Genomic DNA, 144,179 nt, shown 5'->3' on the forward strand with positions numbered 1-144,179 from the left:
TCCATCAACTGGATATTAAAGTCTGGGTTCTGACTTGGTCGTTCCAGAACATTCACCTTGTTGTCTTTAGACCAATTCTATGAAGCCTTCTCAATATGCTTCAGGTCATTGTCTTACTAGAAAATAGATCTTCTCTCAGCTCTCCTGCAGACTGAATTAGAAGTGTACCCCAGAATTTTTAGACATTTTGCAGCATTCATTTTACCCTCTGCCTTTACAAGCCTTCCAGGGCCAGCTGCAGAGAAGCATCCTCACAACGTGATGCTGCCACCACCGTGCTTCTCAGTGGGGATGATGTGTTTGTGGTTTTGCACATTCACATCAGATGAAGTGGTGTCCCAGTTCTCTTTTGAATCGAGGGGTAGGGCTAAGGGCCAAGGGCTACATAGTCCTTGAAACAAAGATTTTTCAGGACCACAATTGAAACCAAGGGGTATGATGACTTTTCCCTCCATGCACTGCATTCAATAGCAATATGGCACAGATTACGAAGGAGGCGCATAAATGATTATAGAAAACACAACAGTTGTATTTTCTCATATATTCAATCTTTAGCCACTGAGGATTGACGTTTATTGTATTTTTGGTATCTACACATGTAAACGAGGGTTATTAATTGTATAAATAAGTGGAGAAGATCAACGCAGTATGAACGAGATGGTCAAAGCTTTATAGTCACCTCCGATGACGCAGCTGTTTATCGGCAATGTGTGATGATGAACTGCAATCAAGTGGCGTCTCGTTTCTGAAGGGAAGGTTTTCATCCCTTCCCTTCCCACTCTGTTTCAAGGGGCAAGGGGAAGGGGTAGACGAAGGGGGAGGGCTAAGGGGAAGGGTTAAGGGGTAGAAATGGGATTCACCCTTAGTGTCCACCAAATACACCCTTTTGTCTGATGGCCAAAAAGCACCATTTTGATCTCATCAGACCAAAGAACTTTCTTCCACTTGAACATTGAGCCGCTTGTTGGCCTCTCTCACTAGTCTCCTTCTTGCATGGCCACTCAATTTGTGAGGATGGCCTGATCCAGAAACTTCCACATGTTCTTTCCATTTCTTGATGATGGATTTAACTGAACTCGAGACAGCCATTGCCTTCGAATTTCTGGTATCAATGCCTTGACTTATACTTTTCAATAACCTTTTCTCTGAGTTGCTTGGAGTATTATTTTGTCTTCATAGCGTAATGGTAGCCAGAAATACAGATTATCCAACGGCTGGACAATCCCAATCACTTGAGCCACATTTACTGCACTCAGGTGATTCACATTTCACTAATAGTGAGACTACTAGCACCAATTGGCTGGACATCCGTTGAATTAGGTCAGTCACTTTAAAGAAGGTGAATATTTGGGAGACTTTGCTCTGAGAAGGCAGCTGGCCCAGATGGTGTGTGTCCAAGGCTGCTTAAAGACTGTGCTGCGCAACTGTGTCAACCTCTCCACAGGATCTTCAACCTGAGTCTACAGCTGGGGTGGGTGCCTGCTCTGTGGAAAACATCCTGTATTGCACCAGTACCAAAAATAAAATGTCTGGCTGAACTAAAGACTACAGACCAATTGCCCTTACCTCACACATCATGAAAACTCTGGAGCAGCTGATTCTACGTCTACTGAGGTTTGAGGTCAAAGACAAACTCGATTCCTTGCAGTTTGCATACAAAGAACACATTGGAGTGGATGAGGCCATCCTCTTCATGCCTCACCGTGCCCTGTCTCATCTGAAGGAACCTGGCATTTATGTGAGAATCATGTTCTTTGATTTTTCAAATGCATTCAACTCCATCCAACCCACCATACTCAAAGACAAGCTCACGGAGATGGGAGTGGATCCTTCCTGTGTTTCTTGGATCATAGATTACCTGACAGGAAGGCCACAGTTTGTCAGGCTGGGGAACTGTGTTTCTGGGACATTAATGAGCAGTACAGGGGCTCCACAAGGAACAGTCCTGGCTCCATTCCTGTTCACACTGTATACATCAGACTTCAAATACAGAACTGAGTCCTGCCACATCCAGAAATACTCGAATGACACTGCTATCGTGGCATGTATCAGAAATGGACAAGAAGCCGAATACAGGGATCTGATCAGTGCCTTCAGTGACTGGAGTCTCAAAAACTGCCTCCTACTCAACACCTCAAAGACAAAGGAAATGATCATAGATTTCCGCAGATCCAAATCCCCTCTTCAGCCAGTGAACACTTGTGGCGTGGACATCGAGGTGGTGACATCAAATAAATATTTAGGTGTACACCTGGATAATAAGTTGGACTGGTCTAAAAACGCAGACTTCATCTACAAAAAGGGGCAGAGTCGCCTCTTTTGCCTGAGAAGACTCCAATCAATAGACATCTGCAGTAAGATGCTGCAGATGTTTTATCAGTCTGTGGTGGCAAGTGTTTTGTTTTATGCTACAGTCTGCTGGGGAGGCAGTGTAAAACACAAGGATGCAAGGCGTCTGAACAAACTAGTGAAAAAAGCTGGCTCTGTGGTCAGAACCAAGTTGAACTCATTGGAGGATGAGGTGGAGAGACGCACAATGAAGAAGGTGGAGGTCATTCTGAGGAACATGGATCATCCACTTCATATCTCCCTAAATGACCAAAGAAACAACGGTGGTGGAAGGCTCCTATCCCTTCGCTGCAGGACAGAAAGATTTAGAAAATCTTTCATACCATCAGCAATTAGACTTTATAATTCTACCGTAAATAGATGAGAGAGACTCCAGACAATTGAATTTCCCTGCGGGGATAAATAAAGTTATTATTGTATTGTATTGTATTGTATTTATGCAATCAGGTATTTTACCTTAAATATTTTTGTTTAAATTAAATTACTTTGTAGAAATCTGTTTTTGCTTTAAGGAGGTTTTGTCTTTTTTTAGGTCAAAAAAGCCAAAATGATTGACCATGATTGATTCATAAAATCAATAAAAAGGTAAAACATCCAATGTGAAAACTGTTTATAGGCACTGTAGAAACCATCAAACAGGAAGACAAACTGGTTTTGTTTTCTTAGAGACCCCCAATATAGGCTTTTACAAATAGGCGCAACTTTTATTCTCTATTGTACAGCAGGAAAAACAGAAGCAGAGTATAACGCACATCACTAGATGTTTTTAAACCCATCCAGAGAGAAAAAAATTCATCATATGAAGCCTCAACATCAAAGCTATGCACAATTTTAAGCATTTATACATTTTATGGCAAAGCAAACTGTCACACACCCACAGTATGTTATGTCACATCAATGTGCTGCATGGAGAAAGACCTGTCTAAAACATATGTGAAAAAAGGCTCCAACATCTTTTAACTCAAGGGTTAAAGGTTTTACTGTCTGAGAAATGCCATTCTCCCAAAAGGAGCTCCTCTCCAGGCAAACTTTTACTCTTTTTGTGTATAAAACTTGGGTGAAAAAACACTCTTACAGATCCTGCGAGTTACTAGACACGGTGTGGCATTTACACCCAGCAACTCCCCGATGTTAAGTGAACAGATAGAAATAGCATGTGCAGAGGAGTTGAAGTGTGGTAATTTTTCAGCACTCTGCACTTCTACAAATATGACGGGGAATTGAGCGATGGAAAGGAAGAAAAAAGAATAGCATTTAGACAAAGAGCAATGTTGAGTGAAGAGATAGCGTGAGCAGGATTGGTGGTTGGGGAAAAAAAAAGGTTGGTGATTGTGTTGAGCCATCCATGGTGAAAGAGCGAGTGTTTTTCCTGCTCTGAGAGGGGGGAAGAATAGTCACTGGGCAGATAGATTGGAGGAAAAAAAGCGCTGCTGTGGCACTGATAAAGTGACTGAGGACCACTACTGCCACACTTGGACAATTCCAGACACAATCTTCTCCCCTCTTTTCTTTTTCTTCTGTCTGCTGCTAGACCATGTTCTTGCAGGCATAATAATGGTGGCTTTTTTCCCCCTCACATACACACACACTTTACCTTCCAATGTCAGAGGAAGATGTGGGGAAAAGTAGGAGGGGAGCCACTTTGGGATATAGTGAAGCCGTGACAACCTTCCATTTAACAAGCCAAATTAGAGGTTTGTAAACCCCTTCCCCACTGCAGCCAACCAAGCTCATCCACCTCCACCTTATCCTTTGTGGCTTCAGTCTGCAGATTCTGAATCTCAGGTCCCTCAAAGGATAATATTTCTTGAAACGTGAGCTAGAAAGACTTTCTGATCTGCATGTTATCACTGGGATGTATAAAAAAGCTTTCAGTCTGTGCACCACAAGCTCAGCTAAAGGGGAGAGAAAAAAAAAGAGATTAGCACAAAAGGTTCACAGTTGACGGCATGCAGATTTGCTGACGCCTGTAATAAAATAAGGCCAGCCGGGTGTGCAAGAGTTGACATTGCGTATAGGTGTACAAGCCGGGCCATCTGCATAAAAAGAGCCTCTGCTACTGCCAGCAGCCATCATGGTTTTCGACAGATTAGAAATTGTGTGTGTAAGGATTCACCGCAAATAATGAGAAATGAGTTTTAAATTGTAGCTCAGGCGCGGCAGAAAAAAATAGGCCCTGTCAATATGTGGTGCATTTGATGCAGAGAGAGAAGGGGGGGAGTGAGAGAGCGAGTTAGAGGATTTAGGGGTGAGAGAGATAGGGAGAGACAGAGACAGAGGGAGAGAGAGAGAATGAGGGATCAGGGGATGACTTTGTTTTGGTTTACTGCTTATTACCATCATAATCCTTTGTCCTGTTTTCCACTCTGCAGTCCGGGCACACCTCTCGCCGCGTCTCTCTCTGCGTTTCGACACTGTGATTGCCTTGTATTTAAGAAGCCTTCTGTGAGCCTCTGTTCCGACAAATGCTTTTCCAATACCAATCACAGCTGAGTGCACCTCATTTGAATCTGTGAAAGGGGTTTTGATTCCATCAGCAGAATGCTCCTCCAAGCGCGGCACAGACCATTCAATACTGTGGCGACGTGTGAAAGCCTCAGAATATTCTCACCTAGCATATATGCATACACTGTAAAGGCTTTCGGTGCGAGGGCTGCCGCGCCTCTTCAAACCGTGTTGTTCATTAATCCCTCTTTTATTCCCTACACAGGGCCTCATTAGCTCCTCTCCTTTATGGCGTTTGGAAAATTGTAAGCTGTGCTCTGTGTGACTTTCAAATGTGTGATGGAACAGCAGCGTTTCACTGCTCGTAAACTTTGATGAGGAGTGAAAAAGGCTAATTGTACACTTAGTTTTGGTGTTTGATAGTGTTTATGCCACCTGCTCGACCCCTACACATACATTAAGCGTGTCTGTGTTTTATTGAGTTTGACTGTGTGCTGTACACACCAGCTGCCGGTATCTCCACTGCAGCAGCTTGTTGACCTTCAAACTTATCAGTGCGTATCTTTTGTCGGAGCAATTGCCTGCCTTTTGGTCTGTGAGGAGTTTGGATAATGCATCCAAATTAAAATCTTTTGTAAATCCCATTGCTTGATTGCTTGGGAGCCACTGAGAGTTGTTCAACATTAATGGTGAAGGACTTCCTGATTCCCAAAGTCATTTTCTCTTCATTATTCAGCTGTGTATTACCACCTCATGTTTTGCACACAGAGATAACACCCGGCTGCTAAACTGCCTCACACAACGGTTAGAGGAGGACACAAACAGGTATTGTGCATCCCTTAATCGCATCACTGTGTCCCTGGTGTCCAGTTTAACTCTAAAGTTGGTACCCTTGTGAATGTGGATCAAATTTAATGCAACTTCCTGGTTATTATCAAGAAATTTTAAATTAACTAGAGCCAGACTTTGTTGCAACTTCATTTTAAGCTAATGGACTTAATGAGACAAGTACCTCTACAGTACACATCATGTCTGTGTTGTTTTACCTAAGACTAAATAAAAGGCAACATTTAACACATCTTGTGGTGCTAATCAGTTTTTATACACACCTGCACATTTATGCAGGGATTTGTTTACATTTTCTCCAATTGATTCATTATTGATATTAGTCTGAGTTTCAACAATTAAACACACAGGATGTAAATTCTATCATCAGGAAGCTCTCAATCAAAAAAATACACAAGTTGTTAAAAGTGACCATCACAGTTCTCACTGCAAGAGACTCCAGAATGCCTTTTGAGGAGCTTCCAATATTAAGCAGAAAGGACACTTTCAACAGCCTTTCACCCTCATTATGTTAAATTCATCCAAGAAAAGAAAACTGTGATTTAAATGCACCCTATAGAGTGTTTTTTTTAAGAATCAAGTAAACTTGATTCATATAGCACATTAAAAACAAACAGGGTAGGCCAAAATGCTCTACAGAGTAAAAGGTCAAACTTAAAACAAGAACACATCATTATAGAACAATATTGGACAAAAGTAGAGCTAAACAACCAAAGAACAACTTGGTCTATTAAAATAACAAGCACACCGACCAATTGATTGGTCGTTCAGGTAACCAAAAAACAAAAAGAGAAAAACTGCCTTTCATTTCAAAATCAGCCCAATCTATGACAGGTTACCCTTTACACCCTTCTGGTCATCTATATTATCCTAACAATTAACACAACAAGCTTTATGAAGCATTTTGTAATTTTTTAACCTCATTATGTTGTCCTAAAAAAACAGCTGACTCAGAGATGATCAGCGTGCATCTGACTTTACTCATGTGATTTCTGTGATCATGGCACCATAACCATTTAGCATCATATAACCTACAAAATATCCTCTTCAATCACTTTAGACACATCTCCTGCACTCAGGTCATCCCCATTTCACTAATTGTGAGACTACTAGCACCAACTGGCTAGAACTCTGCTGTTGCCACTTTAAAGGAATTAATATTTATGCTGTTACTTATTTTGACTTACATGTTTTTATTCAATTGACATTACTTTGTATAAATGTGTTTCCACTTGGACATGAAAGATTTTTCCCTGCTTTTTTGGAAAAAAATACTTATATTGACCTTGATCGATCTATAAAATAAATAAAAGGGTAAAACATCCAAGGGGGTGAATATGTTTTGTAAATATGGAATATAACAAAGCAGAATTAAGCTATTAAAAGAACATGCAGTCCTGCATCATCTAGCATTATAAAGAATCTTTTTGCAATCTGAAGATAAGGATTTTCCCTATTTGCTGCACTGAATTAAAATGCTGTTATAGCTATTTTCTGTCATCAAACAACGACAAGGTGCTAATGGAGGGAGACAATGGGAGATGAGCTGATCCTCATGTCCAGCTTTAAAAACCGATGAACAGCGTTTTGGGGAGGGCATGACGTAACAGGCGACAGTGTTTTTATCGTATTACAGAAGCTGTCATTCTCAACTACACTAAGATGGCTCAGGTCCTTACAAATAAAACAAAGTATAGACTATGTGATTATGGTTGCATGAGTAGAGACAAGCTTGTTTCATGTTAGCTGTTAGCTAGAATGCCATCGCTATGATGTCTAGCTTGCAGATTTGTAACGCTGTCCGAGCATTTCACTCTGGTGTGGCATTTCTTGCAAACGACTTGACTCCTGTTGAAGTTCATACTGTCTTTAATGTCTTTGAAGCCATAATAAGCCCACATATCTGTAATGAATGCAGCAGAAGTCGCTCTGCAGGGTAGGCACCAGTAACCAGCTCGCTGAGAGCACAATGCTCACATGATATCGTTGTGTTAAGAAGAGAAGAAGGCAGAGTCAACTGCCTGTTGCCAACTAGTGGTCAGGGGGTAAAATTACACCACAAACCAACAAAGTAAATTTTTAATTAATAAAATATCAATACTGCATGTTAAAATATCGATACAGTATTGCGTCAGGAAATATCGCAATATTTTATTGTATCTAATTTTTTGTCCCACCCCTACTTTTTATAGGCATTGTATATGAAGGGGTTAGCTGTTCCACCAGTTTGGGGCAGCTACTGCAAAAGCTCAATCGCCCCTGGTTTTGAGCCTTGTTTTGGGCACATACAGGGGCAGATGGTTGGCAGGCCTCATTGCTCTGGCTGGGGAATGAATGTGAAGCATTTCAAATTAGAAAGGTTATGCCAAACCGTGAACAGACTTAAAAGCAAACAATAAAATCTTAAATTCAACTAAAATCAACAGGTAAGCTGCAGAGGTGGGTAGAGCTGAGCAGCACCTCTAGCCTCTACTCAACCTAGATACAGTAACGGATGAAAGTATTGGCACCCCTGGAATTTTTCCAGAAAATACACCATTTCTGCCATAAATTGTTTGGTATGCACATGTTTCCTTAAAGCGCATTGGAACAAAATGAAAAATCAGAAGAAAAAAGCCAAAATGTACATAATTTTACACAGAATTTAAAAAATGGGCCAGATAAAATTATTGACAATCTTTTAAAACTGTGGGTAAATCATTTTATTTCAAGCATGTGATGCTCATTTAAACTCACCAACAAGTGCTGGCAATACAGAAATCACCTGAAGCTAGTTAAAATGTATAAAAGTTGACTCAACCTTTGTCTTGTGTGCCTGTGTGTGTCACACCAGGCTTGGAGAAGAGAAAGAAGAGCTGAGAATTGTCTGAGGACTCAAGAAGCAAAATTGTGGAAAAATATGAACAGTCTCAAGGTTTTAAGACCATCTCCAGAGATATTGAAATTCCTTTGTCCACTGTGCGTAATATAATCAAAAAGTTAAAACCCATGGAACTGTGGTTAATCTACCTAGACGTGGATGGAAGAGAAAAACTGACAAAAGAATACAACGCAGGGTAGGATGAAGAGATCTCAAAACTGCTGTTGCAAGAAGGCACCCTTCAAATCTGAGAGACCTGGAGCAGTTTGCAAAAGAAGAGTGGTCAAAAAGTTTAGTTGAGAGGTGTAAGAAGCTTGTTGATGGTTATAGGAAGCGATTAGTTTCAGTTACTTTTTCCCAAGGGTGTGCAACCAAATATTAAGTTCAAGGGTGCCAACAATTTTGTCCTGCCAATTTTTAGGTTTGTGTAAATTATGTCAAGTTTGGCTTTTTTCTTCTGTTTTTTTGTGTAGTTTCAATGTAAATAAACATGTGCATACCAAAAACATTTGTAATTGCAAGAATTTCTGGGAGAAATGGTGTATTTTCTGGAAAAATTCGAGGGGTGCCAATACTTTTGTTCACGAATGTATGTCTATAAGGCCATAGTTTTACAGGGGCTGGGAGGATGGAGTTCTGCATTATGGGAGGGTAGAACACCCAGCCGCTGGCAGAGAATAATCATGGTCCATCACAGGCATGCAGTATAAAACATGACTGAGATACAGCAGCAGAACAGCAGCTTCCAGTAGCAGTTCATGCTTCCCTATAGTGCAGTCTTTGAGGCAACATCCGGCGTTTCCACAGCAACAATAAAAATAGCATGTCTGCCACAGTGGTTCCATCACAGAAGTCACAGTGTCAAGAAACAGACATTAGAACTATGAGAATTACCAATTTCTCTGGCTTTGAAAAACTATTGGAAGTATTTGAGGAACTGTAAGTACCAAAAAATAGAATAAAGGAGTCATTTTTTTATTAATGTAGGCAATTCAGTGCAAACATTCTGCATATTCTATTATATATATGTATATATATATATATATATATATATATATATATATATATATATATATATATATATTCTGCATATTGCATATATGCTTGAAAACACATAAAAAAAAAAAACAGTTAGGGCCGGCCACACATCACACGATTTCTAAATCTGAAACTATTTTAAAACCGTGTGAGACCACAGATATGAGGATAATTTCAAAAGATTTTTTTATCTTTAATCCTCTGAACGCACACACTAGACAACTAAGCCAGACTGTCAGATCACTGAAGACTACACACCTGCTGACCTGCCAGGGACCTTGGTGAGCATATCACTTCAGAAAAAAACAAACACGGATGTCTGTTGATACCGTCTTGCTGTCCCTCCACAACAGAGTGCCCTGGCATGCATTACAGGTGAAGCAAAAATCATAAAACAAGGGAAAGACTCGGGATGAAATCCTGGCTGGAATTAAGGTACAGTTGTGTTTATGGTTGTGAAAAGTAAAAGTACGTATGATCCTTCTGTGACGCTACCTGGTCTGCTCGCTCTCAGTGGTTGTTGTGGGTACTCTGTCAGGGGCACTACGTCCTAGAATCGTAAATATCAAACGTACGTCCTGAATCTTTATATCAAACATGTTTGATATTTGTGATTCAGGATTTTGGAGGCGATTTGGAAAACAGTTGTGTTGACACCACACACGAAGATTATTCAGGCAAACAGTCGTTTGCGACAAGGCTTCACTCAGGATACGCCCCCACGATCGTCAGGGGAGGCAAATCTTGCCCCAGATCAGGCTTAAAATCCTGTAGTGTGTGGCCGGCCTAAGGCAGTGGTACTAGGCTGTAGTTGTCACGTTTAGTCATACTATTATTCAGAAGATCTATTTTTGTTAATTGTGAGACAAGAACAGCTTTGAGGTTTTTGTTTCATAGGTTAAAATCCTGTTTTTCTGATATGATAACTCCAATGTAATTCACTGTTGGTTGTTAACAAATTTTGCAAGTTCTTAAGAAGACTGAAAGAGGAAATAGCCCCTGTCTGATGGACAGGTGACAAGCACCAAAACTTAAGTTCCTTTTATCAGACAGATCTAAGTTACATAACAAAGCTAATTATGAAAATATATTAAGATGCATGACTGTAAGGTATAATACATTTCAGCAGTAAAAAGTTAACTTGTTTAGAAAAGCCACAGTGCAAGCCTGCAGTCATCACTTTATCTGCGTGAAAAAAATCACATGCTGCAGCTAAAAAAAGAGAAGAATGCTAAGTGTGCATCAGAGGGTCTGCACATGATGTCCCTGCTGTATAGCTGCAAGGGTCACTTTCCCTGTGGGTGTCAAACACAACAGTTAGCATCTGCTATCATGCATTCACACGAGCAAAATAACTAAAATGGTAAAAGCTGTTTGTCAACCCACAGCATAAAAAGAATCATGCAGAAGTTTAAAAATAGCAGAAGGACAAAGAAATGCCATGTAACAAGTCTTATCTAAATTAAAGGTTAGAAAATTCTAATAATTTAAGGGGATGGTAAACAGAAAGTCCAGTTGGCAACATATCTGGAATCCTTATTCTTATGAGACTATATTGAAAATAGCTACACTCAAAGACAGGATTACTAAAAAAAAAAAAACCCTTAAAATACTTTGTCACACATCTTGATGCACAAGGTGTCCTTTTACTTTTAATGTATATGTTTGTAATTTGTAAATCTCTGTTTAACACAGCCAAGGTTTTAACAAACTCTAATTCTAAAGAGAAGATAGAACAGAAGTCACACTGTAGCCCATATTATATGAAGCTGTGGGTTTGTGTGCATTCAGAGCAAAAACATTATTTGAAGGAATGCAAATTTCCTGACTTAAGAAACATTTTTATATTCTCTCTAGGCCATCTTTAAGGTTTAGGAAGAAACTCATTTTATTTCGCTTAAGGCAAAGATTAGAGACACAGTGGCTAGTAAAAAAAAAAAAAAAAAAAAAAAAAAAAAGGTTAATTAAACACGTTTGACTGTATGAATATAACCCTAACCAGGGAAAAAAGTACCGTACAGTCCCTGTGAAGGTTTAAATTTGATTAGAACAGAGCTACATGGCTCACCAGTGGCTTCCTGTAATATCCACCTTGTCATTTCTCTACAAGGTATACTTTCCAAAACATACCCATCTAGGGAGATAAAACAATGAAAATTAGCTGAAACACAATGAAATGCCTATGCCCTACCAATACAATATCTGTTCCCTGCTTTAATTTTCCTGTAATATCAAACACAATTTCATGGTTGACATGGTGGAAGAGGATTAACACCCAATTTATATACCTTTAAAGGAAACACAGAGTGCTAATACCGTAGCTTCTAATCCTCCCAGCACTCCGGGCGTGGATGTGTTCAGTCTGCTAGTTTGACTCCGAGTGAGCCGGATGGCCTGGAAAGCTGATGACTTAAGTAGAGAGTGAGGGAGAGCAAAGGCTACAGGGAAATCAAGAGTTGTTGTACGGAGCAGCCAAGAGAGGGACTTGACAGTGTCAAAGGATTATGTACTGTGGGGCTAACAATACTAATGGCACTTCTTTTGCATTATGATAATTGCCAAGACAAAATTGCCACCTAATTTCGCCCTGTTTCTAATTATTGGGCTCTTCAATGCAAGCAGGCAGTGGGAGCAGAGCATTGGCAGGCAATTAAACTCCTGCAATTATGGCTCTATTGTAAAGCTCAGCTTTACCAAGGATTTGTAGGGCAGAGAGTGATTGCTCTCTGATGCAATTAAATACAGGATAAATCTGGTGTAGACCTGTGAAAGGACCTCTTCAAGTTTGCTGCTGTATTTTGTAAAGACTAGTCACCAGCTGAGAAACCTAAACCAAGTTTTTAAAGAAGGTCACATGTCTATAAGAGTGCCCCTACTGGATGCAAATACCTGCAACTAAACTGCAACCTCTCACCGTGGGATGCCATGAAAAAAAAAAGACAACCATTTGCATAGAGACCATTTCCAGGGAGGCATGCTGGGTAGGATTAGTGCTCCTCTTCCTCTAGCGTGTCGGAGTGAGCAGTGACCCGATGCAAATGTGCGCGCAAGGAAGTTTAGAGCTATGAACTGTGGGATACAGAAGAGCGTGGCCATCTGGAAAGTCAGTGACAGCAACGTGTTTATGAGAGACTGGGGGGAACACAGAGCCACAGCCTACTTTGTCTCATTTTGTTCTACAGGAGCCACTGATCCAGAGCAGAGTTACTGTGAGGCTGCACTGGGACCCAAAGGAAGAGGATATAAATGTGTCACTTAAATGGTCTGATGAAATATAATAAGCCAAGGTGGGACAGTTAAATGAAAGTATGGTGGCTGAAAAATAAAACTACAGCATAGTTTACCAGAATATTATGTATAAAATATTTTTTGGAATATCAACACGATATAACAATGAACAATGTCAACAAACCCATCTAGCAATCTGTCATATTATCATAAATTTTACTGCATTTGCTTGGCATTCACTGCCCTCATGTACTTGGCTCAAACAAGACTCTGCTGGGTGCTGGCTGTTCTTTCAGTTTGAAATGTTGGTAGCTGAAAAACAGTAAATAGTTACTGTATGTCTGAATCAGTATAAGCTGTATCCAGCTGATGTAGAAAGAGGACAAAAATATTTAAATCAAATGAAAGTACTTTCCAGAAAGAAGTATAATTACAAGTCCATAAATGTGCCACTGATGTCATGAAGTATGAATAAGCCAATCAACTTGCCTGTTTCAAGAAACTGACAGAGAACTTGGACCTCGAGAGGTGAGTATCTCTTCAACTCACAGCTGTGTCACACCTTTGTACTTGTCACATTAAAAACTTGCTCCCTCTAAGACTCTCTGGTGTGATGAGGTAAAATAACTCGTACTAAGGGCCAGTTTTCTTGTAGGTCAACAATACCATGTCACACTGAACTGGCCCGTGATAAGTTACATAGTGTTTTCCAGTGTTTATCGGGGCTACTTTGACATGCTTGTATTGTTTAGGGAGGGGCAGAGGAGTGTTTGTGAGGTGAGGCACGGGTTGTGCCACACATTAGTGATCCCCCTGCATTATTCTCCCCAAATAAACGTTCCTCTTTCTCACGGAAACAACATTTAACTCAAATTAAGTCAATATCCGCAATATTCTAGGTTTAATAGTAGATTCTGTTTTTATTGGCCAATTCTGCAATTCTGTCCACGATTCCATTAATGCGGAAATCACAGGGCCCTACATACTAACCCTTGTTGGGTTTTTCCTTACTTTGTTGTGTTATTGTCTAATTTATCCCCTTCTCCCTCCCTCTTACCCTAACCCCAACCTTTATGATTTGAATGCCTAACCCCTCTTTGGGTTTTCCTTAGTTTGTAGTGTGTTATCTTCTAAATTATCTTCCTCTGTAAAATTTTCAATTTTTATTCATAAAATCCTGCTGTTGTGGAAAAATAGTCACTTACCATAACCTCTGATAGGAAAACAAACGCTTGGGTACTGTACCCATCACTTCCTGCCTCATGGTCCAGGGTGCCCCATTGTAGAGGTCTGCAGCTAGGTTCTCTGGGTCCATTTGGAGTCACCACTTAACCTAATAAGCATGTCTTTGCTGATAAAATGATGCCAATTTACCTGGAGAGAAGCCATGCATGCACAGGGAGAACATGCAAACTCCACACAGAAACCGGGGAGCGAGCCAGGAACTTCTTGCTGAGGCAACAGCGCTAATCCCTGCGCTGCCGTGCAGCCCCTCCACCAAAATATACTTAAGTCAAAGTGAAATTTAAAAAGATTTTAAAAACTGCTCAGGAAGTACACAAAAAGCTACTAAGTAACACAAGTATATTTATGTAGTTACTTTCTACTCTAGATCACAGATGACACCTATAATAAAGGTCTGCTTGTGATATCTTTCACCCATCACAGTTGACATTTTTGTTTAAAATATCCTTTTTTAATTGATCTTATGTAATATTCTAATTTTCTGAGACACTGAATTTGGGGTTTTCATTATCTGTAAGTCATAATCATCAAAATTTCAAGAAATAAAGGCTTGAAATATCTTACTCTATGTGTAATGAGTCTATATATTATATGGGTTTCACTATCTGAAAAGAGTGACAAAAAATAATGAACTTTTTCATGATATTCTAATTTTTTTAGATGTACCTGTATGCTTATGTTGAATCAACAGCCTTTTTAATTGTCCCAAGATGCTAACATTTTTGGTCATATTGCTTGGGTGCCATGTGCACTTTTCCTCTGATCTTTTATGTGCACTCTGAAAATGCCTGTTCTTGTACTGGGCAGAATAGTGGCAGACATTTTTTCACCTGATGTTGTAGGTGTGTAGGTTTGCAATAACTGTGGGTAAAAACAGCCATATAAAACACACTGAGACCATACTTTTCTTTTTCTATTTATTCTTTGCCATATTCAAAACTTATCTGTTGGGAAAATACCCAAAGTGCACCCATGTAAAAATGCGAGTTTCTTTATAGAAGGAGCAAAAAAGCAATGCTAACAAAGAGCTGCCAGCCTCCTAGAATCTCCTGTTGTTGCAGAAAGAAAAACAAGAAATAAATGGTGATGCTACTGTGAATGGCATTATATAATGACCAGTAATACTGGAATATGTGCATGCATTGTTTACTCTGAATGAAAAAAACGTGCAGAAAACATGAACACCATGCAGGAAAAGCTGACTCTGCAGGATTAATAAAAACTACTTTAAAAAAGATAATTACTATATGCATATTGAATGGCTACTACTGAAAAACTGTCATTGCTGGATAGCGTCAACTTTAAATAACAACAGCTGCAAAGGATTGCAAATCTCACACAATTTTAAGATGGACAAGGTAACAAAGATGGAAGATTGCTGCAGCATGGTCATGGTCAGCAGAATTGTTTTAATTCAGCCACATAGGGTTTCGAGCATAAATGGCCTGTTTAAGACCATGCCACAGAATCTCAATTGGCTTTAACTCTGGACTTTGACTTGGCCACTCCAAAACCTTCATTTTGTTTTATTTAAGCAGTTCAGAGGTGGATCATTATCCTGCTGCTGCTTTTATGAAATGCTGTTAGTGTTATGCCAGATGTAACAGGAAGCACATCTTCCAAAAAGTCACACTTTTGCATGGTCAGTCACAGAATTTTTCCCCAAAGTCTCAGGATCATCAAGATGTTTTTGGTAATGGTGAGATGAACCTTTGTGTTCTTTTTTGTCAGCAGTGGTTTTGGCCTTGGAACTTTCCCATGGATGCCATTTTTGCCAGTCTCTTTCTTATTGCTGAATCTTAACAAAAGGCCTAAACTGAGTCAAGTGAGGCATGCAGGTCTTTAGATGTTGTTCTGGGTTCCTTTGTGACCTATGTCGTCAATGCCATCGGAGTCATTTTGGAAGGCCCCCTTGAAAGGTCCATCACTGTTCCAAGTTTTCCAATTTGTGGATAATGGCTCTTACCATGGTTCGCTTGAAATCCTAAGGCCTTAAAAATGGCTTTTTAACCCATTCCAGTCTTACGCCAGTGACTTAGTTTCTCATCTGTTCTCTGATTTCTTTAGATTGTGGCACAATGTGTTGCTTTGTTAGTAATTTAAGCCTACATGGAGAGGTTAGGATTTCTTGTTTCAGGCCTGGGTATGGCAAGTGAAATTAAACTCAGCTTTCCAAAAAAATCTGGTCAATCACTGTTAATTCATGCATTCTGTATTTACTCAGGTTATCTTTATCAAAATTTGTTTGATGATCTGAATAATTTAAGTTTTACAAATATCCAAAAAAATTAAGAAATCAGGAAGGGGCAAATGCTTTTTCACAGCACTGTATACGATATTATGTTCTACATATCATTCAAACATTGTCTTTTTTTTTTTTTACATTTCACAAAAACCTACTGTTTTTTCTTAATCAAAGGAGTTAAAACACTTCACACTAAATTTGCATAATGAGTTAAAATAATCACAAAATATATTATTTAAATCTTTTAGTCCCAGTTTTTAATCTATCTAACATTGTGTTGGTTATAATATAGAATCATGTATTACTTTTGTTTGTTAAAGAATACATAAGGTGAAGGACTTTTTAAAAATTTGCACATTAAATTACAATTGCTGTACAGAGTACGTACACAAATTGTGTGCAATGGCCATTAATCATAAACAATCCAGTTGCAAAGTGTGGGCCGACTTTTCAACACAGCTGTCATCATTCAAAATCATACAGTGAAAGCCTGCCTTTAGAGTCTTCTTGTTCCCCTCCTTCTAAGCAAGTTTGTTTTGTACCTCATGTCAACCGTCCAGCATTTCTCTCCTTCTGTACATGTGACCCATTTGTCATACTTTGACTTGGCCTTTAGGCTAAAGGGAAGCCACAATATTATCGGCAGTATATCTGTATCTGCTAATAACAGCTTAAAAAGTTAATTATCGTATCGGCCGATAATAAAATTTATGCCCATCTGTATGGCCGATAATGTGACATCATAGTTAAGCGCAAGCAATGACCCCGGACGTGCGCCAACAACAAACTCAACATGTAGGTTGTGTGGGAGAAGTTTGAGGTGTGGGAACAAGACAGCAAAGCAGCTGATTGCATTGCTTGTAAAGTGCATGTGATGCGAGGAAGAGCTTGACAATGCGCCTTTAACACCAACAGTTTAATTCTGCATCTTATAAACTGTCACCCTGATGACTACAAGGACTTTCTTAAGATAAAGAATGACAAAACTTCGTGCCAGTGAAAACTCGTCACCAGCCTCTACTTAAGTCATTCGACACAGGCTAATGATGCATTTGAAACCCTACTACGTTATACCTAGCAGGCGCTTATAGCCTTACCTGAACTGCAAAAGTTCATTTCCAGTCACACAGAGAAGCTCCTTGTTAAGGCTAAACATATTAGCTTCACCACGGATATATGGACATCAAGTGTCTGTCCTGTTAGCATGTTGAGCCTCACTGCCTCAGTGGATAGATGAGGATTTCACTCTTAAAAAGCCTGCCCTGCACTCACAGGAGTGCTCACTCAGCAGCCGCTTTTGATAACATTTCAGGTATGGAAAATAGAGAAAAGAATGTGCATCTCATGCTAGGTGACATGCGCGAAACATGGCAAAAGCAATGACAGACTTATGTGTGCAGAGTCTCCCATGCATGGTGCACGAAGGTAACTTTGCAAAGCAGATGAATCTGCCAGTTTCTGTGTTTCTCACTGGCAAATTCATCTTGGAAAGCTCCCATCTGAACCGTTTGGGCCCGGTTAGAAAGTGACAGGACCAATCAGCGACGAGGGGCAGTACTTTCAGGCGTGGTGGAGTCGTGATGTAAGCAAGCAGCGACAGGCATGGATGCTGCTAAAGCACCAGTTTTATCAGAACTTGACGACATTTCTTCATTAAAAGAAGAACAAAGCACGGCACTTAATTGTTTTCTATTCAGAAATGACAAAAGTCAGGTACTGACATGTCTACAGTCTAACCTGACACACCAGATGGATTTGTTTCATTGTATTCCTCGGTATCAGCGCATGCAAACCTCGGTAGCAGCTACGACGACATGTGTTTTGTTTCTCTGATTGGCCCATAAAGATGTGAAAGACAGAACGTTCATCCAATCACCCTCCGAGTTTCATTTCAAAGGCTCTAACCTTTCCCAAATGCTGTCTATCAGTGGTCAGTGTTGTGCCTGAACGAGTTCAGAGAACAATCATTCATGAACTTGTTCATATTTTGGGCAAACGTGAACTGAACATACTGTATTTCTGCCTGATGAATGTTATTGTGAGCCTGTCATTCTGGCGTTTGTGAATGGCGCTCTCTCACAGTTTGACTTTGTTCAAGAGAGTGCCAGATTTCCATAGAGCCTTCCAGGCAAAAACCTGGCTAAAACACACCGTAAACGGGCCTTAATATGTAGGGGGAAAAACACCCAATCTGGCAATACCACCCATCACAGACTTGCACCGCCGCTTGCATCATCAAAATGCGAAGCATGGAGGCAAAAACAAATGACGGCAGCAGCACTATCTCAGGCTCTGCTTCTACGATTAATACAGCATCTTTGTATGATTACTTAAAAGAATTTTATGAAAAGGTCAGCGATGATCGAGGTGGGAAAAATCTTACCTTTTTGTGTAAACTTTGACCGCTGGGTTTCAAGAAGCATCTCTGTACATCAACAACATCAACAGCGAACCTGAAACGGCACATTGAACTAAAGCAACCGGCTAGCCTTTCAAGGTATGTGACTGAATGGTGCCAAGTATGGACTGAATGGGTGGCAACAATGGGGAAATGCCAGTACTCTAAGGGTAATAGAAAAAAAAGAACTATGAACTAGTTCATTTTTGGAACTGTGAACTTAGTTCAAAATTTTGAATTATGAACTATGAACTGAACTTTTTCATTTTAAAATTTGTAAACTGAACTTTGAAATAGTTCATGTAGAAATTGAACTTTCCCAACACTGTCAGTGGTTTTCCAGATGGATGTGTAAAACAAATCCATCTGGCGTACCAGGTTAGCACGAATGTGCTCTGTCTCCAGCATTGAAGATGTGGGTGTCACTGTGTTGCTACAGAGCTGTTTACAGTGAAATGCCCATTAAACTTGGCTGCTTGGTTAGTTTGTGCTGTTTAAGGCAGAATTAGGAGAACTACTTCAGATGAAGTTTTATTTCTTTTGTTTATCTTCAGTCTCAAAAATTTAAAATCAATTTTAAGCTCTGAACTATCACTAGATTTTTTGCTTTTATCTGTCTTTTTGTTGTTGCCGTTGTTATTTAAAGCCTTTTGTCAGGAGTGTCTCAGGGAGCCATCCTGCATACTGGCAGAGTAATAAGTAGAATCACTTTAAATTTAGAAGCGATTTCTTTTGTGTTGAGCTCAGCGTCAGCAGGTTATTTTGCTGCTGTTTATTGCCCTCAAAGATGCAGATGACTTTGGCTGTACTGTTAAAAATACATGTAGTATGTAATGCACATGTAATCCAAAGACATTACTCCACGTTTTTCATTCGTGTATGGCTGTATTTGAAAAAAACAATACATCCTTCATTTTTGATAAAAATCAAATGTTTTGTCAATTTCTAAACAAAATAGATGACCAATATTTAAAAAAAATATTTGCAGCACAGAATGGAATTGGTGTTTTTACAGTGGAAAAAATGTAATTAAACATCGGTATCAGCCAAAATTACTTCTAAAATATCAGCATATCGGATTTTGGCAAAATCTGATATAGTGCATCCCTACTTTTAGCCTCTTGATCCGGATATAGCTGCCCGTTTGATTTTCGAACTTCTGTGTAACATTCCTCTTAAGGTGCTTAAACAGACTCCGTGACTTGCTTTCTGATTTTGAGTCAGGCTTTTGGGGTTCTCTGTTTTATAATTCAGATTGACATGAAGGGCATGGACCACATTTTCAGAACATTAATCAAAATTTTTGCTATTTAGGTACATTATTCTTCATAAAACGACACATCTGTTGTTTGTCCATGAAAATACAGAATGCAGCCTTTCATTAAGGCATCAAAATTAGCAAAAACTTGCTCTGAGGCATTCATTTACTTTTTGCATTTGTTTTAGCATGGCAAACTAATTCTTGAGATAATTGATCACTTTTTTTCCATAAAGTCCATTAACTTTTAGCTTGAGGCCAGAAAAATAGAAGCACTGAGCACAAATGCAAAGATCAACTGCTGCAGCCAATTTAAACTGAAGACAGCGCTGTTAATCAAACTGTGCACAATAATACAACTAAAAGCATGGATCAACAGGGTTCAGCTCCACCCAATTCAATTAAATGCTGAACAGAGAATTAGCACCCTTTAAAATCAAGGTGGTATGTCAACATGAAAACATTTGTGAGGTGTGTGATAGTTTTTCTAAGCAGTTTCACTGATAAAACTAAAGACATCACTTTTACTGACAGGCCCCATAAATCAAGACTTGCCATGTCTTTTTTTTCCACCATATGCTTTAATTTTATCATGCTGTATGCAAGTGAACAGTCTACTTCAGGCAGTTCAACATATTTTCCCTCAACTCTGCCCCCCTCTACTTTTGGCTCCAGCTCTTTCATCCACTCCATTCATCTCTCTCATGTTCTTCTTTCACGAGAATCTTTAATGAAAGTTTCTCGCCACTGTGCGAGACGCATCTGCATTGCAGTGCCAAGAGGGAAAGCAGTGACAGGAGGAGAAGAGATGTGCATAAATAGTGTGAGGAAGAGATACAAAGTCTGACCTGTCATTAAGAAAATTAATGGATGCTCAAGTGACAGGAAAACATCACTTCACGCAACATTTGGTATGTTGTATCAGTGTGGTTTTATATGCTTTTTTCTGCTTTGGATGGAAAACTATGCTCATTTAAACGTCCAAAAATCTAATACAAACACAACCATTTGCACCTCAAAGTGCTGTCACAGTGAAATCACAGAGAGGGTCATCCACCCCACCTCCCTCCGAGCCTCTGAGCCGCCCTGATATTAATGGCGTCATCATTTTTCCTCTGCTCACTCTATTTCCCTTCTGATAGTGCGGCCTGCTTCATCGTGTTCTGCCATGTTTCTGTAATTGCTCCAACAGCCTGCCTTATGCTGAGCATATAGTTTTTTTTTGTGTCTGTGCGCCCTCATCCAGTGTGTGTGTGTTGCTCTGTGCCCCCACCAGAGCCGGCTGTGAGTTTGTGGGGCAGAACCGAGCCGCAGGGCGAGCTCCACACGGAGCGAAATGACAGCCTCCAGGCCACCATTGGTTGATGACCGTGAAAACACTTGCGGTTAACGTAAAGTGAGAGAGCGTCTGTCACAGCGAGGCACCGCGCTTATGTGCAGCCCTGACAACAGCACAACAAGCCCCCTACGACATCACTCCGCAGTGCTGCAACCAACAACAAAGACTCAACCCTACAATCCATAACAGCAACCACTTCAGATGTTTGAAGTGCATAGCAAAGAATGAGAGGAGCAAAACACTAGCACTACTATTTGTCACAGTCTTTGGGAATAAATGGGCTTTCTTTACTTTAATTCTTGTAGGCAGGATTGAAAGCATGAGTGGGGTTGTTGAGCGAACACTGGGAGGTGAGTTTGCAGGAGGAGAGAACGCCTAGACTGTCACAGATGCCAGCCAAGGTCAGATAAAGTGAGGAGTAAGTGCTTGGAGAGCTCCTGGAGCAGAGGCCAAATCTGTGGAGGAGCTGTGAAGGAGTGAGTGACCAAGCGTGAGCCCGACACCTCCACCCATCATTAAATGAAGCCACTTAAAGACAAAATAAAAAGCTAAAATAGGTTGCACACAGCACTTCTGAAAACCCTGATGGTATTATTTAGCCATCTGGAGAATAGTTTTGCCTCTAATGGAGACCCAGAAAGTTGGAAATATATATGCTAGGACATTTTTCTCCCAACTCTGTGTTTTTAGTCACCAGCTGAATTGCTAAATCTATCACTTTCCGGCCAGCAAACAGGTCCCTAAAGTTAAACTGAGGCGCAATAAATTATGTGGCAACATCATGAAGTAAGGAAGGATGATTGCAGGGCTGCTTTTGTCATCAATTTGAACCTCTCAGTGCTTAAATCAGACTTCTTTTTACCCCCTGCCCTCTTGCATTTTCTGTCTCGCCTCCCCTCGCTCAAACTCAAAGCGTGCACACACACAAACATGGTTTATTATGCAGTAACATTACCAGAACCCCTTAGGCAGCTGTGCATCTCTGTATGACTGATGAGGGTAATTTCTACCAAACAACAGAATGATCAGTTTGGTGGTGAGCGCCACAGACCCTCCCCTCCCTCCTCCTCCTGTCTTTCTTCTCTTCTGCTTATTTTTTATCGAACAAAAAGTGAAAATAAAGAACGATGTTTGTCACAACGTCTGGTGGTGTGTCAGGAATGGTTCCTGTGGAGATAAATAGCTCCTCCGTTCCATGCACAGGAAGTCAAAAACAACCAAATATACTTCTATATATAAGATTGCACGATCAGTGGCTCCCATTCAAACTCTGCTAATAAAAGACATTCAAATCCAGTCTCCACTTTGCCAGTTTGAAGCCGGAGCTGTGGGGGGTTTCCTTATTTTTTCCTTGATTACCATAGGGAGCCAATATAATACACATGCCAGTGTGAATTAGCCTCACAGAGTGGACTGAGCTGAGCCACAGCCAGTTTATACAGTCTGTATACCGGCGTGCACCATGGGATATACTGAGCAGAGAGTAGTTAGGACTTGCCTGCCTCTCTCTGTCTTGGCCTCATAGGTTCAGCCTCAGTGGGCTGTCTTTACCTATTCTCCCATCTGTCAGTCACACACAAAAACAAATCCACCTGTCGACCAGGAGACTGGGCCGAGTGGGGCGATGCTACAGCTGTCTGGGCCCGACTCGGTGCAGGCGGGAGCGAGCCAGCGCCCTCCACTGGTGATGGAAGGCCCATTAAGATGCTTATTACCCCACCTGTCAGCCCCGTCTCCTCACCTGCACAGATCTGCCAGCCTAATGAAGACAGTCACTATTAATACAGCATCCTGAACATGGAAGTCATGCCTCTATGCTTTTTGTGGTCCTTGTGTCCTTGATCAGCTCTCCAGCCTTGTAACAATATAACGAACCAAGCGTTAAGAGACAGGCATTTCTACCGCGCCACTTGATTGCCTCAACAATGAAGCTATTAATGCAACATTATGTAAATAGTAATGGCCACAAACATCTAATAGGATAAAGGCTAAGTACAGTGCAATTTAATGCTGCTGACTTTCAGTGGCTCTTTGAAGGATGTTTTCAATTATAACCCAGCTAATTTAATTCATTGTTTCGTAGCTGAAAATGCATTTTTAAAGGTTGACTGAATCTCTATTTCAGAACTCAGGTTTAATCAGTCATGTACATTGAACACTGGAATGTCCTCTAAAGAGATTGACAAAGTTGCCGTGGATCTGCGCTCTCTGTTTTAAAGGGACACAGTAGCCTTTACTTTCTCTTTTTTTTCCTCTCCTCAGATGGCAGGCTTCAGTCGTGGAGGGGAGGGTGTTCATCTAAAAGATGAAAAGACCTGCGCCTTTAAGAGGGCTGTCTCCACTTTCCCTCATGCTCCCCCTCAACCACACAGACACTCCTCCTGTGAGCATTTGTGAGGCAGCTCCTGTCCCTTATGTCTCTTTGTGGAGAACAGAATAGACTTCTCAGAGCATCACTGGAGACAGGACAGAGCTCTAGGGAGGACACCCTGGGTGCAGACCTCCACGCAGACCTGGCCTCAACTACTTTGGATGCCCAGAGGAGCACGAGGAGAGGAGGGAGCAGACTCACTCAAGCTGGAGTAAAAAGCATCAAACATCCAGGAGGTGGAACCTTAACAGCTGGACAACCCAAGGGGTCAAACCTGAGTTGAAAGCGACATGATCAGCAGATCAAACCCAACAGCGCGGGACTGGATCGCTAACAAAAAGGTGGAGTTTTAATACAAGCTTTAAGTTTCTCAGAAAAGTTTGGTTACAGAAGAAACAACAAAGTACTTCATATCTTCTGCAGCTATTACGGATAAAAGCACTATATCAAAAATAGAGAAATGAAGGAAAAGAATCATTTAGCTTAGCTTTTCTATTACTCTTATCCATCTCCAAAGCACTTTCCGAAAAGTCAATTGTGTTATGAAATTGGGATGCTCTTTCAAGAACAACTCATATGGTCCCGACAGTGCTCTTAATTCAGCAGCCAGGCGTTTATCTTATTTCTGCAGCTCTTTCTGAGAGCAAGTATTAAAGACTTCAGTGATAGTGCTCTTGGGAAGCGGGTAATATTTCTTATATGAAGTCTTGAAACTTTGCAGCTTCTGACTGCAGGGAGAGAGTGCCACATACATGAGAGAACGATGCTGGGCTGTTTTTCATGTGGAGAAAGTGAGAGTCTGGACTAAAGTTTGATCGGAGCACTGAGAACAGAAGAAATGTTCACAGGGTGTGGAGTGGTCAGCGGCCAGAGCACGTATCTTTCCAGAGACGCTGTCAGGCCCCACCCAGGACTGGAGGTAAATCGGCCAGTTCAGATTCAGAATGGGGTAACATTGGGGAGCTGCTCCGTCTACCAGGATCAAACTTACAGCAATGCCGGCCAGCCAGCGGTAGTAAACAATGGCTCCATGCTAAAGCCAGCGCCAGTACAAGTCCCGCCGCCTGCCATTAAACTAGGGCAAGAAGGGTTCAAAAAAGTGTGCCGGACTGAGGAGGACAGTCCGTGTCCCTTTCCAGGACTGGCCTCAGGGGTGCTGGAGATGCGCGTGAAGGAGGGAAGTAAGATCCGCAACTTAATGGGATTTGCCATGGCACGGATGCAGGGAGAGAAGGGTGTAAGTGGGGGAGGCGATGGGCTCAGGCAGGTGGTCTTCACCGGGTCAGGTCGTGCTGTCACAAAGACCATCACATGTGCTGAGATCATGAAAAGAAAAGTGGGCTCCCTGCATCAGCTGACCAAACTGCGGTACAAGGTGGTGAAAGAGGTGTGGGAGAGTTCTGAAGGAGGGGCGTCAGAGATGACGGTGCACAGGACTGTCCCCTCGATCAGCATCCTCCTTTCCAAAGACCCACTGGATCCCCAGGAACCTGGCTATCAGCCCCCTGAGACTCTCAGTGCATTGTGGGAGGAAAGAGAGGGTGTGGAATCTGGCGTCTTGCAGGCAGCCTGCAAGCGACCTCTTGGACCCTTGCCATACAGCAGTTTCCCTCAGTGTAAGAGAGTGTGTTTGGAGGAAGGAGTCTCCGACGTGCCTCCTCACTGACTGGCTGAACTGGTGTCAAACAGTGGAGAGGATTGAATCAGAGGAGTTCATTTGGCGCTGCCCTCCACTCAAGCACAATGCCGAGACAATCAGAACATTCACTCAGACAGAACAGCGCTTTCTCACTTAAACTGAGTACCAACTCCAGCCTGCAGAGGTCAGTTTGACTGGGACCTGAAATCTTGCCTCTGTACATACAGCATTTACAGGATGTGTTCCTCTGCACAGCCAATGTGGTCTACAACTTACCTGGAGCTGTGACGATTTTGTGCTGTGAACACGGACAACAGAAGAAGCCATGAACAGCACAGGTTCCAGACTCCTGCTTGCAGAAAAGTCTGTGGACAAAATAGTTTAATAGCATCATGTTACAATCATTTTCATTCCCACATGTTCTGAAGTGTAGCCTCTAAAAATACATAAAGTAGACCCAAGAACTTTAAAAAACAGCTTAAAGCCATTCATGGTATGACAAAATGCAAGACATACCAAGTTATTTGACTTATCATGAAAGTAAAATTAAATAAATTGTTTTTTTCCTGTGGAAATTCTGTTTTGTATTTCATCTTTCTTACTCACATCAGTGAATTTGCAAAGCTCTGATTGAACAGAAAATCACAGTGTGCTGATCTTTTGATAAGAATAACCGCAGTGAAATTTGTCTGTAGAAAAAGCTGATTTAATGACAAAGCTGTTGATAAGGCACAGCCTCCTAAACCAACCCAGTCTGACAGATATGCCTGGGGCAGAAATACAAGCACAGATTATCATTAAGATAACAGCATAACATCACACAACACAGTGGAGAAAAGGATTAAAAACTAGGCTTGACACAGCTTCACACTACAATGTTCCTGCAAAATATAAAAAACAAGGAAAAGGCACGCTACTCTTTCCTTTCCGTCAATAGGCCTATCCACCCACCGTTCCTATTGAGCACTTCAGTTTACCTCTTGTCTTTTCTCCAGTAAAATAATGTGCTGAACAATTTTGGTCTAAAAGGGCCAATACAGTTACACTATGCACTTTAGTTTGACTGACACACTAAATAAAACAGCTGCAGAGTTTTTTTTCATTTTTCATTTTTGTGCATTGATTGTCGGCATTTTCACACAATTTAGATACCATTTTAGCTGCACAAAGGAGTAACATTTGAGTAATTGCTGAAGCTTAACTGCAGCAGACATCTATAGCAATGGGAACAAAATTCAACTCAGAGCAGAATACAAAGTGGAAGAAAGAAAGAAAAACTGCAAAGACAGTATACTTGAACTGAATTAATGGATTACAGATCTCTACATATATTTCTTAAAGAGTTGCCCCAAACGAGACAAACAAAAAATAACCTTGTTGAGAATTATTTTACCGCAATATGTAAGAACTCTTTCCACTTAATCGACCATGTCCTCTGGGGATAATAACTTAGACAAGTGGAACCTTGTCTGAAGCTTTTACTGTTGATCTTAATGAAAATCTGCAAACGCAGATGTCGGCCTCCTCAAGTAAATTAATCAAAGTGACTCCTCACTGGGGAGACAATTCTGTTACAGCTTAAAACAGAGGAGAAAAAGAACAGTTCACCCCTATGGCAAAGTGTTTAAATATAGTTTTCAGAGGAATACAAATCCTAATATAACATATAGTGGTCAGCTAGCACTTTAACAGTCAATGCTGAACATAGTGATTAACCTCTCTCTCGATCCCATTAAATGAATCAGAGTACAGCAGAGCATCCAAGGTTGAATAAGAAATGCTGCGGCTGCAATACAGCACATATGGAGCAAACTGTGCGTCCTCAAGACTGCAGGAAGGTTATCACTTTGTCTGGCTGTTATCACAGAGTTAACAATTTTCAACCCAAGAGCCTATGGGACAGGCGGTCTGCGATGCAGGTCAAACAGATAATGCAGCTGTAAGTAAATTTCAAATCGACCTGTATCTGTTATCAAGCATTAAGAATTCTGGGCCAAGTGGAAAATGCAGCAGGGGTAATTAGGGATAACAGCGAAGCATACCTGAGTGAGAGAACAGATAAAACATACTGACAAAAGCATTATCCCCAAGCTAAATCCAATGTGGCTGGTAAGAAATAGCACAGCGGAAGAGTCAACAGAGTGCATTAAAAGAGCGTGGACAAGGTTATTCACAAACGGAGAGTCCGTTTTTGCCAGGAAAAAAAAACAAAAAAAAAAACATTTGTTTTCAAAGATGTGGCCAAGGTGTATTTAGTGAAGATGCAGGCCTATATGCACTTTTTGGGGTTTTGCTTGCTTCCTTATGTAATGCACAGATAAATCAGAGCCAAGATTCTGGCAAGCAACTGTTCTTCCAAAAACACGTAGAAAAAGGACCACTATCCTATTCTTGACCACCAATCAAATTTCCAATGCATTTGATTTTGATAGATATTCCCCTTAAGTTATTTTGAATAAGACATGATTTCAACTGAATCTGCTTGATATGAGAAAGAATTGTGATGCCTGATTGTGTGGTTCAAAATTACAGCACAAATATGAACTGAATTAAACTAACTTAAATAGTGCATATCAGCTTTAACGTACAGTTTCTAAGTCAGTTTCTGCTTTTTATGTTTCTTTTACACAACACCCATGTTTGCAACATGTTTCTCTTGAATCCAAAATAAATCCAAAAAGTAATGTGCCAAAACCAAGCTGACACCAACTCATCTGAGGGTAGCTGATATTTGGTCTGAGCTTCATCCGACCGCATCAGAATGGTTTAATCACATGATCACTATTCTCAGGCCTCCATCCAATAGATGCAACATAGAATAACATGGTCACATAAAATATGTTTTCTTATTAATGCAATAACTTCAGATTTTGCAATGTGAATGTTATTGCAAACATGGAAAATTAGTGATTAACTGTGAAGCCCTAGCATTGCATGAATACACATTACCATTGGATGACACTGTCTCAGAATAAATGTCTTCGAAATTTCAACCCACAAAACACCTTTCATGTAAGAAATACTCTGTAGTATTTTTCTAAATACTTATCAATCCATAAAAAAGGGTAGCATTTTGTTGAGACTGACCACCTATCTATTATAGCAGACAATTGATTAATCTTTTGTTTACCAAAGCCCATAACTACATGCACTGAATGTGAATAAATTGACTTTGAAGTGAACATAATGAAAGTGTTGGCACTCTATTTTCCTCTCTCTGCCGCTGCAGCAGATGAGAGTGAGGTCTCTGGGATGGTGTGGGAGTTCGCTATCTCCCAGCCTCCAGATGGCTCCGTCTTCTCTTATCTAGAAGAATGGGTGCTGCCTCAATTTTTCAACCCGCCTTATCTAGGAATCCTTTAAATTGAATATTTACTAGGCCTATGTTTTCTGCCTGTGTTAGCCTTCTGAAGTCGACATTCCTCTTACTTGTCGAGACAGGCCAAAGGTTTTTCTCACTCATACACTTTCTTTGTCCGCCTTGTCAAGTAATGGGACAGTGATTGATTATGTGATTGCCTGGAGAATGGAAGGTTAAGCAGTTAAGCAGAGAGCAGTGAGGACATAATAACGTCCGGCCGAAGAGGGAAAACACTGAACAAAAGAAAATGTACATTACCCAAACATGACATTACCAGGCCTTCATTTAAAGTCAGAATACAACAGATTAAATTAATCACTTTCCTAACAGTCTATTGTTTTGTGCACAGTGTACACTAGAGGTTAAGAGAACACTTAAGCAGCCATTGAAAACAACTCATTGCAATATGACTGGCTGTGGTCTATCAGCATACACAAGCTGCGCCACAGCTACTCCCTGGTAAGAGTCTGGAAATGTCTTTTCAAAACCATTTTGTGAAATGCCTCCATGTTGGATTAATCAGCGCAGCTGAGGATGTAATTGCTGTGCTAAAGTCAAAGCTGTAAGAGCAGATAATGAACACTGACGACAGGGCTGCCAGAATCCAGGGCGCAAGAAATGAGAAGTTTGGAGACCAGAATGTCCTCAGTATTCTGTTTAAAAACACTTCTGGAAAATGGGAGCACACAGTATTTACGCTGCATAAAGTCAGCTAAAAAAATAAATACTTTTGTGGGTATAAAATATATTCTCATGGCTTGTGACTGCTGCATTGTGAGGTTACAATTTAAAAACACTGAAGCAAAATTATTCCAGCTGCAAGAAACGTCCATATACTCTTTCATTATTGTTGTTACAAGTCTGTTATATAATCTTTTTTATGAATCATATGGGTTTGGATTATTTATTTGAATCAAGAACTGACTTACAAAGGGGATTAAAAACAATAAAGATTTGTTCTGGCTGTTGCTGCCCTCTGCTGGAGACAGCAGTTCAAAGAAAAAAATGCAGTCAAGAGACCAATCTCTACAAGTCAATTATTGATTTATTTTATAAATATCAAATGCCCCTTGGGCTTACATCCAAATACTAAATGGTTACAAATATTCATTTTAATTCGTTTTAATAGAAGTCATATTCATTTGGTAAAGCATGGCATACAAGACACACAGACTATAGGTACCGGGCTTTGTATGTTTGTATTTAATACTAATGTCAGGCAGTAACATCGTAAGAACATGGTGTCGTGTTTCACATTTTATCTGCTGGGGGTGTAAATGTGTCACTTTTTGAGGGTGGTGGTGCAATGGGGGGATGGGGTCATGTTCAGGTGGGTTTTAATAGGTTTCATTCTTCCTGTTGTCTCATGTTACCTTCTGTCGTGTGACCTCTGTGTCCTTATGTATGTTGTAATCTCACTGGCTGCAAAAAAATCTATGTTAAGGTAGCAAATAAAGTAACCTAAACCTCTACCCTTTAACCAACATGCACTGCCCTCTCACATCAGTGAAGACTACAGACTCAACAGCTTTTAAACCTTTTTCCAGATGAAATGGGTCCTCCTTCAACAAAGTCTATTCTAAAAGCTGCAGATGAGAAACAAAAGAGGCTACTTGAACAGACTGATATTTCTTAAACAAAGCAAGGATTAAGTTAAGCAGGCACCGGCAACTAAAGCTTATGTCGGCAGCAGCAAAGATGAGCTTTCAGTTTAGTTTAGGGTATGGTAGGGAGTATGCTACTCTATTTGATTTCTGTGCTCAAATGTGGCCCGACACACCAATAATAATGCACAGTGCTCTTCGACTGCATATTAACATTCTTTAGTCTTCGTCTCAGTGCTGATAGAGTGATGAACTGCTGCTGCCTCTGTGTCCCCGGTGTAATTGAATCCCCTTTTCAGCACTATCAGCTTAATAATTAAAGAAAGGAACAGCAGATTTATTGGGTACCCCTGTATCCTTGAAACAGCAAGGGAATCAAAGTTTCTCCTCAAACAGTGCTACCATTAAGAGGCTGATAACTTCAAATATGTGCACCATGAATCATCACATAAAATCAGAAAGACCATTCTTACTGTATAGAAATGTATACTATTTATAATATTATATTTTATGGTTGGATAATTTCATTTAAATTAGCCAAATTTTCTTTGATTGCTGACTTATTTGAACAGACTTTGACTTTTTATGTTATAAAATATCAACATAATCATGAGCAGGGTGAGTACTCATTAAAATTACAGTGTGTCTTATCAGTGCCTTTTAAAATCTTTTAAACTTGAGCAGATTTGCATTTGTTTTTGATAAAGTCAGTTTTAGTTAATTTGGCCATCTGTATAAGGGATCCCAGTCAAGGAGCTATTCTAATGGGACTGCAGACTCACCAAAACTGTTGAAAGTTGGTTCTTCTCTTTGAATTTGGTTATGCCCAGTGGTGTCAATCATATTTTAGTCAGTTATAAAAATTTTAATTTTGTTTACAAAATTACACTTCCATTATTAAGGTAACCAGTGATCATGGGGAAAAAACACTAAATGCCAGCAGGAATTGAACACTGAGCAGTAATATTCATGCTTAAAGTGTTTGTCTTTAGTTATTTCTTACATCATAATTTAGAAAATCTATTTTCCAAAGTGGTTCACCTGATAGTGGCCCAAGCCCTGCACCTGTGCTTTTCAACACACTGTTAAAAACAAAAACCTCGGCTGACTGCACTAATGACCAGACTTTGCCTTGAGCCTCTGATCACAAAATTCACTTTAGCGTGACAGATTTTTATCTCTTCCAATGCCAGTGACATTCCACAGTAAGGCAGACAATATGACTAAATGATTTGGTTAATTTGAATTCAAACAGTTTCAGTGGGGGGTTCACTCAGCACAGTGGGGGGATTGGTGGAGTAATATCAACACAGTTGTGATTATTCCATTGAAGCAGTAGGGTGCTCCAATCAGAGGCGAATCACTCTCCTCATTACTGAGTACAAGGCCAAATCTCAGAGGGAGGAACACAGAATCAGGCGTCCTATCTTCCCTCTGAAATTAATTGAAATTCATTTGTGGCACCCTGATGCTCGCCATCAACGCCAGACTAATTCACATTTGTACAATCCAACCCGGATTAATTAAATGCAGGCACATTTTAAGTTTGAAAGCGTATAAAAGCAGTGGTAGTATCCTGTGGTCTGGACTTTAGACTGCAGTTCACACAATCAATTGCAGAAACCATTTTCATTCCGGCAAGACAAAGTAACTAGACTGGATCTTGCCTCAAGCAGAGTAGTTTCTGAAATGTTAAGTCTTGCAAAGACACTGTAAAATTTAGAATAGTATTAACTGGCTCTGATATAAATATGACATGCAACCAGTTTTTTCTGGAAAGCTAACACTCAACATTGAGAATAAAAAACACCAGGGGAGAAGATGCTGCTCCTGCTAAAACACTAAGTAAAAAACAAAGACAGGAGACCCTTGATTCCTTGATCTGAAAACCATGAGGCACTATGTCCTCATACAAGCAGAGACTTTGCAAAGCCGAGTAACAGCATTTTTAATACACTGCTATCTGCTGGTAACCTCTTATCAGGTCAGCAGTGGTAGCACAATCCCCCACTTAAAGCATCCAAGATACGCTCATTATTTAAGGCACAACAACTCTTCTGTCTGTTCTATCAGCTGCTGGCAATACACATAAAACACACCCCAAATCAATTTCTGACTTTACAAAACACTTTTTTATATTTGGCAGATGCCTCATTTAAGGGCCTTTTCAAAAATAAAACTGCCTCTAGTGTTACTGGTGTTGATAAACAACCCCCAACTTTCTCAAACAACCATGGGGCCACATTCACAATGCTACTTAAGTGCAAAGAGTTGCTCCTAATGACAAAATTCTTAAAATGCTGGCATTTTCTAGTGATTTTCCCTTAAACTTGAGATTAGATACTTCCATCCATCCATTTTCTACACCACTTATCCCGTGAGGGGTCGCAGATGGCCCCAGCCTGTCCCAGTTGTCATTGGGTGAGAGGCAGGGTACACCCTGGACTGGTCACCAGTCAATCAAAGGGCTGACATACAGAGACAGACAACCAGGCACGCTCACATTCACACCTAATTTTAGAGCAAACCAGGGACCTTCTTGCTATGAGGTAACCCATACGCTGGCGTGCAGCCCAAGATTAGATACTTGAACAGGTAAAAGATATTCATATAGAGTCCTCGCCTTGACTGACATCTGAACTGAGAGCACGTTTAAAGTGCAAAACAGGGGCCACATTCACAAAGCTTTATAAGTACAAAGATTTGTTCTTATGGAATTCAAAGAACATTTTTATAAAACTTTCTTAGAGTACCCCTCAAAGTTGTAGTATATCCAAGTTGAGATAAAGGTTATTCACAGAGCATCTTAGCTCTTAACAATCTACTACAGTAAAAACTGTTTGTAGTGAATAGGACTTTTAGTTGGCTAAACAGTTTCTTAAGCTGAGGAGAAAAAGTCAAGTCAAGTTGATTTGTATAGCATATTTCAGGAACAAGGCAATTCAAAGTGCTTCACACAGGACATTAAAAAGGATAAATGTTCTCCAGACACTGGATAAATATTCTTATAGATGCAAAGTTAAGCTGAACAGACCAAAAGCTATTTAAACATACATTTTTACTTTTTTCAGTGCAGTGTCAGGCTATTTGAAGTATGTGTTAAAGTCAACTGAACTGGTATGTTCATAGCATAAAACAGTGTACGTAATAACCCAATGTCTGTCTAGATTCTACTGATCTGTTGGATCTAACTATCCTTCTTTGCTCATCATCACTTAAAAATTGTTTTTTCCTTTTTTGGATCAGCCAATCACAGCTTATAAATGAAAGAAAGAAAGAAAAGTATGTCGTCTCTTTCTCACAGTAACTGAGAAAGTTCTCAAATTTTTCTTCAGTTGTCAATATTTGGTTTACAAAAGCAGAACAAACATTAGATGCTGAAAAATTAACACTGGAAATTAGAGATAACTTGCAAAACAAATAAGACTTATCCTGAAAATGGACTAGGTGAGAACAATTGCTTTAAAGCACTTTCTTAAAACAATTAAAATGCCATTATTTTCATAGAATGGCATAAATACCTTGAGAGCGCATTTTTATGCATTTTGGCTAACATGCAGAACTGAATATAAAAGAAAAACCCACTTCTTATGCAGTGCTTGGTGACATACGCTTATCTGTTGATCCAGATGCTTACATGATTTCAGGAAAAGGACAAATGCGACAATTTGATGATCAATGTTGGGATAGTTAATTATGTGCATATTCATGGCATTCTTGATGAATTCTAGGTATTTTGAAGGCACCCCTAATGATGCCAGAAGGCACCCCTTGGGTGCAAATCATCAAGCTACAAACGTATACTTCACCAAAGTCAAAGAAGATTTGCCTCAAACCAAAAATATTCGACATCTCTTACCCTGTTTTGATGAGTTTCAGAGTCCTCTAGCCTTCTGTTTAGCAGATCAAATAATGTTCTGTGCTGCAAACACAGAGAAGAGTTTAAAGTCAGGATGGTAGTGGAATGGGACAGCACACCGAGGGAAATAAAAACATCTTTATTAGCTTAGTAATGATACCAAGATGAGCCATTTCTTTTAGGCTGTTTGAGAATGTGTGTTTTATGAAACAGGGTTCCTACACGCTTTCAAAAATCAAATTAAAAACTTCTTAATACCTAAACTGAAAAAAATTAATACCACTTTTTGCATGGTAAACTGGCAAAAATGAGAGGCATGAGATTTTTTTCTCAGTACACCAGACCAGGACTGAATTTTCTGGTTTAATGAACTGTTTATTAAAGAAATATCTAATGACATGGGGCAAATACATTTTTTGGACCATAAATACCCAGATTTGATGATATCTGGCACATGTAATACCTCTAATATATTAATATACATATTGATATTTATTATAACACATATTTGTGCAGAGCAGATGTGCTGAACTGACAGTTCAAATCAAAAAAGCAGAATAATACTTTTCATCAAGGAAAAGCTGTTAAATTAAGGGTGGGCTGCAAGAATTGGGCTTGGTCCAGATGTGAGAGAACTGGACTATCTATGCAACAATTTGTGGGAGAATCTGATACAAATCGTATAGGCTAAGGTTGGCTTGAAAACAAAGACTGGATAAGGACATGCTTGCAAGAATTTAAGACCTCTCGTTAAAAAAAAAAAAATCTGACTTTTTAAGACTTTTTATGGCCTTAAATTTCAAATGTGCAATTTAAGACTATTTAGGACTTTTCAAGGATCTACAGGAATCCCGATGAAAGCAGAAGGTTATTGGTCATCATGGTTTTGCTGCTAAGTTGTGCTCAGTCCTCACAGAAATGTTTTTATAAGTTAGCAAAGTAAACAAATGTGCATAAAGCTACTAACCCGCCAACAAAATTAACCATTTATTGTTTATTCTGACATTATTCATAGTGCTACACAAGTTGTACACAACTTTGTGTCATATGACTTGCGAAATCTCGTCCACACATGTTGGGTCCAAACGAGCTAGCAGTGCGTTTTAAGCACGTAACTCGCACTAAACATAAGCACTGCTCTTTCAATGTTAGCCCCTACCAAAGTGCTAATACATGTCAAGCTGCTGAAATGTTAATTGGACTTACTTTTATGTAGTCCAAGGGCATCATTAGCCCCTTCCGCCATTCCTTTTGGTCTAATGTCAAATTTTACAAACATGTTTGATCTGTAGGCCAGCTCATGAAAGCTACCGATTTCCTTAACAAATAAAAGAATCATGCAACAGACGGGCAAGCTCAGTCATCCGAAAGCAAACCAAATATGTAAAACGCAATGCAAAAAAACGCAACTAGAAGAAAATAGGCCAATATTTCACCTTGTGGACCTCTCTGGAAAATGATGACCATATCTGGTCAGCAGGTGGCGTCAACTAATTCACAAGTATATGTTGCCTCCAAATGCTGCTCGTAAATTCCCAACTCAGAAAGAGATTAAAAGACAGGGTAATGGATGTAAAGTGGGCTGTAAACAGAAAATACAGACAGAAAAAACGTCTAAACAAACTGCAGCAGAGCAAAACCCTTCAGGGCAGGCCAGAATTGAACTACAACTGAAATGTGAATGGCAGATTCTGAATTTAAAATATTTTTTTTCCTACAGACATTGAATGCACAGCTTCTAGTTTTGCATGCCGGTAGATATGTTCTGGGTGGAGAACTGGAAACTTCATACTGTGTGTAAGCAGCTGTGCAACAAGGTGGTCGAAAAGTTTCTTTTTAAAGCCCAGACAGGTATGTATATTGTTGCGTAGATAACGTTGTCTTCCGTAATGTTAGAGAGAATGAAAACATAGTGACTGTTATTGGCATTTGAAAATGAAATTGCATCAGTTGACATTACGGTATAGATCTGATGAGCAAGCTTATAAATTAGCCACCACGACATTCAGTGTTAATACTCATCGTCTTTACTGTGCTGTTAGCATGATATATGCATGAAATACTAAGCTATGGATTATTAAATGTGTTGTTATGTTTTAAGTTATTTGTATGTATTTGTATAAGCCTGTAATAATATGAACGAAACGCGTCTTTCTTTAAATGTATCAATTTTTTAAAATTATTTTGATAAATATTAGTCTGTAGCTGTTGATCATTTGTGAACAGCTCTAGTGCCTGTGAAGAAAACTGTTTTTTTTTTTTTCCTCTTTTTCTCTAGAATATGTCCTCAAGGAAAACTGCACGAAGAAATTCAAGCAGCCTCTGGATGAATTCCCTCAGGCATTTGGTGTTGCTCTCCTCTTTTTGCCATTTGGTATCTGGATACTCTGTGAGGGACAGAGTGCATGACTTGATGTCCAAATATCCTCTTGTTGATGGGTAAAGGTTATGTACCATCCTGCTTACACAGTAGTTATATTCATCAGAACCAGTTAGTGGAATCTAATTTGAACCACCCTTCATCCTTCCTCAGTCCTCTCACTCTGTTTCTCCCTCTGTCAGTCACAATGACCTAGCGCTGCAGCTGAGGATTCTTCACAACAATCATCTGAGCGAAGTTAACCTTTATAATCTCAGCAAAGTAGCAACAGACATTAACCGTCTCCAAGCTGGTCATGTACAAGCACAGGTAGTATAATTTAATCCATCATTGAATCCTGACATCCTTAGAAAAACACATTCTAATTTTATTTCATCTGTTGTATGTCAACATTCAGGACCTGGCCCGACCCAGAATAACCTCAGTGCCTTGAATGTATCTCCCGTTCTCTTGTGTCCTATCCTGGTCCCTTTGTCAGATGTTTGCAGTCTATGTGTTGTGTGGGGCCCAGGAGAAGGATGCTGTGAGGCTCACTCTGGAACAAATAGATGTAGTCAGACGCATGTGCACTGAGTACCAGGACTTTCAGCTGGTCACATCTGTCCAAGGTATAGTACACCTCAAGGTGGGAATGCAGTCAGTGTGTCCAATATAACATAGTGTTTCAACAAGGTGATGCATTTATTAAAAACAGAATTTGCAATACATTAAATGATTTTTAAATTTTGTTTAATTTTTTGAGATTTCCTTTATGATTATATTACCCAGCTACCGCCTGCCATGAAAGCATCTATTTTGTATTGTCTGTCAGTAGTATTTTGCTTACACGTGTTTCCATCATTGCAGAACTAAAAGAGTCTGACATGAGACATAAGATAGCCTGTCTGATAAGTATTGAGGGGGGGCACTCCATTGACAGCAGCCTGCCAGCCCTGCGGATGTTTTACCAGCTTGGAGTCCGCTCCATGTCCCTCACACATACCTGCAACACCCCCTGGTAATAAAGAGATTAATTTCAAATGTATTACTTGTGGAGAAAACGCCATGTGCCTTATAATGCTGAAATAAAAAGTATGTTTAGACCCAAAAATGTACCTTTTTGGCACTAGACTTTAATCAGCACAAATCTAATTTTATATGAATTTCAAAAGTGGTTATAGTTTGGTTTGGTATTAATAGTAAGTTACAATGAATATACCTATTGATTTAAAGCCCCTTTCAGGCAACATTAACTTTATTTATTGTTAGTTTATAGAGTTCAGTTTGCATCAGTACATCTGAAATGGTTTCGTCTTGCATTGTGATTGTCTTGTGTATAGCTATCTTTAGCAGAAGATTTTGTGGCTCAGATTTGGAATAAATCCTTATATACATATTTGACTGTAAACAAGACCAAATATGTTTCAACTTTATTTCCTCCTTGCAAATAAGCCCTTATTCTCCCTGTATTTGCATGCATGTAGCTGAATGTGTCCCAGCTGGCTTATTCTCATGCTCTAAATGCAGTAACATTTGGAGGTGTTTAAACTGTATGGTATTGAAGGATACACAAGAAGCTAATGATTTTTATTTTTATCAATATCCTTTGCCACTGCAGGGCTGAATCCTCCTCAAAACTATATCATGTCTTTCAAAGACGAAACAACAGTCTGACAGATTTTGGTGAGGTAAGAGTACTATTCTCTAATATTAAGTGCTGAAGAAAAACTACTTCTATACATGACTATTTTATGAACTCCATTGAATATTACCAATTTCTGCTGACATGTTTGCTTGTTTTTCTTTTTTTGAAGAATGTATTCACACTTAGAATAAAGGATGAAGATTTGTTCTGAAATGAGAAACTGATCATCATGTAACGTACGATGTCAGTTGATTATTGAGGTTTCAGAGTCAATTTTTCCTATATTTGCTATCAAACATCGGGGCCCATCTGTTATTATTAGAAGTATAGCAATAATAGAGGCATATAGTGGCAGTGTTTGTTATAGAACTTGTTTTAGTGGTTGGTAATGATAGCTGACAGCAGCAGGTCAGTGTTTGAACAGAGATCTCCTGGTAATCTCTCCAGTTTAGGCCCTAGCATTAGACTAACACTCTGCTAAGAGGCCTGTATTACTGCTGAGGCTGCTTCATGATATACTTGAACTCTTAAGCTTGGGTCAGTAACTCAATCCCAATCCAAAATGAGGAATTCATTTATTTTTTGAAGTAGAGAGCCATGACTACAAACTTGGAAGAGCTGATGTTCACCCCAGTCACTTCATAAACATGGCTAAGAAACTAGCCCAGTGCATTCTGAATGTTACTGAGTAGTGAAACTGAAATATTTTATCTTCAAAAATATGAGGCACATCTCTAGTCCCCAAATTTGACATTTTCTACACCCAGGCTTATCTTAAAATCCCACCTACGATATTCACAAACTGTCCTACACCCACCCGAGCCCTAACCTTTATGATCATGTAGGTTGATCTCTAAATCAACTCCAAGTAGCCCCATTGTTTCACATTTTAGCTTCCAGCACCCAACTGAACTGTAGAATCCCCTGACTGTCCAGCACTCCTCCAAGAGACCCCAAAACAGGCACATACTCTGAATTGCCTGACCTTTTCCCTCGGTGATTTTTCACAAATAGGCACCATCTGTGGAGGGATTTCTGACACTTAACATTAGAACCACCATCAGGTAAAATTTACCTGATGCTGTTTCAATTGTGTCTGAATTTCTATTAATCAATTTTTAAAATTAGTCTGTCACTGACTTTTCCTAAAAGTTTGTTGTATGACACCTGTTGTTGTTAAAAGTGTTTACATTAATCCAGATTGTTTAAATGGCCATTTATACCTAGAAATGCCATGCAGGTAAAATTTACCCTTAAGAAAGCATTAACTTTCACTTTACCTCAGTGGATAACTTCACTCATGGTGCAAGTGTGTCACACATCAAAAACAACAGCAATCCAGAAACCAGAAACGTGACCCAAAGACCACAGCTGGGATCACTGTACTAAACATTCTGCCCAAGTGTATGATGGGATACTCTGCCCATACATCCCCCCAGGTTTGAAATCACGGTAGGCAGAGCTTAGATCAATTGATTCTCTAAAGTGTTGAACCAACACTGGTGGATCAGCACTGTCAAGTAACTCCAACACTGAAGATCATTAAATTTAGTTAAAATCACAGTGGAATTAAAATTATACTTCAGCATTTAAAAGAAATTCTGAAATGTTTAACCCTGAGATATCAGTACTCCAGTTATCGCTGTGTACAACTGTTTTTTCCATATGTGTCTTGGACTTAACCTCTCGCTATTTTCTTAAGTCGCCAACAGAAGTGGAAAAAGTAGAAGAATATTGTACTCAAATAAAAGTACAGTTACTATGGTTAAAATGACTGAAGTATGAGTGAAAGTACAGATTTTAAAATGTACTCAAGAAGTACAAGTACCCCCAAAAAATACTCAATTGCAGTAATTTTAGTAAATGTAAGTAGTTACTTTCCACCCATGGTTATGGGTATGTGGGGATTCCTGGCAGTTCTAGTGTTAAGTGCTGAGCTATGAGTTTTTGAGTATCCCCACATCCACTCAGTACCTCAAACCAGAAGAGAAAAGACTCCAGGACCTTTTTAGATGCTGATTCCAGAAACCATGCTTAGAATGGAAACTCTCAGCACATTGGGAAGACAAGCGTTTTACACAGAAACTCAACCATATATTTGACTTCCAGGTCATCTTACATGTAATAATTAATAATGATCAAAACTAGAGATCAATCCAAACAACTTCTTTTGAAATCACAAACATTTCCATATCTCCTTTCAGACAACAGCATGCAGCACTTCGTTAATTGCAACTTGCCCAAGTTTGTTTGTATACATGTATTTGTCACATCTTGTGTGGTTTGTTACACTGACTTTTTTTCTCCACTGATGTTGTAAGCTGCTTCTAAAATACACTTTCAAATTGTTTTCAAGGCTGTGGTAGATGAGATGAACCGTCTGGGAATGATAGTAGACCTTTCCCACACTTCTTGGGACACGGCCCTGGCTGTGCTGAAGTACTCTAAGGCTCCTGTTATTTTTAGCCATTCATCTTCCCACTCCATCTGTAACCACAGCCGCAATGTGCCCGACTGGCTGCTGCAGGAGCTGGTGAGACAACTAATTCACTAAGTAACAGGATGCATTCTTTTCTGTCCCCTCACTGGAGTAATGGTTCATTTGCTCTGTTGTAAGTTATACTGTAGGTGCACCTTGAATAGAAAACGTGATTGTTAGCTTAGCTGTTGAAGCCACCAATGTATTTCATGTATCGTTATACGCTCAATTTAAGAAAGTTTTAGAATAATTTATGAGCTAAGATGTCTTAATTATGTCCCACAATTCTTTTGTCATTTTTTACTGCATGTGTATTTCAAAATTCAGATATGTGCATAGATAGCATGAACCTATTATCTGGACTAAAACTAAGAACCTCTTTATGTGACCCCCTTTTTCACACAATCACTACACAAGGAATGCACAAAGATCCTGAGAAGGCTATGTCATGTTAGTAAGTATATTATATAATATTAACCATTATTTTCCCTCGACTGTTGTGACCAGTCCGTTCATCTGTAGGCTCCCACTTTATGATCAAATATAAATTGACACAACAGTCAGTATCATTTTTCTGATGTCTTTTCATCCCAAACAGTTTTCTAAAAATCTCTTTACTTTTAAGTTGTCTGTGACCATATTTAGCCAAAGTTGTTTATGAATATTGTGTTGACTATTTACAGACAAGCTCACTGTAGTGGATATACGTCTAAATGTTTATCTCAAAGTTAGAAACATCCTTTGGGAGTTCCAGTTTTTTAAACTATCCAAGAAAGTACATTCTTTGGTCTTTCTAAACAGCATTTTAGCTAACATAAACCACCCCCAGGAACCACCATGAAATCCATCAAGATTTTGGTCTGATTCCTTTTGTTTGTATGGCATGTAGAATGTATCATATGAATTTTTGTTGCTGTGGATAAAGATTGAATGTCAGTAAGCTGTAATTACCTGGATACATTTATCTTATTTACCCTGAAATTAACTTTTATCCTTCATGATTGTGCATGTTTCTCATTTAGTCAAAGATTTCTGTGTATGTGGGCTTGTGTATTAGAAAAACACCCATGAGTTTACTGCAGTTCACACGTAAAGGCGGTTGAAAAAGGACATACCTGATGCATCTCCATAATGACTGCAAATGAGGCATCTTATTTTTGTTCATTTATTTGATTTTCTAGAAAAAGAACAGAGGGTTGATCATGGTGAATCTCCACAGCAAGTTCATTTCATGCAGAGACAAAGCCAACATCTCTCATGTGGCTGGTGAGACATTCATGCTGTGTATTTTTCAGTGATGCTGTACATATCTTTTTTTGTAATTTTTATATCTCAATTTGATATGGAATTCCATCTGGGCTTTCCAGATCATTTTGATCACATAAGGAAGGTGATTGGAGCTGAATCCATAGGAATTGGAAGCGACTTTGAAGGTGCTGTGAGGTGAGAATAATAAAGTTTTAAACCCAGCATTCAGAAAACTACTGCATTGTGAAGTATGATTTATTTGCAAATAGTACTGTGGTTTATTCAGTGCTGCTGGGTATTTTTCAATAAGAATGAGTGGAGAATTTTAATTCACTTAAGCATAACACACATACCAGTGTGCAGGTACAAACCTGTCCTTGGTGCTTGCTGTATACATCATATTCCAAGCTGGTGATGTGCCAGATCAATTTTGAGTTTGTTAGCCTGTCATGTTATCACAAATTTGGCTTACTCAGCTGTCAACAGGCTGACAATGGTAAAAATCAATAACTTTGTGCTTCTGAAAGCCAGATAAAAGGGCCTCTGCAGAACTCACCATCCTATCCACACTGTTTCTATAAAAAACGGTCAGAACAGTTTTGTTAAAAACATATTTCAGGACTAGACAGAAGCTGATTTCACTGGAACAGCACATTTAGAATAGTAAGTGCAAGGCTGTGTGGTTGTGATTATGTGCAGTAAAATATTTTTTTTTATTATTTTGTTTATTTATTTATTTATTTTTTTTGAAAAGCTTTCCTCAGGGGTTGGAGGATGTGTCTAAGTATCCCGCCCTGATTCAGGAACTCCTGCAAAGGAACTGGACTGAAGATGACCTTGCTGATGTCCTTAGGAGAAATTTCCTGCGAGTGTTCGAGGAGGTAGAGAGGGTGAGCAAGAAGATTAAAATTTTGACAATATATGAATGATTGGTTGCAAGCTTGTAGCTACCCCCTATTTAAGATGTTCTGCTCATTTTAACAAGGTCTGTTGCTGAAATTATGCTACAAATGTATGCTGGGAAGTGAAATAGTGTACTTGACCTGTAAGTTTTTGATGGACACATTAATTTCCTACACATCTGCCTTATGAAAAAGATGTGTGAAAGGTTTTTTTCTGTTTTTCACATTTAATTGACATCGATCAGATGTTACAAATATAAAACATGTAGATACTGTAACTTTCATTTAACTAAATACTTAGTTCTACTTAATTTACTTAATTTTGGAAAACAAATCACCTTCTTTAAAATGGGGACAATTTAAACTTATATCCCCGAAATAATTTTTATAATTATAGTTTCATTGATATTGTATATATTTAAACTGTTTTTAATGACTTTTCATTAAATCAATCAATCAGATCATTACATATGTTCAAAAAGATATTGCCTCACAAACCATCTCAGAAGTTGGACATGGAGAGATGAAGTGCATCAAAGATCTTTAAAGGCAGTATTTCCAAGTCATTATCAACAACTTGTAACAACAATAAATAAGAACATCCATCCATTTTCTATACCCCTTATTCCATTCCGGGTCGGGGGTGGGCTGGAGCCTATCCCAGCTGTGCGAGAGGCGGGGTACACCCTGGACTGGTCGCCAGTCAATCGTGTAAATAAGAACACTGAAAGCAAAACAACAACTGTATGTGGGGGGTGCAGGCCTCAGCCAAAAACGCTGGCACTGGGAAGGCTATTAAAGTAATCCAGGAAGGGTTTCCATGTCTAATGGTATCATGCAACATAACCATTGGTACGCTATCTCTCTGTATTTATTTGATGGTCTGATGGATGGATGTGTTTGATGAGTGTAATGTTTTATTGCTGACTTCAAAGCAAATTTGCCTGTACAGGCATAATTAAGACAACTTTGAACCTTGAGCATATGCATTGCTGTCCTCAAATGCTTTATTTCCAGGTGCGTGATGAGCTGAGTTTGAGCCTGCCCAGTGAGGCCCATCTTCCTGTAGAGCAGGTCCAGAACCCCTGCAGGCTTGTCCTCAGACCTCCTGACCAGAGCCGGCAATCTTCTGACCAAAGTCCCTTTTCCAGAGCCCCCCAGAGACCAAAAGGTCTCCTAATCCTGGCCTTAGTACTGCTGCTCTCCAGCCTAATTATGATGGAATGAATTCTTTGAAACCAAGTTCAACTGCACCTTCTTTGGAGAGCTTAATGAGACTGCTGCACCCCTTTATGGGCCATCCAAACCCTCTACAGGTCAGTATAGATAAGGGAAGATTACTGTTAATACCCTTTAACACCAATATAAACATTCAGTGTGTAGCTAAGCTTACTTAATTTACATGCAAACCTCTATATAAACAGTATGCTCCCCAAAGATATTAAATAAAAATGATTTTGCAGAGTATTTTAAAGTAGCTTTTGTTTTGTTTTATTTTAAAGATATCTTAAAAATAAAAATAAATCTGTTTTACTGTGCTATGTGTGCTTTTCAAAGAATTATGATTTATAATGAATGCAGTGCAAGAACGCTGAAGCTGATCAATAAAAATGTCGATATGGAAATTTATTTTCTTTTAATTATTTCTTTTTAATTTTGGTTTGCAACAAAATTCTTATCTGCTGCTGGGCAGCAAGCCAGAGGTCAGAGCACAAGGCCAGGTCCATACAGGGAAAGAGTTCAGCTAGATTGCAACAATATGTGAAGTGTTGAAATGCATTATGTTAATAAGAAACTCTTATATTTTCAGTTTTAGGTATTGTGTATCACACAAGAAGCAGTTTATAAACAGATGTTCTTTAATTTAATCTTACAGCGAAATAAGAAATTACTGAATTTTACAAAAGTGTTCATTTTCATGTATCTTAAACTGTACCTCTCTTAAGAGTAACTTCCTTTGTTTTTCTCATTTTACTTTGACATATGTACTTCGACAAGCTCACTTTAATATATAACATTGTATACACTGTGTGTAGTATTTTCACAAAAACACACTAGTAACAAAGTCTCCATTTATTTTATCTTAAAAAATCTTCTATTTATACATCTGAGAGATTACAGTGATCGTAGTTTGAAAAATCCATTTCAATTGGTAGTTTTATAAATTTGTGCGTATTTTATTGAAAAAAAAGGAGAGTAAAGGAAAGATTAACTTTTTTTTTAATAGTGAGATTAGTATTTATTATTTTACCCTTGCCATGGTTTATCCCTCAAATATAAAACACTGTCAGTTTGTACAAGTGGTTTAGTATACATTAAAAAAGGAGCAGCTGCTCTCTACTCTGCTGGCCTGAAATACTGACACTTGGCAAATCAGAAAAAGCCTGAAAAGATGCAAAACAAATGCCGGGGAATGCTTGAGTTGTTGTTATATTAGTCTTGGTTTGAAACACCTGTGGTAACAGCAAGTGTTTTATCAGTGTAATACAACCAAACTGTTACACATGTTTCTGTTTACAGTGTAATCCCAACACACTATTATAGGTATGTTCAGCAATAGATTTCATTTACAGTGAAAATGACATCAGATGATGATAAAGCTACAATGTAGAAAAGCATTATAAAATGTACAATGTACTGCTTTTGCAGAAAATATGCCAACTATAGATATGAAGAATCTTGCTGAAATTTAAAAAATATCAAGAATCTAAATATTTAGCCTTTTTTCAGATGTTTTTTTTTATATTGCAAATAAAGCACTCTATTAGCATTCATTGAAACACTTTATCTTTCTTTCAGTAATACAAAAATCTGTCCAAAACTCATAAATTATCTCTATATGATTTTTAAATCTCTATAAGATCTCTGGCTTCTACATGTACAGACTTGATCTTGTGCCACAAACATCACACGCTGAGTTCATTACCTTCAGTAACTTTTTTTTTTTTTTTTTTTTTTTTTGCCTCAGTGGGAAAATGTTGGGGGAAAAAATAAATAAATAAATAGAAATATGCTTCCAAAAACAAAACAAAAGCTTTCAAAGAACAAAAATCTGACATCTGAAAAAAATCTGTAACCTATAAATAAGAAATGCTTATGTAAAATTTGTGTTTAACATTGATATCTAAGGGACAAATATAACAGCCTTTGTTGGTAAAGAAAGGTGGAGCTGTGGGTAAACTGTAAGTGTGGCTATGTACAAGAATCTGTCTCATTATTCTACAAAAATAGAATAAACATCTTTTTTTAACTCAAAAGTCAGTCCTTCACAATTAAAGTGTCAAAATGATGCCTTTAAACCAGAACCTTTTGGAAACAGAGCCGAGGTGCCACCTCTCCTTCAGGCCTGGAATGTTGTCTGAATACACTGATGCTCAGGTTAGCAGCTGTTATTCAGTCATGAGTAGATAGTGATAACCTCCCGACCTCCACCTCGCACAAGCAGCACTCTTTCCAGGCCTTCAGTGAGCACCTCCAAAAACTCCATGTCTGAGTTCAAAGTTAAGGCAGTAAAACCAACAAAAACTTTTTTTTTTTTTTTTTTTTTTTTTTTAATACGCATACACCCCTTATTGGGACCATATTTGTAAAGGATACAGTTCTCATCCCCCTCTACGTTTCTGGGTGGTCCTGGCATGTTGAGCAGTACTAGTCGGGCATCATGGGATCTGTTGACTATCACCTCATTCAGCTTCACAGCTGTGTGCATCCGCCGCACATTGGACTGATCCCTGGTGTGCAGCAGGGACAGGAGACACAAAACAATAAATGTGCTGGTTAAAAAAAGTATTGAGACAACTAAAGGCAAGCTTTCACTGGCAGGCAAAAAAATCATTTAAAAAAGCTTCAACCCTCAACGTACGGTTTGAGGCTCATGAGTTCTCGGAAGTTCTCTGGAGCATTATTCCGGTTTCTTCTCTCTGCCTCACACTTCTCTCTCGTCCATGTCATCTGTACCTTTTCAGGAGGAGCCTCTATTATCTCCTCCTCTTCATCCGAGTAGAGACTTCCCATACGTACCAAAGAGTGTCTGTCTTTCACCAACTGGGCCTGGAAAAGCCAGGTATTGATCATGAGGCTTGGCATTCACATTTTTTTGTTACAAGCACAGTTATTTAAAGCTATGAGCAGAGTGTGGCTCAGCAGGTTAAATTTTATAAGTGCAATAGTACAAACAAAAATGAAAAGACAGCTGTTTAAATTGTTAATTTGTTTTACTATATATGATATTGTGGGTTTTTTTCATCTATTAAAAAGATAACATTTCATCTTTAAAACATTTCCCATCAACAAACATACTTCTCTTTGTCTCTCTGCACTGGACAGCCTCATTTGCCTCAACATCTGGGACCGCTGTTCCATCATTAATGTACGTTCATAAGTGTATGCTGAGATGTCACTGTCATGCTAAAATAGCACAAGAATAAAAAGATCACAAGCGGTTACAAACTGACACATTTTTCTGTTGAACATAGAATGAAAGTAAAACAACATAAAACTCAAGGTAAACTGTTTTCTTTAATAATAAATCTTACAGTAAACATTCTTTCCATAAACCATAATGGCCATCTAGTTTCAATTGAAGTTTGTATTGGTTTCTGTATCTAGGCAGTAAAATCCTTATGCCAACAAAGTCTTCACTTTTGTCTGGATAAGGTAAGGGATTCTTACCATCTCCACCACCTCCACCTCAGCCTCTATCCTCAGCTGGTAAAGGAAGGTGGCCAGATCTTTCTTCATCTGGATGCTGTTATCATCCATCTGTGCTACAGTGAAAATGCGCATTTTGCATTTTCTCCACACCTAAAATGCAGAAATAACAATCAGGTTCACTACTAGTGTAATATCTTCTGAAAACGTGAACATACTTTAAAAAAGAGCTGTCTGCAGAAAGAAAGGTCTCAACATTAAACTAAAAAGATTATTCAAGTTCCTATGTGAGGTTCTTTAACTAGGTATTGAACAGACTTAAACCAAGACTGATGCATTTTTATAACAAAATTAAAAGGAAACCCTGTAGTAGTACTGACTTTTCTAAACAGGCATTTTAAATGTAAATGTGTAATTGCTGCCACAGGGTAGGTGTCGGCCGAAGTGATCACTACTATGCTGACAGAATTTCCTGTTATGGACATAGGAAGCTTACTATCAACAGCATCCTTACTTCTATCATCATTACTACAATCATTTCAATCTAAGAGCAACTCTACTTTAACTGCTATAATTTCTGATAATAGTTCTCTATATTTCATTATTTTCAAAGCTGCTAATGCTAATAATGTAGTGTTCTGTTTTTGATCAATCATGGTTGTTTTTGCTAATTCTTCACTACCTTCATTACTGACATTATAGCCATATCCTAGAAAAATGGCAGATAAGTTATGGCCATGAGAGCCACAAATTTAATTTACATGTGTTGTTTTGTTGTTTCTCTTGTCCCTCTTTCTGCAACTCTTCTCTCCTGCTTCTTCCTGACACCCTACCCCCCTACCCATTTCCAACCCAAGTATGGCTTCAGCAGATAGCTGTCAATGTGAGTCTAGTTCACCTCGAGGTTTTCCTCGCCACTGTTGATGCTTTAATATTGCTAGTGCTGAGCTCATAGTGATTAATGTTGAGTCTTAACAGTAATACATCAAAGAGTACAGCCCAGGCCTGTCCTCTTTGTAAAGTGCCTTGAGGTAACTTTGTTGATGAATTTGCACTGACATATAAAGATTGATTCATTGAAATCACCTTTTATTACATTATTCACAGCAAAAATTCTAAATGACATTGATATGCAAAGATATTAGACAATCTGATTTGTCCACAAGGGGGCACAAAAGTTACCACTAGCCTAAATTTTCCAACAGGAGCTTTAAAGGTGAAAACATGGGTTTCTTTTGTTTTGATGTATTTTAAAGGAAAAAATATCCCTTGTGTTCATTGAGTTTTTAAAATAAAATTCAAAAATGCTGAAACAGAACAATTTAACACCTTTTACTAATGTTCGATACAGCCACCGATCATTCTTAGAACTCTAAATCTATAATTAAGAGTCAAAATTTAAACCTTCTGGGGCAACTTACTGGAATATAATCCAAAGAAGTCTCTTTACTTACTTTGTGTTGTTTGAGCAGAAAAGGCAGCAGCATTAGCATCCCACCATCATGGACGATCCACCACACATCAATGTTGCCATCTGTGAAGCGTTCATGGTTGCTTGGGTAGAAGGAGACATTTTTGGGCACCATGAGTGCGAGCTGGGCAGCTGTGGTGCAGCGGACTGTGTCTAAGAAGAAAGGAGCAGAAGAAGGCATGGAGGCAAACTTGGTTGAATAATTTCAGTAAGCTACAATTTGAAGTCTGTGTGATAACTTTTAAATATACTTAGCTTCAGAAATGCTGATTGGTATGATTACATGATTAGTTCTAAATAAGTTTTCCAGTGACATTCTTACTAATAAAGGTCTTCCAGGCCCGAGGGTCCTCACTCTGTCTCCAGCCGTACGGCCAGCCCATCACCACAGTATTGTGCTTCATGCCCCCCAGACCACAGGACTGGATCAGATGCACAACACCCTCCCGCACCTTAGCAGCCACCACCACCTGGCAGAACCCTTTTACTTTCTCAATCTCCATCATATTCTTAATGGCCTGGCAGGAAAAATGGGAAATTAGGATTTAAATTCTGTGACCACAATAAATAGAAAGCAGATGTTGCAATGATAAATGAAACATTTATAATGCTTAAAATGATATTTAAAAGTATAGATGTATACAAGTGCATGCCTTACAATAAATACCACAAGTGAAACCATTTGTAATAAATCTTTGGAACTGATACTGGAGCATGGTTGCCATTTGCTGTGCTTCTGAGATTACAAAAGGTGTTGCATTGTAACAATAAGTCCCAACAGTCAGCAACAAAGCACAAAAGAGAATAGTACAGAGCAGTGGTTCAACTGGTGTGTCAGGACCTAGAAGTGGGTTGGAGCTGCTTTCAGTTGGTTGTGATTGTGTTCCTGGGGAAAAAGGTGTGGCTGGAAAGCCTATGATGTACAAAAGCCCTAAGTGGACATACATGCATTTAACTTACTTTACTCCATTTTTACAGAAGTAAAGTTTGGTTGTTATGATCCCAACTTATCTCTTTGTTCAATTATGTTTTGTTTCTTTGAACTGCAACATTTTCACTAAATACACGATGTGGACAAAAGTATTTGGCCACCTGCTCATCACAAAAGGGACTGCAATGACACTGGATTCAAATACATGTACTTTGATATGGACTTGTCACTTCTTTTGCAGCTATAACAGCCACTCTTCTTGGGAGGCTTTCCACAAGATGTTGGAGTGTTTTGTGCGCTGGGAAAGAGGTAAACTCTGTGGGCACGCTGTCAGTTCTGGTATGAGTGTAGGGCTTTGTTTTGCTGCTAGTGATGGATCGCGGGTCTCTGCGTTCGTACACGCCGCCCCATGCTATCTCAATAGGTAGCATTCAGTAGTCTCCTGTTGATCAGGCAATGTTCTGTTACAGTTCCTGGCAGTTGTTAGCTTTTAAACTAGCCAGGAGTTGTAGTTCAGACTGAGGTCTCGTTGATGGGGCTTAGGTCAGGGGGCCAGTGTAGGCCTGTTAAGTTCTACACTGAGCTCATCAAACTATGTGTTAGTCTTGCTTTGTGCACCCAGAGGCACAGTCATTTTGGGATAGAGAAAGGCTTTTCCCAAAATGTCATCACAAAGTTGGAGGCAAACCATTGTCCAAAATGTCTTAGTATGCTAAAGCATAAAGACTAGCCTTTACTGGAGATAAGGGGCCTAGCCCAAACCCTGAAAAACAGCCCCATACCATTATCCCTCCTCTGCCAAATTCACAGCTGGAATTTCCCACAAAGGAGGTAGTCGGTCTCAAGGCAGACTATATGGCCCTTTGTAATATTTACCTGTTCAGCTGCCTGCATTTCACCATAGCTGTCCAGGAAGTTACCCTGAAGGACGGAGCCCACTATTGTCAGACCCTTTCCGGCCTTTAGTTGCGAGGCAAAGGTCAGCAGGCGAGGGTATTTCACATGGAGGTCCTCATCCAGCTTTAAAAGCACCAACAACTGCGGTCTGAGTGCACATAGACAGTCAATATGAGACAAAGGCCTGAGAGAAAATAGATCAAAGGACCCATGTAAAAAGTAGTAGATGTTGTAATGCAAGGCAATAAAATTCAAGTTAATTCACAGAGCACCATTCATCCACAAAGCAATTGATTAGTGATATATTTTAAATGAATAGATAGTTTTTCATTAAAATAGTTCCTATGTAATTGTTGCTCATATAATAATTAAGGTCATTAAAGCGTGTTAGCTCTCACTAGCCTGCTTTTTGTCCTGTTCACCAGTAATCACTTCAAGAATAAGGCAAGCTGTTGTGTAACCGCTAAAGTGGAAGTTCAGGTTACACTTAACACTTAACTGGAAATGCAAAGCTTTAGAGATTCTAGTGAAAAAGGAAAAGGTCCTTTTAGACCCCAAATTTCTAAAAGTGTCTTACAAAAATATATGCTTGAGAGGATTCAGAGAGCTGGTAGTATATTGCTCAATGGTTGCTTACTGTTTAGTGAACTATTATCATAGGTCTAGAGAGCTGTTTTATGCAGGTTATCATTATTATAGGGATTCTGTGGCATTCATTTGTATTTTATACCTCCAGTTCTTGGTGTGGGGGGGTCCAATCTCCAGTCTTAACAGGGCGTATCTTGCAGCACTGAGAGACAGTCCCCTGATCCCGTCTCCCCATTCTTTCTCAGCTCTGTTGTTTTTTGAGCAAATGAGACAAAACAAAACTTACAATTTAACCAGCTGTGTAAACAAATCCACAACAGGCATGCAAAGATAAGACAGAAATGCTGTGAGGCAACCAATAATGTACCAATCCTTCACAGCAGGACAAGAACTCCAGACTGAAGACATACCCCTGGTATTCAATGTACTTGTAGATCATCCCAGCAATCCCCATGGCTACAATGGCGTAGTACCAGGACGAGATGAACATTAAAGCCAGACACATACTCATACCCAGGAAGGACAGAGCCCTGTGAGTGTGATATAAAGATAAGGTTACAGAAACTTTGCTCCCCAGTTTACATCATGCCCTGAATGTTTGAGTGTCATTGTTTGAATGTGTGAACAGTTTGGACAGCCAAACTGGGAAAGATAGAGTATGCATCACATCCTACCATTTGAGGTCAGAACAAATACAGTGGAGATATTTCTGCACTCACCAGTGGTAATATTTAAACCTTGGCCTCCAGTTGGGTGTGCGTAAAAGAGTCTGAACGGCACAGGCTAAGTTCACAAAAAGATAGCACATTAAGAAAAACCTGTGGAATACAAGCAGACAAACATTTGTCACAGATTATACAGGTGCAAGTAAACTAAACTACGATTTAAGGCCAGTGTATTATTCGAGTTTCTTGTCAGACTAAATAAAACATTCATCCAATAAGACCATCCTATTTCAAGTTATAACTTGTGGCAAGTAAGGACTTCATTGAAGACACTAAACAAGCACAGTTTGCTTTCTACATATGCAGATGTTTTACTCTTTTTCTCTCTTTTTTTTGTTCATATCTTAAAATTGCATGTTTATCTGGATTTTTCAGGCGAATATTTGTAGCTTATATTGGGGGCAAGAAAATATTCAACTGAAATTAGAAAAATACACTTGATATTGCCCGGATCTGACATGATTTTTGGCACCATGTCAGACCATGCAACAAAAACCTTTCCTGTCTTAGCTGAAAGACTGGCAGCATTAAAAGTGTGATCCTGATCAGCTATGGCATTACTGGTCGTGACATTATCTGCTCTTTGTGACTGTGTACATGTTCATAGGTCATCAGAAAAGCAGGACAGAAGTTACATGTATGGCTACATTGGAAGCACTCCGTGTGATGATAAAGAAAAAGAGAAAGAAAAACAAATGTGGATCCGTCCATTTGTATCAAGAAGAGGACAAGAAAATTAGATAAATATCATTATGTGTGTGTTCTGTTGGTCATGGTCAGTATAATTTGGCTTTTCTGACACAAAAAAATACAAATAAAAACTCTTTAATGTCAAAGGGAAAGGAGATTTCTACAAAGTAATGTAAATTAAACAAAAACATGTAATGTAAATTAAGTAACTGCATAAATATTCAACCCCTTCAAGTCGGTATTTAGTAGATCCACTTCAGTAAGGCTTGCACATCTGGACACTGCAATTTTACTCCATTATTCTTTGCAAAACTGCTCAAGCTCTGTCAGGTTGCATGGGGGTGTGAACAGCCCATTTCAAGTTCAGCCACAAATCTATATTTGATTGAAGTCTGGGCTTTGACTCAGCGACTCCAGAACATTCACTTTGTCTTTAAACCATTTCTGTGTAGCTTTCACTGTATGCTTTGGGTTATTGTCTTGCTGGAAAATAAATCTTCTATGCCACAGTTCTCTTGCAGACTGAATAAAATTGTCCCCCTAGATTTTCCTGTATTTTGCTGCTTTCATTTACCCTCCACCTTTACAAGCCTTTCAGGGCCGGCTGCTGAGAAGCATCCCCATAACATGATGCTGCCACTACTGTGCTTTACACTGGGGATGGTGTGTTTGTGATGATGTGTAGTGTTTGGTGTTTGCCACACATAGTGTCTTGTCTGATGGTGAAAAAGCATCGTTTTGGTCTCATCAGACCAAAGAACTTTCTTCCACATGACCATGGAATCTCCTAAATGCCTTTTGGCAAACTAGTCAAGATTTGATGAGAGTTTTCTTCAACAGTGGTTTTCTCTTTGCCACTCTCCCATAAAGCTTTGACTGATGAAAAACCCAGGCAACAGTTCTTGTATGCAGAGTCCCTCCCATCTAAGCTGCTGAAGCTTGTAACTCCTTCAGAGTAGCCATAGGTGTCTTGGTGGCTTCTCTCACTGGTCTCCTTCTTGCATGGTCACTCAGTTTGTTAGGACGGCCTGATCTAGGCAGACTTCCACATGTGTCATGTTCCTTCCATTTCTTGATGATAGGTTTAATTGAACTCCTGGGGTTGTTCAGTGCCTTGGATTTTTTTTTTGTATCCATCCCCTGACTTATACTTTTTAATAAACCTTTTATCCGAGTTCCACGGAGTGTTCCTTTGTCTTCACAGTGTAATAGTAGCCAGGAATACTGATCAACAGGTGACTGGACCTTCCAAACACGGGTGTGTTTGTACTAAAATCACTTGAGACACATTCACTGAACTCAGGTGGCCCTCATTTCACTAATAGTGAGACTATAGCATCAACTGGCTGGACCTCTGTGTAATTGGGTCAGTCACTTTAAAGCCGGCAAATAATTATTCAAACATTTCTTTTATATTACATAGTTTTGATATATTGACATTACTTTGTAGAAATCTGTTTTCACTTTGAAATTAAAGAGTTTTTTTTTGTCTAAAAATCCAAATTATATTGACCATGACTGCTTTATAAAATCAACAAAAGGGTAATACATCCAGGGAGTGAATACCTTTTATAGGCACTGTAAATTCTACCATGCCAGTCATGTTAAGATAGGGTTGTGGACCCTCAAAGATGCATTGCTGATTATGCCATCACCTACATTTGTCATTTCTGACAATCGTAATCAGGCCCGAAGCTTAACAGTTGGTAGAAATGACACAATGTGGCTAAATTCATGTCATCAGATCCAACCTTAAAATGTGTGAGAGCTTAATGTGAGTTGTGTGCTGCTAATACTTTGCATTTGTCTTTTTTTATATGTGGGCATGTGATCTTACATTGAAAGGATGGGGGCCACCATGTCCAGAGAGGCTATTAGAATTCCCAGCTCAGCGATAAGACCAGTGAGGAGTAGAGCCCATGTCGGCTCTCCGTTTGTCTTTCCATGACCAAACACCTGAAAGAAAAAACTCAAAACCTTCATACGCAGTGATGCAAATCATTTGTTTGGTACTGTATCATATTCAAATAAGGTTACAGTTCAAATACAGCCAAATGCAAAAATGTCCAGTGTGACATTCTGTTTACAACTGTTGTGCATTAGTATCTGGCAGTGTTGACAACAGTAGTAAAATGATTAAACAGTGTACGATGAATAATGTGTGCTGTCTCACCCTGAGGAAAGGAATGATGTTGTCCTTAGCGATGGCCTGAAGAAGCCGTGGAGCCCCTGTTAAGGACTGAAGGCCTGCCCCAACTGTAGAGAAGAAGGAGCCAATGACAATGACCCATGGAGACGGCCAGGAAAGTGTTCCCACCACCAGGTTTTTCCTAACAGCATCCCCAAATCTGTAAATACAAGATGATGCTATTTTTCCCCACTGTTAACATCTAAATTCCAGGAAGTGATCTAAAAATATCACAAAGTTGCAATCAAACATAAAGTGCTTACTTGTCCCTGAGGACTACGCCTTCAATACAAGCCCCAAACAGCACCACAGAGCTGAAATCTGAATACAAGAGGTCAAGGAGCTTCAGGTGACACATAGATGTTAAATAAAATCTGCTTTTCTGTTTTTTCTTTGAGAGCTAGTTTTCATTACAGTAAGGATACAAACAAGGGAAGTAGTAGTGATAGCTAAGATTGTCCCCATAGGGATGGACTTCTGAGCGTCACGGAGATCCCCAGATCTGTTGGAGCCTGCCATGATACCTGTAAAAACATATGAACAAGTTAAAAACAAAAATGGTGTGACTGTGCCCCCTACTGGCTAAACTGGGAGGATTAAAGCTCCCTCTTTTGTTTCATTTAGAGCAGTTTCACCGAATTTGGCAAACTTTTATGTAAAATTGATTTTAGCGATAGTTACCATCTGTATTCAGTGGTTTAATATAACATCCGAAATTATATTGCCAATGGAAATTTAGCTTCTAAAAGCCAACAAGTCCATCTCTATACAACCTGTACAGACACATTTTTGTTTACTGTCATTATTATATCAATTGCTATATAATGCTTAATTTGGAAAAAATAATTACTCTTGGCCCCTAACAGCATATCTATGGTTGGTTGAAGACATAGCTTTACCTGTGGCAGATGGGAAGAAGATCCCCACCAGGAGAGTGAAAGATGTAGCAATGTCTGCAGACACATACATGCCAAAGGTCTCCATAGCTCCATGAGCATCCACTGACTGAAGAGCAGCTTTCTCTATGATATCACCTTTCTGCATGTAGTTTCCCCACATGTTTTCTAACAACAGAGAACAGACATTATGAGAAGTGAAAGGGGGGGGGGGGGGGTACAGTAGAGCCTATGTTTCATCAGTCCTTGTGAAATGATGTTGTATAACATAATTTCCTGTTGTTAAACAGCCTTGTTAAATCTTGCTTAATACTCATCCAGGAATGCAGATGTAGGCAGATGTTAAATGTTTTAACATGGAAAAGGGAACTGCAAATGCAGTCAACCTAATTACAATAATGCCTATGATACAGTGCCTATAAAAAGTATTCACCCCCTTGGATGTTCTACCCTTCATTGAATTTAAAAATCAAACATGGTCAATATAATTTGGCTTTTTGACAAATAAATAAAAGAGAAATCTTTAATGTCAGAGTGAAAACAAATTTCTACAAAGTAATATCAGTTGTATTAGGATGTGTAAGGTAAAATAAGTGACTGCATAAATATCCCCCTTCAAGGCAGTATTGGGAGTTTTACCTTTGGCTGCAATCACAGCACTGAGTTTGTGGATAGGTCTTAATCAGGCTTGCACATCTGGACACTGCAATTTTACTCCTTTTTTTTTTTTTTGCAAAACTGCTCAAGCTCTGTAAGGTTGCACAAGGATCAGGTGTGAACAGCCTTCTTCAAGTCCAGCCACAAATTTTCTATTGGATTGAGGTCCGGGCTTTTACTCGGCCACTCCAGAACATTCATCTTGTTGTCTTTAAACCAAATCTTCTCCAAAGCTGTAGTTCTATTGCAGGCTGAACGAGATTGTCTACTGGGATTTTCCTAAATTTTGCTGTATTCATTTTACCCTCTACTTTTACAAGCAATCCCCTCTCTTATATTTTTCAACAACCTTTTCTCTGAGTTGCTTGGAGTGTTCCTTTGTCTCCATGGTGTAATGGTAGCCAGGAATACTGATTTACCAGTGACTGGACCTTCCAGACACAGGTGTATTTATAATACAGTCATTTGAGACACATTCACTGCATTCAGGTGATCCCCACTTCACTAACTGTGAGACTATTACTTATTTTACCTTACACATTTTTAGGGCCCGAGCACTGACCTCGGCGCGAGGACCCTATTGTAAGTATTTAACTGATATTGCTTTATGTGGAAATCTGTGTCCTCTTTGGCATAAAATAGTTTTTTATGTTTTTGTTTTGGATAAAACAGAAATTATACTGACCATAATTGATTTATAAAATCAATAAAAGTGTAAAACACCTGAGGGAATGAATACTTTTCATAGGAGCCACATATTTAAAACTATAACTCTAGTGCTGCCCCATTAATACATAATTCAGTGGTTTAAATTCTAATCCCTTTTGGTTCTGTGATAAATGTACCTCTGATAATCCCACTGCTCAGTCCAGGGATGCCTTGTATCTCTGTCACATTGTTCTGCATGAAGTAGTCGTCACACTGAGCACTGCTCATGTTACCCGGCAGACAGAATAGTTCCCAAAGCTGACTGGGTACTGTCATGTTTCCCTTCATCACAGTTTTAGCACACACATCAAAGCGGTCCCTCACCAAAGTCCTGTTCCCTAGCATGCAGATTCTGCAGCAAAAACATGGGAAGAAATGTATAAAAACTTAGAAGAAGTCTGTAAAAAATTATAATATGACTACATCTTGTCATCATAACCAAATGTTAAGTCATGATTATTTCCACACGATAAAAAATAAAAGGATTGAACTATGGCTCTACAGGTTATATTTGACACACACATTGCTCGTCGGAATGGTGGAAATAGAAAACCAGCTGAGAAATAAAGGCATCCAACAAAAACAGCACTTGCTTCCTCATAAACCACAACTCCACAAACGATTCAAACTACTTCCTGTCCATTACAGACTAATGTTTTTCATGGTAAACCTTCTCTGCAGACTTACGGGAATTCAGGAGGATGAGTCACAGATTTGATTGCTCCTACATAGATGGAGACTATTGAAATAATGACGCAGGCAAGGAAAAGAGAGGCCAGCTTGTTGACATATTTCACTCCTACAAACACCACCACAGCCATCAGACTCAGACAGATAGAGCCATAGACTCGCATATTGTTCAGCATGGCACTGTCACTCCCAGGGAGGTCTGTGGCATGAAAAATGGCAGCTTGGGGGACCAGATATTTCTGAGGAAGAAATAAAAACAACAGGAATGTAACCTCACATGCGTGTATAGTTTTTTGCAATGAAGAGCAGTGCAGGAAGAAGTCTTGATCTTTTCTAATGTTTCATTTCCAGTGTGAGCTGAAGAACAATATTTCACCAACACCACTGACCAGGAATATTTCAATGGCCCCCAGGATGTACATGGCAGAAGCAAAGGTGGTGCCCAAGTAGAAGCATAGCCCCACTGCTCCTCCAAACTCAGGGCCAAGAGAGCGAGAGATCATGAAGTATGCCCCTCCAGCTGCAACAGCAAAACAAGAGCATTACAAACACATGTGCAGGCCTGCTGCACGCCCTGAACACAACAGTGAATCTATACTGCCCCCCAGTGGAAGAGCATAGCAGGGAAAATTCTGTTCAAATCCCTTTCAAGGCCCATGGAAAAACAGATTAGCTTCTTAAAGTACGTATGAGCACATTTCATAACATAAAGTAAAAGTGAAGCATTACCTGGAACAACACCATTTGTTGCAATGGCACTCATAGATATGGCTGTGAGCATGGTCTGCAGAGGAAAGGAGGAAATATAATTAAAGCTTATGCAATGAGTTGTAACTAAACAGACCAAAATAAATAATTTTCTATGACTTACAAAAGTAAACTAGACCATACTGATGGAACAAGATTGACTATTAGTAAAGCCGTTTTTAAAAGAATGAGTCTTTGCCACAGGGTAGGTGTCAGATGTAGTCATTATCTGTACATTGCTGGAACAGCCTCTCTTACATCCCCATGGAAAGACTCTTTATAAGGGACACATCTGACTCTTGGGACAAAGCAAAATTTGATCTTTGTGTGAGGAAAAAGGCTACTTACACAGGAGCAAGACAAAATCAGAAAGAAACCCTGGTTTAGGGGACTCCTAAATCATGACATGTTCCTTACAATCACCATCTCCATTTAGAGTTTACCTAATTACTGTATTAACCCTTTAAAGCCAAAAGTGAAGTATTATATCTGATAAACAATTTTGTGAGACCTCTCTCTAATCAACATGATCAATAATTCTAAATTAGATATTAACAAAATCATGGCAAAACACTTATTACATAGTTTGTAAAAAAAAAAGGTCTATTAAAAAGAAAAACATGTAGATCTTTCGAAGAGTTTTAGCGATGAAAAAATATAATATGATGTTGATTTTTGACAGCTATGTGTCACCTTTTTCCTTGTTTGGGTCTTTGGGGGGGCTCAACTTTTCTAAGATACAAACAGAGGGGAGGCTTCCAGGAAAAAGGTTGGGAACAACTGAGATCAACTGTATAATATATCCATTGCATAGGACATGGAATCAGGCCTGTCTATCGGCTTTGCATGGTTAATACATTGGTCCCATTTGTTAAATCATAAGTAATTGTAATTGTTAGGTTGGGAATATCTCACAATTTTTAACAGTTTGGCCCTGAGGTAGTGGCCCTCAGTGATAATAGTTGGCCACTGTTTTTATTAAATGAACTAGAGCTATTTTTCTTATTTTTATGTCTCTTTAGTTATTCATGCCTTGTATTAAAAAACAGGTTTTTCTATTTTTAAAAAATATGTCATTGCACTAATCACATTTTTTCCAATTCTAGAAACTCCACATGGTTTGGGTTCATTATTATGACGCTAAATAAGTTAGCACCGCCCCCACGTTCGGTTGGAAGAAGTGCCCCGCTTGGAAGAAGGAGGATCAGGAGAGCCACATCCGTTAAGCCACATCCATTTCCTGAGAGGGGTGTAGTCAGGGGTGGAGTCAGACAGCTCAGTAACATTTAAAGCCACAGACACAGGAACAGCTCATTCTGAGCAGGGCTGAAACAGAGGGTTTTTAGATATGCAAAAATCTAATACTTAAGTGTTTTTACAGCAACAGAAGACTTCACAGTCATGTTTTAGGGACCTCCGAGACAATGTAAACTTGTTTTAAAAGGGTAAAATATGTCCCCTTTAAGGTGACTTTGTGTTTTCCAGGCCTAGTGACTAACTCATGCATGGCCAATATACAGAAGCTATGGCCCTCCAGGAGGGCAACCCAGTTCAATTCAGCTCCTTTCCTGCAGGTCATTCTCCTACTTCCTACAAAATTTTCTCTCCTAACTGAAATGAAGATCCAAGTCCCAGAAATAAATCTTTAAAACATTATTTTCTTAGCTTTAAATAACCAGAATCTTTATGTATCTCTACAGATTCTGACTGGTTTAGTACCCAAATCTGGCCCACATTAATGGTGGAATCAATCCAGTGTAACAGAGAATGTGTGTCAATATGCAGCACATTTGTGTGTGTGTTTCCATACTAACACATGAGCAGCATATGAGGACAATCAGCAGTGACTGCATGATGCCAGCCATCCCCACGATCCACGTAAGGCGCAGGAAAAGAATGACACCGAAAATGTTCTGCAGGCATGGCAAGTAGACTCCCATCAGGGTTCCCATGTTAGGAGACTGATGGAGAGAAAGAGAGAGGGAAGGGCCAGGGAGAAAAGAGATGGGGGTGTTGATATTGGCCATGACATTTCAGGAAACAACTGAATTGATCATTAGTATTGATTGATGTACTTTTAAAAGGTCATCTAATCATGCTATCAGCCCTTTCCCTGAGTGTAGGTCTTACACAGACACAGTAACTGCAGAGCACTCTAAGGCAGAAGCAATCAGTCAGCGGGTCTTAATTCTAGGCTAGAACTTCAGCCAGAGGTAGAGGATAATGTTTCTTAAGCTCAAAAGACTTTGTGTTCTTGATAAAAACAGTGTGGCACAGTGTTCCGGGACTCCTGACCTTGGGGGTCTTCCTGTGTGAGGCCTGAGCGCTCTCCTCCTCCTCGTGTTCCTTGGCTCCCTGCGTGATGTTGGTGTAGCTGACCAGGCGACTGAGCAGAGAGGAAACCTTCGGCCGGATGTCCAGCTCCTCCTGGAAAAAGAGAGGAAGGAAAAGGTTTATTTAGTGGGTTAATGGGCTTGGTGAGACTGTTTTTGACAGAAATATGGTAAAAACAACAAACCTCAAACAAAGCCAGGTTCCTGTCATAGAAGTCATTCTTCTTGCCAGCAGCATCTGTACTGTTGAGAAACGGACTGTCCTCTTTATGGTTTCCATGTCCTATTAATGAGAGGAAAATTTCACTGAAACATTTTAAAAATCATCATGACATATGGCAGAGGTCATCAGCTACATTTGCACAAGGGACAGCCTTTCTAGGAGATGGCTGGGGTATGATTGAGATACTGTTGCTACATACATCTGAGCCAGTCATGTTGTCCATCACTGGGTTTGATGCTAACATGCTGTGCCATGATTGATAAAGAACATGTGAAATAAAGGCCAGTGCTTTAAAGGGCCAATGTTTATTATAATTTGAGATGAGAATTCTGAAATCAAGAAGCATGCTGTTTCCCAACTACCATTATAAAGCACAGTTGAACAAAACACAGAAACAAAACCTGCCTTTGGCATTTTCAGGCAGTTCATATTAACCTGAGAATCAAAAAAAAAGCTAAACAAACTGTTCTCACATTTTTTCAGTTTCAGGTGCAGTGTGTAAAATTGGGACTATCAACATGTAACAGTCAATTCTGGAGTGTGTTGCTCATTTCTCTGGTGATAACTGTGGGAACCAGTGAAGTTTAAAAATCAATACATGCTTTACTGTTATTTGGTTCCTTCTATGGTGCCATAGAAACAGGCAAAATGCAAAAATCCAAGATGGCAGCATCCTTAAAGGGGACCCTCCCTATGTATGAATAAAAGGCTTCTTCTGAGTTAATTTAAAACGTAAATTTAAAAAATGTGTCATCAGATGTCAACACTAACTTAGATCAATCTACTTATAAACGTTATGTTTCAGTTTAACCAAGCTTGTTTTGCTAAATGCTAATAGGCTAAATATTACCGACTGCCTGTTTTAGAAAGGGTTTAGGTAAACTGTTTAAACAGTTTTTTGTTACATTCCTTTTTTCCCATATGTGTGACCTGGTACAGGTGTTTAGTGAAAAAAGAATGTCACATCCTCAGTGTTCTGTCCTTTGAACTCTCTTTCTAAATCACAAAACAGAAACAACATTTATGGGGAAAAAAGAGAAATAGAAAACAATAAACAGTTTCAGTTTTTGTTTTCTGTTATTTTGATTTTTTAGTTTAAAATGGACTGCCTGAAAGAGCCAAGGACAGGTTTACATTTAGTTTCCTTTTTTAAAGTCATTGGAGAATTGATTTTGGATTTCTCATTTCAACTAAAAAATGTGTTAGCCATAAAACACCCTTACCCTCTCTATATGGTTCATGGACATAACCATTAGGACTACAAGGGCTCCCCATACAAAGCTTTTTAGAGAGGAGTAGCTCTTATATGTGGGTGGATGTGGCTGATAATGATAGACAGGTGGATTTCTGCATAAATATTTACACAGTCAGTCCCTCCAGATAAAACTGTCTCAGTCTTCACTGTTTTAGGGTTGATCAAATAGCTGTAGGGATTTAAAGAAAAAAAATAACCCTTCAAAAACATATTTTTACCTCCTAATAATCTTCTGGGGGCAGGATGGGACGCTCCTGGGGCCCTTGGGCCACCAGTTGATGACCACTGACATAAAGGGTCAAACTACAGAAGCCCTTAGAGTACATGCATCCATACAGTCACTCTTCTTTTTAAAGACAGCAACAACATTTTGTTTTTTTTCATAAGATCTCAACTAATTTATCTCAAAATCTGAAGACAACAACACTGGTTCTGCACGATGCCATGAAATTATCGTGAAATTAATTTGTTGTCAGGGGAAAAACAGTGTTGTTACTTTAACATTTTATTTAATTCTCTGAAAACATTTGGGTTGTTTTCTCAAATTCTCAACCTATTTATCTGGTAAATGTGCAATGAAATTGAACCAATATTGATACCAATATTTTAAATGAATGATTTAGCTAATTACTGATACCAACACCAATGTTTTTTTATCATTTCTTTTGCAGTAACATCCCCACTTTGCAAACATTTTCTCCTGATTTTGACCATGAAAATAGATCAATGTTGGCCCAACAGGTCACTTCTGCCCTGTAAAAAATCTCACATTTGATTCAGCAGTTAGGCATACCAGATGTAAGCATTACATTGATTAGAATGAATAGACAGGCTAAACATTGGCTAATGATATCTGTTCATATGGCATTATTTACTAATAGCTGATGTTTGTCAGCAGGGCTAAAATATGCCAATAATGATGCATTTGTGCATCTCTGATTTCTATTTCTCTCTGACTAACATCATCGGATTCCTAGGGATGGAGTGACCACTCATAATCTTCTCATTATCACAGGGAAAAACACTAAAATGAATGTATGGATGTGTGTTTTCTTAGGGTTTTCACACAAACATTTGTTTCAGAAGGTCACAATTTTGGCCAAAATGAGTTGTCATGTTTCACAGGCACATTGCCAATGACAAAAAAATAGTCAGTAATAGAAAAAAGTAAAAAAAAAATGTTTCACATCCATAAGATCGCTGTATTTGATCATTTTGGAAAAGTTGTTTGTTGTTTCACTTATCAACAAAATGAAGTATTTCATCAGTTTACATCATAAATGTTTGAGTCTTTTGTGAACTGGTGAGCATTATTATATGATATAATCTCCATTACAATGAAAAATAATCAAATAGCATTGTCTGCAATTTAATTCATTAAACAAGAAGATAAGAAATAATGCAGTCTTCAATAGCCAATCCATTTTATCTATAATCAGTTTGCTGTAAGGTTTCAACTGTAGCTGTTCATAACTATTCATACATCTAAATAATTCCTCTGTAACAGAAGCATTTAGAAACACAGTGCAAGCAGTGAAGTAGCAGTAAAAGGCCAAAAGCAGCAGAGCCTGACAAAGCAGAGTCCAGGTGATAAACAGGCACATAATTAGATTTTACTCTCATTAACTTCTGCTTTTGAAGAAAAGAATCACGCAGAGATGAGCACAGAGCCCGGAGCAATTATTGCACTCAAAATAACACTGCAAACTTATCACACACACACAGTCATACTGCTACGCATACACACCTCATTACCCTGAAATTACCTAACCTTGGGTTATTAGAGCATGTAAACTCTAACAGTAGCATCTCAAAACACAAAGTAAGCTTGCAGCACAGCAACTGCAAAAGTGGGCATGAAATAGAAAATTAATCAGACCATGTTTCAGAAAGCTCAGCTTCGTTATGAGTGAGTCTACTGAGCTTCTATTCTGGTCTCCACTCACCTGTGTTGTGTGTCCCACTGCTGCTAGATTCACTGTGGGTGAGCATAGCTGTGCGCTTGTGTGCAGTCTGCAGCGGTGTACTCTGTGCTCTAGCTGGGGGAATTGTCGATTACTATCCGGGACACCCAGTCACCCAGGGTGAACACTCATTCAGAGGCCTGATCTAACACATGGTGCACCATGAGGGGGGTGAGTGAGGAGGGTGCAGTGGTAACACACACACTCACTCATACTGGGAATGTCAGCACAATTCTATTTGTAAAATAATGCACCTTACACTCATTTCCCCCTCCTCAGACTTTCCACATTTCTGGGCTTTTGTCCATGTGAATAACAAAAATTTTAAAAGATAAACGGTCTTGAGATTATAAGGCATCTTTCTAGTTGCCAAACTACTCAAAGCACTTTTCACACAGCAGGTCACACCTACCTATCACACCCATTCACTCCTTATTCACACACGGATGGTGAAAGCTGCTATGTACAGTCCCTGTAAGAAATATTCACCCCATTGGATATTTACCCTTGTATTGATTAATAAATCAGTAATGGTCGATAAAATTTAGCATTTTTGAAAAAAAAAAAAACTTTAAGGGGTAAGTGGAAACAGATTTCTACACTGAATTTAACTCAAACAAAATTATATAAATGAAATAAATGACTGCATAAATATTCATCCCCTTTATGGTGAATATCATAAATAACAGAGGCCCAGCCAATTTGTGCTTGTAGTCTCACAATTAGTGAAACAGGGATCACCTGAGTGCAGTAAATGTTACTCAAGTGCACTGTAGTATAAAGACACCTGTGTCCTGGAAGGTCAAGTCACTGCTAAATCATGAAGACGAAAGAACACTCAAAGCAACTCAAAGGAAAGGTTATTGAAAAGTATAAGTCAGGGAAAGGATACAAAAGAATTTCCAAGGCACTGAACATCCCCCAGAGTTCACTTAAATTCATCATCAAGAAATGGATGGAATATGGCACATTTGTAAATCTGCTTGGACCAGACCGTCCTCAGAAACCGAGTGATCGTGCAAAAAGGAGACCAGTGAGAGAGGCCAACAAGACACTACTCTGAAGGAGTTACAAGCTTCAGCAGCTGAGATGAAAGAGACTTTGCATACAACAACTGTTGCTCAGATTCTTCACCAGTCAAAGCTTTATGGAAGAGAGGCAAAGAAAAGCCACTGTTGAAGAAAACTCATTGGATCTCATCTAGAAATAGGCAAAAGGCACGTGGGAGACTCCATGGTCAAGTGGGAGAAAATTCTTTGGTCTGATGAGCCCAAAATGGTGCCTTTTGGCCATCAGAGTTGAAGCTATGTTTGGCGAACACCAAACACTGCACATCACCACAAACACATCATCCCCACTATGAAGCACATTGGTTGCAGCATCATGCTGTGGGGATGCTGGCCCTGTAAGGCTTGTAAAAGTAGAAGTTAAAATGAATGCTGCAAAATATAGGACAACCTTGGAGGACAATCTTATTCAGTCTGCAAATTAGACAATGATCCGAGGTGTACAGAGGAAGCAACACAGATATACTTTAATGACAGCAAGGTGAATGTTATGGAGTTACCGAGTCAAAGCTCAGACCTCAATCCAATAGAGAATTTGTGGCTTGACTTTAAAAGGGCTGTTCACGCCAATCCCTGTGAAGCCTAACAGAACTTGAGCAGTTTTGAAAAGATGAATGGAGTAAAATCACAGTGTACAATTGTGCAAGCCTTATTGAGGGGTTACATTCAAATAAAGAGTAAAACATCTAAGGGGTAAATACTTTATGGGCATTTTATGTAGAGTGGCCATAAGTATTAACTAATCCCATTCATTTACATCCTTGCATATTCACATTGCCACTGATGCAGAAGGAGCAATATGAGATTTAGTGTCCTGCCCTAGGATACACTGACATCTGACAGAGGGAGCTGGGTATTAAACCCCTGACCTTCCAGTTGAGAGATGACCTACTCTGGGCCACATCCCCAAAAGCTCTCATTTGTCGGATACACAGCATCGTCTGAAGGCAGTTGTTTCCTCAACAGATCACTGAAAGTGTTTCATATTTTCATGTGTAAATATTTTTGGATAAAATAAATCCAGGCTGCACGGTGGTGGAGTGGTTAGTGCTGCAACTGTACAGCAAAAAGGTTTCCTGGTGTGAATCCCCTACAAGGCCTTTCCATGTGGAGCTTGCATTTTCTCCCATGCATGCATTCTCCCTCAGACCAGAGAGATGGTTGGATGACTCTAAATGAACTGGAGGCACGAGTGTGACTGCTTGTTTGTCTCTGTATGTCAGCCCTATGACTGACTGGTGACCAGTCCAGGGTGTGCCCTTTCCCCCTGTGACAGCTGGGATTGGCTCCAGCCTGGAACAAAGACTAGATAAAGGATGGATGGATATCATAAACCCTTCAATGTCAAAATTAAGATCTATTTTGTGATAGTCTGTGCATAAAACTCAAATAAAATTAGTCTGGATTGGCTTTTTTAATGATTAAACATCAAAGACACATCTCTGGGTTTTATTTCAACATTAGATTAAGGATCAAATATCTAGTGGGAGAAAAACATCAAATGATCTGTAGAACATGGGACATGTTTTTTTTTTGTCGTTTTTCTTTCCAACCTTGTCAAGCACTCTGCTGGACTATGCCGATGTTTGGGAATAGATCAAAGTAAAAACTATGCCAACACTGTCCTCTAGTGTCTTCTTGCTGTCAGTGGCAGGAGATTAAAGCACAACATCTGTGTTTGAGGCTCTACAGAAGAATTACTATTGCTGATTAGACGGAGACATCAGTTTACCTGAAGGGACATCTGGTCTTTTTACACCATGTAAATTAATGTTGCTCAAAATTTGTTCTACAAGATCAATCTTGATGCTAAACCCTAAAATAGTAAAGCTTCTAACTTTGGCCAGTAAATTAAAAGTCACTTTAACTTTGGGGCTGAGAAGACAGCAGGGGTCTCTGGTTAATAACCTGTCTAATTAAAAAGATTGAAGATTAACGGGCCTCTTATAAAGGCGTACAGAAGTCATGCTGTGTTCACTGAACGGCACAGAGGTTTAATGGGAGCGTGTTCTGACATGTTGCCTTGGCCCCCACTAAACACAGCCCACACCCAGCCCAGGAGATCAAAGAGCGTCTGTGCTGTGGTGCTGACATTTTTACTAAATGATGCATTTAGGCGAAGAACTTAAGCATACACAGGGATTACTTTCACTTTTTACTGGAGTCATGCAATCAAAATTGTGTCTTTTGTAGTGGACCCCTACCCTATTTTTGGCTACCACCTTTCATTGTTGCCCCAGACTTTTTGTCAGGAGTATCTGGATGTCTGTGAATCGATTCCCAGACAAGATGCTGTGCTGTCAAGACTTTTCAAAGTGCAAAGAGCACTGGGCTACATCTAAAGAAAACGCTTCAGTACAAATCTACTGATCAGTATGACTCCTGCCTAGTTGCAGGTCAAACCAACAACTTCCACACAGTTGCAAAACTTCTTCAACATTTGTGTTAAAAAAAGGCACCCAGTTTACTCAATATAAACTTCAGTAGTACTTGGATGAAAGATTTGGGTTATTCAAAGTTTTAATAGTGATGCACATTTCCAGGAGCACTAAATTTCAAAACATAGAAACCCATCAGTAACGCGCCTTTGCTTTTTAAAGCCTATTAGACATGGAAAACAATATCCATGTCTATTAGCTTCTTAGGCTTTTGTAAAAGCCTCTTTGCTAAACTTCCTCTTTAATAACATTTAAGACTTAACACCGAGAGGCAGAGAAGTCAGACAGCTTAGCCCACCCTGCACAACTAATTGCACTTTGTGCAGCCAGTTGGCAAGAATGTTCTACTTATGATGTGTTTGGAGGTGATGTTAGTTTTATGAGTGTGTAAAGAAACTGATAAGTAGCCTTTTCTTATTCTGTTTTTTAAGCTGCATACTTATCGGGCATAGCTGGACGACATGTAATACTACTGTTACCTGGAAGCAGCTTAAATGGTATAAGAGCAGACTTGTTCTGTATTGTGCTGTATTCAGGTCATTTTATGCTTTCAGGCACATTAAATGTTTCTTTCCCTTCTCAGATTCACTGCATTCAGGCTGGCTATGTGAGAACACGTATGAAACCCTCCTGTAGTTCAGTCAGGACCACCACACATGTAATTTGGAGTGATACATTTTCTCTTCACTAACAGTGATTGATTTGCTCTTGTTGTTATTAATATTTGTTGGTGTGGCTGTTCTGGGATCCCTCTGCCCTTTCACAAGCCTATGTGGAAATCATCCAGCAGGAACAGCATACGTTCCTGCTCTTCCTATGCCTACAAGGAAAGCCCAAGGCAGGGAGAGAAGCAGCAATTAGCCCCAGATCAAAGCAGGCATCAATAACAACAGAATGATGTTGGTTTACTCAGATATAGCATAGAGGAGGAGCTGGGGTGGAGGGGGGCTAAAGGAGCAGCTTAGAGAGGGAGCAGCAAGGCACAGACATGCTAGAGCAGTCTAAATATAGCAGCATGAGTTCTGTTACCTTATGAACACTTAGGGCTATCAGTTTTTGTACTGACCACTGTAGTCACTTATCATGTTTTGTCCTGCACTGCTGATTTTTTTGTAAAGAAGGTCTGACTCACTTACTGTGAACCAAATCTACTAACAGGTATAAATAAAGTCCCTTTACCCTGCTGTTTCAAAGTTTCCTTGTAAATCTGATTATATTGTTAATAAAAAAAAAAAAAAAAAAACACTGAACAGATTTGTAAATATTTGAATTAGTCTTTGCAATGGCTAAATATAAAGGCCTTCATTACAAATTTTATTGTTTGCTCTATTTAGAACCATAGTGATCTTTTAGAATGAAAATATCCATTATATATTCAACTATCATCTTACATTTGTGACAAAACAAACAGCTTCAAAACAGATTCGCATTTCAACGAGTACTAAATACGTTTATCATGGATAGGCCATCTGTTGTCATAGACTTGCAGTTAGAGCTGCAGAAATCCCCCACCAAAATGGTGTCTGTTTGGAACCATTTCAGAAGCCTGAATTAGCAGCATTTATACGGTTCAACATTGGGGTCAAAGCCCGTCCCAGTGACTGTGGAGCATGCACATGTAAGAGAAACTCAATCTTCTTGCACAGTAACTAGATATGTTAGTCTGGCTTTAAGAAATTTGATTTTGATTGATTTCAGTCAGACTAACATGTGCACAAGTATTTCAAAAGTCCAGTTTTAGTTAGACTAACACAATAATTCATCTTTTTTTTTTTTTTTTTGCATGTTAACACACTGGCTTTGACCTGTTACTGCTGACAACAGACAAAAATTGTGAGCAGTCATCCTGTACACTTTAACATGACTCAGTTTTGATACTTTTATCTAAACTAGTAGATCCCAACCAGAATCAGAATGATGAGTTTCCCTTCATTAGCAATAGGAGATTCTTTCAAAGTCCTAGAAGTGACAGAGCGGAGCCCAGTTGTGTTATATTGTGCTTTTAAATAGGTTACATCGTATAAAGTTTCAATAAAAGGTTTTCCCGAAAGCCCAGTCACTGGTTAATCAGTATTCTTGGCTGCTATCACACCATGAAGACAAAAGAACTCTCCAAGAAACTCAGAGAAAATTTTGTGGAAAATTTAAGTCAGGGGATGGATCTAAAGTTTTATCAAGGCACTGAACATCTTCTTGAGTTCAAGTAGGTGTGTAAATCTGCCTAGTTTGAGGAGACTAGTGAGAGAGGCCAATAAGACACCTATGACTATTCTCAAGAAGCTTCAGCAGCTGAGATGGGCCAGACTCTGTATACAATAACTATTGCCCAGGTTCTTCGCCAGTCAAAGCTTTATGGAAGAGTGGCAAAGAGAAAGTCACTGTTGAAGAAAACTCATTAAATCTCTACTAAAAATTAGCAAAAGGCATGTGGGAGACACCATGATGAACAAGTTATTTTGTCTAATTAGGGCTGTTAATTGATTTAAAAAAGGATCAAGTTAATCACATCACTATGATGTGATTAATCATGATTTATCACAGCATTTCTTTCATTTTGTTAATTTTTAGATTTTTAAATGTCCTTACTACCAGGTGTTTATTTTAATTATTTTAACTTTATGTCTAGCTTTTTACTGAAAAATGTATTATTATTATTATTATTTTTGTTTTTATTATTATCTATAAATTAACATTTAAAATACTACCATTTTCTTGCATTTTTGTTTGAGATATAGTAGTACAAGTATGGTGTTTAAATGAAGAAATATTAAACAAACTAGAGTTTTTAAACTTATCTGTGGTTTGTAAATCAGAGTGTCTTCATTCACTAAGCAATAATATTTATAAACTGCAAACGAGCCCAGAAGACAAACACATCAGGTACAAAATAACTTCTGCTGTAAAGTTAATGATCAGGTGTGCTGTTACTCTGAGGTAGCTGAAGTTGCTGACTGATGTCCAGTGCTCTCTCCTCAGTGTAATAAAAGTAGCTCGGCCCAGCTGCTTCACTTTAGTTTCCTTTTTAGCTTTCATACAGTTCACAGATTCTTGCGACAGTAGTTCTCGTAGGTGTTCTGTGGCATGGGTCATCCGAGGCGGCCCGGATGATGTCTTGAAGCCCCTTGTTGTCAATGGTGTTGATGGTTTGCAGTCTCTGGCAACCCATTAGCGATCGCATTAGTTTAGATGTTGTCGTTTTGGGGACAAATCTGGGTCTGCTGGACTGCGCTGGTGTAACTTGGAGTTATGGCTTGATCCCGTGTTGTTCTTAGTGTCTTTGCCAACATTAGCAACATTATCATGGCTTGATTCTGTGTTGTTGTTAGCGTCTTTGCTAACATTAGCAACATTAGCTATCATGGCTTGATCCTGTGTTGTTGTTAGCGTCTCTGCTAACATTAGCAACATTAGCTATCATGGCTTGATCCTGTGTTGTTGTTAGCGTCTCTGCTAACATTAGCAACATTAGCTATCATGGCTTGATCCTGTGTTGTTGTTAGTGTCTCTGCTAACATTAGCAAAGATGCGTTTTTCCCTGAGGTGGTACTTCAGACTCTTGCTTCGGTGTAATGACAGTTTATCACCGCAGTATGTACACACAACTTTTATCCAGACTTCCACTAGGCAGCTTTTAAAATAAAAATTTGCCATGAAGCAGACCTGGGTCTGTCTCCTCACTCATCACTGCTGGCTGTGTTTGACCTGCCTTTAACCTTTTCACCCCAGGGACGTAAACATCTGCACAGAAGGACTACAGGAGGAAGCTGTGGTCAAACTTAGTCATATGATTAAATTGTGGGGGGGGGTTTTGTAACGCATTAAGCTTTCCAGATAAATCATGGGCGTTAACACGTTAATATTAACAGGCCTAGGTCTAATAAAACCAACATGGTGCTTTTTGGCCATCAGACAAGACGCCATGTTGGCAGAACACTGCACATCATCACAAACGAAGCATCCCGATTGTGAATCAAGGTGGTGGCAGCATCATGCTGTGGGGATGCTCCTCAGCAGCTGACCCTATAAGGCTTATAGAGGTAGAGAGTAAATTGAATGCAGCAAAATATAGGAAAATCCAGGAGGACAATCTTATTCAGTCTGCAAGAGAACAAGGAGAATGTTCTAGAGTGGCCAAGTCAAAGCCCAGACTTCAATCCAATAGAAAATTTGTGGCTGGACTTGAAAAGGGCTGCATGCCCAGTCCCTGTGCAACCTGACAGAACTTGAGCAGTTTTGCCAAGAAGAATGGAGTAAAATTGCAGGGTCCAGGTGTGAAAGCCTAGTTGAGAATTATCCACACAGACTAAGTGCAGCCAAAGGTACACCTCCCAATACTGCCTTGAAGGGGGATATTTATGTGGTCACTTTTTTTTACCTTACATATTTTAGTTTAATTGGCATTACTTTGCAGAAAGAGTAGAGCATGGGGGGGGGGGGGGGCTCAATTCTTTTATAGGCACTTGTGCTGTTGACATGTATACATCATAACTGTTTCACATTTTGTATGATTTGATGTATTGATGTATGATTTGTGATTATTATTGTGTTGTAGGCAGCATATAATATTACACTCTATTTGTCCTTTTTTGGTCAGAAAAAGAATCAACATAATGATCCAGTTTGTACACTTTATCTCAACTGTTGGGCAAAAATATGAAAAAAAGTTGAAGTAATTGTTTTCGTTTTTCCCAACTGTGGCTGTGTTGTTTTGGTTCCTTTCCTTTTTTTCACTTCTCCATGGCTTTTAAAAATCAGCTGTAGCAACAGGCCACTGCTAGTTGTTATTTCTGTATTTAATCTGAACAGAGCTGAGGAATGCCAACCTGCTGAGTCTTGCAGCAAAACGTATTAAATTTGATGTGTGCTAATGACGAGAAAAGATGACCACTTAGCCTTGTCGCCTTGGGGGGGTCAAAGTGGGCGGGAAGAGATGCATCATACAGTACACTTTAGAGAGGATATGCAAAAAGTAAATGCTTATGTCAGTTAGTAATAAATAAGTGTAGAGGGAGATTTTCTTTCTGTAGTGTCTCAAAAACTGTTTGATGTTCTAAATGAAGTTCTGACTCTACTTATTGATGTTTGCTAATGTTATCACACAGGTCCTATTCTGAACATGCTATGACACGGATACAGACTGCCTTATGTACACATCACCTTATATGCTGTGTGTTCATTTTGTAACACTACTCAAACATGATGGTGTAGGATACACACTCAGTTATACAAAATATGAGTTTTTCTTATGGCTCCTCTAACTAAAATTACTGTCGTACTTGTTGTCCAGAAATAACTGCAATAAATTTTGAGTCACATTGCACTAATGTTATGTCTAAACAAAACTTTAAAAGGGGTGAGAGAGAGGGAGAGAGAGATGCAAGTGGAGTCTGGCTGCAAACCATTTATCTCTTATAGCCACTCTCACAGACTGTTCATCTAAAACACCATATATATATTTATATATATGTCAGAAGAAAAAAGCCATAATTTGCCAGTACAATGTATTTCCAGTTTGTTTTATATAGTCAACTTTATTCATAAAAACAAAGTCTGGCAGTTACATTCATAAACAGAAGTGAGAAAAAGGTCAGAGGTCTAATCCAGTATTAGATTATGTATAGACCAGCTTTAGAAGTAGTTACACGAACAGTGGTTCACTTTAGCTTCATTAGCTTTAGCTAAAGCTAACATAGCTGCATAATTAATGTTACTACATGAGCAGATGTAGTAAGTTAGCTTAAGCAACGTGAGCTTTGGCAAATATAGCTGCACCACACAAAGCCGTGTTGGTATTGATCTACGTAACTTACCTAACTGCTTTGTGAGCTAAGTTTTAGCAATGGTAGCTAGGTTGCTCTATTATCTATAGAAAAATTAGCTTTAGCAATGTGAGTTACACCACATATCTTAAGTTCAAGTAGCCCTAGAGATAGCGTATCTAGATAGCTAAGCCAGCTACTTTGTGGGTTTAGCTTTAATATTAGCTATATAGCTACATTATCTAAAGCTAAGTTAGCTGAAGCAAAAAAAGCTACAGAAAACATAGCTTAAGCTAACTCATCTATGTAGATAATGCAGGTACCTAGCTTATGTAGCTGCTTTGTGAGTTTAGCTTAAGCTATGTTAGCTACATCACTACTGTAGGAATGTAGCTCCATTGTCTACATAGCTTACACTGCTAACAAAGCTAAAAGAGCTACGTAAGCTACCCTGGCTGTGTTGAAATGTTTTCATGGAGGACAAGCTTTTTTCCTGTAAGCAGACTGTCCACTCGGCTTTATTAAATGTTCAATAATCAGGTAATGCGTTTTTTTTTACTTTTAAATTCTGGTATTCTGTTACTTTATCTCTTAACCTTATTCAAATAAAAGTTTAATCAGATTTTAATTCAAAAGTTTTAGCGTGTATTTCTGTTCTGTGATATATGGCGTCTCAGATGAGCGGTCCTTGAGAGTGGCCGTGAGAGATGAATGATCTGCAGTCAGACAGTTTTGTGGTTACTTCTCTTTTTATATACAGTTTATCCCAGATCAATTGTAAACAAGTTTGCAACTCTGACTTTTTCTTCATCTTTTTAAATTCCAAATGTGATAGACCACAACCTGGTACAAATGCAGAATTTTTGCATTGAAAAGTTTTAAGTAACAAAAAAACTGACTACTGTAATTATTTCCAGCAGATTCAAAAGCCAGAGGAATTCTTTATTTTTATGGTTTTAATGGGACGTGCCTTGTAAAGGCAGGAGCTGCTGTGGGAGACACATGTTTGAGCTCTACTCACCTCTTTTGATAACTTCTTGTCTTGAATTGAGGACTCAACCAAAGCTGTCCTCCATAGATGTATTTACTAAACTTTAAACCACCATTTCTGCTGTTAGATGCACACTTCCTTTGTCAAACTGCCCAGAAATCCTAGAATGCAATGCCAGAAGCTTGTGGTGTGAACAAGGTAGGCCACTTTTAACAGCTTTTCTCCCTTATTATGTGAAATCCATCCATGAAACGAAAGCAATGGTTTAATTTTTGTAAATATGGAGTTAAGCGTCCTGCTGGCAGAATATACACACTGTTAATCTAACCAAGTAACACCCAGGAAAATCAGCTATGAACTCTAAACTGAACAATACCTGTGTAGTATTTTCAACTATAAACACACAGTGGAGAAAAAGCCTTAAGATTCAAACCCCACTTGCTGAGGATCAATCTCCGGGAGACTTTAATGAAAAGCAGATGCAAATGCTGGGGAGGAAAACATCTGTGCTGCTCTGTTGTGCTGATGTAACTTTGATGGGGGTAAGCAGATGGAACAAAGACTGCAGCTGACTATATGGAAATACTACTGCATCATAGGAATAATGTGCCACAAATGAAGTATTATCTTTATGCAGATCTGAAGAGAGTGTACCGAAGACTTAAACATGGGTTGATATGTGTTGCATGTTTGCATGTTTGTGTGTGTCTGAATTTGTTCCAACTCTGTCATCAGTTCCACATTTGTGCTCCAGCACAGTGTTTATCTGTTCAAGGCCATCTGTGTGGCATGCCAGACTGCATGACAGGAATGATCCCCTGTTCTCCTGACTTAGAGAGGGAACACACTGCAGCATACTTGGAATTATCCACTCACTACGTTTGTCTGGATCTGCTCGATTTAGGCCAACACAAACAAGACATATGGACAGTACATGGTTATTTATGCTTAGCCTGACACACATATATGGTTCCTTTCTTTATTTCTACAACTTTAATGTATTTTCATGACTTAAAGTTGGTGCCAAAGGAAAGGAAAATGTTAGACCCTGCAGAAAAATATTTTACTAAGGACAAAAAGCACATTTGTGTTACATGGATAAAACCAACATTAAACATTTGTTTCCATGGTGATTTGGATGACCATAAGGTGTATTTATTTTTTGTTTTTATTTAATTTGGTCTGCTGCCCCCAAGTGGATGAAATAATCAGAATAAACAAACAATCTAAAGGAATTGGGTTTGGGATAGAAATCAAATCGTGTGTTTTGCTTACATTTCCCTTTCACAGTTGAAGTAAGGAGCATCAATACTGTAATTATGGCTAGAGGGCTGTGATGTTATAATGTAAAGGTTGAAAAGAGGGGGAACTTATTGATAATAAGGAACCGAGGCTTCATTTAACCATTGGCATCAAATGCAAAATAATGTTCCCCAAGGTTAAGTGTGTTCTAAAAAACACATTTACTCCCTTTTTGACATGTCCTGCAGTGAAAAGAGGCTAAGAGGAGCTCCACTGCTACAAACTTTCCTCTCTGAGATGTGAGAGCTATTTCTTACTCTTGCTCAGGAGTGCAGAGCTGTCACAATGACCACAGTGTGGGCAGTGTACTGTGGTGGACAGAGCCAAGTTTACATGCTGAAACAGACTCTGCATTGTGTCACTTCCTCCATGATGCACATGTCACACTGTTTCTGAGACACTCATCATAAGCCCACCACTCTCATGATGAAATCATGCTGTAACCACACCCACTCTTGGACCGCTTATACCGCAAAACACAAGCTTGCTCAACTTTTTCCTTTTTAAATGTGTCACAACTTTACATGGAAAACTGAAGTAGGAGAAACTCAGGCTTAAAATTATTAAGTGTATCCACTTCCTCTTTCTATAATAATAATAAAAAAAATATTCCTACTTTCAAATGAATATATTTCCATTGAACCATTACCGGTCGATCTATGTTCCCACCCTCACCTATGGTCACAAGCGGTGGGTAGTGACTGAAAGAACGAGATCACAGATACAGGCAGCTGAAATGAGTTTCCTCCGCAGGGTGTCTGGGCTCTCCCTTAGAGATAGGGTGAGAAGCTCGGTCATCCGGGAGAGACTCGGAGTAGAGCCGCTGCTCCTCCACGTTGAGAGGAGCCAGATGAGGTGGCTCGGGCATCTAGTCCGAATGCCTCCTGGATGCCTCCCTGGTGAGGTGTTCCGGGCAAGTCCCACTGGGAGGAGGCCCCGGGGAAAACCCAGGACACGCTGGAGAGACTATGTCGCTCGGCTGGCCTGGGAACGCCTCGGGATCCCCTGGGAAGAGCTGGATGAAGTGGCCGGGGAGAGGGAAGTCTGGGCTTCCCTGCTAAGGCTGCTGCCCCCGCAACCCGATCTCGGATAAACGGAAGAAGATGGATGGATGGATGGATATTTCCATTGAAGGATTTCTAAATAAATATCTGTTAAATATTTAACTGATAGCAAGTAAAAAAGTTCTCATAAGACAATATATGTCAACAGTTGTATCCAAAGTTGAGAATTGGTTTGGTGTGATGTGATATCATGATATTTTCATGATAGAGTTGCTCACTTTAAGTCTTAGACTTGAACAACACTGTAAAACTAAATAAGTCAAATATACTCAAAATATTTGCTGAAACTATGTCAAAGTTTTTGTGTAATGGAAATACATTTTTTTAATAGACTCAAGTTAAAATATATAATTTCCTCTACAATCTCTGACGAGTTAACAGAACTCACAACATTAGAGGTAACTGAAAAAAACAGTATTTGTTTAGCAGCAGGTACTTAGCTATTTCAAGTTAACTCAACTCAGTTTTACTCGTACATTCATGTTGAGTTAACTACACTCTTCACTTAACTACACTCTAGAAAATTTCATATGCTTTAAAATTCTGTTGAAATCCAACTCAAAACTAATCTGACACGCCAGATAGATTTGTTTCGCACATCCATCTGGAAATCCTTCGATATACAGTGTTTTGGGAAAAGGCAGAGCCTTTGAATAAAACTTGGAGGGTGATTGGATTAACTTTCTGTCTCATCTTTACGGGCCAATCAGAGTATCAAAACATGTGGCCTCTCAGCCACTACTGAGGTGTTCGTGTGCGGCTACTGAGGAATAAACTCCATAGAGAACTGCATAACCCTACCATGGTGGCTGTAGACATGTCAGTACACGACTTTTGTCGTTTTTGAAAAGAAAACAACTCAGTGCTGGTCTTTGTGCTTCTTTTAATAAAGAAATGTTGCTTGCCTACGTCAAGACTCTGCTGCGCCTAAAAGTACTGCCCCTTGTTGCTGATTGGTCCTGTCACTTTCTAACCAGGTCTTAACGGTTTAAACGGGAGCTTTGCAAGATGGATTTGTCAATGAGAAAAACAGAAATGGGTGTATCCATCTGCTTTGCAAGGTTAACTCAAAACAACAAGTTTAAGTACTTTTCGTAAAGCTACATGTTCTTTGATTAAAAGCATCTTCATTCACTTCAATTTTCCCTTATTTCTATCCCATACTTAATCAGGAACTTCTTTGTCACTCACAAAAGGCCAACTTGTGTGACTACAACTGACAATAATTGAAAGGTGTGCACTGTAGTGATGGGTTGTTTGTGAACGAGCCGGTTCAAAGAGCTGACTCTTCTACGTCAACAATAAAAGCCGGCTCCCATTTGAGAGCCGTTTCATATCATTATTACTATTGCCAATTTTATTTTTACCACAGGTACACCATGAATTAAGAATTATGGTTCGATGGTGTAACATTAATGTTGTATTCCAGGTGTGTCATACAGCCCAGCCAATGAGCAGATTTCATCTGACCAACAGGGTGTTTTGGGGAGACAGTACATTTTGAAAATAATTTTTATTACATGATATTTTAATCAATTTAAATAAATTGAGCATAGTGGAGTAAAATACCTGCCCAAATATCAGTCATATGTTATGACATTGCTAAAACTTGCAGGTCAAATGAAGCCATACTTGTACCCGGATGTAGAGCTGTTTGGGAGCCAAAAGAGCCAGCTCACTAGTTCACTGAACCAGGATTTTCTCTTCCTTCATATTCAATATAGCATCCAAAGTGTTTGTGGTGGCCCCACACAAGCAGGACTATAACTGGATCAGTAACTTCACTCATGGGGCAAAGTGTTAAATGCCCAAGGGCCTTCTGGGAAAACTCTGCAGATTAGGGAATGATTGTCTAATTTGTGGATGAAACTACTTCAAGTGATAGTGTTAACTTAAAACAGAAAAGCACCCTGTAAATTCAGAAAAATAAAACTGAAAAAGCTGTTATGGATTTTAATGTTATCACAACTTGTTTTTGAACAACCTCTAACCCTTTAGTCTTTCAGTAACTGGAGGTACAGTTTGTCTAGAAATGTCTTTTCAACAGTGTTCAGTTACTTATTCTTGTCACTTTAAGGATGGTCTCCACTATCAGTAGTTCTCTAGCTGAGTCAGTAACTTCACTCGTCATGCCCAAAGGTATTCTTGGAAAACTCTACAGATTAAGACATGATACATTTTATTTTTTTATTTAATTAATTATTGTTATTATTATTATTTTACAATTGTTATTGTTCATAATTTTTATTATTGAAAATATAAGTATTAACAACAATAGTTGATAATAATCATAATTTATTCTTATATAAATTTGTTTATTTATCAATCTTATTTCTGCTTAAAAAAACTAAATTAGAAAAAAAACAAAAATAGGAAATCTCTGTAATCATGTTGTAATATAAAAATATCTAAACTCTGTTCTTAATTTTTTTTTAAATGTAAATAATAACATGAATATGTCCATGTGACTAAATCAGTGAATTTCAATCATTTTCATATCTGTACAAAATAGCTTCTTTGAAACATGTTACAGCTTTCATAAACACAGCCTCTAACATGTTAGAGAGTAACCTAAGTTGTTGTGTAGTTGTAGTGATAATGAGTGGTTGTACAAATTCCCATGGCCCACTAAGACTTGCCTTGAGGCAAACCAGTGTGCCTTGCAACACCATTTTGAGAATCACTGGACTAAATAACTCCTCTATGAACACAAGAAATACAATGTCATCAACACCGACTTAAGCAGCTGTAAATGTTTAGTTCCCACGTGTTTCAAACTAAATTGTACTATAGAGTGCAACCTTTGCTCCATCTCAATATTTATGACAGGCTCACTTCCTTCCTCTCCTTCTTTAGCCCTCTTAAACATACAGTCATCCCTGCAGCAATGCACCAACTTCAATGGTTGTTGTTCTCAGGCTTCAGGAAGCTCTCCTCAGGGGAGTTGGGATGAATTATGACAGCAGGAAGACGAGGGAGACAGCAACAGGCTCTATCCCAAACTGATCCATAAAACTCAGAAGGTTATTTTAGGACATCTGCCTTTCCTTCCTCTCTGTTATCATTATGTCATAGTACAAAGTTCTACTTAACAGATTTAAGCCACTACTTTTCCTTACTTTTAAACTATTGTTATATGTAGTCTCTGAAGTATATCTACTTATATTTCTGCTGCTGGTGAGTGGCATTTGGCTCTCCTTGCATTCCACAAATATACAAGAAGCCAGCTAGGTCAACATTTGCAGATTCCTGCTTGTTATGTTTGAAATATCAGTTTACTTCAACTCTGTGACTGACTAAAGGATGGATTGCATGGAGGCATCCTTGCAAATTGATATGTATGCATTAATACATTCATACACCTACACAAATATATCCCTTATTAAAATCATTTAAAGCTGTAAGACTGTAAGCTTCTACTTAGTTTTAAGGAGCATGGATACACTGCTGGGTTGTGATGTGATTTAAATGGATGACCAGTAAGTTTGTGGTTCCAGTGCCCGGCCTGGCCTTCTGGGTGCCTGGTAAAGCGTGGGTGCTTCATTTGAAGGCCACACCCATGTGTGTCTTTTATTAAACAACTCTGTTCCCCCATGTGGTTTGCTCCCTGAGCCCACACAAAACAGCCCTGTTCACCCGTAATCGCACAAGCTCCTCTCCTTGTTCTCCCTTTCTCTTCTGTCTGGGACTTCAACCCCCCACCCCTCCCATGATGATACAGTGCAGAAACAAGTGAGTGACAGTGCGAGACAAGCTGAGGCAGAGAGGCGAGGAGGGACAAATCTGCTCCTGTGTTGTTGAGCAGCCAATCGCTGTGAAAGGAAATCCCTCGCTGGCACAAAGAGAGCTCCATCTTTTGTGCAAGGAAGCACTTGAGGCCTTTTCTTGTTGTGGTGGTGTCAGCCACCCCCTCCCTCCAAAAATTCCCACCCTCTGTTGTGCTTTTCCCTCACCCCGTCATTGTTTCTCTCCCCTTTGTTACTTATCTGTCCGTGATTTTATTTTGAAAGGACTCCATCAGAAAATGCTCCAGTACACTGAGAGAAATGTTGCAATAACTTTCCCCAAAGTGAGCTGTCAACAGACCCACCTTATATAGGAAAACTGCTTTTTGGCGCTGGAGAATTGCTATGGTAACCATACAACCAGCTGTTGAGAGCTTCTCAGGACAAAGCAAAGCTTGCCCATGCTGTACTGGGCCCCAGTCACTGAACTTTCACTGTTAGCACACACTTTTCACATTTAAAACTTTCAAATTAGAGTCCAATCTGAGGGATAAAAAGTTCAGAAAAAGTTGTGAGACTCACCATCAGAGCTGACAGTGTCATGATGATCAGGGTAGTCCTGTCCAGTGTCCCTGTAATCCACCCAGTTAATCCCCTCCAGACTGTCATAGCTGGACTGAGCTTGATCCTTTACAGGTACCACAGTGAAGTGAGGCATGTTTTCATCACTCTGCTCCGTGTCTCCAGCTCACACTCCACATAGCAGGCTAGCTGTTAGCCTCAACCTCAGCTCAACTCCCACTAATGGCAACTACATTCCACTACACTGCGCTCACTTCCTCTGGAGGGTATTACCATAGTCCCCGCCCACAGGCCGGCCCCTCCTGGGTTTTGTATGTGTGTGAACAGAAATGCTTTGTGGGTCTGGGGGATGCAATTGGGAAGACACCCAGAAGATGAAGAAGTGATCTGCAGTCCAAAGTTTGATTGAAGAGTCAGGTTAGTCATGTCTGAGTCATCAGAGGGTGAAAGAGGGAAGGGACAACCCCTCTCTCTGCTCTGTGTCAGGATGAACGGCGTTCAATGTTCAGACACACAGTCATCTGTGTGTGGGCCTTTTCCCAAAACACACACAGACAGCGACGTGGCAGTTTGGAAAATAATCAAACTAAATGGGTGACGGGGAAGCAGAGTGAAGGGGAGAGGGAAAGAAAAAATCATTTTTCAAACCTTATACATGGTCATCAGGACTTAAAATGTAGCTGTTTCATTCATTCATTATCTTACTGTGTCAACTTAAGTTAAAACATTATGACTTTGCTGCGAGAAAAAGCCTCAGCAGTGATTGCAGTAACGTCTCTAACAGACTGTAGAGTTTACCTCTTTCCAGGAATAGTAGCTGCTCTCAAGCCATAAAACAGTGGATCAAAGACTCCAAAGCTGTCATTAGAGGTCTTGTTTAAGGCAGCTGTAAATCTTGCAACTGTTCTGTTAGGATTTCAGATTTTTTTTAAATTGGCTGTGGGTCTAAGGTGATCTTACTTTGACCTAGATACAACAATCTGCCATTGCAGGAAAAAATGCTGGTTATTCACTTGACTGAGATGCTCTTAGGACAGTTGCATGTACCCAAGAACTTCAGCAATGTTTTTTTGTTTTTTTTTCCCCATTTATTCACTTCAAAGAAAGTACAGGTCAACCAGTTTCTGGTGGAAGTACATCAATAATAGTAGCTCTTTTTATACAGATGTTTAGAAGGACTTTGATGGATGAAGCAAAGGCCGGGAACCACAAAGTAGGCGTCAATAACCAGGCCAACAAAAAGTAGATATTTAAAATAGAAAAGGATGCTACAGTTAAAAAAAAAAAAAAAAAAAAAAATTCTCAGTAATCTACACTCAGCACCCCATCATGACAAAGTGAAAACAGAATTTTAAATTTTTTTAGAAAGGTATAAAAATAAAAGACTGAAATATCACATTGACATAAGTATTCAGACTCTCCACAAAAACACTTGAAATTTATTTCAGGTTCCTTCCATTTCTCTTAATCTTTGCTGAGATGTTTCTACACCCTGATTGGAGTCCACCTGTGGTGATTTAAGATGATATGACATGAGTAGAAAAGGCACACATCTCTCTATAGAGAAAAAAAAAAAATAAGCCATTGGAAGGGTCCTGGTTGTGCCAAACTTCTAGTTGAGAATAATGGAGGTCACTGTGCTCCTGGGAACCTTCAGTGAAAGAGATTTTTTTGTAGCCTTCCTGAGATCTGTGCCTTGCGACAATCCTGTCTCTGAGCTCTGCAGGCATCCACAGTCCTATTTCTATCAATAAAGACATACAATCCCCAAAAGAAATCTTGAAAAATAAAACCTGAAAATAGAAAGAGAAATGTAAATGCAAATAAAGTAAATGACCCAATGATGAGGCAGCAGCAGTAGCTCTACTATCTTTGGCTCCCAACACCATGATCTTACAGCATGAAGGTTCTTGAACAACTTGAAACTGATCAAAAGAAATTATCAACATAATAGCCTACTGACATGTAGGCTTGATCCCTTGTTTCAGCATGTTAGCTCCTCAGGGGTTATTACTCATAGTGTACTGTATGCCAGAGCGAAAAGAGGATTTGTTATCTGCTTGTTGAGACACTTCCAGCCAATGAACGGGACCTAATTTGCTTAAAAAACACACATTTCTGTTGTGCTGTTAGTGTGTATGTAAGTTTGTCTGATACTAGATGTTTATGGTAAACATAAAGATTATGGCCATGTCCTGTTTTGGAAGCAGAATTTCTCTTCTTGAAATATAAAAAGGCCCCTATTAGGATATAGCAATACTTGCTCTTACAGCTGTGTCACTTAATGAAATGTGGTGCTGTTGTCTTTGTCATTTCTAAAGACGAACAAAAGCTTTGATATAACAAGTACGTTTTCCTGAACTGCTGGCTTGGTAAAACAATGCACATTAAATTCCTTAAGCCATATAAAGTCATTTCCTGGACAAACTCATGCTGAGCGGTGTATGAGTGTGGGTCAGTGAGCAGCAGGCAGGCAGGGCTTTTCTTTTTTTCACAACAATTACTCAGTCTTCTGGAAAGACATGTAGGCAACAGGGGCAGGTCCCAAGAAATGGGAGGCCCTCTGTGGTCAGTTTTTTTTCCCCACAAGACAGGACAAGACTTGAGGTTATGGTGGTAAACAAACCAAAGTAAGAAAGCTTACATTTATCCTGAAATGGCTTTACATCAAGAGTAAAAGTGCATTACTTTAGTATACTGAAAGAAACTCCTCTTGGGAACTATAAAAATGACCCTGTGAGATTTAAGCTGGTGTCTATGTTGACAGAAAGGGCTAGAACTTTTTCACATTAAATGTAAAACTTATTAATTATTATACCTCTATCTAAAGGCCATGATGATAACTCATTTTCTATTTCCTTACTTAAATGATGTCTTTTTGTGCCACCAGCTGCAAAAAATACTCCTATAACATGCACTTGTGGTTTCTCTCCACTAGATGGCAGCCTTAGAATACTTCAACTATTGAGGAAATTCATTTGGTCTTTCAAGCTTTATGTTAAATTTTAGTGGGCTCCCTCTAGGTGTCAGACTTGAAACACTTAATAGATACATCAGACTTGTTGTTCTTGGAAGGCACACTGCATACTCTGGTTTATAATTTTGAAAAAGGGGGCACACATGAAAAAAGTCATACTAACTTGAAAACTCACAATATTTTTCCTTATATGAAAATATAATCCTTACCTCTTCTTATCTTCAGGAATGAGTGATGTGGAAAAACTTAAACAGTGCCAGAAATGTTGTGTTGTGTGTTGGTGATGGGCTAGTGTAAAAAAAAAAAAACAGCCTGGAGCAAGTCCAGATCATTGTAGGCCCATGCAGAAGCATCGCTAATTTACTCTTGTCAGTTTATTTCATGTTTTGTGTAACCAATCTAATCAACAAAGACTTAAACATCATCTTTTTAAAGTGATGCTTTGATCTGAAATTTTATTGCTATAATGTTGGTAAATAGTGATATTCGATCATGATTTTACTTCATTTGACTGTATTACATCACTCTTTCCCACAGTCAGGCTGTTTACTTTGATAAATTCATGGGGTAAAGAGCAACTTTTGAGATTATCGTCTGAAAAGGGGGATTTCTTTGCATTTTAAATGAACAGTACTTAGCTGTGTGGCTAAATCTAATTGCTTGTGAAAGCTAAGCACCCCTTGTCTTTCTACCAGTGACATTGATTAGGATTTTCTAATACGATGCCTGAGGGGCCTCAAGTCGATCCAATTACCTTTGGCTGCCAACATTAGCTTGACATGCCCCCCCGGCCATTCCACTTTGTCTCAACCACTGGAGATCTGCCTCTGAATGCCATGCAGCCAGGCTGCTTGGCTGACTAAAGGTTGGCAATAGCATCTTTGTTCCAAAAGAGCTTTATGGCCAAACTAACAGTTAATGTACCTGGTTTATAGCTGGTCTGTGTCCATGTGCCTTGTTTCTGGAACAACAACTGGGGTTAATTTTTAATAAAGTCCTTTTAAATTTATATCTCCTAAATTGAAGTAATTCTGTAAACAGTATAAAGATTATTGCTTTGAATTATTTAGAAAAGGGGGAGTTGTAGGCATTGTCGCACTACAGTTGTATTGTTTTAGGCCTTTACTTTAAAGCACAGAGGTTCATAGAGTGTCTGTGAGGCAATGTTAATTTTGACAGTTATTTCTAATTTTATTCTTCATTTTAGGATTAAAATGTTCATTATTTTAATCACATTTCTACTCCTTGTAGTTTTAGTTTCCAAGTAGTTGAACTAACAAATGTTTTAGTCCAGTTTTAGCATCTTTTATGCACTCTGCCAAACCTCTGATCCCTAATTTCTACAGCTGACAGGCAGTTGAGCTACAGATATATTGTGTGTAGACAGATTTACCCACAACGAGAAATATCATGGATTTTGAATGTCCGGCGAAAACTCAATGACATGCCGGTGTCTTTTAAGTGTGCTTGGCAAAAACTAAACCGATTAAAAGACTTAAATATTTATTTTATCTAGTCAAAGTCTCATCTTTCTCATGGAAAACAGGCTGTAGACATTCCTTAAGTTGACAATAGCACTGCTGTGAGGTGAACAAAATAAATACAAAGCACCTACACACAAGTTTACAGGGCAGCCTTTGCTACCCAGGAAGGGCTGATAAAAATACACTTGGCTGCTTACAATGATAAGGATAGCAGTAATGACAATGAAGAGAAAAGTCAGTGGCAATTCTTTTGTTTGGGCTATAATCAAAAACAGATTCAGTAAAACTTCAGTCCACATTCATTTTGATTTTAATTACAGTTTTAGGCCCAAAGAGATAAAATATTACATTGCCTTTTTCAGGAAGCAAAAACCTATCTTTTGTCTTCTGTTTAACTGACCTTATTTTAGCGCACTGAGTCTTATTTTCGTTTTAAACCGAAAAATTCTTATCCAGTTTTATCTTCAAATGAGTGAAACGGAGTCACTCTGGCTTTACAGTTGCAGTAAACGCCTTTGTGGTGAAAAGGAGTGCTGCACGTTGACCGGTACACTTCCTATAGACATACTGTACTATATTATGTGTATTATGTCTGTGACACTTCCGAGTGCAGGAGAAGCTTGTTTACCTCGGTGATGACGTCATGCTACCGCTAATTTTCAAACTGTCTTTACAAGGTAGAAAAAAGACTTGTGAAAGCTAGCAACGTACCCGCGAAAGACAGATAACAGCGTTAACTAGCTTTTCAGTGTTGCTAGGAATATTTGTATCAGTGTTTGAGCAAACTAAGTTTTTTCTTAATTCCCGGAAGTGTAAAAAATGATTTTCGGTGAAGAAACTTTTCGGTTGACTGCTCATGGGTTCTGAAAGCACACCTGCATTCAGATGAAGAAAGGGGATATCTTTCTCAAGACTGTGGACAGGAAAAGGCAATCAATTTATCCTGTTTTTGGAGAGCTACGTCTGATGGGAAGCTGAAAGAATTTGTTATTTACGTTTACCACCCTGGAGGACAGTTAACAGCTGGTAAGTGAGACATTTTTCTCCTCTTTTCCCTTTTCTATTCTGAGACAAGATGGCCGCTTTGCCCTTCTGCTTAGAGAAGAATAGGACAGGCCTTTTCTTGGATGAAAATTTGGCATGTGACGAACAGCCCATAACTGAATGAGCTGCTTTGGTTCCAGGCTCCTGGCTTATTGTATTGGCTTATTGATGTGTTGCTGGTTCATTGTCATTCATTTGTTGACTCTGAGACAACTGCATTTAAAAGAATGACAGTGACACCTTTGACGTCCTGCTGAGACGCTAGGTTGTGAAGGTGTCATGTTAGGAGAATAAAATGTTGAATGTGAGATGTTTGTTAGGGCTTGGTGTTGTGTATGTTGCTGACACATGGACTTCCAGCAACCATGGACAGGGCCTGTGGAGTTGTGAACATGTTTTGCAGAATTTCATGACTTGTCAGTTCAGTTAGTTTAGATGCAGTACAGTCTGTGATTGGTTGGGGTGGCATTTGTCTTGATGGTTGTGTACGCTCTTGTTTTAGCTGTGACATGCTGCTTATTACTTTTAATAAGTAGCCTAAGGCGCCAGGGTCTATTGCAGGATGTCTGACGTTTGTTTTTAGAAGATTGTCTTGTGTGAAGTGATATATTTACTACTAGCCTAAAGCAACACATTTTCCTTTAAAATCCTTGTGATCCCATACCTCATGAGTAGTTGTACTCCTATCCAAAAGGCAAGGTCTTGTGTATGATTTATTGCTATATTTAAATGAAAATATCTCCTTTTTGTATATTGCTTGATTTCTTTGGTTTGTATGATGCATCTTGGAAAGTACAGTCATAAAATCAGTTGATGAGTCAGTGTTTGCTTTGTAAACAATCTGAACAAAGGCCACTTAAAGCACTTCCTAGATCACTTTGAGCTAAATTGCAGACGAAAACAAATGTTTATGTTTGATAACTGTGATGACTAGCCACAAGTTACCCACTTTAGGCACATTGTACTGGGAGCACTTTAATTGCAACCTGTGGTTTTCTATCAGTGTTCATTCAAGATTCAGATGAAACATAATGCCTTACCCCTGTTAATATCAGTGATCATATGTCTGATGGTGGACGTAAAGAAACTCCATCTCAGTCTCTGTTTTGGCTGTGGAGGTGCTTGCCTGACAGAAACAACTGGGATAGTTTAATGTTTGGGTTTTTGAATTCTTGTTATCACACAGGTGTTATTTTCTACATCATCTGGTTTGAAATAGAGCCAGTGTGTGTAAGCACACCACTAGAGTAAATGTTCTACTGATCTGATCTGCAGTGTGATGTAACCTAAATACATAATAACATTTGGTCATCCTTTCTTTAAAGACAATGACTTGATCATGGCATCACTTTTGAAACATAGTGCTCCATAAAAGTGGATCTAAATGTCACACAAAAATCATCGTCTCTCAGACTGGTATTCACTCCATTCACACTACCTGGCTTTGACTGACATGGCTAGCCTTCTAGCTTGGCCATCATGGACAGCTACCATTAAAGCCATTTTCATTGCCATATCAGTATTTGTCTCCTATGTAAGTTTATTGGCATTTTGTGATTTCAGATTTAGGAAAGATATGTCTGATTAACAAAAAATGTAGGAGTTAATTCCTCCAAAACCTTAAATTTTACTATTCATACATCAGACATTCAAAGGGAAGCCACATCAACACCAGATGTGCTTTCATTCCATATAGATCAGGTGTAATCAGTTGACAGGCCTCACCTGCAATTTTTCACTTTTGTTCTGAGTCATCCCTGCAAAAATTGCTTAAATCCTCCAAATTGTTCCTAATTCCCTTTGTATGACAGTCAATTTCTCTATAATGTCTGTGGACCTCCGCTCCCACTCCAGATGCCCTGGATTAGACTATAAATTAGTGTGATAAGAAAACAGCCTAGATAACTTAGCTCCACTTCCTTTCTTATTATGTGAGCAAGTAGTGTCTTATCACAAAGATATGGTGTCAAAGCTAGACTCACTGTGATGTGAAATACACAGAATGAGTAATCACATCTGGAGGGGATAGCCAATGTGAAATTGCCCAATAAGTAGTATATCCACATTTTTTTTTCTTTTGCAAGTCATTTCTTTATTTTGTCAACAAATAGGTTATTATTTCAAGTTACTTTTACAACACAATTTTCTCTTTAACTTACAATTGCTGTCAACATGATAAACTGCATGCAGTATTAAAGCAGTGCCTTTTGAAAGTAGTACTTTAACTTTCTGTCTTTTTTGGTGTAATTTACATCTGATCTGATAGTGTTGCATTGAATTTGCCTGCAGGGACACACACATGCAAGCACATGCACACCATCCTCTCAGGAAATCCACTCTTGATGGACATGATAACGTCAAGACCATACTCCTTCTGTGACAGATTGCAGACAAAGAACCAGCTCAAACTGGATTACAAATAAGCAAGTAAAAGAGATTCAGGCAGAGGAGGAAGGTAAAAACTGAGAAAATGATAGTGTGGGAGACTCATACAAAAAACCGAGAGGGAGCCAAGGACCAGACATCCCAAGAGGTCAGGACATTAATCGAGCTTAGGTATAAACAAACATTCTCTCCTCCTTCCTTGGGGTTTGTGTTTTCCCTGTCCTCCTCTGCTTAGTCTATGTAGACAGCCATTGCACGTCATCTGACTGCTGTTCTTTTCAATATTGCATAATAGTAAACAAAAGTGTCGGCCAACAGTTACAAACATGAAGTATTTCCAGTTGTGGGTATGTTTCACATGTTCTTTTATATTTATATCCTAGAAACTACATGGCCTTAAGCTGTGCCTGCAAGGTGAAAGTTGACTTTGCTTCCATTAATTATATAATAAAGGCACAGGTAGCATATGTGGTAATGTATTTACATATGGGATGTACAATATTATCAGCTTATCCATATTTGGAGATATTTGCTTAAAAAGTTAAAAACTGCTATGAGCAGATATGAACATTTCTACCGATATTTACAGCAAATATATTGGCCTTATGTGATCGCTGTAAATTATGAATATAATGCTAATGTATATATTGTTGTATGCCCCATCAGGCACAGATTCTTTGCAGATGACGTCATGCAGCAGAGGAGAGGCAAGTAGTGATTTCTGCATAGAGAAATGTTACCAAAAAGGCTATGTTTAGAGCTGTTTGAGGCTGTGTCAAGCATTCAAAGTGAAAACAAACAAACAAAAAACTTCATCCTTAAGCTACTTTTGTGTCCCGAGAGTAGTAAAATATTTAGGCAAAAAAAAGTTTAAAAAAAAATCATGGATAAACAGCAGCAGGCAGGAATGAAAAAACCTCTGTCTAAATCTCAGATGAGCGGTGTCACACAATGCTCATGAATGTTCTGTTTCCACAAAGCAGTCCGGTTTGGTTTAGCACAATAAACTCTGATTTTTCCCAAGTTGCCTCAGCTGATGTTCATCTAGCCTCCCTCATTGAGACAAGAAATCTGTCTGTTTTAAGAGATCCAGATCATTTGGCTAGGCTGAATAGAGCCGTGTTGTGTTTGGCTCCCAAACAGCTCTTCATTTGGTAACAGTTTGCCCTCTTAAATGTGGATTAAATAATGGCAAAGACTGGAGGAAAAAAAAAACTGGCACTCAAACGGGAGCTAGCTATATAGCGTAGCCCACAAGGGTTATTTTGGTTAATAGCATATCACAGTTTCAATTAAAAGCATATTTATGATGAAATTAGGTTTTCTTTTTTAATAACAGTGTGTATATCTACACTACCCCAAAAAGTATTGGAACAGTGAGGCTAATTCCTTTATTTTTGCTGTAGACTGAAAACATGGGTTTGACATCAAAAGATGAATACGAGACAAGCGATCAACATTTCAGCTTTTATTTCCAGCTTTTACATCTGAATCTGATACACAACGTTAAAGATAGCACTCTTTGTTTGAAGCCACTCATTTTTCATGTGAGCAAAAGTATTGGAACGTGCAACTGACAGGTGTGTTTTGTTGCCCAGGTGTGTCCTGTTACATTGATTATTCACACAATAAATAGTGCTGAATGTCAGCGCTCAGCTTCAGATTTGGGTTTTGCCTGTGCTGACGTTTGCCGAGGTTTGTCCCGATCAGCATTTTTGGCCTCCGATCCCAATCCGATTTTTTAACATTGAACGTCTACCGATGCAGAGTCCCGATCCGATACGCAAAATGACCTAGAGACTCAATTTTTTTAGTTTGCAAAATAACTGAAGTAAACTGAATAACTACTAGATATCTCAAACTTATTCCATTAACTTGACTATATTAGTCACAACAAAAACTGAACTCAAAAAATGAATTAAAAACATCCCAACTCCACTTTTAAAGTGGTGTAAACAGTTTAACTTGAATAGGATCAAAAACATATGAATCGTACAGATTCAAAACAACAGTCTCTTTTAAAATGTTGCAGCTTAGTCTGCAACATGAACCAAAACATCAACATTGCAATAAAACCCAAATATCAAATAAGATACAAGGCACTCTTGTTATTACAGTGCAATTTCTAAAGTGCAACTGGAGCTGCTACATCACTTTTTCCTCCCTCACTTTCATTTCTTTAACCACTATTACTTTAAAATGAAGTGTAGCTTCTTGTTAAGGAAAACCACCATCCTCTATAGCCTGCTTTACATGCTCTGCTGTGAGATCCTTTGAACTGGCGTGCATGTAAAAACTGTACACTTTATCTCGAAGGTGGAGGACCGTGTAGTGAGGCTCAGCAGTGACATGGGGCAAACGTCAGAGCTCCAAATGTCTGTAGTGAAGCTAAGGGCAGTGACGTTGCTTTTTAAATTCTCTAGTATGCTATCACGTACTTTGTTGTACAGCTCTGGTAAAGCAGTGTCAGTAATGTAATGTCGAGACTGCAAGGCATAGTGTGGGTCCAAAAGCTCAAGAAGACGACAAAAACTCAAATTTTCCACCACGGAGATGGGATGGTTGTCCAAAGCCAAGAATTTGACCACTTTTTCTGTTATCTTTTTTGCCTTATCACTCCCTTGAAGGTACCTGTCTTTCCTCTTAAAGTCCACTGTGTGTTGCTTCGGTGTAGCTGCCTGTTGCTATAGTGAAGTCATTGTATTGCGCTGCATGTTTAGTTTGGAGATGACGGATCATATTTGTTGAGTTTAATGCAGTTCTGGTGCTACCCCCTCGTTAAACAGCTGTGTTACAGATGCTGCAAGTAGCCACTGGACTTTTTCACCCTCACATTTGAGGTTTTTCCACATTGTTGACATTTTAAACACAGAACTGCTAATGTTGCTACCGCTACTGGTGTGTTTACGGCCTGTCGTAAATTGTGCTCCATCTACAACAGCTGAGGTAAATGATCAGCTGGGCTGATCAGATCAAATTGCCGATCTCCGATCAATTAAAAAATGCTTATATCAGCTCCAATCCAATACATACGATCGGGATCAGGACAACCCTGGTTAGAGGTGTGACCAATATGAAAACCAGAGGGCTGTGGGTGAAGAACAAGTGACTGTGAAGCTGAGAGAAGATGGGAAATCAATCAGAGCCATTTCACAAACATAGGCCATAGCCAGTACAACTATTTGGAAAGTCCTGAAGAAGAAGGAAACCACTGAAATACTCAGTAACAGACATGGAATGGGTAGACCAAGGAAAACATCAGCTGTTGACGACAGAATTAGGTATCACCATTTACTGTTCACAGGAGACTTCATGAACAAAAGTACAGAGGCTACACCAGAAGATGCAAACCACTCCTTAACAAGAAGAACAGGAAGACCGGGCTAGAATTTGCCAAAAAGTACAGAGACCACCCTCAGACATTGTGGGACAAAGTTTTATGGACTGACGAGACAAAGATGAACCTTTACTAGAGTGATGGAAAGACTAACATTTGTAGAAAGAAAGGATCTGTTCATGATCGCAGACATTCAAGTTTATCTGTGAAACAGTGATGTAATGTCATGGCTTGGGCTTGCATGGCTCTTGGACGGGCTCAGTAATCTTAATCCATGATATAACACATGGTGGTAGCAGCAAAATGAATTCAGAAGTCTACAGAAACATTTTGTCTGCCAATTCAAGAAAAGATGCAACCAAACTGATTGGGAGATCCTCCATCATGCAGCAAGATAGTGAACCAAAACACACTGCCAAAAAACAAAGGAGTTCATCAGAGGCAAGAAATGGAAGGTTTTAGACTGGCCAAGTCAATCTTCAGACCTATAGAGCATGCATTTTATCTGCTAAAGAGGAGACTAAAGGGAGTAACCTCCCAAAACAAACAACTGAAAGAGGCTGCTGTCTTCAGTCTCCTCTTTAGCCTCGAAAAGCATCACAAAAGAAGGATGCTAAAGTTTGGTTGATGTCAGTGGATCACAGACTTGATGCAATTTGGATTTGTTACTAAATATTAAGTCTTATTCACTTTAATCTATTTTAAGTCGATGTGTTCCAACACTTTTGCTCACCTAAACATTTGGTGTTCCGTCACAAATAAAGCCATCTTCTGAGTTGTGTATCAGATTCAGATGTAAATACCTGGAAATAAAAGCTGAAATGTTGATATGTTGTCTCATATTCATCTTTTTGTGTCAAACCCAAATGTTTTAAGTCTACAGCAGAAATAAAGGGCCCACCGTTCCAATACTTTTGGAGGGGAGTGTATATCGATAATGGTATCGGCTGAAATAAGTTAGGAAATACTGGCAGATTAGAAATTGGCAAAAACCTAATATTGTGCATTAATAATATACATCACAGTTTATGTAGTACTGCTGGGTTTAAATTTAAAATTGTGAAAATTAGGGCTGATACCAATGTTGAATAAAACATTCAAGCTAATGCTTGTGTTTTTTAAATTTACTCCTTTGGTGCAAAACTCTTAAAATGAGAAGATTTTCCCCCCATTTGACTATGAAATCAGATGAGAGTGTGTCGAACAGGTCACTTGTACTGCCCTCCAAAAAAAATCCCTTCTTTGATTCGACAGCTAGATATACTGGATACTGACAGAATCAGTTGGACATAAAAGATAAACATGGTAACTGATATCTAATCATTACACAGAATTCAGCTGATATTTGTCAACAGTGATGATATTGGCTGACTGCAATGTTAAACCAAAGCATCTGTGCATCCCTAGCCAATACCGATGTTTTTTTTCATTCCTGCTTTTAGTGCAACTCCTCCACAATGCCAACATTTTCTCTCATATTTGACCATGTAAACATAGCATTTTTCCATTACATCTTCTAGCCAATAATAAATTCCTGCTTTAAATAAGCTGCTAGCTGTACTGAATGTCATTATTAAACTTGTAATAATATGTTTGTTAATGACTGATATGGGCCGAAACCCATGTTGAACTGTTGCATCCATGCATCTCTTGCAGCGACCAGTGCTGGTTGAGGAAAGACATGGTCAAGACAACCTGCTGAAGTTCAAACTGAGCATCAGAAGGGGGAAGAAAGGTGATTTCAGAGACATTAAACATGTCATGGTTATTGGTAGTCTGGCAGGCCTGTCATAAATTGAGACTCATCAGAACAGGCAATGTTTTTCCAGATCCGTCCAATTATTGTGAGTCCATGCAAACAGTATCCATGGTTTTCTGTTCACAAATTACAGGAGTGGCACCCAGTGGGCTCTTCTGCTGCTGTAGCCCTTGTGCTTTCAGGCACATTTCTGAGAGACCCGCCATTCATCAAATATTTTCTCCCTTCTTTTGGTATGTTCCTTGAAATGACTGTGCATGGAAATCCCAGCAGCAGTGTCCAAAATACTTTGTGGCTTGGTTGTAGGTGCCAGCTCAGCCTGTCTAACAACCATGCCACAAAGCCACATAAATCGCCTGTCTTTACCATTCTGAGGCTTGGTTTTAATTTCAGCAAACATCTTATATATTTTCATGCCTAAATACAGATTTGTTTGTTCCATGTGATTGGCTTATTAGTGTTTTTGTGTGTTAATAAACAGTTGGACAGGTATAATGATTTGGCCAGGGAGTCTAGTGTGCATAGATTTACAGATGTTGTTGTGTCAAGTCAACTTTAAGAGGCTGTGATGAATTTTATGGAACTTATTTGTATTTCAGAAGATAGATAATCTTAAGTAATGGATTCTCTTTGGCAGTATTTCCAACTGTGGTACAGCTGAAGCAGGTTTGCTAAGGCCACTTTTATTTACCAAATACTTCCATCCATCCATCTCAGAAAGAAAAGCACTGTAAATTATTTTTGGCAGCTGAAGAAACAAATTAGCAGTGTAAATGAAATCTCTGATGTCCAAAGTTAACATTCCTTCCTTAGGGCTTCTTATCGCAAAAATAGCACTTGCCTTTTCCAAAACAGTCCTCATGTGGATGGGTGGAAAGTGCAACACAAAATTAGCAGCAAGTATGTATTGAGTGATTTCTACATTAGTTACATCCATCTTGTGCTTATCTATTTCAGTCACTTTCCTCTTTTCCCACCAGCTCTCCAATAATATAATAGTTTAGAAAGTGTAACTTTTCAGGCGCCAGTAGAGGTCATACCTCTGTGGTCTATCATATCTTATCTGGACTCATAATTTTAATGAATACCACTCATAAAATTGTTGTCCCAGAGTGACAAATAATACACACTCACTCTCATTTGCTTTGGTTGCTTAATGTTTTTATGGATAGAAAAATTTCACACTGAAAATGAAAGCAGAGTAAGAGCAGACCAGGCAATACACAACCACTTCAGTAATTTAACTAAAATGAAAGACTGAAATATAATAGGCATTAGGCTGCACATAGTAACTTAAATGTCTCAATGGGAAATTAGCCTTTGTTTTTCTTATCTTGTTCCAACAAGATGCTGGGATACAGACACAGCCTGAAGACAGGGTCTGGCAAAACTTTCTGATTTCCTCCAATATTACATGTGATATCAGGTCATCTGCTGGTTTTTGCATGTTTTGTTGGGAATCATCGATGTACGAGGATATAATGACTGTTTAGAGGTCTCAGTTTCTGCCTCAGAATGTAGATTTGCTTAATTCCTTTAGAAAAAATCTTGCAAATTCCAAGCCAGGAAAGTAAGCTTCACTGTTGCTATTGAATGGAATTATAAGGGAATGTAGGGCCCTTTGAACTCTGTTTATTTTTTGCCAAATTCCATTTTTTCCGTTAAAATTTTTTGGAATTCCATTTTTTTGAGTTGAGTTCCTGCTTGTCTTTGTCTTGTATTGTTTACACTGTTTGTGTTGTTCTAATTGCAAATATGTTATCCCTCATTTGTCATGTACTTTCTTGCATCACTAAAAAAAAAAAAAGAAAAAAAAATTAAAACTCTCAATTCTGACAAAAATAAAAATAAATTCCATTTTTTTTGCCTTTACACTAATTTTACTGTAACAAAAAGTGACCTGTTTATGTAAATGAATAAATTGTTCTCTAACTAAATAGAAATAGCCTTAAATTTATTGGAAAAGGGCCACAGTTGACCCAGGAGCCGAAGTTTGGATAACCATGATATAAAATAATTATAACCAGTGTAACAGTCATATATTTTCAACATTTTAAGACACATCCACATGTATAATCTTGCTGGCTCAAAACTGATGTTTATAATTTAGATGAAGAAACCTTTCTGATTAGGGTTGTTCTGATTCCGATACCAGTATCAGAAATAGGGCTGGGACGATTCACTTTTCTCCCGATTCGGTTTTTTACGATTTTTTTTAGGTACCGATTCGATTTAAATTGCGATTCTACAATATTGCCGATTTTTGCAATCTTTAGTTAGCTTTTTAAACACCAGTGAAAAAGATGAAAGATAATGATGCCTAAATATCGATACAATATCACTCCAGGAAGTATCGCAATATTTCAGTGTATCGATTTTTTGTCCCACCCTTAATCAGAAATACGTCCGATACTGCTAAAAATGAAGGTATTGGTAGTGGCGAGTACACGAGTTTATGCACCGATCCGACACCGTTTGGTTTAGCGTCATATTCTGCTTTGTTCGGCCATGCTAAATGTTAGCGCTTTAAACCAGAAATCAATTCTTCTTTGCTGCTGGAAAGCACTGCATGAACGGGCTACCATTTTCAGAGCAGCATAGAAGAACCAAAGGACTCACTGCAGCAGCAGAGAATCGTGTGTGATATTTTTTCTCTGAATGTGATTGTTAAAATGCCCTCCAGACCAGTGCTGTCATACCTGATGAGAAATGACAAAGTTTATCAAAAGTTAAATAACTTTTGAACAATAAATCATTAGGGTGAATGGGAATTGACCCTATTTTTACCTTTGAATCCCTTGTGGCAGCATTTTCAGTGAACCTGGAACTCTTGTGACTTTTTGGGACTTTAATGATTAAATCCACACTAGCAAACCCAATATTGAACGTCTTTTTATCCACTTTAATCAAATTATGATCATTTATTACTGCTAGCCTGAATGCTAACCGCCATATTTGTTTGGGTCTGTCATCCAGTTGCAGGCTGTTCTGTAATCATGTCATGCCACCTGAGTAGAGTAAAGGAGAGAGAGGAGGTAGAGAGCCTGTGATGCAGTGCTCCTGTATTATTGTTATTTTAATATTTAGGAGTAAAACATCATTATGATTCTATTTGTTGAGCCATGTTCTGAGTCAAATATAGATCTCAAATAATTTGCTAGTCTGCACAGTCAGTCCAGAAAGTTCACACTGGTATTGGATCAGTACTCGGTATCGGCCAATACCCAACACTTTGGTATCGTATCAGGAAGGAAAAAATGGTATCGGAATAAATATGGTTTGGATTTTCTATGTCTAAGACACCACTGGAGAATTAATCACATAAAAACCTGTTTAGAAATATCATGATGGATGAAAGTAGCTGATCCCTCAAGAAAAAATAAAATAAAATCAAGAGTGTGATATTTTAAACTTTGGAGTTTATTTCAATAAGCGCTTGAAATGTCATGAAACAGTGTCAAGAAAGAGACGTGTGTGTGATAGAGACTCACCAGGATTGTTTAATGTGAAGGAGCAGACAAAGCGTTTCAACATGTACCACAGTTTAAGTAATTATCCATCTCCTGTTCTTTTTCTGGACCACTCTATTTCTGAATGTAGACCTCATGTTATCTCTCCCAGAGGGACAGCTGATGTTTTTGGTCTGCAAATATGTGCTGTGTGTGAGATCATGCCTGTGCTTATGTAAAAGTACAGAACAAAGAGTGGTGTTTGCCATGCATACAGAGAATAAGTGTTTCACATCTTTTTTTTTTAAAATGTATTTAATACAATGAAATTATAAACAACTATAAATTAAATCTCATGACCCTGAATAAGATAAGCTGGTTAGAAAATGGATGGATGGATGGCATAATTCAAAGTAAATTTCTTTTTTTTCAGTAAGACTCAAATATAATTTAGTCTTTAACTAGACATGCAACTATCAGAGTGATAAGGGAGTATACATTTCTGAACAACTCCTTCATACATAAATGTTATAAGGTGATGAATGGCCTGAGATCAAAAGTGTTTACCAGGAGCTCTGAGAAGTTATGTCCATATTTAGCCATATCGTGAATGGGAGCTGGAATAAGATGATTTATTGGATTCATGTCTATTTTTACTGAAGAAACAGAAAACAGGCCCTACTTTTTATGGGAGTCTGTTCTACTATGGATAAACTGACCTATGGATGAAATGATTACATGGCCTTTAAGTTTCTCTCTTTCTTGTGAAGAGTTTTTGGACTTTGTCCAGGTCCTCTGTGATATTCACAGTTGTAGGGGTGGCCCAAGAAACAAACAGGAAGTACATCATAGTTTGCTTCTGGGAGGAGAGGAGTTTCCTGCAGGAGGAATGCTAGACTTTATTACCATGCCCACAGCTGTTCTGCAGTTACAAAATACAAATTATCCATGTTCTTACAGACTGCCAAGCCTTCAGAGACACTCACTGAAAGACAGTGGAGTCTGACTTCTTGATGAGTCCCTTGCCATAAACTCTAGGGTATATTAGACATGCTGCAGAACTGACCAGCAGCAGGATAAAATGGATTCAGTGATTAAATTTGGCGTTGAGAAAGGGAAAAGTCATTACTGGGCATCACATCAATCAAAATGGAGAAAAACAGTTGCATGCAAGCACAAGCAAATGTTTTTGTTGAACCTCAAGTTTTCAAACACTGTTATTGTCACAGTTTGACATCATCGTGGAAAAGATAACCTCTCCCTGAGATTTCTTCACAATTCCAAGTAAAACAATGGAAAATTTTAGAGAGACGTGGATGTCTTTTATTCTTTGTAACCCAACACTCAGTTGTCAACAAATCAGGTTGTTACTGTATACATCCCAGATGTGCAGAGAGAAGTCTGAATACAGTAGTCAGGACTCACATGGCACAGTTAGACATTGACACAACTTTTCTAATTTCATTAAAACTTAAACTTAAGTAAAAGTATAACTTAACTACAAATAAACTATGGGACAGCAAAACTTCTGGTGAAAATCCCAGAGGATCATCCCACAGCTAACTCTTCCATAACAGCACCTTTGCTGCTCTTCCTCAGTCAGGATTCTCTCGATGAAGTGTTTCTGAAAACCCACAAAAGGATTGGGTGCTCTGTCACATGGATTATTCCCTGGCAATTGGATTATGAGTATAGAACAAATCCTCAGTCTAAAGAGGTGCATTAGAAAAAGGCTCTCCTTTGCCCAAATCACATTAGTGCTGCACAGAGCTGCCAATTAAGAAGCAGTCTATGGTGGTCCAGCTTGACTTTTATTGGCTAAACAAATCTGATAAAAGTTTGTGGTTTTGACCTTTTTTACTGCATTAATGTGGAAGTGAAGGCATTGAGAAGAAAGCCACGGATGAGATGGACAAGGAGGACAATTCAACACTACTCAGAGATAACACTTAAAAGGTAGAAAGGAAGAGTGATGATCAGTTATGGCTGGGTTCAATATAGGGCTGGGCGATATCTTGAGATTTTAACTTATATCGATATATTTCTATATGAGATATGATGGGGGACAGTACTATTTTATCAATATAATTAGTTTTATGTTAAAATACTTAAACGTGAGTCGCTATTTCGCCTAGGCTACTTCTCTTGACTCTGTGTTGCTCTTTCGCCCAGCCCTAGTTCAATATCAGATACATTTTTTTCCAAAGCAAAGATACATTTTTACTGAAGATTTCTACAGTTGTCTATTTCCCTATTTGGCTAAACGCCCACTTAAATTGCATTTAACTGACTGGTCTAAAGAGAAGAAAAGGCTTAAAAAAACAGTTAAACTCATTACAGGGTCATTGTGTCAGTGGATTTATGATGTGAGTTACAGTATTTTGAGTCAAGTGTAGCCAAAGTTGCCAGCTTTCTTCAGGAGAATTCATTTTTCTTTCCGTAATAATAATATGCTTAATTACTTGTAGTGGTTATACATGAGTACAAGCCTCAACAGCCTACATACAACTTTATTTGCATTTTCTATTTTAAAAAAATCGGTCACACCCCGCTCTTCCTGTGACTTGCTAACCACTCAGTGTCTCGTGTTTAAGTCCTGTGAAGAGCCATTTTGCTGTTTTGTCAGTACTTTTTGAATAGAAATGTCTAGTGACAGAATCATGTTAAAAAGTTTCCCTCTGTTTGCACGTTACTGAGTCAAACCCATCAAATCTGATTATTTCCATGACCCGATTATTCCCAGATGTTGGATTAATGTGATCATGTAAATGTACTCAATATTAATTTCAAGTCTTGAAAGACATCTTAAGTACTAATTAGCTTGAATTAGTACACACTACAAATATCTGCAGTTTCAAGCAAGGTACTGCAGGCTTTGTATCCTGAATGCTATCTAAGTCTTTATGGTTTACCGAGATGCTCCTTCCTTAGACAGATGAAAGTACAGTATGTGGTAAATCCTCCATGTAAGAGGATATAGAGCACCACTATCTATTTCAGTGGACTTTGGCTGAATGTAGTAAAGCACTCCAGTTTAAGAGCAAAAGAGGCAAATGCCTTGGCCATGCATCCCTGTGCTCACAGTGATTATCACACCATGTGTTACCTTTGAATTATTTCTATGAACAGACATTGCTGTAAGTGCAACTAACAATCCAGCCTTAGACATGGGCTCTCAGTTTCAATTCTGTTCTTGTTTGTATAAGTTTATAGTCAGTCTGTTAATTGACAGCACAGGGAAAAATTAAGTCTTGTTCCAAAATATTCACTGGATACACACAAAGCCCTCAAAAAATGGCAATGCTTGCCAGGGTATATAGCACCATGACAGCGCTGAACGACAGCCAATGTGTGTTTTAAGACTGTAACAATAACCCTTAATAATGACCTCCCCACACTTCAGTCAACAGACACAGTTGTAATGTACAACACAGCACCCAGGCTTACCTGATGGGGGATGTTCAAGTGGATTGAACTTGATGTCTTTCCTCTTAGTTTTTTTAGGTGGTGAATTGGCAGGAGGCTTCTTTTCAGGCATTCCACTAGCTTAATGTGGATTTGGGTTTTATCCTCAAGTTCATTGTGGAGTAAAATCCATGTTATTTTACTCTCTATGCTTAATCAGATTGAGAGGTCAAAGCCAGGCCTTGTCTGCAGTTATTTACATACTTGCTGTTAGCTACATGTACACAGATGCATCATGGCTGCCAAGAATTCCCTGCATTGGTTTGATACACTGGCTGTGTTTGTCCTCAAAAAATAAAAGCCTAACAGATAGGAGATGCAGTATAAATGTGTGGTAGAGGTATTGTGGAGGCAGATGGTGTATTACAGTCAACACAGCACCAGAGACAACTGCCGAAAGTTAAAAAGATAAACTTATGTTGATCCCCATCATGTTATTATCACTACACATATATGTCTGTCAAACTGGGGATGGATAAATTCTGTCTTCAAGTCGATGTTTAGACCTTTAGACATGAATAAGATCAGTGATGATGTAGAACAAGCGACAATGTAAACTGGTTACTTTCAGTCAAGTGTGTCTGTGCCTTTTTTTGTTTTAGTTTCACATTTTTGATTAAATAAATATATTTTGAGTATATTTGACATCATTATTAAAAACTTAACAAAGAGGCATTTGTGAGAATTCTTTTGTTTTCATGAACTGCTGTAACAGGGACATAAGTATACGAACACAATTGACTGAAAGTCACCAGCTAATATGGTAACAAATAAAACTAATACACTGGGAGTGTAACGTCCGTACTTGGAGGAAATATTGTGGAAACGAAGGTTAGGTCAGTCTATCTCCAATAAGCTTGGGCTCAGAGTAGTCTGTAGCAAATCTGGATGTTGTGTGTAAATATTGCTTTCACTTTGTTGAGTCTTAACTAACCTTTGTAGATTCAGTGATGTACTTGTGTTGACTAGCAGTGGTTTTCCAAAGTGACCCCTAAGCCCATTTGTTATATCCATCAGAAAATGATGCATTTTCTAATGCATTGCTGCCTAAAGGAACAAGATCACATGCATTCAGTGTTGGTTGTCAGCCTTGGCCTTTACATGCAAATATTGCTCCAGATTGTCTGAATCTTTTGATGTCATGGACTGCAGATGGTGAAAACTGTCAGACTGTAGGAAAAAACTCAAGACGATGGACCCAAAGGCAGATAAAAACTCAGATTTAATGAAACAAACAAAATAACTTACTACAAAATAAATCCAGGAATCAAACTCAAAGTCCAAAAACCAAAGCAAAATCCACAAGGAGCACAAGGAGTATCAACAAGGAGTAACAACAGGGAATGACATCTGACGAACTGACAAAGGACTGGGAAAAACACAGAACCTAAATACACAGGGAGTGATTAGACAAGGGGAGACAGGTGTGGGTAACAAGACACAGGTGAAACTAGTGAGGGTAATCACAGAGGAGGGAAAGTGAAGCAGGAAGCAAAACTGGAATCAAACACAAGGGAAGGCAACTACAAAATAAAACTGGAAACATGGAACACTTCACAATGCACAAGAACACTGGAGCAGGAGAAGAATCAAACATGAGACTCTAGGAGGGAGCAAGGAAGCTATACAAACACAGGGAGTAACTAAACAAGAAGTACAGGGAATAAACTAAACATGAAGCACAAGGAGTCAAACTAAACACTAGAACATGATCTAACATAAAGCACAAAATACATAGAAACACAAGGACTGCAAGAAACACCTAAGAAACTAAACACCAGAAATATACAAACTAGGAAAACCTAAATACAATGTAAAACTAGAAACATGGAATTCACAGAATAAACAAGAAAAGCACTCAGAGAGCGCAGACCTCCGCTATTAGCCCTATCTCCCAATAGTGAAGAATCCTTTAAAAAATTCCTGGATCTGTCCCCATGTGCCTCCCACCACGGCATTCGCTGATAACTCCCTCTTCGGTGGGGTGGATACACAGTGAGGCAAAGCATTGGCTTCAATATGGGTGGACTGTCATAGTGGAAGTATTGCCTGCTGGTGCCAGCAGATGCACTGACAGTCTCACCCATGGTCTCACTGGATGACTGGAAGTCATGGCAGAGGGTAAATATTCCTCTATTCCTCCAAGCATTGTGAGTATTCTCGCTACAATTCGCTGTCTTTCTCTATTACGCTCCGACTCGTCTCCTCGACCCGACGTGTGTATTTCAAACTCTATAAACTCCAAAACTTTGAATGGAAACAGCCAAAATGCTGCTGGGATTGAAGTTACTCATGTCCGCCATCTCCTGGTGTAAAGTGGTAACAGCGCAGACCTCCACCATCAGCCCTATCTCCCATTAGTACAGAATCCTTAAAAAAATTCCTGGATCCAGACGGTGATCCAGATCACCCCCAAAATCTAATCAGTTCTTCCTTATGCCATTTCTGACATTTCCTGAAATTTTCATCAAAATCCGTCCATTACTTTTTGAGTTATGTTGCTAACACACAAACAAACAAACCCACCCGATCACATAACCTCCTTGGCGGAGGTAACAAAGGAAAACACAAGGGAACTCAGGAACATAATAAATCAGACCCTGGATCATAACAAAATCTCAAAATTAATTTCAGTTGACACTATACAAATAAATACAGACTGATTGAACTGTTTGCTCATAATTCTTCCATCAACTATTGGACTTTTTACCCACACAGTGAAGAACTTTGCACTATCATTGAATGTTTACGACTGAGCCTTACAGAAGAACTCCTTTCATACCCAATTATGTACTATCACCTGATGTCAACAACCTGAATCCTGATGCTTACCAACAGGAGAGCATTTGCTCCTTATCTTTGCATTATCCCTACTTTTACTTCCTCCAGGAAACTAATGTGTACTGGAGACAGTGGTGACGCCAGTATACGTTGAACGGTCGGGATCACTCTTGTAGTGCAGCCAGTTTGTCTGCCTGGACAGGGCGAGATTTTAGTCTCATAGTCTGACATGGCATTATACTGTATGTACTGTATGTAGAAACCTAGTGTGTAAATGGTAATACACTTGGACTTGCATATATCTTTTAGTTCTACATTCTTCTGAACACTCAAGGTCATTTTACACTGTCACATTAACCTATTCATAAGAAAATTCACACACTAGTGGAAGAGGCTGTTGCAAGAAGTGCACTACTATCCATCAGTACTATTCTTTTCACATGGATTCACAAGCCGCTTGCTATGCAGCAGGAGCAGTTTGTGGTTTAGTGTCTTACCCAAGGACTCTTTGACGTGAGACTGCTGGACCACAGAGCAAACCCCTAACCTCCCTGTTGAGAGACAGCCCATTCTGCCACTCTGTGCACAGCTTCTGCATGACTGCACTGGTGCATAAACAGCAGCTTAGGCAGCAAAGGTGCAGTATGAACAAGTGAGCCTGTTGGCAGGTGGCAAGCAAAGGCAGACAGTGGAACAACACAGTAAGCCATAAACGAAGGCCTCAGCTGAACAGTTTGGCAAGCTGCATTTAAGTTTCTCTAATCTAAGAGCAAGTGAGAGTACGTAGTCTTCAAGTGTGTATAGAAGAAAATCTTTATTATCATAGTTTTAATAATTGAGACTTCATGGATAGATGTCACTCACGCTGTAACAGGACGTTGTATTGTACATAGTATTTATGTAAACATCGTTCAAGCTAGGGTGTCTTTGTCCACATAGATATGTGACGAAGGAGCCTGGGTTACACTGAAGAATATTTAATCCTAATAGTTCCTCTTAGCTATACATCAAACACCATGTTATGACTGTGGACAGTTACGCTTAAAATACTTTACATTCACGTTTTGTTATAAACTATTTGATAAATACAAGATTAAATGTAACAAAAGAATATATTTATATATTTTATATCTTCTTATATATTCCACATATATCTTTTTTTCTGTGTGGCTTTATTCCTTCAGCAAGGGTTTGTTATGATTCAAGGATAAAATTCAACTTCATACCAATAAATAAAAAAGAAAGAGAAAATGATTCCTAAAGGAACATATTGGCACTTTCAAAGTGATGAAAAAGTGGACCATCATAAGATATGTTTCAAATTAAATTACAAGAGTTGTTAGCATTCATTTGATATCATAGTATACAGTGCAGTGAAAAATGCTTCAGTTGTCACTCCTCTGTAAACTAAAAAAAAAACTATATGGTTGGCAACAAAATCCCAATAAACACATGCTCACTCACTCACACGAACACTCTTTTCTCTTGCTGTTTTTTTTCTCTTTTTTGAGGATAAGCCACATCTCCCCTGACCCACTGAACAGACAGAAATTTGTAAAGAAAAAGTTAAACAACGGTAATACAAAAACACTCTGTAACAGTTATGCCATTTGTTTTGCTTGATTTTCTCCTTTAGGCACACTCTGCCCAGCCTTTGTCTTTCTTACAGATTAAGGCTTGGTAGTGACCCTGGCCTTTTTAAGCATAAGAAGTGAATAAGGCCTGCCTCAGCTCTTTTAAAGCTTTGTTTGTGATATATAAGCTATTCCATTTCCTATAACAGAATGTGACATAAAACATATCATCTGGCCTGTTTTTCTTGTTGCAAGCCTGACCTTCAGCACTGTTGAACTTCAGCTCTTTGACTTGAATATCAAAAGACGGGGTCAAATCCAGAGATTGCCATCCACAAGCTGCGGTTGGATTGCGTGGGTTCCTGAGTCAACACAGTTTATTTTATTTCTTCCTGTACGGACTGTGAGAAACATGGAGTGTCTTGCTTGATAAGGCACTGACACAGATAAGCTATTCTGTCAACAGAACAGCAAGAAAAGAGACTTTTTATCCAGTAGTAACACATTAACTAATCATGGTCCTAAATGAAGTTAAAAACATAAATATTTGGGTCCAATGTTTAGTAGCACAGTGAAATTGGACTGTTTTGGTTTATGCTGAGTTTCTGTCCTTTGCAGAAGAGTATAGTTACATCACAAACATTTATGAAACCATAATGATGCCCAGTGGCAAAATAACTACAGTTTTATCCCATGAGGTGCTCCTCCCTTACCAGCTGAAGATGTAGAATGGCATTGAAATGTTTACAGGCCTAACATAGAAATCAAAGTGCTTGAAGCTACTTCTGACAAAAAAAGGCCTTGGGTGGTACAGGATGTAGGAGGATGGGAGAGGTTGGAGTCTTTTGCTCTTATTTTCTGTCCGTCCACTGGTGGAGAACACGGGAACTCCAAACACCGGGTGTTAGTATAGATGAGGGTATTCTGGGTGTGAGTCATCATATGGCCAACCAATGCCTTAGCTGGAAGACAAACGAAAATTCATGGTTAGTATTGTGTGACTCTGTACCCAAATGTCACATGTATGACTCTTTTGGCTGCCAATGCTGCAGTTTGACCATCCAAATAACAGTAAGAATAACACAATTTTTGCCCTTACTCTGAATTGTCGTACATTCCCTTCAGCCACCAAATGATGTTCATGCTCTGGAGTGATGCAATAAGCTATTCTCTGTAAAACAAGCAACAAACAATAAATTAGTCAAAACACTGAAAATTTAAATGTGTCATCGCCAACATACGCTACATGTTTTTGAAAGCAAAACCACAGGATGCTTTTTGGCAGTAGAAAATTTTCCAGTCAAAATTGTCTGTATTTTAAAAGGAACCCTGATTGATCAGACAAGTTTGTCTTGCTGGATAGATATTTGTATTTCTCAAATATATATTAAACTAAAAACTCACTAAATATCCCACATATCTGCATTTTGAGTTCATCTCAGCTCATAAACTCACCAGGAGACGGCCATGTTTTGACCCACGTCACGTTAGTGTGATGTCACTGTTCCGCAGCGCTCCTCTCTGTTGCTAAGCAGTAACAGTTTTTCAGATGGTTTTGTTACTTGCAGCTGTTGCTGCCATGAGTTTGCTGCGTGTTTGTTTTGTCTCCCTGCGGTCAAAGCTCTGTCATTCATCTAAGTTTTACATCAATAAAGCTCCCTGCAAGTAACTGAATTCAGTGTATAGTGGAAGTGTGCCGGGAGCTTTTCAAAATTAAAGTATTATGTACTTACAAACGGAGCTTCTCCAAAGAAATGCTAAAGTGGACTTTAACTTTGAAAGGTGCAATCCGGAAGTCCTTTTGTTCTGTGTTTATCTTTACCTGAACCATGTGGAAACAGAAAGCTTCATAAAGAGTATAAGTTCGGGGAACAACTTTATTAAACAGACACATTTTAGCTTGTGGCCTTCATCTGGTTCATCAAGAAACAGATTTCAAACATTTTCTACCCATGTGGACGTAAATACTTGCTACAACAAGGTAAATATGGCTCTGTGTTTATCATTTTCCTGTCTAGATGGACAGATAACTGCCTGTGGTGCAAATATAAAATAGAAGAGACCTCAAATTTTAGAATCCTCCGTACGTGAGATGTGCTGCGTTTCTGAGATCAGCCCTAACACTGGCTGCCAGTCTGAAACAGGTTACTGCATAGGAACAGTGAGGATCACACCATGGAACTGTGATGTCACGGCACCAGCGCGGACCAAAACATGGCGGTCTCCTGGTTAATTTATAAACTCAAATGACTCAAAATGTAGATATCTTGTGAGTTTTTTAGTTAAATAAGTATATGAGACATACAAATATCTGTCCAACAAGATGAACTTGTCTGATCATGCAGGGTTCCTTTTAAAGTATTGAGTATGATTAAGTATTGAGTTTGTCAAGATGGTTTGGCCTCTCAATCAGAGTTTAATGGATCCATATTCAAAACACAAGACTCACTCAAATTTGTTTTATAAATAGTGGTGGTGATAGTTTGGAGTTTGGAGCCTGAGATGACTGCCCTCTAATACTCGTGCTTTTTTGTTGTATGGCCATCATCAGCTTAAGTAGTTACCTTCGCCAAGGAGGTTATGTGATCAGGTGGGTTTGTTTGTTTGTTTGCTAGTTAGATTTTTAGCAACATAACTCAAAAAGTTGTGGATGGATTTTGATGAAAGTTTCAGGAAACATCAGAAATGGCATAAGGAAGAACTGATTAGATTTTTTGGAGTGATCCGATTACCGTAAGGATCCAGGAATTTTTTTTAAGGATTCTGTACCATTGGGAGATAGGGCTAATGGCGGAGGTCTGCACTCTCTGAGCGCTTTTCTAGTTATTTATGCTTTTGTCATTATTACAGTAACTCATGAAGATAGGCTGATGATGCCACCGATTGTATTTGTTTGTTTTTACCTGCAGTCTGAATGCAGTTTTACAAGAGAGGTCTGTCTGCAGACCCCTCATCCCTGATGGCTACTCTCACTGACCGTTCATCTGAGGCATGGTATATTTCAGAAAGGAAGTACTGTAATTTGCCACTACAACATATTTCAAGCTATAGATTTTTTTGAATTCAACTCTATTAATAAACAAAGGCTGACAGTGACATTCTTGAAATAACCACATTGTAAACATTACAGACTAATCTACATTTCATGAAAAATAGAAAAGGTTCGGATGTCTAATCTGGGATTAAATGATGTATAGATCTATTTTATAACCTGTTACACATATGGTGGATCGCTTTAGCTTGCTTTCTTAGCTACTAGGGGTGCACATTATTATCGGTATGATATCAGTGTTGGCAGATATTAGCTTAAAAAATAAACTATTCATATTGGCAGTTATGACAATTTCTGTTGATATTCACAACTGATATTTGTGCAATAAAGATATGCCTGTATTATGGAGCTATTATTCTTGCAAAAGTATTTACAAATGCGTACAAAGATCTGTGCACAAATCTACAAATGTGTGTACAGATCTGCAAATGTGTGCAAAGTTTTGCAAATTTGTACAAAGATCCACAAACGCGTGCACTAATCTGCAAATATGTAGACCAATTTGTAATTGCACACACTGCACACATTTGCAGCTACGTAAATAATGTAGATGCATAGCTTACATACATGCATAGTGGAAGTTTAATCAGATTTTTATTTAACCGGTCTGTGACAGTGAGAAAAACACAGGTCTAGAGTTTTACCGGACACAATGTTAATGAGATGAAGAAAATGTACTTTGTTAACCTTTAAAGTGATTCAAGACATTCAGTCTTGTTTAGATGGGTAATGTCTGTCCTCATAGCTTAAAAAAATATTGGACCTTTAGAGCCAGTGGAAAATGCCAATGGGGTATTGTAGCTGTAACAGCAGAGTGAAGCTGAGGCTGTATCAGAGGAGAAAAATAGCTGTTGTGCTTTGATGATTACAATCATGGTGTCTGGAGCTTTGGAGCAGTCATTTTATCTGAGAGGATTCTCATTGTCCTAGTGTCATTAAGCTCAGAGAGGAATGTAGACCCTTCCATCAGCTTGATGGTATCAAGATTTTCTGGTGAAGAGACACACTGTAAAACCTTTCGTGACAATTTTGCCCTTTAAGGTGATAACATTTGGCTATTATAACGTTGTAAATCAGGGTTAATTTTGTCAACTAGAACTACGACTAAATGTCCCCAACTACCTTTTTTCATGAGGAAGACTTAACTAAGACTAGTTAAAAATGGATATTTGATAATGGACTTTGATAAGGACTTTTTATTGTTGGAAACTGGACCAAAAAGTTTCAGAGTTTAATCTAAAGCTTTTCAGTTCAAAGACAAGACTAGATTTGAAATAGCTGCCAAACTAACACTGTTGTGTTTATTTATTTATTTATTTTTTACTGGATTAATCATATTTATTTTTGTCATCTCTCTCAGTATTGAACTCTGCCTACAGAATATTTTTCATTTTAGATGTTAATCAATATACCGTCCCTTTTAATTGTCATAATAGAAATAACCCGGTTCAATTGTCACTTTGTAAGTATCATAGAAAAGTTCACAAAGACTTTCAGCAGACAAACCTGTTGTTATACTGACCTCTTTAAATGTTCCTGGTAAACTGATGAATTTATAGATAGCATAGCACGGTACAAACAGCATGGAGGACATGGCAATACCCCAGCCAACGACGTTAGACCAGTTAGGGAAGGTGTACTCGTCATACTTCAGGCTTGATGACGTTACCGTACTGGCCACAACAACAAACTGTAAATAAAAAACAGATGACAGTGCAAAACATCTTAGTGGATTAGTGCTTTTTATAATGTTCAAAATTATAATCAATTATAAAAGAGTGCAAGCTACAGGAGTTTAGAGGTTTGGATTTGAAAAGATCTGAAAAAGCTAAATCTATCGCCTATATTACTGCTAAATATATCATAAGGACTTTTTTACACTTTGTTTGAAAAATTTAAAAGCATGTGTATCCTCTAGAGCACTGGTTCTAAACTGGTATAGCACCAATTTTTCAATTATTACTGGCAGTGGGCGATATGGAAAAAAATATATCACAACTTTTTTTTTCATGGCCAGATGATGATTTCAGTTTTATCACAATTTTTTCATTCCATGTTTAAGACAAATTTGTCAGTCAGTACCTTTTTCTCTGTATATTTTTTCAGTGAACAAGTACTGTGTTCAAAAGCAGGTTTTTTCTATTTAAGGACCAAATATTTGTTTTCCTTTATTCTGATCTATTTTATGGAACCAATATCTGCATTTTCTGCTCCACCTTGAAATGTCGATTTGTGTGGCCTTTTTGGTGTTTTTAAATCTATTTAAGTGTTTATCAGGCACCTTTTAACACACTGATTTTCATTTTAAAGCATGTGGACTATAAAGAGAATTTTTACTGCTGAAGCTTTAAACAGGTAGCTTTTTCAGCCTTTTTATAGACTGCGAAAATAAGAAAATATAAACATAACTCAGAATATGATTAGCCTAATTTGTGAGACGTGGTTATGCAGTACAGTAGCGACTGTATGTTATTTTAACATCATCTTGATTTTTATTTAAAATGGGGTCGGGAAATGTTTCACAGCTGTGAATTAGTCTCTGATGAGCAGTGAGGTAGGCTACATGTCACACTCATACCTGCTGCTGCTCACGATGGAGGAGAGAGGAGGGACATGCTGTAGCAGCATGTACGCTAAAGAAATGTCTGGAAATCAATGGTTGTACTGTTTAAAACATTTTCTAAAAATGATCGATGTCCAGACCTCCCTCTGTAAAAAGATTCTGATATAATAAAGTTTCACTTGTGATCCTGATGTTTACCTGCCAGGTGGAAAGGTTTGTAAATAACACAAGAAAACAATGGAAAGCAAATCAATGTTGACTGTAAAGGTTTTTACTAGGGGAGGGAGAAAAAATCAATACAGCATAGTATTGCGATATTTTGTCTGGTGATATATCATATCCTCTCATCCACCAAATATTGATTTTTTTCAATTGAATTGCTAATATGAACTGAAGTCTGCGATAATAGGAAAATGAAATTGATTGTTTGGACAATTGTTTGAGAGATGACAGTTGAAATTTAGTACAACAAACATGGCAGCACCAGGGTAGGGACATTACGAATGCAAGCAGGGCAGAATGAGATGGACATGACACATGAGGTTTGCAAGAAATGCTGTATGAAAATGCTGTGGAAATTCGACAAACATGAGGACAAGACTAATGCTAAACCAGCTTAACGTGAAAAAAAATATGGTATAGGTCACAATATATTGCAATATATGGTAACGCAATACTCACTGTATTGCAAAATGTTTAAAATGGCAATAATATCGAATCATGACCCAAGTATTGTGATAATATCGTATCCTGGGGCCACTAGTGATTCCCACCCCTAGTGTTTTCACATTGGTTCCGTTATTTTCCAATGCATTTTTTCTGGATCCATAATCCAAAAAAACATTACACACTTGGACCTTGCACACTGAGTCCAGTGCTGTGGCTGTGTCACTCCTATAAAATCCTGCTAGATCCATCCTGACAGAGAGCTTCATACAGCACCCTCTCATGCGTCATAGCGCCGAGCCAAGTTGATGGAGAACAACTTTTTGATTCTGTCTCTTTTATGAACTGTGAGTAGGCCACAAACTTATGCCTTTATTTGTTATATTTCCATGGCTGATATACACCGATGAACTACAGTGTTGAAAGTGAGGTTTCAGTGCGGGAGAGGGGGAGAGAGAGGGGGAGGGGTTGGGCAGGGTTAAGTGAGCAAAAGAGAATAAAGCAACAGGTGCTGATCTGAATCATCAATCACCCATCTATTCATTATATTTCATGGTTGAAGTCCACATAATAAATGAGCAAACTTTGATGTTTAAACTGAGGTTTCAGTGCAAGAGAGAGAGACAGAGAGAGAGAGAGAGAGAGAGATAGGAGGGGTCGGGGGGTGGTGAGAAAGTGAGGAAGTGAGAATGAAGCAGCAGGCACTGTTTTGAATTATCAATCACTCATTTAAATGACTTGGACTGATGTGAAATTTTGCATAAAATTTAGCATTTCTGAAAAAAATTGACAGAAGAAAATTTCAGCGTCAGTGCGCAAACATGATTAGAACAACAAAAGCTCGATTTTTTTATTTATTTATTTTTTAAATCTCAGAAAAATTTGGACGAAAGAAACGGACTCAGTGTGTAATGGCCCTTAAGGGTTAAAACAACAGTATCTGCCTCTGCCAAACTCTTGTCCGCTGACTGCGGCGTGGATCTCTTCCCTGTCTGAACCCCGGACGATGGTTTCGGATGCTGTCATCTGAGCTCATTGAAAAAGTTAATAAACTTTGTGCAGATTGTGCAAATCAATATTTTTTGTACTCTGATAGTTGGGAAAACCAAAACACAGCTTTGGGTAGGTCAGTTAGAAATCTTCTGAAGGACTAAGTCTTAGGTTTCAGTTTTATTTCCAGCCGTGAATCACTGCTGTGTCGGGAAGCAGAAGGGAATGAGAGAGGGAGCAAAGAGCTGTATGTAAAATTGCTGATTCTACTTAAACAGCTTTAGCAGACCGCTGGTACATTCTGTTTCTTCACAATCTGAGATTGTTTTATCACACGCACCTCATTATTACTTTATTTTCAATAAAAAAATGGGGCAGTTTGGACTTGAGATGGTACAAAATATGTGATGGAACAAAGATGCATCTGCCAAATTAAAGCACACCATTGACTTGTTGCCTCATTTTTCCCTGGCACACCTCTGCAACCCACTGAAAATTACTTTGCTACCCTCTTTTGGAAATTGACCCACACGTTGAAGGCTTCAGAGTACAGCAGCTATTATGCTGTAACCCTTTATACCAATATTAATAAATGTTAATTTGATTTTACATCTTCCACTTTCTCTGATAATGTGCCAGTTGGTCTGCATTGCCACTCTAGAACGGTAGACCTTTGGTCTAGAACTTTCTCTACCCCTCCATGGAGTGGAAAAGAGCCCAAAGAAAATCCTAGCAACTGAAGACAAAGAACGCTATTGACCACATATTGACCACGTATTGCACACATGACATTACTGCTTCTTCTAGTTTATAAAGAGTGGCAAGCTTTAACTAAATTTCCTGCTTCCATTGGCATCAGTTGCCAACATCCTGTCACTACCCTTGATGTCTCATATAGACACAAAACCTACCCTTCAGGGTCTGAATAAGATGAACCAGGCTGGGGGGCAAACAGTACAACACTTTGACCCAGGAGACTTGGGGTTTGAGTCACATCTAATATCAAAATGTTGCTTTATTTTTTAGCGTATTGAACCGTGTAGTTCTTCACCCACTGATCACAAACACTTTAGGGGTGTCAGGAGGTTTCAAATAATTCTTCTTAACTCATTGACCGCCAGCCCTTTTATAAAATGGAAAGTGGCTTGTGACAGCGTTTTTGGACATTTTCAGTCATCTTTCAAGACCCACATAATATTTTGTACTATGACTCTGAAAACAATAGCTCAAATGAAAGAATAAACTCTCTATTTCATCAAGCAAAAAAACGTTTGTTTGCAGCTTGTTTCATTCTTGATTTATTTGAAGTTGAATAGAGGCTAGTTTCACCAAAAGACCACTTTTTTTCTAGAAAGCTGAGAAAATGCATTTTTGTGAAAGAGAGTCTGTCAAGCAACACAGTGATATATGAATGTTATAATTTTGCCTTCAATTACATAAAAGACATCTGAAAATTGTATTACAAATGTTATTTTATTGTAAAATAAATAAAATAAATACAAAATACAGCACAATACAACTGGACGGCCGCCATGGGACCCCCTATACGCCCACGTCCTCTCCTACTAGCATGTCCCCTGGCACTGCCTGTAAATCATAGAAGTAATATAATATAAAATGTATTATATGTATTATTTATATATTATGATGATAATATATAATCTATAATATAGAATTCTTTTTGTTCTTACCTCTTTTTCTGCTAACAGACAGTGTTGCAGAACTGCATGGGGCTTGCTCTTCTCTCAAGTCTGCTTCTGAAATCACAGAGCAGGAACGCATTAGTGATGGTTTCATTCGATAAATTTGGCTGAATAATCAGTGGGTTCCTAACGTTGACTTACCTCCGGGATGGAGAACAAGATCCGCTCCGTTCACTCGGCAGCCGTTCCTCAGAGTCTGGGTTGGAAAAGTCTGTATCTGAAGTGTCGTCGCTGTATGCATCAAGCTGGCGAGCGGCAGCCTTTTCTCTCCGACGCACGGGGGAGACCTCGCGACATTCTTTAGCCTCTTGGCTGGCCGTGGCAGATGAGTGAATGCGCTGATCCCTGGATTCACTGTCGGTTTCAGTGAGTAACCGATTTCTCACGCAAAAGTTAAAATTTTCTTCCAGTGTCCGCTGGTGAAACTGGCCACTTTACTCCCTCAGTTTTGGGGGGACATTTTGTGCTGATACTGAATATTTTAGAACTTTTAGCTTAGTTTACCTCCAACCCGGCGTCTCCACTTCCTGCTCTGATCTCAGTGGCTTTGATTTACTGTCTCTTCCATGTTCCGACTACGTATCCCAGAAGCCCCAAAATTACTCACAGGGAGCATGAGAGCACCCCCTTGTGCCAGCCGCCAAAAAACCCACTTTGACGTATATATACGTCAATATATACGCTTTTAAATGACGTATATAAACGTCAATGGCACTCAATGAGTTAATCACTCTGGGTGCAGGCCTGATGATCCTTGCTCATGATCAAAAATTTGGGTCCTCGTGGTAGCAGGGGAAGGTTTTTCCATGTGTCTCACACAACTTATTACATTATTTTAATTTACTTAAGCTATTGATCCTTAGGGAATAGCTATTTAGATTTGAGTTCAGATCTTGCTTTGCCAGATAACTTAGTTTTATCACAAATGCAAACAAATGTTTACACCTTAGACTGGAACGAATGATCATGTGAATGGCAGATACTAGAAACAACCATAACACTTGTTTAGTACTTGATTATTCTCGCCCTTATGTCTGGGCTCACATATTACCTCTGTCTAGGAAGCCAGCTCAGCTGAACTACTTGAGTGTGTTTTGTGGCACTCACCAACAAAAAAACTGGACTGACAAATTTCCAGCATAGCCTCCAGTAAAGTCCTGGCTTAAAACCCATCATTCTCTCGATATCTTCACTGAATCGGTCCACACCTGAAATGAACACTAATTTAAGAGAGTATTCCAAGATGGAGGGAACTGATAGATAGATCAAATGTTTCAGTCAGTATTATCTTGCCGATTCCACTTTGTGTAAAAGGACCTGTTAAAAAAACATTAGAGGCCAAAGTACTAGAATGTGTCATACCGTAAAACCATGACACTCCAATTGCTTCAATCAGCACGCCAAACAGTATGGAAGTCCCAGCTGCATACTTGTCCAACAGTGTGAGCACATAGATACCACCCTACAGAAAGAAAAAGGACAGAAAAATTAGTGCGTGTGTGTGTGTGTGATGTATGAATATTCTCCTTTTCAATCTAGGTGGACTGGACAGTGTTGGAAAGTCATTATGGTCTCACTGGCTGCTTGTTTTTCACAAGGTACCTTAAAATGAACTTTACTGACTACATGGAGGATGCAGGGGATACCTGGTGCACTTGAGCTTTTGCGCAATCATTCACCTGCATCCTGTGTGGTCCAGTCTTTATATTGTGTCATGCCGCTAATGGACTTTCTAAATAAATATATTGATTTGATTAAGGGAGGAATCATGGGAATCACTAACATAATTTCTGATTCCAAAGACTCTTTCTGTTTTCAATCAGGGACTCTCCTTGTTGCTGATACCATGTGAATGAGTAGGGACAAGAGAGAAAGTTCATCATTTTCTTCCTGCCTACAGCTGTAATCAAATTCTAGGCTGTTATTAGAGGGAGCTGCAACAGCTTTGTTGATAATTTCTAAGAAAAAAATCTGGGAAATTGGCAAACATCATGAGACTTAGTTTCATCAGTGACGTACAGTGACTTCTCTGTTTTGTCAGATTTTGACATTGGGGCAATACATACATATGTTTTTACCATATTTTAAATACAAAAATGTTAAATAGAAAAAGAAACGATAAAATCTGGAAGTAAAACTTAAGGTGACACATATATCAAAGCTTCAAAAGTATAAGTATATAAAAGTGGGACATTGAAAGTACTTTTCTAAGTACTGAGTAAAAGTAATAAATGATACTGACATTAGTAACACAGAGGAGGGCGACCAGGAAGGTTCCAAAAGCTGTGGCAAAGGTGAAGATCTTTCGGTTTCTTTTGAGGATCTTAAAGTCATCTGTCAGGCCTGTGATGACTGCCTCCATGCCTCCCATCTGGTGGACAAAATCAGAGCAAGAGAGGAATCAAAAATCTCTATTCTGCAATTGTTGTGTATCAGATTGGGCTAAGCACATGTCTCTTATCTGCAACTCAAGAATGACATGTAGGAAAATACAGTTATCTTATTATTGTACTGGCTTGCCCCTTAGTTTTGGTAACTTACTTTGTTTTCCATTACATTTTAAACTTTGATATCACCTCCTAATGTAGGCAGGTGATAGTGTAGGTTGTTCTTGGACTACGTTTTTTTTCTTTTTTTTTTTTATCACAAGACAAGTTTTGTTCCAGCGATGTCAGAGAGCAGCGAGACAAAATACTACTGATAAGCACGGGAAAATTTGGGAAGACAGCAGTTCAAGAGAACCTGTACTTCTGTGACAATACGCTTTGACCACTCAGTGGTTGACAGTGTATCAAGGTCACATGTAGTAGCAGCTTAGCTTGCTCGAAACCTTTCGAGTGGTGATACCAAGAAAAGGACCAGGTACCAGTAATGATTCACAATCAAACAAACAAAGAAAAAAGAAAACAAAGCAAAATCAAAAGTAAGTGGAGTTGAGGTGAGTCTGACTGGTTCCACATTTGGAAACAGGGTGGTGTGTCAGCAAGGTGAGGTCATTAGACACTTCATCATACAAAAGTGCCTGTGAATAACTGGTAAGGTTATTATTTGATATGTAATGCATGGCTTAACAAAGTTAATGTCTATCTTAGTAATATATATATATATATATATATATATATATATATATATATATATATATATAGATATGTGGCTGACCGCAATTTTCTGTGATGCCTATTGAAATGCCTGGCTGAAATGTGTGTTATGGCAGAGTGACTTTGTCATGATTGTTGGTAGTTTATCATTTTTAGCCAAAGGTATAGTAAGCGGTTACTGTAAAAGCTACATGTTTCTCTCTCTCTCTGTCTGTCTCCTTCTTTCCACGTGTGGAGATGAAACCTGAGCAGCGTCATCCCCCTCCCCTTCTGCTTTCTTCAACCGCATCTGATTGGTTAAACACAGACAGACAGCGTCTCTGCTGCAGCAGAGCTGCAGGTAGAAAACAGAGGGGGAAATACGCTCTGTAGTCTTTGCTATTACTGCGCAAATGGAAGACAACACCACAAGGAAAGAGCAAAAGGCCATCCTCTGCACAAGACAAGCTGTCGCTATGCCCTGATTTCAACAAGAACAGCGCCTAGATTGGATTAAAAATTAGTGGTCCTACTGTGACGACCAAGCAAAAAGCTAATGCAGCTAACATAGTAAACGGGACAAGCTCAGCGCCATGATCAGAATAACATGCCGAAACAGAGTAGAGAGAGAACATTTTTTCCGTCACAGAAAGCTTTCAGTGTTGCTCTCTGCTCATGTTTGGATTCAGACATGTGTGGTTCAGACAAAAAGTACTGCTCAGCTTAGTCCCTGCTAAAGACAGGCCTGCTAGAGTCGTTAGCTGGGACACAACAAGTCATTAGCTGTACACAACAAGTAACTCTTTCCCCTTAACTATCACATTGTCATGCCAAAGCGGGGGTCAGAAGAGCGGCATCTTCATTTTCTTTTGCAGAAAGCATTCCATTTTGCTCTCAGCACTAAATGTGATGAGGAAACGTGTTGGTCTGGCTAAGGCCAAGCTAACGTTCGTCTAGCAGCCACAAGCATTCAGAAAAGTTAACCTTTTCCCCCTCAGTTATCACATAGTCATGTCAAAGCAGCTCAGCAGAGGAGTAAAAACATCTTTCCCAACATGAACAGCTTACAGGGTTGTTTTATTCTTTGTCATACATAAATGTGGCCCACTTCTGGTTAAACAGAGGCTAAAGCTATATCTGAGTATTTAGAGCAGTAAGGGCAGCCATTAAAGGACTGTCAGCATGAGTAAACCTCGCCCATAGAGCAACTCTGTATAGATGAGCCATACATAATGTTAACTGGAGCCTGGTTAACACAGTGGAGGCAGCCATTAGTGACAGCATTCAGTCCAAGCAAATGCAACTCTGTATTATTTGGCTTATTACAAAAGCATCACTCACTCAGCGACATACAGACATACAGACATACATACATACATACATACAGACTCACTCAGACACAGACATTGCCATATGTAGGGCTGCCCTCAGCGGTCAGCCAAAAATGGTTCTATGGGATGAAAACAGTGCAAAGCAGAGAAGACACAGACTCTGAGGAGTATACAGTCAACATGATGCATTAATCATGCCCTCATAAGAAAACACTTCCTAAGTATGCCATTTAGTCTGCCCCACAGGACTGACTGCTTCTTTACTTCTCTCCGTTTTGTGTGTACACTGTGAAGAAATTTCTATAGTTGAAATTTTTTTTAATCAATTTCTCCTTTTTTTTTTTTTTTTTACTTTTTTTCATGACATATTTTAATTTAAATTATTTGTAGGGCTATCAATAGATTGAAACTTTTAATTGCAATTAATCTCACAAATTTCATATTTAACTCAAGATTAATCGCAAATTAATCACCCATTTTTTTTTTATCTGTTCTACATGTACCATACAGGACTATTTCTCAAAATTTAAATGCCCTTGTTAACACAAGTGGACAAAAATGCTTTCTTCATGCAAATGTTTGTTCATGTCAACAACCCAAAACAGCGACAGATAAAGTCCAAAAATTTTCTAGACTAAACTCAAAGATGCTGAATGCTCCAAAAATATGCTGGGAGCATAACATGGTAAACTCAAGCCCAACTAGGACAACAGATGGAGATACTGACCTTAATGTAACATTACTGAATAATACCACAATGTAGAGACTAACTTTAGACTTCTGAACGTTACTCCTCTGTTGTCAGCAGCTTAACACCGGACAACAGATCTCATAATCACACATGGACATGAAGAACATGGTCAGTCAAGTTTAAATCTCTCAAAGGTCATTCCTGGATCTTTCACACTTAAAGCAGAGAATTTTGGCCTCAAATGGGGGAAATAAAGGCTCACAAAAACATCCCTTTACACCAAGAGGACTCACAACAGGATGATTCAAAAAGAGAGACTAAATACAGTTGGAGAATTACACTACACATCACTGGGAGAAGTCTAGTCTCCGCTGAGAGCTCAGAAGTGGCACAGACACATCTAATGGTGTTTCACTGTTCTGATGTGCTCAGAGGTGAGTAAAGTGGACACATCTGCCTTACTCAAGAGACAAAGCAAGTAATTATGTGAAAAATTTTTCTTATAATATATCATACTTTTATTTTTAAACTAAAAAAATGCCCAAATGTAAAATAAATGCAGACAGTAAGAAACTACTGTCATCAGTCCAGTAGATTTACTGGAATGAAGTCAATAAACACAAATTTGAAGCTGCTTTTTAAAACTCATGAACACACAAAGTAAAAGAAGTCTCAGTGGAGAACTTTTAAGGTGTAGTAAGAGGACTTAACCATCTTTTCATTCTTCAGATCATAGAAGAGCTACAGATTTAACCTCAAACCATTTTTTTCTTCATAAATAAAAGGGACCCACAGTCTAATAATGCTTTTTAGTGTTTACTACGATACTCTACAGAGCTCATTCACTGCTTCACTCTCAGGCTCACCTGTAACTCCTCTGCTCCCCTGCCACACACCAGCCTCTCCTGATGTCCCCTCCTCCTCCTCATGATGTAGCTGGGTATTTACCAGCGTCTAACCGTTTCCTATAGGGATTGCAGAGCCTTTGACAGCATCTTGATTGGCTATTTTTTGAATTTGGCGTTTATTTACAGTCCCAGTCAACTCTCTGCATTAGTGATGTGCTCGGCCAGCAATTGGTCCCGGGTATTTAAGACTCTACAAACTCCAGGTAACTCAGTTCACATCAACAGTAAGAACAAATAACTTGAGTCTTATCTGGCTTAATCTGAAATCTGAACCTGCCATTCAAAAGTCTCTGTCCTGTATCCATTTCTGCTTGAACTGCATCACGACAGCACTGCTTCCTGATCTGGCAAGCTACGGGATGGGTAAAGGGTCACACAGAACGTGTATATGTTAATCGTGTGACAAAAAAAATCAGTGGCATTAAAAGTAATTTGAGTTAATGTGATATTAATGTGTTAACTTTGACAGCCCTAATTATTTTGGATCAAATATTTACCCTTTTCATGCATGTTTGAATGTTTTTGTTTTGGTGCAATGCCAGATTTTTGTGACCAAACTTTTATTAGTTTTTCAAATATCCAACAACAATGACAAAATACAGGACAAAGGACTAAACTTAATGTATAAAACACAAAAAAAACAATCAATATCAAGTAAGTAATCAGACAAACAAAAGGAAAAAAACCTGACAGAAATAAACCCTATCACAAGAGATAAGAGGAAAATGAAAAATACATCTAAATTAAAAATGAATAAATACTGCACTTAGAGGCTAAGTTGTCTTCTACATAGAAGCTTTAATGTCACCAGAAAATTGCAGGGGGCTGCGGGCCTAGCTCACCAAGATAGGATCAGCTGTGTTAGTTAGGTTCTGCGAATCTACATTAAGACTGCAGCTTTTATTCAAGGCAGAGCAGTTAAGACTGCTTCGTGTGACACGGTTGTCTTGACCAAATTGAGTGTCATTGTCTCGTAACAAGACTGATGTATTTCCCCCATTTAGCATAGTATAAATCTAGTCGATTTAACATCCTATATGTTATCTCCTCATAAGCCGCAACTACACTTAATTGGGTAAACCAACAGCTGGGCAAAGGAAGATCCCTCGCTTTCCATTCTCTGACCAGAAGTTCTCGACCCAGCATGATGGCTTTGAGGATCCATCTTGCCTCGGCCGATAATATGACATCATAATTAAGCGTATGCAATGACGCCGGACGTGCGCCAACAACAACTCAACATGTCGGCTGTGTCGAAGAATTCTGAGGTGTGGGAACAAGACCAACAAGTAGCTGTTTGCATCACTTGTAAATTACGTATGATGCGAGGAGGAGCTCGACAACACACCTTTAACACCACCAGTTTAATTTTGCATCTAAAAAAACGTCACCCTGATGACTACAAGAACTTTATTAAGATAAAGAATGACAAAACTTCATGCCAGGGAAAACTCGTCAACAGCCTCTCCTTAAGTCATTCGACAAAGCTAAAAAGTACAGCAGTAACCACCCAAAGGTAAGGGGCTGAACAGGAAAATCATTGAATTTATAGCTCTTGATAATCAGCCTTTCAGTGTGGTAGAATATGCGGGCTTCCACGGGCTAATGATACATTTAAAACCCTGCTACGTTATACCTAGCAGGCGCTTATAGCCTTACCTGAACTGCAAAACTTTGTTTCCAGTCACACAGAGAAGTTCTTTCTTAAAGCTAAACATAATAGCTTCACCATGGATAAATGGACATCAAGTGTTCGTCCTGTTAGCAGGTTGAGCCTCACTGCCTCAGTGGATAGATGAGGATTTCACTCTTAAAAAGCCTGTCCTGCACTCACAGGTGTGCTCACTCAGCAGCTGCAATTGCAGCCGCTTTTGATAACATGTTTCGGATATGGAAAATAGAAATAAAGAACGTGCGTGTCATGCTACATGACAGTGTGCAAAACATGGCAAAAGCAATGACGGACTTCTGTGTGCCAAGTCTCCCATGCATGGTGCACACTCTGCAGGCATCCTGTCTCCAGCATTGGAGATGTGGGTGTCACTGGATTGTTACAGAGCTGTTTACGGTGAAATACCCATTAAACTTGGTTGCCTAGTTAGTTTGTGCTGTTTAAAGCAGAATCAGGAGAACTACTTTAGTTAAAAGTTTTATTTCTTTTGTTCATCTTGAGTCTCAAAAATTTTAAAGCATCTTTAAGCTCTGAACTATAGCTAGATTTTTTGCATTTAAGAATCTGTCTTTCTGTTGTTGTTGTTGTTATTTAAAGCACTTTGTCAGGAGTATGTCAGGGAGCCATCCTGCAAACTGGCTGAGGAGAATCAATCTAAATTCATAAGCTGTTTCTTTTTTTTGCACGGTGGAGCTCAGTGTCAGCAGGTTATTTTGCTGCTGTTTATTGCCCTCAAAGATGCAGATGACTTTGGCCGTACTGTTAAAAATACATGTAGCATGTAATGCACATGTAACCCAAAGACATAACTCTAAGTTTTTTTTATTAGTGTATGGCTGTGTTTGAAAAAAAAAAAAACAAACAAACAAAAAAAACCAATACATCCTTCATTTCTGATAAAACAAACAAAAAAAAAACCAAAATGTTTTGTCTGTTCCTAAAAAAACAAACAACAGACTAACAATATTATATAATATATAAGTATCGGTATTGGTATCGGCCAAAATGAGCTTTAAAGTATTGGCATATCGGATATCGGCATAAATCCAATATCGTGCAACCCTAGCTCGTTTACTCTGATATAAAAACCACTAACTGCTAGAACACTCATAGCCTCTTGTAGGAAAAGCACGGTGGAGCACTATTTTTATCTAGAAAATTGAGATAAAGTTGTCCAGAGGCTGTGTCAGGTTATACTGCGTATAGCCAAAACATTATTACTTTGATGAAATTTAACAAATGATGTGTAAAAGAGGACTGATATTGTTCTTCTATAACACAAAGAACTAGCAAAGAGTGTCTGATATGTGGACACATTTTTTCAAACATAAACAGGAGAGTTTTTAACAATGAGGAAAGCACATCAGACACATATTTGGTATCTGAATGTCAGGTACACAAGGTACACCTGCCCTGTTCTCACAGTCAGCTTCTGCCAAAGAAAAACTCTCTGAACTAATCAAACAAGATAAAATGGGAGATGTGTTCACTCTGTTTAAGACATTTACTGAAATGTCAGGGTTTAATTTTTCTTTTTTTTCTTTCGGTTATCCTTTTATTTGTCACGTGAACACATTAATATTTAATATAATTATTATTAATTGTTATATATAACATTTTGGGGTTTTATAGAAAATCTGTACGATTTTGTTATGGCACCATGTTCAAACAGGTATACCCAAGAAGTCTTCTGAGAGGTATCAAGGACAATTGGAGCATAGGTGTGGCGTGCAAATTGACACAGTTTTATTCACCTTTTGACCTGGGCCCTACATTCTGTCTTTAAATCACTGATATGCTTGCACCATGTGCATATTATTGGTGTCCGTCTGTGTTTGTTGCAAAGCTGTCTTTTTCTTTTCCACATGCTGAAAACAATAAGTTAAAAGAAGTTATAAGAATATGTTTCTTGGAGCAGCTGTAGTGGCCTTTGTGACTTACCGAGCTGTCAATCCCCAGAGTCAGCAACATGATGAAGAACACAATAGCCCAAAATGTTGAACCAGGCAGAGTAGAAATAGCCTCAGGGTAGATGATAAATACCAGTCCTGCACCTGCACACACATACAAAAACATGTCTAAATAAAAGTACATTTCACAATTAAGGTGCACAAACTTCACCTTTGATTCTTCATTAGAGCTTACCCTCTGTAGCCACATCTTCTATTCTCACACCATGTTTGTAAGCCATGTATCCAAGCACAGAGAAGATGGCAAACCCTGAGAAGAAACTGGTAACGCAGTTCACAGTGCTGGTCAAGAGAGCATCCCTGGAGATGGAAAAAAACACAAATGCAGAAACAAGTTATAAAGCAAACATGGCTCTTTAAATCAATGTGTTCATTGTTTGACTGTAGTTTCACATTACCACATATTTACATTCGCCTTGTAGCTTGACTGATGATGTAGTGACTTTATCTTTAAAAAAGGGCAAACTGTCTCTTATTTAAATTTAACATCAAGCTAGTATAAAGCTTCTGACCTGATCTAGTGATATCAGAGTAGGGCAATGTGTTACTCGATATGTTGCAAGTTTTCCATGGGTTGAATTTCAGCCAAACACTGTCGTAGGGAGGCTTTCATATGAATTAGATTCTTCAGTTTTCCATGTCTAACAGCAAGTTTGATCCGTAACCAGCGTGCTTTTCTGTGGCTGACCTGTAGTTTTGCTAATTCTTCTTCTCTGTTTGTAATTTGTGCTGGCTGTGAGAGGACCTCTCCTGTCAAGCTACCATAACACACATGTTTAAGATCACAGCACAATGTAATCACAGCCAACAGTTTCATCTGCCTTCCTCTGCTGTTTTTTAGTCTTTGCAAACCTCTGATCTAAGTGCAACAGCAGAATGTTATTAGAGGACTGCAAGTACAATCGTGATGTAAAAAAAAATCTACACATATGACAACAATTTTTACTTATATTACGCTAGAAAAGTTAAAACTGAGGAAGATACCTTATCAGGTGTTTTTAATGATAAGGCTTCTGGGTCATTTTTTAAGCTTCATTGAGCTGATACATGAAGAAGAATGGTAAGCAGAACAAGGGCACTACTGCATTTCATCTTACACGCTTCAGTTTGCTCTGGCAGCTTTGTGAGTAATGTTTTCTTTATAGGTGTGACGGAGGATGCGGTGCTTTTCAAACACTGCCCTTTGCAGATTTCCTCCATCTGTGCAGGCATTCAAACAAAAGTCTGGTTTTGTGCTTGTTTTTCTAACATCACCGGCTCTTCCCAGCTGCTGCCTTTCCCCCAGTTCAGGTTTGGTCTTTTGCCACTGTGGATATAATGTAAATCCCAACTGCCAGCAGTCCACACGCATGTCTAAATGAGACATGAAAGAGGAGGAAGGCATGAGGCCCTGTTTAGGTTGAAGAAGGTGGAGGAGTTGAGAGAAGACAGTAAAGGAGCTGTCCATAATGATTCTAACACACAGAGCAGCACTGGTATGTCAGCAGCCTCAGTGCAGACACTTTTTAATGGTTCACCTGTTGGTGTATTTTTTATTTTTCCAACTACCTGTATTGGAGAGAATTCATATTTTCCAGAGGAAAAATGTGTTTTTCCTCAGATTTTGTGAAAGGACAGGAATATTTATACTGTCTGCTGGGTGAAGCATGTTTTCTGTTTTGCAAACATTTGTGCCTCAAATTGCACTGCATCCTATCCATGCAGAAAAAGATATGGTTAAGTCATAACCTGATGTGTGCTGAAGAAGAGCAGCACTATGGCCATCCAGTTAACACACAGCCCTAGGGTGTATTATCTGGCAGCCCTTCCTGGCCTGTACTTTATCTTTCCTGTGAACACCTGGCCATTGGGTTCAGCTGGACAGATTACCATCACCTCTGCTGCTTTGTGATCCTGTTACATGCTGAGAAGGACACACTGCTCAAAGACAGCAGGATGTTATGTTGCTATGGGCTCATCTGGGATATCAAAAATCAGCAAAGTAGTGAAAACGCTTACCTGTAGCAGTTGTTGTCAAATTTGTTATAACTTGCAAATGCAATAAGGACCCCAAATCCTGCTCCTAGGGAGTAGAATATCTGGGTGGCAGCATCGATCCACACCTGTGGCAAAACAAACAAACAAGATGGCTTTTGCATATTTAAAATATGACCACTTAGCTGAGGATTGTCTGTACTTAAATTGCATGCACTTTTTAATTATTTAGGTTTTGTTTTCATTTGAAATGTCTGCATTCATAAAATGTCTATAGTATTTTGCCAAGCAAACAATAAGCAGCATCTCTGACCTCTAGATTGTTGAGCCGATTGAAATCAATGTGGAGGTAGGCCTTGATGCCATCCATGGACCCTGGTAGAGTAACGCCTCGAATCAGCAAAACAAAAAGCACCACATAGGGCATGGTAGCTGTGATGTACACCACCTGAATACCAACAAAGAGAAGCTGGGAATGAGTAAAACATTCTCCTACAATAACTCACAAAGAGTAGATGTTTTTTTGTTTCTTAAAAAAGTGTAAAAATTAACACTTTGTCAATTACTCTTAATGGTTTTTAGATAATCCACTATATACAATACAAAACACTGTTTGACTGAATCACCAGTGGAATGCCTTCTGCAGATATGGTTGTCATGATACAACTTCCATCTGAAAAAATTGACACTGAGTATTTTTGCTGTGTGGTGTGGTGAGGCCTGTACCTTCCCTGAAGACTTTACACCTTTCCAAAGGCTGAAGAAGAGGATGAAGACCACCACAATAAGACATAACGACAGTTCCCAGCGTGGAAGTCCCAGGTCCTGGATACCTTTGCTCTCATGAAGATGTAGCACACCCCGTCTGCAGGACACACAGACATTTTCATTGTTATGCTTACTGTTGTTTTCAGTTGCACAGGTTTCATTAAATCTATGGACCATAACTTATAGCACTATGATATTAATTGATAACAGAGCACCGGTAATGTACTTTGAGAACATTTTTGAGGATGTTTTGGTGAAATGGGAACACCCGGATTGTGTTGCAGCTGGGGGAGTCTGAACAAAACAGCCCACACTTTAGGTGCCTGAGATGAAGATGAGAGATTCTGCATTGGACAGGTAGTTAGATAAAAGTTACAGCAACACAAAGCTAGCATATCAAGTCTGACATAGCCTGCTTTAACCGGTTAATCCATTTATTAAAGTTTTGGCAACACGGTTCATAAAAATGGATTTAAAGTTTATTTCAACCCTAAAAACCATCTGCTGAGCACCTACAAAATTAAATTATTACATGTCTCTCTTTCCAACTCCCTCTTTTCTACACTGTTTTGAGCCTGTCAATGATGTCTTTTGGCTGTGCTTTCATACCGCCAGCAATGTCTTCTGATGCCAAACACTGTCAGATAAAGGTGAGGATTCAAAGGTTCAATTGAAACATCTAAATATTATTTCCAGCTTTTAGGATATTCTCTGAGTTTTTGGAAAGAAACAGAATTCGGGTTGTATCCACTGTCCATAGGGATTTAAGCTTAAAAAATCTGTTTTGACATTAAGGCATGCTTTGAGCATGTGCGATGCCAAATGTTATGACAAATCTGGGACAATAACACGTCTATCTCCTATGTAAAACATTTAAAATGGAGTTTGTACTGTATGTGTTGAAACCTTGTTGATTTTTTTTTTTTTTTTTTTTTTTACAAAGTTCCCTCTAAATGATGATCCTTCTCCAATTCTTGGTTAAACAAAGCCAGGTAAATGTTTTTTTTTAATGTGTTCCTCTAGTCTTTATGATCAGCTAGGCTGTACTTCCATACACTTTACTTGCAGACGTGAAATGCATATCAACTTAACCAGTCCTAGGAAATGAACTGAGTTTATTTCTCAATGTTGTCTCCACTGCATGTAAATAATCCAAAGGCCTGAGCACATTCACATAAATAGGTAGCAGCATTTCAGGAGGTATAAGAGCAGTAACTACAACCCATGAATTACAACTGAAACCTGATCTGTTACCGATTGTAAACATGTCTCTGATCTCAGGAGTCTTCCCACAGACCCTGAAAACAGCTGTTATTAAGCCGCTCTTAAAAAAGAACAATCTAGACAAGACCTTAATGAATAACTACAGGCCGATATCAAATCTTCCTTTTTTAAGTTAAATTATTGAAAAGGCTGTGTTTCAACAGATAAATTACTTTCTAACAGTGAAAAACTGCTTTAATGTCTTCCAGTCAGGTTTTAGACCACATCACAGCACTGAGACCGCTCTGGTCAAGGTGTTTAATGACATTCGCTTAAACACAGATCATGGCAGAACTTCAGTCTTAGTGTTATTGGACCTCAGTGCTGCTTTCGACACAGTCGACCACAATATATTACTTGACCGACTGGAAAACTGGGTGGGACTGTCTGGCACAGTTCTTGATTGGTTTGCATCCTACTTAAAGGACAGGGATTATTTTCAATAGGTAACTTTAAATCTGAGCAGACCTACATTACATGTGGAGTCCCCCAAGGCTCCATCCTGGGGCCTCTTCTGTTTAACATCTACATGCTTCCACTTGCTCAGATCATAGAAAACAACAAAATAAATTACCATAACTATGCAGATGACACACAGCTCTACATTTCAATGTCCCCAGGTGACCATGGCCCCATACAAGCACTGGGTAAATGCATGGAACAAATTACCGAATGGATGTGCCATAATTTTCTCCAGTTAAACAGAGAAAAAAACTGAGGTAGTTGTTTTTGGACCCAAGGAGGAATCCCTTAAAATCAGCATGCAGCTCCAGTCACTTCAGTTAAAAACCTCAGACCAGGCCAGAAATCTGGGTGTTGTCATGGATTCAGACCTAAATTTCAAAAACCACATAAAAACAATTACAAAGTCAGCTTATTATCACCTCAAGAATATTTCTAGGATTAAAGGACTAATGTCACAGCGGGACCTTGAAAAACTGGTCCATTCATTTATCTTCAGTCGAGTTGACTACTGTAACAGTGTCTTCACTGGTCTGCCTAAAAAGTCCATCAGACAGCTGCATCTGATCCAGAACGCTACTGCTCGAGTCCTCACAAAGACCAAGAGAGTGGACCACATCACTCCTGTTCTGAGGTCTCTACACTGGCTCCCTGTCTCTCAGAGAATAGACTTTAAGATCCTCCTGTTAGCTTATAAAGCACTGAATGGTTTAGGCCCAAAATACATCAGAGACCTTCTAGTCCAGTATGAACCATCCAGACCACTCAGGTCGTCTGGTGCAGGTCTACTCTGTGTCCCTAAAGTCAGAACCAAACATGGAGAATCAGCGTTCAGTTTCTATGCTCCATATATCTGGAACAAACTCCCAGAAAACATCAGGTCTGCTGAGAGTTTGAGTTCTTTTAAATAAAGGTTGAAGACACACCTGTTCACTGCTGCCTTTGACTAAAAATCTTTTTACCTTTCTAATTTTCCATTTTTGCTCAAACTTTGCACTGTAGCTTTTACTTTAATATCTGTTTTTATCTTTATTGTTTTTTTTTTTTTTTTGCTGTTTTAAAAAAACTTTCTATGTGTATTTTTATCTTTTTTGGATTTTATACATATAAAGTTCAGACAAATGGCACTAGGGATGTGTCTATCTTGTGTGGGTCTTATTTGCTGTTTTTAATCACCTTTTACATGCTTTGTTTAAAATGTTTTCATTGTTTCTTTTTCCCTTTGTCAATGCATTTTTATGACCTGTGTGAAGCACTTTGAATTGCCTTGTTGCTGAAATGTGCTATACAAATGAACTTGCCTTGCCTAAACAGTCTATCAAAAGCACAAACTTGCAATTTCAGTTAGTCTGTTTTTTCCTTCTATTCTGGATTTTCATCCTTGCTGCCATGTTTGAATTACCAGGTTGCTAATCACCATCGTCTGACCATAAAGTATGATTGCATTTGTTAAGTGCAGGTTAAGTGATCTTGCTTTGTTCTTCAGGTTGTCTTATAAAATGGTAACAAATCAGAATCCTCTTTGATTTTCTTCTTCTCAAAAATAATGGGTATAGAGCTATGTTATGTTGTGGTTCTATGTGTCATCGTTCACTAAAACAATGACAGGGAACATGATTGTATGATCCTAAAAATGAAACAAAAACATTGGAAGTCAAACCATCATAGGGAGGGACATAACACTGAAAAAGTCAGTGATCTTCTCCCTGCAGCCCAACTAACACAACCTCTAGTTATGCATTGGTACAACATTCACTGGTAGAACAAGGGTAATCGTGTTTAACTACATGTGTCTTTGTTCTCTCTTATCAATAAAATTATACTAATTCAGACTTTATTATCGTTATTTTTATTATTATATATTATAATAATACCTTCACTGGAGGTTACATTCAGAAGAAATGGATTATATGTAAGGTCCTATTGATATTGACCGTTGTCCAGCAGGATCTCATCTTTTCATCTTTAACCTCAAATAGTGTTGGTGTCAAATTTAAAGACATTCCATCCTGGTATTTTGGAGATATCACATTTTCAGGAGTTGGAGTGAAATGATGGCTACAAAAGTATCCAGGACATTGTTGTTCAAGTGAAGCTGAAAGTGGAAACAAAACAACTCAGACTTTAGGGTTTTTTTTCTTTTTGCTGTTTTGTTTTTCAAACATAGGCAGCTGGATAGCTCAGTGGTAGACATTTTGTCATTGCAAACTTCAGTACAGGAAATCAGGGGTTTGAAACCCCATCAGGGCACAGTCAGTATCCAGTGTGGGCTGGGTCCTGAATGCCATGAACACCTTTCTGTCTCTCAAATGAATGTTGCTTTGGACTAAAGCAACCGCTAAATGACAGTGCAACATTAGACAAGTCCAGTTTTCCTTGAAATATTCAGCCTCATGCTGGCCAAAACTGTTGTGCCTATCTGCAAAACCAGAAGCTGGCTGTGGCTCTAAGGAGAGCATGGTGATGGAGGATAATAGATCTGCCTGATTCCATGTTTTTCATGAGGCAGATCTATCCTGCAAAGCTTCAGTCTGAAATGTTTGTGCCTGGTCTCAGAATGAATGGACCAATCAGCAATATTTGAGGAGAATGATGCAGCAGCCAAGGGCAGGGTTTAGTTATCCTGTCAGCCAGCGGTCAACATTTTACATTAAAGAAGAACAGTCCACTGAAAGCTTTTCTTGGTGAAAAAAGATGTTTTTTTTGCTCTTCACCTGACCAGCCTCTGCAACACTGTAATTCACCAATTGGCTGTCATGGTTGTTAACAATGACTGCCCAACAAATGGCTGCCTGTTAAGCTTTTGTTGCATAGCATAATCCCTTTGGCTGCACATGCCCACTACGTCATATATTTTGTTGCTCTGATTGGCTCGTAATTAATATCTCAGAAAAAATCTGTCCAATCATCTTCTGAGATTTTTTCCAAATGTTCTGCCCTTCCCAAACACAATCTATCTATTTATGCTGCCCAAATGTATGTGAAATGTATCCTATGGATATGTTAGTCACATGCATATCTGGTTAGGTGTGTGCTGCCATCTTAGCCTGCTTCACCATCTTTAATGAATGAAGCAATAGATTCAGGAGAGCCCATAGGCACCAAACAGAAAAATATAGTTGGGGAAAAAAAAACACACAAGGAATCTTTCAGAAATTTAACATTTTCTCCTCATAGAAAGGCACGGCAGTGTCTCTACATCTCAGGCTACTAAGAGAACCTTTCTAATGATTTTTAAGATGTAGTTGTGAGCAGTAAATGTTGTGATCATCCTGAGTAGAGACACCAGTGCATGGTTTTGAAGCAGTACCGGTCAGGATAGGAAATCCCTGAAGAGAGCTGTTTGTTGATTTGACTAAAACTTAAATGTGATGAGCGCTCTGAATATAATGTGACCAAAAGTGCTTAATTTTGAACCTGTATGCTTTCTAATGCTAGCTCTAACTGAGAGGATCTATTAGCTAAACACAGCCACTATGAAAAAATAATTAATGAAATGTTTCTTGCTCTGTCTTTCTGATTCTGGACAGTTTCATCATATTTGTTAATGAAATAAATAAATAAAAAATAAATTGTTTGGTCGAGTGCTTCAAATTGTGATCATACCATGTCTTTGAAACTATTTTTGCATATTTTTCTTGCACTGATGTTTAGCCAATAGAGGGCGGCATAAACCAGTTAATACTTCATTTATTAAACTTTATAACCAACCGGCATGCACTGATATCAAAAGACATATACCTTGTTTTAATAGCACTTTGCAAAGTACTACTCATTAATTTAATTTTGGTTATATATTTTCCTGATACCCTTACACATGTTTGTTAATGTCTTCAAAATGCAATAAGGTCCTGGACAGTGCTGTTGAAAATGACAACAGGAAATCATTCCTCCTTAAGAGTGTCATCTGCACCTTGGAAAAGAGGGCCAGACTATTTCACTGCTGCACATCTATGATAATCTATGCTGTCCCTTACCAAAACTTTCCATGAGAAAGATTCAATTAAGTTGGCATGTGATGTTAGGTTTGATAAACAGAGGAACTGGACTTGATCTGATACTCAGGTTGCTTATACAACTGCCTGACACTAAAGTCTTCAGGAACACGCGAACTGAAAAATGTTCAGAAACACAGTCCTGAGGGAGCAGATGATCTGTGAAACCCATCTTTGGCAATTACTTATCTTTGGCTGATAATAAATTCAAAGCTATGAGGTCTTTAGGGAGGTAGATAGCAGTGTGAAGATGTTGGTTTGTTTGGAGAGAGAAATGTAGTCTATGATCATGAGATGAAGTCCTTGTGTTGGTGTTGAGTTGTAATCCCCTAGGGCCTCCTTGTTCATCTGATAGCATTAATAGTGCCCGTAAATGCCCACTTTAACATTAGCCCAGGTCTTTTAGGACCAGTTACTCTAAACACATTCACTCTTAGCTGCACTCAGTAAGCTGGCTGTGCTGCTTTCTAACATTTAATGATGCCACTAGCTGCTACCTGTTAAGCTGAAGCTGGCACAATGTTGTTACAGATGTTGGGACATTTTGAATTGAACTGATAAGTCATGGCTTTTCTCAATTAGAGTAATTTGTACAACATTGTCTGACAAGCTGATTATGGTCCACTGAAAGCAGGTTGAAAACTGTAGTCGGCAATGCGATTTAAATTATAAGCCCATATTTTCAGACAGATTTTCCTGAAGTAAATCAGTGTTGCACCTGGTTCATACATCCTCAGTGACAAAGATACTTTTGAAAGAATGAGTCAAAAAGCTTGACAGAATAGTTAACGTTCTGCTTAATCCTGGCCAATTGCTTCTTGGAGAGGAAGTAAAATCTAGAAATGCATTAATTGTCAAATAAACCATTCCCAGTTCTTAAATTGGCAAGGCAAAGAGGGAAGGGGTTTCCAACTGTTTTTCATCAGACATGCACTTCTGATGAAGCATACTGGCAGCTCAAGACCCCTTTGAGCCTGCCCCGACAGCTTTGTGATTTTTATGCCTTTCAGTATCGAGACAGCATTAATGATGCTGTGATTTTGGCTTCAACATCTGAGAAGTTTCTTTGATCAGTTTGGGCTACATTAGTTATCACAATGATCAAAACAAATGCCCCGATCTGTCTTTTAGGTCAGTCTTTTGGACTGAAACATGTTTTCATCCGTAGAAACACAATCCCTTACACTCTGCTTAGCTGTCACATGATTCAAAATGGTGTTATTTCAGGTCAGGCCATATGTGGGTTCAGGATAACTGCAGTTTTAGTTTTTTAGCATCTTTTAGCTTTTTCGTCTTGTTATGTTAATTCCTGCTTTTCAGCTTACTTATTAGACCAGTCATGCTGTATATAGCACTGTTTTCGGATAAAAATATGCAGTACAACAGTCATTTAAATACCTAACTAGCACAGAAAATTGATCAACTTAGCGACTAGCTGGTAAACAGATTGTAGCAGAGGGGTCCATTCCTTGGTGTATATTCGGCTGCTTGGGGCAATAAATGAATAACAATGAATCTTTGCTTCTGTGTGTCTGCTTGTTGTGTAAATAAGCAACTGTTTCCCTCCTATTGCTTGTACAATCCTGCAGTGCCATTATCTAAAAACAGAACATACAGTGCATTCAGAAAGTATTCAGACCCCCTTCACTTTTTTCAGTTTTGTTCTGTTCCTGCCTAATGCCACAATTGTCTAAATTTTTTTTTTCTCTTGTTAATCTACACTCAGTACCCCATAATGACAAAGTGAAAACGGAATTTTTGGATTTTCGCAAATTATTAAAGATATAAAACGGAAATATCCCATTGACATAAGAATTCAGACTCTTCACAACAACACCTAAAGTTAGCTCAGGATCCTCAAATTTCTTTTGATCTTTGCTGAGAAGTTTCTACTCCTTGAATGGAGTCCACTTGTGGTAAATTGGCTGGATACAATTTGTGAATGTACACACCACAGATAACATCAGAGCAAATCCAAACCATGAGGTCAAAGGAACTGCCTGCAATGCTCGAAGACAGGATTGTTGCAAGGTACAGATCTGGGGAAGGCTACGAAAAAAAAATCTGCTGCACTGAAAGTTCCCAAGAGCACAGTGGCCTCCATAGCACTCAAATAGGAGACGTTTGGCACAATCTGAACTCTTCAAAGAGCTGGTCACCCAGCCAAACTGAGCACTTGGGGAAGCAGGGCCATAGTAAGAGAGGTGACCAAGAGCCCAATGGTCACTCTGACTGAGCTCCATAGGTCCTGTGTGGAGATGAGACAAAGCACAACCGTCACTGCAGACCTTCACTAATCTGGGCTTTATGGCAGAGTGACTAGACGAAAGCTTCTCTTTAGTGCAATACAGATGAAAGCCTGCTTGGTGATTGCAAAAAAGCACCTGAAGGACTCTCAGTCTGAGACACAAGACTCTCTGGTCTGATGAAACCAAGACTGACCTGTTTAGCCTAGGGCTGGGCAATTAATCACAAATTAGATTAAATTGCAATATGACATGCTACAATATTCAAATCGCAGACAGTGCCTGAAAAGTGTCAAAATACCAGTTTGATACAATCTTTTTTTTTCTTTTTTTTATCCTTTATATCACTGTTACTCAACCCTGCTCAACCAAATAGCCAAATAGTTGAAAAATACCTTTGCAAGAGCCACAATCTAAGAGGTGAAAAGTGGCAACAACGGCAATAAAAATAAGTTAAAGGTGGCAAGAATGGTCAAAAAGCAACCAAAAGGGGAGAAAAATGGGGAGGAAAAGTGGAAAAAGGGTCAGAAAGTAGCAAAAATGGGTGAGAAGTGACAAAAAATGAGTTACAGTTGGCATAAAATGGTCCAAAAGTGGCAAAACCGTGAAAAAAGTGAAAAGTGACTGAAATGGGCAAAAAGCAGTCAAGATTGGCTTAAATGGGCAAAAACTAGGAAAAAGTGGTATTGACAAAAGGGAGGTTAAATGGGTGAAAATGCGGAGAACAAAGGGTGAAAAGGGGCAAAAATGGGATAAAAGTGGCAAAAAATGGGTAAAAAGTTGCAAAAAGAAAAGTGGCAAAAGGGGCAAAAATGTAAGGTTTAAAAGTGGTATTAAATAGCAAAAGATAGCCCTAATAGGCAAAAATGGGATAAAAGTGGCAAAAATGGGCAAAAAAGTAGGGAAAAAGTGGTTTTCAGAGGCCAAAGCATAGCATAAAGGGGTGGAAAGTGGGAAAAAATGGGCAAAAAGGGCAAAAAAGTTTCCCTTATTCAAGGTTTGTTGGGGGAAATTATATCTAAAACGAAGACATAAAAGGGCCACATGTGGCTCTAGAGGGATGGTTGAGTATCACTACTTTATACGTTATTCAAACCTTCAAGTATCTTTTTTTTTTTTTTTTTTTTTTTTTACAAAAATCTTACTTTTCTTGCTCAGGCATTTATTTTTCTTCATCAAAATGAGAATATGAGAAATGATCTTCCCCTTCAATAAAGCAATTGATATCAAAATTTCTATATGAGCCAAAATCGCAGTAAGTTATTTTAATTCTAAATTTAGCACTAGCTTAACTTATCTAATATTGTACTTGTTATAACATAGAATGATTTCTTGCTTACATTTGTTGAACAACAGAAAACATGGGGAACCTAAATAATTGCATTTGAAATTGCAATCACAATATTGAAGGAAAAAATTGCAATTAGATTATTTTTGCATATCGTTCAGCCCTAGTTTGGCCTCAACTTTAAACATCATATCAGGAGGAAATTGGCACAGCTCATCACCATTATTTTTCACTCAAAAGTGTAGTCCAACGTTATGTGCAGTCAGCATCCTTGGTGGAGAAAGCGCCATTCAACGTTTTTTTAACAGGACTGTGCTCGTCATTGTCACTTCTACCTCACTGGCCAATCTAAATCAAAAAGGGGCAGGACATCTACAGATTGCGAAGTGAAACCGATGTGTGCAAAGCTTGTTGCATCAAATTCGATTAGTCTTAAGACTGTAATTGCTGCCAAAGATGCTTCAACTAAGTACTGAGTAAAAGGACTGAATACTTATGCCAATTTGATATTTCAGTTTTTCCTTTTTTTTTTTTTTTTTTTAATAAATTTGCAAGCACTTCTAAATATATGTATTCACTTTGTTATTAGGGGTATTGAGTGTTGATAAATAAGAGGAAAAAATGGGATTTACATGATTCAGGCTACAGGCTTTAGTTTTGATAATGGCTGAATGCATTTGAGAATTAATGAATTATGATTATTTTAGCTGATGTTGCAATTTTGATATGATTTGTGGTATTCAAAAGAGTGACAGTTTTTCCTTATTATTCTGTCTTTCATTGAAAAACATCAATTATTAAAGATGTACAAACATTATATAATTTTTTTGCGATTCATTTTTCTCTTTTAATTGAAAACATTAAAGGATTAATGAAAAAGCATAATCATGGTTGATAAATAAGATCTTTTCCATTTTCTGAACAAAGATAATTGATTCTTACATCTGTGTATGAAATGTGTGCCAGAACATCTTTGCTGCATCATATTTAAATTAAGATAGTACTTGAAATGAATATTTGACACACATTTCACCATAAAGAGGCAGCGCACCTTGTGCTATTTTCAAATTGTTATATCTAGATTCCAATAAAATTTTAATAATTTGTCCAACCCTCGTTAGGATCTTGAAGATTTAAGAACAAAAATGAGTTCAACTTTCAGATAAAGTCAAACTCACCAGTGAAAACACCGTTTGGGTCTTTCTTTGAGTGAAAGTAACACTAACTATTGCCGGCTGTCATTGCAGGTGCAAGCCAGAGAATAAAACAAAGATCTTTAAGATTACTCTTCAAGTCTTAACTAATATAATCGCAAATTAAATATATTTACAGTTTTGTATGCACTTTAGCTAGTGACTTTCGCCCCTTTTCAGATGACACAAAATCACTGACTAATGCTCCATTTAGGTTATTTGGCCATCTTCTTGCATATTAGCTCCTGAAAGATAAAGATGCTAAGCCCAAGAGAATTTGTGCGTGTAAAGGGTGTAAGAGATGGAACAAGAGGATTGTTGACTCAGTTGGCCTCACTCTCTCATGCTGGGTTTTGGCTTTGCTCCTGTGCTCAAAGCTAGCTGTAAGCAGGAGGATTTATCAACCCCTACAGGGCCAAACCCTCAGCAAGATCTGTCTTGAAGCACTTTATTGTTGTCAGCCTGTCCATCCACATGAAATGACATTTTCCTAAGAGTGTCTGCTTTCTGATTTTATAGACCATTTTAAGTGACATTACATGAGCCCTCTTAAAAGCCTGCAGTAACTTACAAGGCATGAGTTCTTCGTGTAAATGCTGACCTCCTCGTGCCTGGCCATACTGTTTACTTTCTCTTAAAACTGTATATCAAGTTTGAGAGTTCCTAGATGTTGAAAGCTATCCAGGGATAGTGATTAAATAAACATGTGGTACTAGTCAGTGCAGGGCAGCAAAATGAGAGTGGATTTTTTGAACAAGCTCAATAATTGGCCTGAATGTATGCTCAATGTATTCTGTGCGTCACACTTAGCATGTGTCTCCTGTTCTGTCCAAGTCCTCTCACAGACTTCCTCTGGGCTTCACAGTCGGTCTTCACAGAAGCTCGGGAAGAACCGGCTGTCTTTGAAGTATAAACAGATGGAGTTTTTTCATGCACTTCAAAGAGTGCATTTGAACTTTTCGTGTATACACCTTTTAAAGGTGCAAACATTATTGGCGTGGACTTTGGGCACATCTCTTCATGCTGCGTGACTGGTGTCAACCCATTTACACGAACAGGGCTTCACTTGTTTGTAATGCAGATCTGTGTTCAATTCCAGGGCTTCACTTGTTTGTAATGCAGATCTGTGTTCAATTCCAGGAAGCAATACGAAAGCATCTCTTCCACGTGACAGTATGTGTTTTGCAGTGGACTGTATTCAATATTCTGGCTTGGTCATATTGTGTCATTTATAACTGTCCACAGGAACAATGCACAATGACAATGAACAAAACATGCACAATAATGGTCATATGAAAACAGTGGCTACATTAACACACAGGCCAAAGCTTTGATCTTGCACAGTGATAAATAATAATCTATTATAGTGGTATCATCAGTCTTTATAAAAGCAACTGAAATCATCGTGTTTTGACATTTGACATTCATCACGATTTGGAAATGAATAACGTTCAGATTTTGAACTAGCTGTAGTAACAATGTAGCCAAAGAGAGTTGCATGAGAGAAGCAAATATTTCTCAGTAGTGTAACTATAGATCATTTGTTCACTTCATTGTCTGGGTGATAATTTTCTGTGGAGGATTTAAACTGGACTCTTTATACAGGTGCATCTCAAAAAATTAGAATATCATGAAAAAGTTCAATGTTTTTTTATCATTTGTTTCTGAAAGTGAAAAACATGTATTATATAGATTATTTACACATAGAGTGAAGTATTTGAAGCCTTTATCTCTTGAAATTTTGCTGATTATGGCTTACAGATAAGAAAACCTAAAATTCAGTGTCTCAGAAAATTAGAATATTACATAAAATCAAGAAAAAAAGGATATTTTAAACAGAAATGTCAGGCTTCTGAAAAGTATGTTCATTTCTATGCCCTCAATACTTGGTTGGGCCTCCTTACGCATGAATTACTGCATCAATGTGGTGTAGCATGGAGGCGATCAGCCTGTGGCACTGCTCAGGTGTAATGGAAGCCCAGGTTGCTTTGATAGCGGCCTTCAGGTTGATAGAATGTATGGGTTTCACTTTCAGAAACAAGTGGCAAAAAAATTGAACTTTTCATGATATTCTAATTTTTTGAGATGCACCTGTAGTTGTGATGCACAAGATATTTAGTTTCTATTAAAGCCCTTTAAACCCTAAGTCCCCTACAGTATACCTAAGCTTAATTGGTCTTAAACAAAGGGGTGAAAAGCTGTTAAAAGTGACTGATTAACGCTGTGAGTGTTAATAAAAAAGGTGTAATTAAAAGAAGCAAGTAAGCAATGAAAGTGGGCGGAGCTTGGCAGCCTGTCACTGCACGTCTTGGAAGGATTCACAGGTACCACACTGTTATGGTGGGCTGTCGGGTGATGGAACACGCAGCTTTGGCATAGAATAATCGTAGTCCATCACAAATGGTAAATTGACTTGAGCTTGTATAGCACTTTCTTGACATCCGACAACTCAAAGCGTCTTTACACTGCAGGTAGCCCATTCACATTCATTAACCCACATGTACAGACTGATGGCGAAGGTTGCTATGAAGAACTGGCCATCAGATTAGATAATTCTATTCAAACACATCTACACCCATGTACACACCACCAACAAAGCAGTGGGAGCCAACTGGGGTTAGCTGTCTTGCCCAAGGACACATTGGCATGTGACTGCAGGAGCTGGGGATCAAATTCTCAACCTTCTGATTAGCGAGACGGCCAACTACCTCCTGATCCACAGTCACAGATGTAAGCAACACAGACATACTGTACATGAGACTCAGCAACAGAACAGGAGCAGTTTAGGCTTTTTTATGTCGCAGTCCTTGGCTTATTATCTAGCGTTTCCACAGCATTGATGAACATGTTTTGTAATTAGGTGCTGCATATTGACAGCGTTGATCAATTTCCCGTAGGAGTTTAGTGCAAGCCACTGTTCAGCTATTTTTGGTAACAGGTGTTTTGTTGTGGTGGGGGAAGTGTAGAATTTAACTTTACATTGATGGATTTGAATACAAACTGCAATCTCAGCTAATCATCATAGTCACAAATTTCTTCTTAGAAATCCAAAATTATATATAAAAAAAACTTGCACATATTCTGACTTATCTGTACTCTTTAGGTACTCTTCACTGATTGTACAGGTAATACTTATGCTACATTCTTGAGAGGCTTAAAAACTTGAAAAGGTCAGGTTACTATAAAGTGATTATAAACATTTTCTTCTTTCTTTCTAAAAGAAAAAAAGAGTCAGAGCTCATTCGAGCTATCAGTGTCTGTTTGCTCTTCTATGGTAATAAATTCTTTTGTGTGAACTTGTTATTGATTTTCATTCAGTATGTTTACATGCTCAGTAATGCTGTTGCTGTAGCTTGATTAGGCTTTTAACTGACTGCTGTTCTGTCCTAGTTTAAATGCACATAGTGATGGTAATATGCCTCCTTCCAGTTGGTTAGCAACAAGATAGCAGCAGTAAACCATTGGTATGTCAGACAACGAAAAACATTTTTACAGAACCGCACATTTTTTAATACAGTCTGCTTTATTGTTGGCACTGATGCAGTGCACACTATTCCTCTAGCTTATGTGTACTGACTTCCAGGTCAAAGCCTGGTGTGGAAACTGTGAAGCATGTGCAGAACACCTTGTCCAGTCTGTTCCAGTTGGGTTGTGCAAGAGAGCATCAACCTTCAAACACATTACCTAGGTGTGTTAGTCCAACTCATGGAACAAACTACTTCGTAAACATACAAAGTGTCATCTAGGATTGGGTGGTATTTATTTTTTAACACCGTCATACCCTCTCTAACCCTAACCCAATTTATACAGTATTACCGACAGGTGTTTAAAGACACTTGCTGGCCTGCATGTGCAATCATAGCGAGCAGAGCACATGCCTCTACCAGTGCTTCCTTCATACTTTTAGCAAAATGCTAAATGTCTAAAAAAATGATATCTATACACAGCACACTGGTGCTCTCCTTTCCTCCTTCCTCCCTCACTTCCTCCCAGAGGCAATATGAGAAAAATTGATCAGTTATTTTCATTTAGGTTGTGGGAATGGGAAGTAATGTTCCGTATGCTTTTAAACAGATAAAGACTGGACTTAAAAATTATTGCAGGGTTGTCAATAGGGAGCTCCATCCTGCTGTGAATTCTTTTTAAATGGGAAGCTTATAAAAAGTTACTGATCTACACCTGTAAAGGAAGAATTAAAGTGTTTGTTTTTTTTTAAGATTTATTTTGGGCTTAAACCACTAGGCCATCTGCGCCCCAGAATTAAAGTGTTTTTAAAAGAAGACCATCCTGCGGTGCCAGTGCTGTGCCAGCCGTGCCAGGCCATGCCGCATGAGGATATATGTGCCGGTTGCGCATGTTCATAGTTCGCCAAATTAGTCCAACATCATTAACAGTTCTGTCATCAATTTTAAAGCATCTTTACACACAATCAGTGGTGCTGCTGGTGGAAAAAGACACACTCTTGAGGAATTTATTCTAAATATTCACTCCACATACAGTATTACCATATTACCACCCATTCCTAGTGTCATCGCGACTTTTTGCTATAACACTTTATGAACAGAGATATCTTTTCTAATATTAAATGTACAGTTCAGGTCTCTTTCTTTTAGAAACCTCACAACATATAAATATGTTATGTCAACATGTCAGAGATCATTAAAAAGAATGAGAGAAATCACTCACTCATAGTACTCTGCTGCCGGGGTTATCTTGTACTTGGCATAAGACGTTCCATTACCAAGGACAGATCCGTTGATGGCTTTGGGGTCAGTGCAGTTCTCACTGTTCCAGATGTTCCCACATTTAAGCCATGGCAGCTCTCTGGTCATGGAAGAGAACAGGTAGTGGAGGGACCAGGCAATGATGACATTGTAGTAGAAGCCAACATACAAGGCGATGACAATCACAGTGTAGCCCACACCTAAAGAACACCAAGTGACCAGGAGGAAAAATCCAATTATTATTTGAATCTCACACTGTGCCGCGTATTACAAGGTTCATACAGATACTGATTGCAATGTTTTCACAGGTCAGAGGCAACTGATGTTGCCATCTGTCCCACAGTCCGAGCAAATTTTTTCTGTGCAGAGCAAGATGCCCCTTGTCCCATATGTAGATGTTACTACTTTATAATCACTATGCATATCATCTGACACAACCAGTAGCCCATCACACACGGATCATGTCCATCAAGTGACACCTGATCCAAGGGCCTCCTCACAAAACTCAGGTATACAGCATCAAAAGCTACAAATCCTGCTGAGATACGTACCATGTATGGATGGTTTTGTTTAGTTCACACAAATGTGGTTCAAACAAACTAATAAACCCGCTAAACAAGAACAAGCGAACCCAGAAGGCTGATGCTGCTTACACCTTTCGTGCAAGCAACATCAGTGCATTTTTGTGATATCAGCAACATCAGGAGATAGCAAAATTACAGCAAATAAAGCATCATTTGTGTAGTCCTACTACACTGGATGTAGGTGCAGCACAGAGTTGATCGAACTGCTTCTAACAGACCTTTGTGTGAACTGTGACTTGTCTTCTAAGGACTTTTCACTGGCTGTGCCAAAAGGCAATAAAATTGGTCGTAGCTGTCAAGAGCAGCAAGAAATTTCCATGGAAAAAGTGAGCTTGGTGAGTCATGTCGCTCTTTTTAATTTAAAATCCTTTTTTGTCTGTCATTTATTTTTTTTTGGTTGATCAGGCAGGTTCTCAAAGTGGAATCCAGGGACTGTCTGAGGTTAATAAGGGGATTACAGATGGTTTTGACAATAAATTCAGCTGAAAATGATAGAATGTTGCATGTTTGGTCATGGTTTTATTCACTTTCTGTAGTAAAGTTATCTAAAATTATTCTCAGATGGATGTCTGTGGTATATGTTTCTCAGTATTCTATGTGGAAAACAGGTTTATTAACAGGAAAATATTACAGTTTTAGTAAAAGTACAGATCAAATAAATATTTCTCCCTAATTTCACACACTATACCCACACGGCTGTGGCACTTGGCTCCAAACATAGTATTGTGTCCTTTATTCGGCACAGATAAAGTAAGTTGGCAACCCCACAGACAACTGTATCTGCTTTAAATAGTTTTTCTTCAGTTCTATAGAGCATTATCAGTCCATTATACTCCTAACAACACTATCCTCAGGGATTGTGGATTTTCTATTCTAATTTGACACTTCTATTTCTATGAAGGTATACAAGAAAAGAGGATCAGCTTTACTTTATGATGCGTAATAACAAAACTCTAATGACCACACATGTACATTTGAGCCATTACCAAGAAAAACACACAACCCATGCATGGCAGATACAGCTGATAGTGTTGATGGCATTACCAGTTGCCTAGTCTCTTAGTAAGTCTGCCATCGTAAAAGTGTAAAATTCTTTCCAATGCAGTAAATCGTTTAGTAGAAGTTAACATTTTTGTCTTATCTGAGGCCTTGCATGCCTTCACATAATTTCACTTCTCTTAGTCATCTTATCTTTATCTTTACATACACCTTTCAGCTTCGTGTTACAGGGTATTTACATCAGTCCAAATCGGACTTTGTGACATTTTCCTAACATGTGAATAGGCTTTATTTTAACCTCATTTTGCACTTTTTTTTATAACCTTGGATGAGTTGTTTTGATTCCACTGGAATGTGAAGACCTTGTATGATAACAGAGAGGACATAAACCCATCACCCACTCATTCTAGGCAGGACAAACACAAACCCTCCTCAGCTGTGAAGCCAATGTAAGCAGTGTCGATCAACCAAGCAAACAGAGGTACTTATCCGGCAATATTTGAATCATGCAATGAGGAAAAGTGTTGAAAAAACGTTTAATTTTCA

General features: G+C 38.8%; 4 protein-coding genes across 6 annotated transcripts in view; 2 read left to right on the top strand and 2 right to left on the bottom strand.

Annotated features, from left to right (window-relative positions):
- Window positions 1-24,460: 24,460 nt before the first annotated feature.
- On the top strand, window positions 24,461-25,288 carry LOC121503861 (ribonuclease P protein subunit p25-like). The gene has a single exon (XM_041778474.1). It carries the CDS (start codon window positions 24,461-24,463, stop codon window positions 25,286-25,288), a length of 828 nt encoding a protein of 275 aa, XP_041634408.1.
- A 10,520-nt stretch (window positions 25,289-35,808) lies between these two features.
- On the top strand, window positions 35,809-45,751 carry dpep2 (dipeptidase 2). Of its 2 annotated transcripts, XM_041783062.1 has the most exons (12): window positions 35,809-35,936; window positions 36,364-36,524; window positions 36,648-36,774; window positions 36,944-37,073; window positions 37,312-37,462; window positions 38,063-38,132; window positions 40,446-40,622; window positions 40,986-41,018; window positions 41,750-41,834; window positions 41,936-42,011; window positions 42,571-42,706; window positions 43,736-45,751. In XM_041783062.1, the coding sequence occupies exons 2-12, from the start codon at window positions 36,367-36,369 to the stop codon at window positions 43,943-43,945; spliced, it is 1,353 nt and encodes a 450-aa protein (XP_041638996.1). In that variant the 5' UTR covers window positions 35,809-35,936; window positions 36,364-36,366; the 3' UTR covers window positions 43,946-45,751. The 2 variants fall into 2 exon arrangements, with proteins under 2 accessions (XP_041638996.1, XP_041639005.1); XM_041783071.1 differs by lacking the exon at window positions 40,986-41,018.
- Window positions 45,131-81,483, bottom strand: slc12a4 (solute carrier family 12 member 4). Its single transcript, XM_041783051.1, has 24 exons — window positions 81,260-81,483; window positions 61,075-61,172; window positions 60,852-60,983; window positions 60,371-60,517; window positions 58,539-58,593; window positions 58,199-58,329; window positions 57,807-58,048; window positions 57,257-57,471; window positions 55,758-55,922; window positions 55,284-55,382; window positions 55,122-55,179; window positions 54,844-55,018; window positions 54,508-54,626; window positions 51,975-52,073; window positions 51,666-51,785; window positions 51,398-51,502; window positions 50,647-50,815; window positions 49,162-49,357; window positions 48,823-48,992; window positions 47,390-47,521; window positions 47,018-47,125; window positions 46,581-46,768; window positions 46,316-46,449; window positions 45,131-46,207 (listed from the first exon to the last, which is right to left on the bottom strand). The coding sequence occupies exons 1-24, from the start codon at window positions 81,393-81,395 to the stop codon at window positions 46,116-46,118; spliced, it is 3,285 nt and encodes a 1,094-aa protein (XP_041638985.1). The 5' UTR covers window positions 81,396-81,483; the 3' UTR covers window positions 45,131-46,115.
- A 23,256-nt stretch (window positions 81,484-104,739) lies between these two features.
- Window positions 104,740-144,179, bottom strand: part of slc6a2 (solute carrier family 6 member 2) — a 42,636-nt gene continuing 3,196 nt past the window's right edge. For both annotated transcript variants that reach the window (XM_041795397.1, XM_041795406.1), the window contains exons 4-15: window positions 142,013-142,250; window positions 126,838-126,976; window positions 126,425-126,559; window positions 126,136-126,239; window positions 124,313-124,437; window positions 124,109-124,221; window positions 116,731-116,859; window positions 115,851-115,950; window positions 115,596-115,696; window positions 110,089-110,256; window positions 106,614-106,685; window positions 104,740-106,476 (exon numbers count right to left, since the gene is read on the bottom strand). In XM_041795397.1, the coding sequence (XP_041651331.1) occupies window positions 106,453-106,476; window positions 106,614-106,685; window positions 110,089-110,256; window positions 115,596-115,696; window positions 115,851-115,950; window positions 116,731-116,859; window positions 124,109-124,221; window positions 124,313-124,437; window positions 126,136-126,239; window positions 126,425-126,559; window positions 126,838-126,976; window positions 142,013-142,250 (1,448 nt within the window). In that variant the 3' untranslated portion in view covers window positions 104,740-106,452. The remainder of the gene's footprint in view (window positions 106,477-106,613; window positions 106,686-110,088; window positions 110,257-115,595; window positions 115,697-115,850; window positions 115,951-116,730; window positions 116,860-124,108; window positions 124,222-124,312; window positions 124,438-126,135; window positions 126,240-126,424; window positions 126,560-126,837; window positions 126,977-142,012; window positions 142,251-144,179) is intronic.

Source organism: Cheilinus undulatus, linkage group 1, assembly GCF_018320785.1.
Source record: "Cheilinus undulatus linkage group 1, ASM1832078v1, whole genome shotgun sequence".
NCBI lineage: Eukaryota > Metazoa > Chordata > Actinopteri > Labriformes > Labridae > Cheilinus > Cheilinus undulatus.

Bases quoted from the DNA above. Each gene is read 5' to 3' on its own strand.
- LOC121503861 (XM_041778474.1), top strand. From the start codon at position 24,461: ATGTTCACAGGGTGTGGAGTGGTCAGCGGCCAGAGCACGTATCTTTCC.
- dpep2 (XM_041783062.1), top strand. From the start codon at position 36,367: ATGTCCTCAAGGAAAACTGCACGAAGAAATTCAAGCAGCCTCTGGATG. The intron at 41,835-41,935 runs GTGAGACATTCA...TGGGCTTTCCAG, and splicing joins CAACATCTCTCATGTGGCTG to ATCATTTTGATCACATAAGG. The intron at 42,012-42,570 runs GTGAGAATAATA...TTTTTTGAAAAG, and splicing joins GACTTTGAAGGTGCTGTGAG to CTTTCCTCAGGGGTTGGAGG.
- slc12a4 (XM_041783051.1), bottom strand. From the start codon at position 81,395: ATGCCTCACTTCACTGTGGTACCTGTAAAGGATCAAGCTCAGTCCAGC. The intron at 61,173-81,259 runs GTGAGTCTCACA...TCTCATTAATAG, and splicing joins TGACACTGTCAGCTCTGATG to GACATGGAAACCATAAAGAG. The intron at 51,503-51,665 runs GTATGTCTTCAG...AAAAAACAACAG, and splicing joins AAGTACATTGAATACCAGGG to AGCTGAGAAAGAATGGGGAG.